Genomic DNA, 127810 nt, shown 5'->3' with positions numbered 1-127810 from the left:
ATTTCTCACACCATAATGGATGAGGTACTATCACCTGACAGACAAGGCCCACTGAGCCTTAACAGTGACATGCACAGCATCACACAGCTACCCAACACTGAGCTGCCTATAAAGGAGACATGAATGGCGCCACCTACACTGGAATTATCGTTCTGCTTTACTCTCCTACGCTTACATTTTTAATCAGCCATATTATTTTCAAAAGATAGTAGTCCAAATAGAGAACTGTCAAACGTTGAAGAAAAGGGAGCATTATAGACTGAAGATGCGGATTAGTGTGAAGAGTGCATATCCAGTGTGCACACACCCTGGTTTGATCCCCAGTGACACATAAAACTAGTGTGAGTGAGTGCTGGAGCCAGGAGGCTCAGGATTCAAGGGCACCTCTTGCTACATCACAAATGCAAGGATAAGTTGGGGTATGTGATACACTTGTTGAGACAGAAGAGACACACACACAGAAACAAAGAGGAAGGAGTGTGTATTGAAGAGGGAGTGATGAGGCACACCTGTGATCCCAGCCACTCGGGAAGCCGAGGCACACAGCCTCAAATTTAAGGCCAGGCAGAGCTACATAAAGACCCTGTGTCAAAACAACAAAAAGCTCATTTAACAATGCCATTTTATTTCCAACATAGAAAACATATTGCAATGATTTGCAGAGGGGCTAATGCCAGTAGAATTGATCAAGGTGGCCTTTGCTTCCAAGTGCAGCGCCATCCTCCTCAGCTTCTGAGAGGCACCTCATCTCGTGCTGCAGAGAGGTGAGACATCCAGGTGACCCACCGTGCTAACAAAGCTGGGATCACCTTGTCAGCCCACTAACTGGAATCTGCTCAGCAGTAATAAGAGTCTCCAAATCTTGGCTTGCTGGGCTCTGTCAACCATAGAGCATCCAGAGAGGACCACCCCAGTGTTCTCAGCAGCATCACCCTGTCTCATTCTCCTAGGTCTTGCTGACTAGGATGCTCCTGCACAGAAGGTCAAGTTTTCCTAAAAGCTACCTGGTTCTGTAAGTAACTTTGTGCTTCTTTATCACTATTTTTACTTCAGTGTGTGTGCAGATCACTCACACATTATATGTTTACACTTGTGTGCTTGTACTTGTGTGTCCTTGAATACATACACGTGCATGCTCAAACTTGTATGTATGTAGCACATGTATTCCCTCAAATGTCAATTCACAGATGCTGTACACATTGTGGTTTGGACACAGGCTTTCTCAAGGCCAGCAAGATTGATGCACCTTCATCAAATGGAAGTGGTGGTGGAGCATGCCTTTGATTCCAGCACTCAGGAGGCAGAGGCAGGCAGATCTCTTAGTTCAAGGCCAGCCTGGTCCACAGAGCCAGGGCCAAACAGAGAAACCCTGTCTTGGAAAAAACAAACAAACAAACCCAATACATAAATTACAACAGCAAAACAAAACAAAAAAGGAGATGCACCTGTCTTCATCTCCAAGTGCTGGGGTGACAAGCTTCAGCAAGCCTACTCGCCCTTTTTCTTGCATTCTGGGGAACGAATTCCTATCTCACAAAAGAAGCAGGTAATGTAAAAACAGTCACTGTCCCGGTCCTCTTGTGCTTCTGAATCTCGCCCAGAGTATCGATTTCACACTCTTGACTCACTGCCCAGTCGTCTAGCCTAATAAACAAGAGGGACAGGAACAGCACTATGTGTCTATGCAATTTCTTCAAGGCCATCTCCTGGTCAGCAGAGCTATGAAGGGTATTTGGTTACTTTATTATGATAATGGGGAAAAGGAATGAAAGAAGGAAGGACAAAATCATGTTAGATGGGTATAGCGGTGCAAGCCTACCCCCACCCCACCCACAAACACACCCAAGCACCCCAGTTGTTGGCACAGGTGAAGCAGGGGTCCTCAGCCAACCAGGTGCACTAACGCAGAACTGGTATAGAAGTGCCACAAGGGGGCAGCACAACACCAGAGTTTCTGACAGGTTGCAGGGCCAGCAGCCTTCCTGCCTTTCCTATTGGCACAGGTGGGGGTCTCCATGCTCTCCAAACCTTCCTCCTGACTGCCCCCCACAGGATCAACAGGGAGTACTACTCACACAGCTCCCCAGCGCCTCCCACAGGGCCAGCAGGAAGTACTTGTTGAACAGCTCTTCTGTGCTGTGCACAGGGGATGAACTCAATGCTCAGGCCAGTTCCAGATGTGAGTCACAGGGAAAAAAATTACTGCACTGCACATCTAGATGCCCGACTTTCTTCTCTCTATCAGAAAGGTCTGAATCACATGGAATAGGTGGTTGTTATGGGCTGCCATGTCACTGTTTTCTGAGATTTGGGCATTAAGATTTTGGGTGAGGGGTTGTTTGCTTTTAAAATAGAGTGTCATTCCTTCTAGACTGACCTCCAACTCTCCATGTTGGAAGATGACCTTGACCACCTGATCCTCTTGTCTCCACCCTCCAATACTGGGATTCCCAGCATGCTCCATCTGGTTTTATTTTATGCTGGACAAGAACCCAGGGCCAAGAACCAGTGTGCATGCAAGGCACACAGAACACTAGTCCTGTTGTTCACTTTCTGTTTTAGAAAGAGAGAGATCTCACAGTGCCACCAAGGCTAGACTACTGCTCCTTATATAGCCCAGGCTGGCCTTGAATTTATGGCTAGTCTCCTGACTAAGCCTCCAGAGTCTTGGGATTATAGGCATACACCTTCACACTGGCTAGTCTTAAGAAAAATGCACAAACTCCCTAGAACTGGCTAAATGTGAGGGGTATGAGATCTCCTGAGGGGTGAGGGGACTAAACCTTCAAGCAGTGGGGGTGAGGCTCCATCTCATAGTGTCATCAGCTGCAGTTCTGGACATGGGCTGGTTGAGGCTTGTGCCTTCCATCCTGTCCCACGGAGCTGCATAGAGAGTTAGATGAGACCAACTTGAGGGCCGCTAGTCAGAACATCTTTCAAAGCTGCCCGGCTACACAGGGGACAGTCCAGGGACTGCTGCATACTGACCTGAGTGTCCTTGAGAGGGCATGGGACTGGGACAGCCTCCTTTCCCTCCCTCCTGCCCAGATCACAGCTCACCAGCTTCAGAAGAAGAGTGGCATCCGGATACAGCTCATGATTGTGGCACTCCAAAAGACTCTCAGTAAAAAGACTAGGTCATCTAGAAAGGTTAAAAGAAAAAGAGAGCGAAAAAGTTCAGGGTCAATGGTGTAGATCTGTAATTCCATCAGGAGGTCTTCTCAGCTACATAGTGAGTCCCAGGCTAGCCTGAGCTACAGGTGTGACTCAGTTGGGACAGCTCTTGTCCCCAGGACCAAATAAACCAGGCTTGGTGAGGAATTCCTGTAGTCCCTACATTTGGTAGGTAGAGGCAAAAGGATTAAAAGTTCAAGGTCGGGCTGGAGAGATGCCTCAGGGGTTAGGAGCACTGGCTGCTCTTCCAGAGGATCTGGGTTCAATTCCCAGCACCCACATGGCAGCTCACAACTGTCTGTAACTCCAGTTCCAGCAGATCTGACACCTTCACACCAATGTGCATAAAAAAAATTATAAAAAAGTTCAAGGTCATCCACCGCTACATAGATAATTTAAAAAACAAAACCCCTCAAACACACTAAGACCAGGTGCACACCTGTATCCCCTCCAATCAGTTGGCTGAGGGCAGGAGGGTCTCCAGTTCTTGGCGGCCTGGACTACAGACAGAAAACCAGAGTCAAAACAAGAGGAGAGAAAAAATGAGAGGATTCCTCATTAGAGGGGACTGGTAGTTATGCCACAGTGGGGTTTAAGAGTCGTGTGCTTTGGCAAAGAAAAGAAAAGGTCATGAGTATAAGGAATAGACAGTAGTGAGGGGTATGGGTAAGGAAAGGGTTGGAGAACTCTGCACAAACAGTATGTGTGTTTGTGCATGATGCATGCGTGACCACAGGTAGGTGTGTGTGTGTGTGTGTGTGTGTGTGTGTCTGTCTGTCTGTCTGTCTGTCTGTCTATTCTAATCTAAACATATGAGCACACATGTAGACGAGGAATATTCATCAAATGCTCAAATGCTTTTGCATTTGAATTATTTTTTTGTTGTTTGCTTTTTGTTTTTTCAAAACAGGGTTTCTCTGTGTAGTTTTGGTGCCTGTCCTGGATCTTGCTCTATAGTCCAGCTGGCCTCGAACTCACAGAGATCCACCTGGCTCTGCCTCCCAAGTGCTGGGATTAAAGGCGTGTGCAACCACCACCCAGCATACCTTAATTCTTTTTGTTTGTTTTTGAGACAGGGTTTCTCTGAGTTTACCTGGCTGTCCTGGAGCTGGCTCTCTAGACCAGCTGTCCTTGAACTCACAGAGAACTGCCTGCCTCTGCCTCCCAGTTCTGGGATTAAAGGGGTGCTCCACCACCCCCGGCTTTCACCTTCATGTTCGAGACAGGGTGTCTCACTGACCTCAGGCCAGCAAGCTCCCACACTTGCCTCTCTTCAGCACCAGGTCTGTGTCCAGCTCTGATAGTTCAAAATGTTCAGAATTCCCAGCCGTGTCCAGCTCTGATAGTTCAAAATGTTCAGAATTTCCATGTTCTTTTTGAGATGGGATTCCACTCAGCCTGCAACTCACTCCTGCCTATACTGGCCTTGAGCTTTTCATACTTAACAGGGCAGAGTGGCTCAAAACTGGAATTTCTGCCTTGGGAAGTTAGAGACAAGAAGATGAGGATCCTGCTCAAGGTCATCTTTGGGACAGAGTGGCCTGCCTGGGATATATGAGACTTTGACTAAACCACAAATGCTAACAGTGTTCCAGTGCACCTAAGAGGAACTGAGGCAGCAGGATCCTCAGGAATTTAAAGCCAGTCTGGACTACATACTGAATTCAGTCGAGCCTGAGTTATAGGGCAATACTCTGTGGAACACTAAAACCAGCAGATGAAAACAGTTTGTAGCAATACTATTCCTGTTGACCAAAGTAGACAGAACCAAATGTCAGAAAATAAAATGGAAGTGTGCATGTGACACCTTAATACACCTGTCAGGGAATGAAAGCCAATTTCCATCTTTGGTTGTAGGTGGAATGTGTTCCCTTAGCATGCTTCTGTGAGACTGTTATTATTAGGGTGAGTCATTGAAGGTTTTATGTGTGGTTTTTTTGGTTGGTTGGTTTTAATTTCATATATCTATTTCAATCAATTGCAATTTTTATTTCATGTTTGCATTTTGGGTTTGCTGTTTATAGCGATCTTCAGTGTTCAGTGATTCTCTGGGGGTCCAGTTTAAGACAGAACAGCTGACCTGCCTGGAAATTGTTCATGTACAAGACACACACACACACACACACACACACACACACACACACACACACACACACAGAGAGAGAGACAGAGACAGACAGACAGACAGACAGACAGAGACAGACACAGAGACAGAGACAGAGACAGAGACAGAGACAGAGACAGATACTCACCAGTGGCTTTATATTCCAAGGGGCAGGTGAACAACACAGTTGTCTTAGGAGGATCACAATGCGAGAGGCCAGATCTCCCTCCCAGACTGGCCAGAGTTGCCTGAGAAGTCCTCCTCTGTTTCGTCTGAGCAGATCCAGTGGCTGAGGCCAGCAAAGGATCCTGTGGAACGTACTTTCCCAGAGTTGTCAGTGGGTTGGGAAGCATGGGGTTCTGGGGTTCTCTTCCCATCCCAGAGTAGAATAAGATTCTCTTTCTTTCGCAGATTGAGCACACAAAAAAATGTCTGTCCTAAGAGTTTAGTGTTGCTCAGAGGACCAAGCAGATAAGATAGATGTATTCTCCTACTGCTGGAACACTACCAAGACACACTATTGGGCACAGAAGCCATCCCAACATAATTATCATCCCAGGACCCTTGTTTTCATGTCACATTAGTGGAGACACAGACAGATGTACCATCCACATCAGTCACACAGACTTTTCCGGGTCTCATGCTGTGGCATGTTGGCACCGTCTAAGGAGAAAGAACACACGAGATACACAAGATGAGAACTTACTGCTGTGGGATGTTCTATATGGCAAATGTGTTGCTAATTAGTCAATAAATAAAACACTGATTGGCCATTGGCTAGGCAGGAAGTGTAGGCGGGACAAGGAGGAGAATAAAGCTGGGAAATGGAAGGCTGAGTCAGAGAGACACTGCCAGCCGCCATGATGAGAAACAGCATGTGAAGATGCCAGTAAGCCACGAGCCACGTGGCAAGGTATAGATTAATGGAGATGGATTAATTTAAGCTGTAAGAACAGTTAGCAAAAAGCCTGCCACGGCCATACAGTTTGTAACCAATATAAGTCTCTGTGTTTACTTGGTCGGGTCTGAGCGGCTGTGGGACTGGCAGGTGAGAGATTTATCCTGACTGTGGGCCAGGCAGGAAAACTCCAGCTACAAATGGCGCCCAACGTGGTGGCAAGAGTTTCCACCTAAAACCTGAGAAAAAAGATTCTAAAACGGAGCTAAAAACAGTTCCTAATTGTCTCTCTCAAATGAGTGGCAGCTGCTTGTTTGAGCCACTTGTGGGTTTCTGGTGTGCGTGTTCGACCTGCAGTATGGCGGGAATGAGGCCTCTGCAAGTGGCACATTAAGCTGTGTGGTGGATTTAGACTTTGCTAGTACAAAATAAAGAAAAGAGGTTTCTGGGCTACATGCTGCTTGGCTAAAAGCATAGACCCATGATAGCTCCCAGAGCTGGTGGTAAACCACAGCCATGTTGGGAAGTTGAGGTGGGCGGAGCCAGCAGCCACAGCTGCTGCAGTTTAAACTAACAGATTCACAATAAGACAGATTCAGATGTAATAGTTTACAATGTGTGTAAAAGATACGTAGGCTTGAAAGAGACAAAAAAGGTGATATATAGAGTTATAGAAACAAATACATAGTTTTAAAAAATAAAGTCTTTAAAGAGACAGTAAAGGTAGTATAAAAAATAAGCCACGTAAAAATGGATATTACACAGAGAATCTACATTGTGTTGTCTTTGGGATTTTTTTTTTTTTTTTTTTTGGTTTTTCGAGACAGGGTTTCTCTGTGTAGCTTTGCGCCTTTCCTGGTACTCGCTTTGGAGACCAGGCTGGCCTCGAACTCACAGAGATCCGCCTGGCTCTGCCTCCCGAGTGCTGGGATTAAAGGCGTGCGCCACCACCGCCCGGCGTCTTTGGGATTTTTAACTGCAGAAAAACATTTGATTGTAAAAGCTGTTGAGTTATGTCAAAATGTATATTTTAAAGGTACCTTGACTTCAAAATTTGGATATAAGGATATGTTGTTTTGGAAAGGAGACTCTGCTTTTGTTCCCACAGAAAGCCAAAGGCTATGGATTTGTTCCAGATTAAGATACATCAGGTTTGACCAGCCAAGACCCCCTGAAAGGTCTCCGATGACACCATGGCCCAGATGATCCAACATCCAGAATGGTTTGAAGGCATCTGGCTCAGACGATACAGCCTCATGGACTATTCCATAATCCTAAAATTTTCTTTGTTTCCCCATAAGATACAGCGCCCCCCTCCAGGGGGAAGTAGTAAGAGAAGCTACGCCCAAATTCCCAAATTATATGTAATTTTATTTTGTTAAGGTTAAAACCTTCCTTTTTGAAAAATAAATGGGGGAAGTGCTGTGGGATGTTCTGTATGGCAAATGTGTTGCTAATTAGTCAATAAATAAAACACTGATTGGCCATTGGCTAGGCAGGAAGTGTAGGCGGGACAAGGAGGAGAATAAAGCTGGGAAGTGGAAGGCTGAGTCAGAGAGACACTGCCAGCCGCCATGATGAGAAACAGCATGTGAAGATGCCGGTAAGCCACGAGCCACGTGGCAAGGTATAGATTAATGGAGATGGATTAATTTAAGCTGTAAGAACAGTTAGCAAAAAGCCTGCCACGGCCATACAGTTTGTAACCAATATAAGTGTCTGTGTTTACTTGGTCGGGTCTGAGCGGCTGTGGGACTGGCAGGTGAGAGAGATTTGTCCTGACTGTGGGCCAGGCAGGAAAACTCCAGCTACAACTTACTAATGTGACTGTGGGATGGAGAGGGGAGGTTTCTGGGAAGCTCACCCAAAGGATGTGCAAAAGACTGCTTACCTGTGCAAGAACAAGTGACCTTACAGATATGTCCTCTGAGTGCAGACTTGGGCTGGCACAAGGCAGGGCCCACAGCAGGTTGCTGCCCCATCATAAGGGCTTTTGGTTCGATCCATATCATGACACCTATCACTCCCTCATGGTGTGGCACGTGGTAGTGAGTGCAGAATCCAGTTCCCAGTGGGAATGGTGGCCTTGAAGGAGCAAGCATGGAGAGGCAGCAGGTGAGTAACTAGAGGGCAGAATTGGTGGAGAGAGGAGACTCAGCCAGCCCTGGAGTCACTCCCCAGTAGAGATTGTCCCAAGCTTTGCTCTGAGTTGAATCTGAGGACTCTAGCAATGTAACTTGCTGTGATGACTTTTGGGGGTTCTTGCGAAAGGTTGGCAGGAGGCTGCCCTCTAGAGGAGTCCTACAAGGCTGCTTGCACATCACATCCTCAACCTGGGAACCCATCTTGGGGCAGGTGGGACAGGCTGACTAGAAATACTCTCCCTGGGGAGAGAAGTCTCACCTCATGGAGAAGGCCATGTTCTCTGCCCAGAAACAGGGAGCAGAAGAGAGTCACTACCCAGAGGGCAATCTCTGATGTTTAGCCAGGTAGAGGGAGAGGGCAAGGGGCTATTTTTCCCTGAGACAGCTTAGGGCCCTTTTGCAACTCAGCCCTCCCCTCTGAGCAAGACCCTGTGGAAAGCCTGTCTTTCCTGCCTGGGATTTTACCTGGAGAGATCTGCGCTCTGGTGGACAGCTCTTCCTCTGCAGGAGGGGCCTGTGTCCACACTGCCTCCCGGACATCTGGCCTGGCTCCCCATGGGGCTGTCCGATTCTCAGCCAGACCAGTCCCCAACCCGTGGTTCACAAGCCATGGAACTGGGGCTTGACCTCTTCAGGACTTCAAAGCAGAAAGACACAGGAAGGAGACTCTTAGTGGCTTTGGAACACACAGGACTTACTGTGCTGGCCCTGCAGTGCCTAAGCACCCCACTGGTCCTCCATGGGATCTTTGCCTCCTTTGGCCTTGCCCCGCTTCCTGCTCTCCCTGCTCTCATCAGCATCTCTGCTGTCCACTTGTAGCTCAAAAAGCCTGAGGTCACACTTTAGGGGATTCTCTGGGATTGGTCTCTCTGAAGTGACAGGTTGATAAGTTCACAAGTGTGCCACAAGTGGGCACAGGCATCATTTATCACAAGGGACAGGAGGAGAAGCACAAATAAAATGAAGTGCACCCACCTGGTTCTGGGGGCGACTCCATGATCCCTTCCCTTTGGAGCCAGGTTCTTGCAGGAGGCATGGCCTCTCTCTGCAGGAGGCAGGCAGCAGCAACAGAGGTTTCTGAGGCAGTTCATAATTGTTTTCTTGACCCTCTTCCAGCTGTGGCGCCTCCGGGTTCGGGAAGAAGCTGGGCCTGCATCCTGGGGCTGGCCATGGGTGATGATCACTTCCTGGGTCATGGCCATGTCCAGAGTGATAGCCTCTTCCTGGGTGATGGTCTCAACTTGGGTCATGGTGGCTTCTGGGATGATGTTTGCCTCCCGAATGATGGCCTCTACAATCATGATGTTCGCTTCCTGGGTCATGATCGCTTCCTGTGATATGGCTTCATCATGGGTCATGGTGGCTTCATGGGTGATGGCCTCATCCTGGGTCATGGTGGCTTCATGGATAATGGCCTCTTCCTGGGTCATGGTCTCTTCCTGCAATGTAACCCAAGAGGAGGAGCCTGTGAGGGTGAAATACTGAGATGCCTCCTGGGAGCTCCAGAGTTCCTCTTGGGGACTGCAGGAGAACATGTTGTCTGTGTCACTTGTACTCTCATTCTGGTGTGGCCTAGCAGAGGAGGTGTCTGGAAAGAGAGATGGCTGGACACTGGCCATGTGGCTGCCAAATGACCTGATCTCAGACTGTGTGAAATACTCAGTGATTTCCAGGTTGCTGCCCATGAGGGAATCAGCCACAGGATAGCCCAGGTGGGGTAGGTGGGGAGGGTGGGTCCTCTTTGGCTGGCAGAACAGGGTGGCAGGCATGCTGTGCCTTGTGCCACCCTGCCTGACATTCTTCTCATCTTTCTCCTTGGTCTTCGATGGCAAGGTGAAGGTGGGGGGAGCAGGCTCGGTAGCTCTCCCTAAGGACACAGGGAAAGTGTGAAGATCTGCCAGGTTGAGGTCAAGGCCTGACTGCATGGCTCTCACTGGTTTCTCCTGGTGATGGTAGCAGTCTCCCCCAGGTGACTGGTGCTGTAGAATTAGGTAAGTGGCCATCACCTGGTTGTATTTCTGGTCTCTCAGAGACTCAATGATTTCTTCAGATTTATACCCCATGACTGTCATGGCCCTGACAATGCTAGGGCTCGGGGTACCTGGGAGAGACTGGGTAGAAGTAGGCGGTGAATGTGCCTTGCTGCTCTTGACCATGGGGTGCCTCATGATTTGGTCTATGGTGAGCCTCCCGTAGGGGTTTATAATCAGCAGTTTGAGGATGACATCACGAATATCAACGGAAACATGCGGAGGCACCCTGAAGTCTGCAGTGAGGATCTGTTGTATCACCTTCACAGAAGAGTGATCATTGAAGGGAAAGCGTCCAGTCACCATGAAGAAGAGGAGCACACCTAAACTCCAAATATCAGTGGCACAGCCATCATATGCCTCATTTCCAAAGAGTTCTGGGGCACAGTAGTGTAAAGTGCCACAGTAATCACCAAGTTTCTGCCCAGGGATGACCTTAGTAGAGAGGCCAAAGTCACACAGCTTCGCATTACCTCTATGGTCGAGGAGGATGTTATTGGCCTTTATGTCTCTGTGGATGATAAGGTTATCATGGCAACACTTCACAGCATGCACTATCTGGATAAACAGTCTTTGAGCCTTGCTCTCCTCTAAGGCCCCCAGTTCCAGGACGTAATGCAGCAGGTCTCCCTCTGATGCATGCTCCATCACCAGGTAGGTGGTCTCCCTGGTCTGGACCACATGAAACAATTTAATTATGTTGGGATGGGCAAGGGATTTCATGATGCTGATTTCACTGTTGATAAGCGAGGCATACCTCTTCTTGTTTCTAAGAATTTTTACCGCCACACAAGATACAGTGGGGATATGAAAGGCCAGTTTGACTTCTGAAAAATGTCCGTGGCCCAGGGTCATCATCATCTTATAGTCATCGGTGAAGGTCTCCTCAGCAGAGCAGTGGGCCTCCCTGCCCTGCTCCATGGTCAGGTCCTCGTTGATACGGCTAGAACCAAACTCTCAATGGGGGGAATTTTAAACAGTCCAAATCAGGCCCAGACTGTTTATCAATACAAATTCCTACATCCAAAAGGAAAAGAAAGTCAGAGAAATACTTCAGACAACCTAACAGGGACTCAATGCTCAGAAAGAGAAGAAAGCACCTTCCAAAGCAGCAGACAGCAGAATAAGACACAGATCGTGTTGGGAGGAATCAACCAGAAACAGAGAATAAAACAAAGGGTCACAGAAGCTAAGAGCTGTTTCTTGGGAAGGAAAATCATCCTCTTACCCGAGCTCAGCACTCACTGAGAGAGAAGGCACTAATAAAATCAGATGCAAGAGCAGTTGATATGACAACAGACACCCCCAAACCCAGAGTGCCTGGGTGGGGAGATGGCTTAGGACTTCAGAAGACCTGTATGTGGTTCTCAGGACCCAGGTCAGGTGACTCACAACTGCCCTAACTCCAGCTCTAAGAGATCCTACACCTCTGGCCTCTGAGGGCATCCATACATATGCGAGCATGTGCTCATGTGGGCACACGTGCACAGACACGTGAACCCTCATAGGCACTATACATAACTTAAAATAGTGATAAAAGTCTTTTTGTATTATTTCTTTTCTATGACCTAGAAGGTCAGAAGAGGTCATCAGATCCCCTAAAAGTGGAGTTTCAGGCAGTTATGATCTGTTATTGGAGTGCTGGGAGATAAACCTAGGTCTTCTGTAAGAACAGTACATGGTCCTACCTGCTGGGCCATCTCTCAAACCTACCCCACCCCAAAATTAATCTGTTTTTTAAACCCACATTTATTGGAAAATGTGGATGAAATTGAGAATTTTCAACAAGATTGAAGTATTTATGAAAAACGACTCTGCACAGAAAAGCCCAGGACCAGGCACTTACTGATGAGTCATTCCAGCCCCTAAAGAACAACAAATGTCAGCACTTCTCTAAACTGCACAAAACAGAAAGGACTTAACAGTTCCAAACTCATTCATGCCAAAGCCAGGAAAGGAAACTATTAAGAAAAAAAAGGCTGTTTCCATGATGAACATGGATGTGAAAGTCCTTCATAATAGTACTAATACTTCTCACCAAATTCCACAACACATTAATAAGGCCATACTTGATGGTTAAAACACACTCACAAGGATCCTTGCAAGAATTGCTCTGCATGCTTAGAGGACAAACACCACAATATAGGAACGGAATGAAGGGCAAGAGTGCCACAGTCAAGCCATGGGAAGCCATCCAGGATGAAACTGGGGCTCTCAACAAGGACAGACTGGAGCAGATGCTTTACCTGGGAAAAGCCAGTCCTTCAAATGTACTGCTTGTTTTCTCTCCTCTGTGGGGTTTGGGAGCAGGAGGGGGTCGTCAACTTAAAAAGGGGCTACTAGGAAAGTGGAGGGGGAAGTGGGAGAAGAAAGCATAACAGCACAGGTTAATCACATGATTAATGTGATCAAAATGCATTACAGGTGTTCCTGTGATTGTCATAATTAAATCGCTTCTATGTGCCATATTCTGTACCAAGAAAAGGCTTGAAATAGGAGAAATAAACGAAGAAAAACACGACAAAAATAAATGAAGAGGTAAAAATAAACACAGAGGGGCTGAAGAGATGATTTAGTGTTTCAGAGCACCTCCTGCTCTTTCATAGAAGCCCGGTTAGGTGCCCAACAGCCACATGGTGGCTCACAACCATCTGTTACTTGAGTTTCAGTTAATCTGTCTCCCTCTTTTGACCTCCACGGGTACCAGGCTCGTGGTGCACAGACATACATGGAGACAAAATACTCATACCCATAAAATAAAAATATCAAAATATTCTACCTCAGTAAACATAGCCTAAAAATGAATAAAAACTGGTGGGCAGTGGTGGCACATGCCTTTATTCCCAGCACTCAAGAGGCAGAGGCAGGCAGATCTCAGAGTTCAAGGCCAGTCTGGTTTACAGAGTGAGTTCCAGGAAGGCTAGAGCTACACACAGAAACCCTGTCTTGAATTACCCCATACACACCAAAAAGAATAGAAAGTCAAATAGAAGATAACAAAGAACATGAAAAAGTAAGTGCAAAAATAAAACAAGCCAATAGACAAATTCACTGAGAACAAGAAACCAAATAAAGTCAACAGACTTGGAGAGAAACTCACAATGTCGGGGTCCAACAGCTCCCGAAAGTCCAAGTCGACTCTTTCTTTCACCAGTGCCGAACACCACCTCTCCAACCAACCGACAGCTCCTGCACTGTGAGGACAGGAGGCAGCCTCAGCCAGAGCTGTGAGTGCACAAGCGTCTGTCATTGTGACATCACAGCAAGAAATGGACCAATGAGGGCTCGGCACAGCTCACTGGTCTGGCCAGTGGGGCAGTAGGGGCCTGAGGAGCCTGGTTACACTCAAATGGCTGTCCTCAGTGTTGCCCAGTGACCCACCTCTTCCTGCTAGGCCCACGTCCCGAGACCCAAAAATTCCCCAAATGGTGTCACCTGGTGGGAGCAGTGTCCAAACACTCGATTTTTGGTGGGGCATTGACACCCAAACCTTAACAAGGACCCTTCCACTTTAATAATTAAACAAGGAGTCATAAGAATGACAACGGCTCCTGAGCATTGGCCCTGCCTCGGTTACAGACTGATAGTCTCCCCTTAGTAGGTGGAGAGTGTTTTGCTCTTCATTTGGACCCTAGCCTTCTGTGACAAGTTTGTAATAACTCATCATGTCTACACTCAAAGAATTCAACTTATTTTTCTTTAACTCAGATTAATGGGTCCTATAGGATGACAGCTCCTGACTACATTGGGATATTGTGAGAAAATACTGTTTTCCATGGCACCCCAGGACTTAGGACTAACATCTGTGGGGCTGAGAGAAAGTTGACACCATTTTTCTCATGGTCCCCATTGTTCCTGAGACTTCTCACCAAAGTCCAGGATCCCAGAAGACAGTGGCCTGATATGTTCAAAATGGTCAAGAAAGTACTTGTCAGCCAGAACCCTATAGACAACATGTGTAGGAGATGGAGCCCTATCCTGGCACCCTAGGCCTTCTGCTCTCAAACAAAATGCCTTAGTTTGTCCCTTATAAACAACAGAAATTGGTTGCTTGTGCATCTGGACGGTGGTCAAGGAAAAGCATGAACTCAGTCTATCAAGCCCTTTTCTAAAGGGCACATGTTCTGCTGTGTGGCAGGTCTTTAGTGCTTGTGAGTCCCCAGATCTTAATACTGTTGTTTTGTGACTGATGTTTCAACAGAGACTTGGCAGGACACAGACACAGACTCACACTTATACACACACTACACTACACTACACACACACACACACACACACACACACACACACACACACACACACACACACATACACACACACACACACCTCTCACAATTAGGCATGATACAACTAGCTGTGTCCAGCCTGAGAGGAGTCCTTCAGGGCAGGTGATGTACATTATATAAGAGCTCAATGGGAAAAACAGGAAAGTGTTATGGGATATCTGATGGCACTGAGAAACTCAGAGACTGGTAATAAAATTAACCTTGGGTCAGGGGGTGGAGCCAGCAACTAGTTGACAGGAATTAGTCACAGAGAGGAAGGAGGAGCCAGGAATATGGATAGAGAGATGTACAGGACGGAGGAGGGAGGGACTTAGAGATTTGGGTCTTTTTGGTTTAGGACAAGTGTAGAGACACTTTTCTCCTTGGGTCTCTGGCCAAAAAGGAAGGTCTTCTGGTTGCTTCTCGACCTCTGTCTTCTAGTAGGTTTAGGTTTTCTCCCCAACATCTGATTCCCGAGTTCTTATTGGTAAATAGAACAATAGTCTTAGTTAAAACTTACATTTGGCGGCTGTGGCTGAGCTGGTACCAGTGGGACCAGAAATCCCGCTAGGCCTTGGGCTGTATGGTGGGGTGCTGCCTCTGGGGCCTCGGGGCACTGATTGTAGTTAAAATATCAGTAGATTCGGGCGAGACCACTAAACTGACAGAGAAACAACCCAAGTCTCATAAAGGTGAGCATATGGCAATTATTAAAGCTAGGAGAGTGGAGGCAGGAGGAATAGCATGCTGTTCAAGTCGTCTTTGGCTCGACAGTGGTCTTGAGGCTAGCCTGTGCTACAGCAGACCCTGTCTCACCAAACCAAAAAGCAAAAGCAAAGAGAAGAGCAGGAACTGCTTTTGTTTTGTACATGATTGAGGTTCCCACTGCTTCAGAAATATCATTTGCTGTGAGACACAGGGCATGGACACAGTGAGTGTGACATCAACAACTGAGGTGGGAGGACTGTGGGCAGCCTTTTCCATGTTCTTGAAGCGACGCTGCTGTCACCTCCCATCAGAAGTCATTGGTTTTACACATTAGATGTAAAACCAATGACTCACAGGACCCACCCAGAACCAGCTGTGTGACATGAGCCAAAGAAACTGGATGGAAGTTTCCAAGAGGTCAAGAAGGACGTTTTCTGTCAAGAAAACCTTCCCACCACCTGAAGGCATCACGTGTCTACACATTCCACACTTAAGCACTGGCTAGCAATTCTAGCAAACCAAATCATCACATGATGAAAGGGAGACATGGGTACTGTCCAGCAATGGGCACTGAAGTCCTACTTGCCAGTTCTCTATCAGGTATTAGGTTTCTGAAAGTCACAGGATAGGCCCTCCCTCATCATCAACACCTGGGAAATCCAGGAAGGAGACTGAAGGGCTTTGGTGTTGGACCATGAAGGTCCTGCTACCCACCACCTCCCCCCATAGATGAAAAGATTAAGATTGGAGGTGGTGGCACATGCTTTTAATGCCAGTACTTGGGAAGCAAAGGCAGGCAGACCTCTGTGAGATCAAGGCCAGCCCGGTCTACAGAGAGAATTCCATGACAGCCAGGGCCACACACAGGGAAACCCTGTCTGAATAAACAAATGAAGAAAAGATAATGAGTTTTGTTCAAGGCCAGGTTTGAGAAAACCAGGTAAAGACTGTCCTTGTCAATGAAATGCCCCCTCCTTTTCCAAAGGGACCGGTGTTTGGGGTGGGTCTGTGGAGTACTGGTCATGATTCCAGCACTAGGTAGTTTTGTCCCTGGACATGTTCTTTGAGCTCTTTGGCCATCAGAACTGATCCTTTGCTTCAAAATCATTATTGTCCCCACCCTCTGTGCGTGATAGCACACAGTTTTAGTCCTGTGATCACACCCCCACTTAAGTTAGAAAATGAAAATGACCCATGAAAGGACAGCTTCCATCAGACAGAAGGACAGAAGATGGTGGAGGGACAGGGTGTGGTAAGTCCCACCAAGGAAAGTTCTTTTCTTCCTTGAAGAACAGGCTCTTTTTAGACTTTCATTTTTTCTCTTCTTGAATTCTTTTCCGCTGACCTGTTCCATATATAACATGAAAAGAATGGAATCTCATCTCTGACCTGCTCAGAGCCATGACTTTTGACCTGCCAGCCTAAGTTAGCCACCTAGGAGGAGACTTTTTCCTAAAGCACAGACACAATGGATGCCCTTCCTTAAACAGCTTCTAGCTAGGCAGTGGTGATGCATGCCTTTAATCCAGCACTAGGGAGGCAGAGCCACTCTGATTTCTGGATTTGAGGTCAACCTGGTCTACAGAATGAGTTCCAGGACACCAGTGCTACACAGTGAAATCTTGTCTTAAAAAAAAAACACACCCCCCCCAAAAAAAAAGAAAGACCATCCAATGTGGCCTCTCAGTCCTTCGACTAGGAGTCCACAAAACATAGAGTGGGAGGGCCTGAAATAAAAAGGGAAGCACTAGAGACTTGGAGTCAGTGGGCAGGAGTTAGTGAGAAGAGAGGAATGTGTTCAAAGTTCATGTATATGTATGGAAATGTCACTGTGAGATTTTTTACTCATGATGTGCAGTTAATATAAACTAATGCATGTTTTTTAATTGTGGAAAAGGGATAAATCAAAGTGAAAGTGACATAGATCAAGAAAGAACACTAAAATAAAAGTGGGAGATTATAAAGAAAAGTAAGAGTAAGGACAATCATTCCTGAAACCAATAAATGAATAAATAAACAGAAAGGCCACAAAAGCCATGGCCTCAGAAGGGAACTCACTCTGATGAGGTTCAACAGCTGTGCAGTGTCCTTGTGGAGCTCACCAGTGTGGAGATCCACCAACCAACAGCTACCACACTATATGGACAGAAACCAGCCCTAGTGCGTTCTGTATATGGCCAGATGTCTATCATTCCTCACAATGGCTCCTTTTGACGTCGCAGCAAAAGATGAACTAACCATGTCTGGGCACAAATCATGCTGATTTCCTCAGTTTCTGAACTTGAGTACAGGGATGGCATGTTAGCAGGAAAAGCAGGGATCTAGGGCAGTAGGAACCTGAGGAGGCTGGTTACATCCAGTTCTCCCTTGTTGCCAGTGATTGACTTCTTCTGCAAGGCCCCCATTCCTAAGATCCACACCTTCCCCAAACAGTGACTCCTGTTTAAACATATGATTCTTTGTGGGACATCTGCCATCAAAACCATAAGAAGGATACTTTCCACTTTAATAATAATAGAGGGAATGGTGGTAATGCCAGCAACAGGCTCCAGAGTGTTGTCCTTCAGTGGGTTGTGGACACTGATATTCATCTATTAGTGGACAGGCAACATGGTTCTTTTTCCACTTGCTAACACTTTAATAACTGTCTACTTGTAAAGCTCATCATATACACACTCAAGAAAGTCAATTCCCTTCTCCTTAGACTCAGACTATTGAGAAATGGATGGTGGTCTCTGGTTGACGTTGGGAGTCTGTGATGGCTAATCTTGTCAACTTGAGTATATTAGGAATTAACTGAAACCCAGGCAGTTGGGCACGCCTGAGAGGAATTTTCCTTGGTTGAATTATTTGAGGTGGAGACTCTCCCTAATTCTGGATCATATGAGTCAGTAGATCCACCCTACATCTGGCCCACACCTTCAGCTGGCAGAAGGAAGCTTGGACTTTCTCTGTCTGCTTGCCCTCACTCTCACTGGCAAGTTCATCTAGTCTGAGCCTTCCTTAGCCAGTGTTAGAACCCACTTCTTCTGGATTCCAGTGTGGACTGAAAACCGGAAACTCTTTAGGATCTTCCTGGGACTCCAGCACCAGACTGGGTCTGCTAAGTCACCCAGTGTCTTGGTTATTGTTCTACTGCTGTGAAGAGACACTATGACCAAGGCAGTTTGTAAAAGAAAAGCATTTAACTGGGGACTTGCTTACAGTTTCAGAGCGTTGGCCCATGACTGTCATGGCAGGGAACATGGCAGCAGGCAGGCATGGCGCTAAGGCAGCAGCTAAGAGCTTACATTCTGATCTGCAGGACAGGGAGAGAGAGAGAGAGAGAGAGAGAGAGAGAGAGAGAGAGAGAGAGAGAGAGAGAGAGAGAGAGAGGTTGAGCCTGGCATGTATTTTTGAAACCTTAAAGCCCTTTCTCAGTGACATACCTCCTCCAACAAAGCCACACCTCCTAATCCTTACTAAACAATATCTTAGAACCAAATACAAAAACTCAAACATATGAGTCCCTGATGGGCACCTGCGCTCTCATCCAAATAATCATTCTTAGTATCCCAGTGAGTTGATAGTTGATATATTGAAAATGAGCAAGAAAAAAAAAAGTTGCTGAGTGGTGGTGTTCCCCCTGTTTAATCCTAGCACTTGGGAGGCAGAGGCTGGTGGATCTCCGAGTTCAAGGACAGTCTAGTCTACAGAATTAGTTTCAGGACAGCCAGGGCTACACAGAGAGACCATGTCTTGAAAAACAAAAACAAACAAAAAAGTCAATGAGAATTATCTATACAGCAAATCATCCTTCCCACAGCTGTGAGTGATGGAGCCATATCCCAGCATTCTGTTTTCTTCCTGATCTCCAAAAATTCCTCAGTTTGGGTAAGTTATAAAAAAAAATAGAAATTGATTACTTGTGCTTTTGGAGGTTGGCAAGTCAAGATTAAGGCACCAGCAGATTGTGGGTGGAGTGAGGACTGCTTTCTCCATCTACTGTGGTTCTGTGTTGTGTTTTTCCACATGGTTAAGAGAGGAATTGAATTCAGTCCTTCGAGATCTTTTAAAAGACTGCATATTCGAACTCTTCAAAAACTAGCCTCATGTGAATGTAATGTTTCCCCCTCTAAGCCCCAAATCTCCCTCAAAAGGTCCAATTCCTGTGTCTTAATGCTAACCCCAAGCATAGTGGGCCTTTCTAGTCATTACAAGGATGTTCCTTATCTTGGAAACCCAACCACAAAACAAGAACTGAGGGAATTCTTGGTCTAATAAAAGGCTGAATGGCCAATAGCTAAAGAGTAAGGGTAGGCAGGTCTAACAGACAAAGAGAATAAGTAGGTAGGAGGAGGAATCTAAGCGCAAAAGAGAGGGAGAACAAGGGAGAAAGAGAAGGAGACACCCAGGGCCAGCCAGCCAGGCTGTGGCCATCCAGCCACACATGGAGTAGGACATACAGAACAAAAGAAAGGTAAAAAGCCCTGAGGCAAAACGTAGATGAAGAGAAACAGGTTAAATTAAGGTATAAGAGCTAGTGGAACAAGCTAAGGCTGGGCATTCATAATTAATAACAAGTCTCCATGTCTTTATTTGGGAGCTGGTTGGCAGCCCAAAGAAAAATCCAACTACAGGACTGTGCTCTGAGGCTTGGCCTTCAGACCTTCTCCCCCCATTCTCAAGTCTTCTGTCCCTCTACTGCTCCTTCCTAGATGGCCTGTACTCATATTAAAATAATAGCTAAGATAAGGCTGAGCATTCATATACTAATATTAAGTCTCCATGTTGCTGTGGGATTTCTTTCTGTATGCTATGAATATGTGTTGCTCTGATTGGTTGATAAATAAAGCTGTTTGGCCAATGGTGAGGCAGAATAAGGTTAGGGGGACATTCCAACTAGAGAGAGAGGAAGGAGAAAGACAGATCTGAGGAGATGCTGCTAGCTGCCACCGAGAGAAGCAAGATGTAAAGTACCGGTAGCCACAAGCCACGTGGCAAAGTATAGATTTATAGAAATGGGTTAATTTAAGGTGTAAAAGCTAGCTAGTGAGAAGCCTGAGCCATTAAGCCATATAGTTTGAAAATAATATAAGCCTCTGTGTGTTTGTTTGGGTCTGAGCAGCTGTAGGACTGTGCAGCACACAGGAAAACTTACAACTACACCATGTCATGATTTGGGAGCTGGTTGGTAGCTTAAAAGAAAACCTGATACTGCGTCTCATCACAGTAAGCCCTTTCTTGAGCTGTTCACCATTTTGAGTCGGCACATGAATACAAGACTTCAAGGCTGTCGTGAAGAAATGACTTCTAAAGTCCCAGTGACAAGAGCACTGTGTGCTGTGGGATGTTATGTATGGCAAATGTGTTGCTCTGATTGGTTGGTAAATAAAACACTGATTGGCCAGTAGTCAGGCAGGAGGAAGTGTAGGCGGGACAAGGAGGAGAATAAAGCTGGGAAGTAGAAGGCTGAGTCAGAGAGACACTGCCAGCCGCCATGATGAGAAACAGCATGTGAAGATGCCAGTAAGCCACGAGCCACGTGGCAAGGTATAGATTAATAGAAATGGATTAATTTAAGCTGTAAGAACAGTTAGCAAGAAGCCTGCCATGGCCATACAGTTTGTAAGCAATATAAGTATCTGTGTTTACTTGGTTGGGTCTGAGCGGCTGTGGGACTGGCAGGTGACAGAGATTTGTCCTGACTGTGGGCCAGGCAGGAAAACTCTAGCTACAGTGTGACTGAGGAAGGGGATGATGGGAAAGGTCTTATCTGTCGTGTCTAGTTTTCACTTTAGTAGTCTAGGATCTGAAGAGTTGCCCATGACTCAAAGGAGCTCAGGGCCTCAGGAGGGATTTCCTTAGCATAATTTCCTTGATCTTCACAGGGTATTATGCACCGAGTAGGCAAATAGCTCTCCAGCTCTCTTCTACAGAAGAGCAAACTCAGGGTAGGGATGAGCTTGGCTTCCATTTTGTAGTAAAACTTCCCAGGTTTGCAACTCCTGTTTCAGGCTTCATTCTAGAACATGGGTTCTTTTTGTTTTCCAGTTAGACTTACAGAAGGCAGTCTCTAGAGATTATAGTAAACTTACTGCCTTCTTTCTCTCTTAGCTGACATTAGAACTATCCTGATTCTCCATTTCTGCTTTGTATCACAGACTCTAAATAAAATCCTCTTTCCCAAAGCTGAGCAGCTGAAGCCCCAGGGCCTACAGAGCCCCATGAGTATGAATGGCATGCGGCAGACAAGGTCAGTGTGAGCTGTACAGAGATAGGAGGGCAGTGTGTTGGCTTCCCAGAATGTGCCCTGGGTTGTGCTGTGCCACACCAGTGAAGATTTTTATTTAATGGGAAAGTTCATTTGGGGGCATAAAGGCCAGTTACTGAAAGTTGCTCACCAAATATAGGATTCTCACAGATTGAGCCTATGTGTCCAAGAGGATGACTTGAGGACAGACATCTATGACCTTTCTGTCATATCAAGAGCAGGCAATCTGACCACAGTGAACATTGTCACCAGAGCATAAGGTGTTTCAGATCAGGAGTGGGAATTTTGGATCATGCACTTATCCCCAAAGTTTTGTGTAGTCACTGACCTTCCCAGTAGTATGCAGTGAATCTGTTGGGAATAGGTAGTTTTAGCTCGTGGAGAAACACCTAGGAATGGGCAGTGCTCTCTTGTTGGGCAGGAATACACACCATTGGCAGCAACACACTAATTTATAACTGTCTGCTGGGCTGGTGTTGAAGGTCAACAGGGCTGAACAGCTCTGTATCATATATCTCCAAATGAGTAAAAGAAGTTTATTACTTAGTATTTTGTGTTGTCTTAAATGTCACTTAATTCATGTGCTCATCAGAAAAAAAAAATGGAGGCTTTATTTTCAGTTCAAATCCAATAGACTGCCAGCCAGCAGGTGGAATGCTTCCTGTTCAGCCTTTCCTGGGATACAGAATATACATGCTGGCAAAGCTGCAGAGTGGAACTGTAGATGACAGGTTATTGGACACAGACAATGAAGGTGCATCAAGACTTCAGGCTTGAGAGATCCTCAGGCCATAAAGTGCTTTCCAGGCAGCTCGAGGACTTGAGCGCTAGGCCAGAACCCGAGGACCAACCATGCTGACGACAATGCTGGTGATAAAGCAGGAGGGGGGTGCACACTTGTAATCCCAGCACTGGAGGGCAGAGACGGGCGCCGTGCTGGCCAGCAAGTCCCTCCAAATCACTGAGTTTCAACACCAGGGAAAGGCTCTCTCCCAGAAAGAATAAAGTAGACCACAACTGAAGACGGACACTTAAAGTAGATGGTTATGCTCCACACACACACACACACACACACACACACACACACACACACACACACACACACACCCATATATATGAACACACACAAACACAAAAAAGAGCAGTGGATATTAAGGATATTAGACTTAGCTGTTCCTAATGACAGATATATGGTAATTCAGTAAGGATGTGGTGGCTGTGCTCCATGGCTCTCAGGGTATCCAGGGGAACATGAATTCTGTGCTGGAAAATCAGACCACAAGGAACTATGTTTTTGAACTCTCCATGCTGAGGAGATATTTTTTCCTGAGATATAAACTGTAAGTCTAAATATTTTCTCTCTCTGCACAAGAATCAAGAATAGGAGTTGGAGCCGGGCGGTGGTGGCGCACGCCTTTAATCCCAGCACTCGGGAGGCAGAGCCAGGCGGATCTCTGTGAGTTCAAGGCCAGCCTGGTCTCCAAAGCGAGTACCAGGAAAGGCGCAAAGCTACACAGAGAAACCCTGTCTCGAAAAAAAAAAAAAAAAAAAAAACAAAAAAAAAAAAAAAAAGAATAGGAGTTGGCCCAGTATATTGCCCTCTGGCATGAGTTGGAAAAGTTGGAAGTGGTCCTCATTTCATCTTCGAGGCTGTGAAGTCAGCGATTCACCAGTGGAGAAATAGGAGTAAGGTATTCAGTTCCATTTCAGAGGGGAGAAAAAAACAGGAGAGGGGCAACTGAACCTAACTATATCCAGAACCTTGCTGCTATGACCTTGCTCGGCTAGTCTATCTATTAGCTGCTCACAGTTGGAGTCTCAGAACTGCAGCTTTTCCAGGCTGCAGGTATTCATTGACAACCTTGCAGTCCTAGGCTCTCAAGAGGTCATCCTATGCCTACATTTCCATAGAGGAAACTCTGTGTAGTTCTCCCCTTGAGACAAGTCTCTGCATGGACCACAGGATGACAGCAACACCCTTTGATATCTAAGTCCAGTTCTTCAGGGCTGCACTTAGAGGGATTGGCCTACATGGCTGAGCATTCCCACAACAGACTTTTTCCAAGGTGGAGACTCTGGAACACCGGTGGCTGAAAGGTAGAGGCCAGAGACCAGAGGACTCAAGGAAACATAAGACCACAACTCAGAGTCCAGGAGACCTGGAGTTCTGAGGTCTAAGGACAGAGGAGTGCATGGCAGTCCCAGGAGAGACACAGAGGAAATGCCTCAGCCTGTTTTTCCGGTGTGGTTCTCAGCTGGCTTCATGGTACCCACACATGTTGAGAGTGGACCTTGTCCACAAAGCCCTTGGACCCACATATCAATTTCCTTAGAAACACCTCATGGTCTCACCCAGAAATGATATTCCATCCAATCAGATTGACACTAAATTCCATGGTCAGAGCTTCCAGTCAGCTGTGGCCAGAGGATGGAGAAGAGATTTTGTGTCCCCTGTGTGGTGCCACCATGGGAGATTGGCTCATGCAGGGAATCCCAGTGACTTAACTTTTGACTCCCAGGGTGCCACCTCTGAGTTGCACTTGTGGAAACCTGGACCTATTGTAGTGGTATTTGCTCTGCCCATGACCTTGGGCTCTACGGCCAGAAGGAGGAGGCAGTGCTTCTTGCCTTCCTATGTGACCTCTTCAAAGGAGAGGAGAGAGAGGTCACATGTTTCCTTCTTCCTTTTTCCTGGCATGCCTGGAATTGAACCTGGGTCCTCTGGAAGATCAGTCAGTGCTTTTAACTGCTGAGCCATCTCAGCCCAAAGGAGGTAATGCAAATACCACTACAACCTAAAATATTAATGAAAATATTAGGAGTAGTGAATACATGCACACAGGCTGAAAAGGCTCAAATTCCATCTTTTCACTGAAAAGTGTCTCAGTCTCCACATAACTGACATCAATTCCATCAGTAGAAAGCTCCAAGTTCTTATAGAAGTAGACAACCTGAACTTCAGTCACGCTAGGGGTCAGCGTGGAAAGTGAGAGCTGGGGTAGTTTATGTCCATGAATTACAGCTAAGCAGGGTTCATTCAGTACACATGAAGATCAGAAAGTGAGCCGGGCGGTGGTGGCGAATGCCTTTAATCCCAGTACTCAGGAGGCAAAGCCAGGCGGATCTCTGTGAGTTCGAGGCCAGCCTGGTCTCCAAAGCAAGTTCCAGGAAAGGTGCAAAACTACACAGAGAAACCCTGTCTTGGAAAAAAAAAAAAGAAAAGAAAGAAAAAAAAAGATCAGAAAGTGAGGACTGAGTGGCAAGAGAAGAGACTGGGCTGGAGACATAGAGGACCCCAGAACAGAGGAGCCTACTGTGACAGGCCATGACAAGGAGATGGCTTTTTTACTTCTTAAACTTTTCCTGTATTTGAGCTGTCTCCCCACTCCATTCCAATTTTAAAGAATTCACTAGATTTAGGGTTTCTTGTGTAAAAAATGCATCAGGGTGAAATGAGAGTAGATAAATGGACAACAGGTGTAGAACTCTGTCTCAGCAGGTCTGGCAAGTTCTGGCTGGGATGCAGAAGGAGGAAGGCTGCCAGACTAAGGATATCCAGGAGATAAAACTTACTGAAGTCTGGGGACAGGGAGAGGGCAATCCGTCCATCCTGGGTTTTAAGTACTGCTGGTTTGTGGAGATAAAACAAAGGACTTGATGAATTCTGGGGTGGAGAGAGGCCGGTCTGGCCATGCCTGGCTCAGCTATTCCTCACTTGTGGAGATAAAACCTTGGGAAGGGGAGCAGGACAGGGACAGTCGCAAGAAGTAAAGCGTTCACAGCATCTGTGAACAAAATCGTAAATCTAACCACAGGCACAGACAGGGAAAACTCCCTCAAATGACACCTCCGCCTCCGGAGTCCTGGAAGTGACAGAGCCTCTCCAGCGGGTCCTGAGGGCAGGGTGTCTTCAGCTCAGACCGGCTCCCTCACTGTGTGCAACTAACAACCTGAGGACTGCGGCCCCTGTGATCAAGGGGCGACCCATTACCGGCAGCCGCACCCCTCTGCCTTCCGTGCTGGCCCGAGCTCCACAGACAGAAGACAAATCCCAGTCCGGACAGACAGACAAGACCCCAGAAGGCAGAGCGGCAGCGCTGAGAACTCTGGGAGGTGGAAGAGATCGAGGCCGCGGAGAAAAGGGTGACCTAGGGCTGCCAAAACTGGAACAGAGCGCCTTGTCATTCCGGGATGTGGTTTCTGCCCTTCTTTTGTAGGGCACAGCCAGCTACATCCAGGCCCCAACTGGGGCCACATAATATTACATAATATATACTACATAATATTACATACATATATACTATACACACACACACACACACACATATATATGTAATGCGAATTTTAAAAGGTCTTATGAATAAAAAAACCAGAACCAGATATTGGGGTGAATTCTGAGAGATCAGAGAGACAGAACAAGCCACAGCTAACCTCACCTCGCCAACTCCTCAGCTGATCTTGTTTCCTCAGACTAAGAGCCTTTCAGTCCTCACCCAAATGGATCTCAGTTGAACTGCTGCTCAAAAGCCTAAAAGCTTAAAAGCGTCTAGTTCCTGGTCCTCATGCCTTGTATACCTTTCTGCTTCCTGCCATCACTTCCTGGGATTAAAGGTGTGTGTCTTTCCCAAGCAAGACATGAGATCTCAAATCCTGGGATTAAGGTGTGTGCCACCATGCCTGGCTCTGTTTCCAGTGTGGCCTTGAACTCACAGAGAGCTGAGTGGATCTTTGCCTCTGGAATGCTAGGATTAAGGGTGTATGCCACCAGTGTCTGGCCTCTATGTCTAATCTACTGGCTGTTCTGTTCTCTGAACCCAGATAAGTTTGATTAAGGTTCATGATATATTGGGGACACAATATATCACCACATATACATATTATATACATATATATTTATATCCATGCTAGTTTTAAAAGCATCAGAGTATTTCACTGATAATGAATATAAGTCAACATACCACAGTTCATTTAACCTGTCCAATATTTTCAGACATTTGCCTGTTTTCAAGGTGGGATTTTTTTTTGTGGGGGGGGCGTTGATTGTATTTTTGATCTTCTGTAACGGAAAATTGTGCAATGAACATCCTTGTAAATGTATACAGGGAAGAACAAAACACACGCTAATATTTTTAACAATCCTGTCGAATTGCCAAACTCTGTCAGCCCACCCACCCACTGACGGCCAGTTTTCCTGGCATCACACAGCAGGTACCACGACAGCTTTGCACAGCGTGGTTTTCCGTTCAGGAAACACCAGAGAGAACAGAGACAAGAGGAGCTCAAGTGTAAGATCCCCACAGCACTCAGGCAGAGGCTCCTGTGCCTGCTACGGAATCTCTGATTCACCTACAAGAGGAACCAAAGGATGGAACATTGACGTCAGAGCAGTGGACTAAGTTCCTGAGTAGACTGTGGGAACTCATGGTGGCCACTAATAAAAACATTTACCTTAGTTTATAATTCCGGAGGTACCTTCCATCCACTCATGGTAATATTCACAGCAACTTAGATCTGCATAAGCTGACTGAAGTCAGTTATTTTTAAAAAAATGAATGACAGTGAATTCATTCAGTGAATGAATGGGCAGATGACTGCTAGTTAAAATTTCTGGCTGATGGTCATATTTTAGTCAATTTTATAACCATGTATATTTACAATTATGAAAAGTCTCCCATAATTTAAAAAGGTCAATATTAGAAAATTGCTAATTGGAAATAGAAGCCATATGTTACCAGACAAAGTCTGTTTACCTTTGAAAAGATTGTAAGCAAGAATTAAGCATATTCTAAGTTGACATTAACAGAATAAACAGTCCTTTGGAAATTATAGAAAATTGTTGGTGTGTTATCCTAAGAACAAATGGTACAGATGCCGACAGGCAGGAAAACACCCAAATGTGGCCTAAATCTCTCAGGAACTACAAAAGCCAAATTGATCTTTTACTTCAAATCTGAAGCACCAAACAACTCACTATAAATTGACCTGAGATGAACAGAAATGCAACAACTGTTAATAAAATACTTGCAAGTGGAATTCAAGAAAACAGCAATGAGTAATTCTCTGTGATGGACATGGCTTCATCCCAAAAATGCAGGAATGGTTCAACATATCAAAGTCAATAATACATCAAATAAATGGACTCAAAGACAGAAATCAGTAACAAGTTAAGGATGCCCAATTTTCCCACTCTCATTCAATATTCTTCCTGAAGTCTTAACTAGAGCAATAAGACACGTAAAAGAAATGAAAGGGAAATAAAGCAGAAATCCAAGTGTCTGTATTTGCAAAGGATGTGAGTCTCTATGACATCTAAAGACTCCACCAGAAAACTCTCAGGTATCACACAGAACTAACATAGAAAGTGGACACAGAGGGTGCAGGGCAGGGAAGGGAGCAGAGGAACTGCATACTTCCATGTGGAAGCATCAAATTGCTATGAAAATGACCTTTCCACAGGCTGTGTTGGATCAGCAATGCTCACACAAGTCCATGTGCTTCTGCTTTAGTCCCAGCTGAGGTCTATGACTAGAGGGTGGAAACTTTAGGAGTGGTCCTAGGCTTCTGATCATTGGGAGCTCGTCCTTGAAAGGGACCCAGCTTTCTCTCTCCTCTCTCTCCTCTCTCTCTCTCTCTCTCTCTCTCTCTCTCTCTCTCTCTCTCTCTCTCTCTCTCTCTCTCTCTCTCACACACACACACACACACACACACACACACACACATTCTCTTTATATAGTTGCTGGAAACAAACCAAGGGCTTTGTACACACTAGGCAAGCACACCACCAACTGAACTACACACCCAAGCCCCTCTTTCTCTTGCTTGTCCTGTGATGGAGAAGGGACTTGCTCCACTGAGTGTCCCTTGCATTTGACACAGGACAATAATGCACAGGACCAAGTGCCTGTGAGGCAAAACAAACCTTTAAAGTTCTAAGTTAGATGTCTCAGGTGTTTTTCATGACAGAGAGCTGACTGTCACACCACACTAAGTTGGGTCTTACTATACCACCCACCCTGACCTGGGCAGCTGTGCATTCTCCTGATATCCATGAGAACACAGGAAATAGAGATTATCCTGACTTACAGAATCATCGCATGAAGGAGGATTTGTGGCAAGCCTGGGCTACATAGAAGCTTTGTGGGTTTTAGTCACAGGTATCTGAAGTATGGTGCTGAGCTAGAAACAAAACCAAACAAGTTTGAAAATATTATAGCTCTTTAGGCCCTGTCTCTGTACTACCAGCTCTTCCACATATAGACACACAAAGAATTCCTACTTCATGATAAGCATGAGAACCCTAACTAGAAAAGATGAATGGGGATCTATGCATGCAGTACTCATCTTCATAGGTCCTTCCGCGAGTATGCAAAGCATGCAAAGTCAGGACTTATCCATGGAACAATTCCTACAGTTAGGCAGAAAAATAGAAATGACAAGAAACAGATGTAAGGATGACCTGACCCAGCCCAGCTCAAGTAAGGTAGGGCTCGAGGAGAATAGGAAATCTGCAGACAGGAGGCTTGGACCCTAGACAGCTACACTTAGGGAACATCACTCTCCTCAACTGATCTCCCAATGGAGCTCCCCCACTCTTCTCTCTCCTCCCTTTATGTTTAGAGGTGGTTTTTTAAAAAATACATATGGAGGTGCACCATGTGGATGTCTTGTGTCCAAAGGGGCTAAAAGGGGGCATTGGATCCTTTGGAACTGGGGTTACCTGTGGATGTGTACTAATAAGTGGTGGCTGAGAAAGGAACCTAGATGGCATGGAAGAGCAGTCCGTGTTTTTAACTGCTGAGCTACTACCTGGAACCACAAAAGGAGCTTTTCAAACATATCCTCTGGTCCATGGCAGCTGCTGTCAGTTTGCAAATCAGACTGAATGACAAGCTTTCAGAATGACTGTTTTTACTCAGCCTGGGGTCTCCTTTCTTCCCCAGCAAGGACCTAATCTGTCCGTACAACATACACTGATGTTATCTGTTTGAAAGTGAACATCACAAGTCAATGATAAATGACTTGGTCAATGACCACTCGTAAGAAACATGTGCCTCTCTCTGGAAAAGGGAACTGTTATGTCTGGGTTGTGTGCTTTCAGCTGCCCAGACGGCAGCCATGTAGGGCTGCTCTAGCCTTCCTGCAGGGTGTCCACTCTGTCCCTTTTATACATGGCTTCTGAGATTCCTATTGGATTTCACCTGCTTCATGATGTCATTCTCCCTCTCAGCCAATCAGCACCTGATTGAGTCTTGGGGTTCCTCTGGAGCTGACAAACCAAATTTGCCTCAGTGTTCAGCATCTCTGATCCTGGACACACATGATTATTCTGAACCTAACAAACCATATTCCATCCCATTATTCAACTCCTATACTGTATTCATATCCCCATGTTGACGATGTAAGGAAGGGAAAGAAACTTTAACAATTTATTAGACAGACCACTACACTTGGAAGAATCGAAACAATGTGGGATAAAAGGGAAAGCTCTGAACCATGATCTGGCGCCCTAACTGTGGCCTTGGCTCTGACATTGTCTAGGGTTGTGACACCGGAAAGAGCATTTCCTCTTTCACTAAATGTGTCTTCACCTTCCTTGTGAGATGACATGCTGGAAGGCTTCGGGGCTGTCTAAGTTATTGAGTCTTTAGGAGCATGGAAACCAGGGAGTTCCTGGGACTGTTTTAGCTGAAGCAGAGAGAGAGAGAGAGAGAGAGAGAGAGAGAGAGAGAGAGAGAGAGAGAGAGAGAGAGAGAGATCTGGGTATGCAGAAATGAACACTCAGCTCCAAGATGCTTCATGTCAGCAGCTGCCCTCCACCCACTGTTCAACATCAGCATTTTGAAGTTGATGCTGATCAATAGTAGTTTGGGGTATGGGGGGAGGGGGATCAGCTACCACATGTACCACTGTTCAATCAGCAGCCGAGGCTGGCTGACTTACTAGACAGATGTCCCTTCCTGCTCCGTGGCAGCACTGTGTCTTCCCTGACACTGTGGGGTAGAGGAAAGTCTTCCTCCCCTGGCAGATCAGGACTGTTCGTTACAGTCAAGGGCACAGGAGCAGCTGTGCTCCCTCTGACATCGCACACTGGGTCAAAGTCAGGCACCTTCCTGGTGGAGGAGGTCACCCAGTTTTAGTGAATGACTTACAGGTAGCTGCTACACAACCCTGGAGACATTCCAAACAAGCTCTAAAAGAGTTTAGTCAAAGCCTGGTGGCATACCCCTGTAATCTCAAGCCTTCGGAGCCAGAGGCAGGAGAATCAAGGAGTTTCAGGAAATAAAACAATATTCCTAATGTTTGGAGTCTTCTGTCTAGATAAAGAGAACTAAAGAGAAGAGTGAGGCGCACAGGGCAGTGAGGAGGCTGATGCTCTGGAGGAGCAAGTTTGGGCTGTTTACAGAAGGCACAGGCCACCTGGACCTGGAGACCACAGAGAAAATAGAAAAATAAGGAGAGAATAAAATAAAAGGGAGAACACCGAGCATGGAGATATTACCACAGTAACAGATAGTTTGGGACTGAATGCTGAAGGGAGCCAAAGACTATTTAAAAATAAATTTAAAAAGAGATTCAGAGTGGGAATTTTGCAGTGCAGGGCAAACAGGGATTTAGCGAGCATGTAGGTTAATAGACCAGGAAGTAAACTGAGGCTGGGACACGGTGCGACTCGAAGGACCAGCTATCAGGAAAGACACCTTTGGTATTTCCTTTTTCTCCGATTCCTTGAACATGGACGTTGCTTGACAATTACAAAAATGAGCGTTCTATACATATATCGTAGCTGCAATTCCTAGCTGAGTGTCTGGGTGAAACTCCAGCTCCAAAGTGGCTGAGGCTGGAGGATTGCTGCTGGTTCATGGCAATTCTAGGACGACCATGAGTTACAAGCCAGCTCTGGCCACAGTCTAAATTGTTCCTGAAACAGAATTCTTCCTGCACACACGCTGCTGACCGGGTCACAAAGGGCGACAGTGCTGGGTCCTTTCTTTTGTCCCAGCCATCGAAGACCACCAGAGTGTAGAAATCATGGGGACCCTGCGTCCCTTCAGGAGCATCTTTCAAGCTAACGCTGCTTTCTCATCCTCTCAGTCATTTTCCTCACAAGACACTGCAAACCTGGTGACAGGAAGGAAAGACGGAAGGAACCTAACAAAATACGAGTTCTTTGAGTTTTTAGCAGGAAGTCTTGGGTTAGGGCTTCCAGTGTAGCTTTATGATGTCATCCTCTATCTAAGCTGGTCAGCACCTGGAGGGTCTAGGGGTCCTTCTGGTGCTAACAAGCCTAATTTGCCTCAGTGTCCAGCATCTCTGATCCTGGATGAGGGAATTTTGCTTCTAAAACCTGACAGTGTTCTCATCCTTTTGTCTGATTCCAGTTACTGTGTTTGTATTAACCTCCTGACAATGTCTGGTAAAGAAAGAATCCTTTTTTTTTTTTTTAGACCTTTTATTGATTCTTTGTGGATTTCATATCACACAACCTGATCCCATTCATCTCCCTTGTCCCTTTGTATCCACACTCTTCCCTTGCAACTCCCCTCCCCCAAAGATAAAACAAAATAATATTTGAAAGAAAAGAAAAATCCCATTGTGGAAGCCATAGTGTGACATACATCTTACTCGAAAGTGTTCATAGCAAAGAGTCATTGGTCCTGCTTCGAGGCCTCTGGAACTTCTCTTGGCTATCTTGTTCTGTCATGGAGATGCTTTAGCTTTGGATCTGCAGGATGTGCCCTTCACATTTTCCAGTAGATCATAGATGGGGTGGATGTCAGGATGGTCCAACTCGTAGCCTAGTTCTGGGCCTGGGTGGTTTGCTGGGTTGGTCAGCCCACCAGCTCTGCCTCATCCTCAACAGCAGTGTGAGCTCTCCAGCACCACCCCGGCTAGCTCACCCTGTGCAGTAAGCAGCAAGGGGCAGGCTGGTTCCCCTGCTCTCAGGCTCTCTGGGATGGCTCACCTACACCTACACCACCAGGGCCAGCTCTACTGTGTTGCCTGGGCGAGGTGCAGGGGCCATTCTGCTGAGTGCTGTAGCTGGTAAGAGGCAAGGCCAGCCGGGCGGTGGTGGTGCACGCCTTTAATCCCAGCACTCGGGAGGCAGAGGCAGGCGGATCTCTGTGAGTTCGAGGCCAGCCTGGTCTACAGAGCGAGATCCAGGAAAAGGTGCAAAGCTACACAGGGAAGCCCTGTCTTGAAAAACCAAAAAAAAAAGAGGCAAGGCCAGCCTTTTGTGACCTCAGGGACAGCTCTCCCACCTGCCACAGGCAGTGAAGAGGAGGCTTTTCTTCCTCACCCACACCACCCTATGGCAGATGAGGGGCGGGGCCAGAACTTTCACACTCAGGTTCTCAGCAGCCTACTCACCTGAAACCCCCTGTTAATAGGGTCAGCTCTACTGTGATGTCCAGGTGGTGAGGTGCAGCTGGTGAGGGACAGGGGCAGCTTTCTTGACTACTAGAGGTGGCAAGGGGGGAGGAGGGGAGGGCATCTTTATCTTGCTCTTATCACCATAAGGCAGACAAAGCATGTGGGGCCAGCTCTCCCACTCTCATGCCCTCAGGGCGGGCTCACTTGTCTCTGCCAGCAGGGTCAGCACTACTGTGCTGCCCAGTCAAGGTGCAGGGCCTGCTCTCCCGAGTGCTGAGGGTCAGGACCAGCTCTTCCACTCCCATGGCCCAGGGGCTTGCTCTCTTGCCTGCCACAGGTGGCAAGGGGTGAGGAGCAAGGGGACATCTCTCACTCACCCGTACCACCATATGGCAGATGAGGGGCGGGGTCAGACCTCTCATGCTCACATTCTCCATTCTTGGGGATGGCTCACCCGTGCCTCTGTCAACAGGATCAGCTCCATTGTGCTGCCCAGGTGAGGCACTGGGCCTGCTCTCCCTCGTGCTACAGTAGGTGAGGGGCTGGGTCAGCTCTCCAGCCTGTGCAGGTGATGAGGAGTGAGGGGGGAGGGCAACTTTCTCTCCCCCATGCTACCACATGGCAGACAAGTGGGGCAGGGCTTGTTCTCCCACTCTCCCACCCTCAGGGCCAGCTCACCTCTGCCCCTGCCAACAGGGTCAGCTCTGGTGTCCTGCCCAGGAGAGGTTCAGGACCTGCTCTCTCAATTGCTGCAGCCAGTGAGGGGCAGGGACAGTTCTCTCTAGTGTGGCAGCCCGTGTGGGGTGGGACCAACTCTGTGCAGCCCTGTCCTCTCGGCCTTCGATGGTAACAGGAGCCATGGATGTCAACACAGACCACAGCTGCTGAGGGCCATGGGTGCAGATATGGCCCTTGGCAGTCGCCCAGGCCTGAAGAGCACCATGGACCGGGTGGCCAGCAGGCTACCCACCTCAGCCCAGTCCTCACCGACTTCACCTCTTCTGATCTGCTTCTCTCCACAGGACACGAACCATTCCGTCTCTCTCTCTCTTTCATACCCCACCCTATATTTGCTCACCGTCATAGATAGAGCCTGAACACCCGGAGCCACAAGGTGTCAGGTGAATCCCTGTTGTCTCCTCCTGGCCCAGGGTGGACAGCCCTGTGCGGGCATCAAGAAAGGATCTTTAACATTTGTTTTTATTCAATTTCCCTCTACATTTGAACAGTTCAGACACTGGAATCATGAGTTATTGGTGAAATTATTAAGGCCACTCCACGTAGTTAAAAGGGAGATTTATTTTGTGGGGTAACTTACAAGTGAAGGGATAGGTTGCAGGGTCTGGGAAAGGTGTAGCACAGTCCGGCGGTGTTCTCTGGAGAACTCTGCTCGGTTTACCTCCAGTGTCCAGGGTCCAGGAACCAAGAGAGCTGGCGCATCCAGATCTCAAGTCTTCAGGGTCCTCTCGCCCACACCGCCTTGTAGGCGTGACAGTTACCAAAGCCTCAATGGGGCTTGGAACTTCCAGATCAAAGCTGGAATGGCTACCCACTACAATGAGGAATGTACTGAACTTGAATCTAGGCCCCTAACTTCAGTTTTGCCTCTGATATATCTTGGGGTTGTGACTTTGCACAGAGTGTTTCCTCTCTTACTCAGTGATCTTCACTGTGATGGCTAAATAAACTCCATTTTACGCTCAGCATCTACCTTGGTTCCTACTAGCCCTTTGTCTCTGACTCCTGTGCCTGGAAGAAAAGTTCCCAGTAACCCCGACTCAACAACCCCACCCAGAAATAGACACATGACCGGAATCTGCTTGTTGTGCTATGGCTGCTTTGATTTTTTATTTTTATTTTTATTTTTATTTTTTTGCTACAGCAAACATGCTTATGCAGACATTCAGGGACCTTTTTTAGGTCGCCTTGAATACCTAATCTTGGCAAAGCAAAGCAATTCTTGGCCTGCTTGTGCAGACACGCACGCTCTTCTTGCAGTTTTTGCTTTAAGAACCCTCCTCTCAGCGACTTCATGCAGCAGTCTCTAGCTCGGCTCGGAGGCCGTTGTCCTGCTAGCAGCTTCAGTGAATTTCACTAGTTATAATCTTAAGTGAGTCTGTGGTCTTCTCCAAAGTGTCTTGAACCGTCTGACCTTTGGAGGCCCCATGAGATACCTGGCAGAGCCCAGACTCAGGGCTTGGGATTCAGGACAGGCCCAAGTAGGGGAAAGTCTGAGGTGGACTTGGAGGCCCAGGGGATCTGGGGACTATGGCTGCCACAGATTAAAGAGGGATAGGCCCTAGACAGAGAAAAGTGCCACAACTTGGAGGCCCCAGATGATGGTGAGGACATTGTGGACTTGGAGGCCCAGGGGAGTCCCAGACCGTGACCACAGCAAGAGATATCTTCCTGTCCCTTTGGTTCTGGTGTATAAATGAAGGTGGCCATCACATGTTCATCTTTCTCTGGTCATCTCTGACTGTGTGGACTTACTGTCTTTTTGCATTGTTTTCTTTTGTCTGCTGGATTTGTGTTTCCAAGTTTTGTTGAAGAAATAGGAATTGGACGGACCACACCCAAGTTTCCCTTGAGCTCCATGTTGTAACACTTCCAGAACTTCTGTTAGGTGGACTACAGAGGAATCTCCACACTCTCTGTGAACTAGAATGGCCAGAAACATGGTTGTTCGGCCCTCAAACTGCCAAGTGAGTCTGGCAACTGGTCCCAGGGAACCCTGGCCACCCTGACCAGTTTCCTCACATGAAACTGGCTTGGCCTGTTCCTTGAGCCCCCTCCTTGGCTGAACTCTGTTTCAGTCACCAAGTTAATGTGTCAGAGGCTGAGTAAAAACCTCAGGAAAATGCCTGGACTCTGTTCTGGCTTCTGCAGAGGAGAAGGGAAGAGATTCCCCACCTTACAATCCACACATCCAGCCAGCCCAAGACCTGACAGTGTCTGAAGGGTACCATGTGCCTGCAGTCCCAAGAAACCTGACCTGCCCTCACCTCCACACCCCAGCTTGCTGGATTATACTCCACAAGCTAGGCTTCAACTATTCTCCCTCCTTAGAGAGGCACCCCCTAGTGGACCCCCACTCCTGCCAGAGAAAGGGACTGATGGGGACAGGAGACCCAGACCTCCATCTTCCACCTGTGATTTATATAATTGAAAGACCCAGAACCCTCCCTTCTCTAAGAAGCCTCGGGCTCTCATCAGCATGTTGGAAACTATTTTCTTTATCCATCAACTCACCTGGGCTGGTGTTAAGAAGTTTCTAGGTACCCTTTTTACTACATAGGAGAGGGATTGAATCATGACTGAAGCCAGGAAGGCTGCAAAGGGTCCTGGGGTGACTGGGTTAGATGCTGAAAGAAGAGGCGAGGGAATATTGCCCTCAACTCTACCAAACTGGAACCTCAACACTGATCAAGGTAAGGGAGAACTAGACACCTATCACTGGGGCCTCCTGACCAGAATGCGAGCAGCATCTAGAAACCAACTAATTTTCAAAGGTATCTGAGGTAACTCAGGGAAATCAGAAATCTCCTGCTGGATTCCTGGATCATCTCCAAGAGGCTTACCAGGCATTTACTCCCATTGATCTGGGTGCCCCAGAAAACCAGCGGGCTGTTTATAATACTGTTTAGTCATCCAGTTGGCCCCAGATATTTGCAGGAAGTTACAGAAAGTAGAAGAGGTCAGGGGGTGAATAAGTCACCGTCAGTAGAAATGGCTCAAATGACTTTTAACAATAGAGGTCCAGGTGAGAAGACAGGAGGCCGAACAAAATAATGGGGACTACATTTAGAGAAAGGCCCAATCAAAATCAAAAGTACCCCAAGCAACCAAACCAGCCTCAGGTCAGGTCAGAGAAGGACCAATGTGCGTATTGTAAAGAAAAAGGACATTCCAGCTGGATCAGATTGACGGGGCCAGGGCTCCATACTAATGAGCCACCAGAAGTCCGCGGTCACAGGAAAAGCAGGGGGTTCCTGATGGATACAGGTGCAGCCCATGCAGTGCTAACTCAACCCCTGGGCCTTCTTACTAAGAAAAAGACCATCACCCAAGGGGCCACAGGGACTGGAACTTACACTTGGACCACCATCCAAGAAGTGGGCCTTGGACAAGGTACTGTGACTCATTTCTTGTTATTCCAGATTATCCATAACCCCTGATTGGTAGAGACTTGCAGAGAAAACTTGGTGCCACCATCAAGTTCAGTGAGAATAAAACCAGTCTGGACCTAGGGAGTCCATAGTCAGCCATCCCGTTCACTTGCCCCTCACCAGAAAAAAATATCAAATTACAAAAAGGAATACGGAAAAAAATACTGGGAGTGGCCAACTCCCTCCTAACAGAATTAATGCTAAAGTTCCCTGGAGTATGGGCAGAGACCAGTCCTCTGGACTGGCCTCATATTGGCAGCCAATTCTTGTTCAGCTCTCAAGCTCAGCCTTGCCTATAGGTGTTAAACAGTGCCCCATCTCAAGGGCAGCTAGGGTGGGTATTAGAAAGCACAGCAGCTGCCTTAGGGATGCGGGAATTTTGGTCCCCAGCACTCGCCTTGGGACACTCCACTGTTCCCTGCAATTGAGCCTGTTCAGGACTTAAGTAAATAGGAAGTGGGAATTATCCACAAGAGTGGTGCAAACCCCTACACTTTGCTCAGCCTGTTAGATCCAGGAAAAGCTGTATATATTGTCCTGGACCTGGAAGATGCCTTTTTCTCTCTACCCCAGGGCCCTGTGAGCCAACCTGTATTTGCTTTTGAATGGACAGACCCTTAGTCAGGGTTCAGTGACCAACTGACCTGGACCTGACTACCACAGGGGTTTAAGAACTCCCCTACTCTGTGTGAAGCCCTTAGTGCAAATCTGCTTGAGTACCTCCAAGGGCACCTAAAAGTCACCCTCTTACAGCATGTGGATGATCTCATTATTGTGTGTACCCCGAAAGAATGCCAACAAGCTACTGAGGAACTGCTTAAAATACTCTGGCAACTGGGCTATCACATGTCTGCAAAAAGGCCCAATTATGCTCCAATAAGATAACTTATCTGGGGTATTGCTTAGAGGGTGGCAGCAGGACTCTGTCCTTGAGCAGGATCTAAGCTATTTTGAATATTCCTGAGCCACAGGATAAAAGGCAGATGAGAGAATTCTTGGGTAGAGTTGTATACTACAGACTATGGATACCAAACTTTACAGAAATAGCAAAACTGTTACTCTAGAGTCAGGGGAAAATGGCCTCCTGATCTGGGAAAACCAAGAAAAGGAGGCATTCCAAAAACTCAAGGAGGCTTTGATGTCAGCCCCAGCACTGAGGCTACAGGCCATTACCAAGCCTTTCCATCTGTATGTGGATGAACGGCACAGGGTGGCCAAAGACGTACTGACTCAGACTTTGGGACCCTGGAAAAGGCCTGTGGCTTGTTTATCTAAATGCCTAGACCCTGCTGCAGCAGGATGGCCATGTGCATCCGGACTATTGCCTCCATGCACTATTGCTAAAGGAAACTGACAAACTGACCGTGGGACAGGAGCTGGTTGTCACCAGTCCTCACACCATTGCAGTGCTCCTTCGGAGAGCTTCTGAGCACTGGATGTGGAACACACACCTCACCCTTATCAAACTCTCCTTTAGATGCACCCAGGATCTGTTTCTCACCATCCACATTGTTGAACTCAGCCTCCTTCCATCCTGACCCTGAAGAGCAGCCAGCCCGTGACTGTGCCCAGGTCATTGACCACCTACAATATGGACAACGAGACCTCTGAGACCAGCCTCTGGGGAAGGCAGATATGACCTTATTCACCAGTGGGAGAAACTATGTACAAGGTGGGGTTAGTTATGCAGGAACAGGTGTGGTGATGCTCATGGTGGTAATCCAGTCTCAATCTCTTCCCCAAGAGACGTCAGCTCTAAAGGCAGAGCTGATAGCCTTGACCCAGGCACTAAGGTGGGGAAAATAGCTATGCTGTCAACATCTATACTGATAACCAGTATGCCTTGGCCACTGCACACATCCATGGTGCTTTGTGCCAGGAACAGGGTCTGTTGACCCACTGGAAAGGAGATCAAGAACAAAGAGATCTCTGCTCTTTTAGCAGCAATTTGGATGCCAGAGAAACTAGCTATTCTCCATTAACCAGGACACAAAAAAGGGGACTTGGTTGAAGCACAAAGCAACAGATTTGCTGATACTACAACAAAAAGAGCAGCTACAGGCCAGTGAGGCCACTGCAAACATTAGACCATCCTTAGAGTCTCACCCCCTTCCTGCACCAGACCTGCTAGAGCATCCTACATACACCAATGAGAAAAAAAATTGGGCCAGCAGCAGGGGTCCACTAAGACAGAGGACTGGTGGGCGCCTTCAGATGGTTGCCCCATCACAGCAAATGTCTTGGGGCTACCCCTTCTCTCAAAGCTTCATCAGAGTACACACCGAGGACCAATCAAATGGAAAGAACTAATCAGAGACAGGTACTTTCTACACCACCTAGATGAGAGGTTTGAATAAATCACTGGCCACTGTGCCATCTGTGCCCAGGTGATCCAAGAGGAGGAAACCCAGCACCTACAGGTGTTCAAGGAAAGGGCACAGTCCTGGTGAACACTGGAACTGGGCTTGACTGGAATTACTCTGACAAAGTTTGGCTAATGGTATTTACTAGGTTTTTGTAGATAATTTTCAGGATGGGAGGAAGCCTTCCCACCAGGTCAGAAACGTAGTCTTACTAAGAAGTTACTAATGGAGATCATTCCCCAGTTTGGCCTTCCTTCTTCTTTCGTGTCTGACAATGGCCCTGCCTCCACAACCAAAGTGTCTCAACAAGTGGCTAAAACTCTAGGAATACATTGGAAATTACACTGTACCCACAGACCCCAGAGATCAGGATAGGTAGGAAGAGTTAACAGGACCATTAAAGAAACCTCCATTAAATTCTGGGCAGAGACTGGGGAGCGGTGGACAGAGATGCTCCCTACTGTTCTTTTCGGGACCAGGGGCTCCCTCTACTGAGATAACTCCATGTGAAATGTTTGACCTCCCACCTCCACTTATTGCTACAATTCGAAGATCAAGCTACACAGAGTCACCTGTCACCTCCCATCGCTGGTTTTAACTGAAGCACACAAGTCCCAACCTGGGGACTTGGAGTGGGTCTGCTGCCTGCCCAACAAAACCCTGGAACCTTCCTGAAAGGGGCTGTACCCAGTAATCCTAACAACACCCACAGTTGTCAAGGTAGCAGGAACTGTGGCTTGGGTCCACCATTCCCATCTAAAGGCAGACATGATGACCAGAGAAAAGGTGAGAAATGGAGGTTAATGCGAGCTCCCTGGTGCCATCAGAAGGTACAGCTCATCTGGACCTCAGACTCAGACTGATAAAAGAGTTGGGAATCTTGACAAGTATCTCTTATGCTTGGCCATCTGAAAATGTTAAGGTTTGGGATTGGGAATTGCCCAGGGAATCATACCTCTTTTATATCCATGGTCTACTAGTAGAAAATCAACAGATGTTCTCCAGAATGTTGCCTCCCAGCCTGTGTTTAAATTTGATTTTTGTGACCTTTTTGAAAGTTATTTAATCATGGCTGACAAAAGAGATCGTGGCCAATCACTTCCAAAATGTGGTTTATTAGCGGTAGCATAACTCCCGGGGGATAATGAAAATACACGAAATAAACCTTTTCCCATATATGCCAGCACATTGCCATCAGAAAAACAAATCACTTTTCTGACCCAAACTGTGAAACCGAGTTTGTCCAAGAAGGGAGAACGGGTACCTAGAATGACATATCCTTTTTGAGTGAGAAAGCCCTCCCTCGGGATGCACCGATGTGAATGCAGCCTCTTTAAGAGTCAAGACCTGGAATGAATTGAGCACCCACTCCTGGTGTAAGGGCCTGAGCTGGGGCTTCCACTTTAACATTAAAGGTTATCGCTTGTAATTGGGCTGTGAAATTCTTTCTCCGAAAGATGCTGCTCTGTCAAGTTCGCCCTACAGGCCAAGGAAAAAACTGGCTGCCTCAACCAAAGACTAGAATGTCTCCCATTCTGGTCCTCTCTCCCTCAGACCACTCCACCACGACAAAAAGTCAACTCTGGGTCTCAACCAAGGGGTCTCAGACTCAACCCCAGCCCCAATATAAGGTCATGAAATAATCTCATCTCCTGGTGATGTCCCCGAGCTTGAGAACTTAAAGTCACTACAAAGCTGGATACCTTCTCCAGCCTGGGGAATGAATTACTGTTGCTTTTGCCTAGATCCTAGACTTCCTTTTTATGTGGTGATGGGGATCAACTTTTCTATCACCCCAACTACTACCCCACCAGAGAATTTCAACTGTAAACTGGAGAAAACTAAAGTCCCCTAGAGACTTCCAAGGAGTAGGTTCTTGTTTAATCTCTTCCACCAACAGTTACTCAACCTTCCAATTACGGCCAATCCTTCAGTGCTCACATGGATACCAATAAATCTGAATGTATTAGAATGTATTTTCTGGCTCCATTAGAGACAGAATAATGGGCCTGTACATGTGGCCTTGCCTAGATGTGTAACAGCTGAGCATCCAGCACTGGACCACAGGAAGGAAATCTCTGTATTCTAACCCATATCCTTCCCTACGTAGACACGAATAATGAGAGGAGGCTAGAAAACCACTGCCTGCAGGAAAACCTCCGACTATGAGGTCCATAGTTAGAAGGAAAACAATAGCAATTTCAGCTATACCGCCCCTCATGACAACAGAGATCACAGGCATGGGCTGACTTGGGGACAGCAGCATTAATTATTCAAGACCAGAATTTTAAAACCCTAAGTAAAGAAGGAGACCAGTATACAGAACCTGACAGATTCCACAGGACAGCTTGGAAAACAAGTGGATCCCCTGGCAGAGACGGCATCACAAAAACGTTAGAGGTGAGACTTGTTTTTCCTAGAAGAATGAGGCCCCTGTGCCGCTTTAGGTGAGAAATGATGTTTTAATGCCACCAGATCGGGAGTTAGACAAGGCGCATTAGACATGGTTCAGAAAAACCTAGATACAAGAGCAAAGGAGCATGCTGAGGCCTCTGGTTGGCAACAGTTCATGGCTTATCATCCTCTTTACTGCCAGAGCTGGGCCTGTTATTTTACTGCCCCTTGAGGTTGTGATCATCCCCCACAGAGATTTTTTGTTTTTATCTTTTTTATTAAAGTTCCTTTTATTCTTTGTGTCTTTCACATCACATATCTCAATCCCATTCATTTCCCATCCCTTCGTATCCACCCTCTGCCTTTGCAAACTCCTTCCCCAAAATAAAATAAAATTTAAAGAAAAAAATTTAAAAAAAAATAGGAAAAACCTTGTCATGGAAGCTGTAGTGTGACACAGTGAGTCACGCAGTAAACCCTTTTGCTCATATATCTTTACTTGCAAGTGTTCATTGCAGAGTCATTGGTCTGTTTTGAGGCCTCTGGTTTCTGCTACACTATCAGTGCTGGACCCTCACTGGGACTCCTCTTGGTTATCCTGCTGTTGCCCTGTGTTGTGGAGATCCTGAAGCTTTGGGTCTGTCAGGCTGGTCCCTTCACATCAGATTATAGATGGGGTAGATGTTGGGGTGGGCCGACTCATAAACCTGGTCTGGGCCCGGGTAGTTGCAGGGTTGGTCAGCCTGCCAGCTCTCCCTTGTCCTCACCACCAGGGGGAGCTCTCCAGCATTGCCCTGGCTAGTTCGCCCCTTACTGCAATGAGCAAGGCTGCTTCCGTATTTTAAATTGGTTACTAACTTACATTAGAAAGGAATCAGTTCTGGTAAAATATTAGCTCTAGAGGCTCTGTACCAGCCTGTACATAGGCACCATCAATAATTTAAATCACATGATCTAGAGCCAATAGAGAATGTGATGGCTAAAGAAACTCCACTTCATGTTCGGCATCTACCTTGGTGCCTACTAGCCCTTGGTCTCTGACTCCTGTCCCTGGAAGAAAAGTTCCCAGTAACCCCGATGCAATAACCCCCACCCAGAAACGTACACATGACCATCTGTTCGTTGTGATATGACTGCTCTTTTGGCTTCTGTAACCTGCTTGTGTAGACATTCAAGGACTATTTTGAGGTCGCCTTGACTACCTAATCTTGACAGAACAGCTCTTGGATTTCTTGTGCAGATACTCCAGGTCTTCTTGTGGTTTTCTAACTTAAGAATCCCTCAGTAAGGACTGTATGAGCCAGAGGGGTCAAAGACATCACAGAATCAACTTACCTGGGCTCAGAGGAGCTCACAGAGTCTGAACTGACAACCAGGGAGACTGCATGGAACCAACCTAGACCCCTTACATATATGTGACAGTTGTGTAGCTTGGTCTACTTGTGGGACTCCTAACAGTGGGAGCAGGGGCTGTAACGCTTTGGCTGGCTTTTGGGAACCTATTCCTTATACTGGGTTGCCTTGCCCAGTCTTAATACAAGGGGACATGCTTAGGCCTACCACACCTTGATATGCCATGTTTTGTTCATATCCATGGGGGGCCTGCCACTTTCTGAACAGAAGCGGAGGAGGAGTGGCTTGGGGGGTGGGGAGCAGGAAGGGGAGGGGAGGAGAGGAGGGTGTTGGGGAATATTTGTTTCCACTGTGTGAAGATGTGTCACTGTGACTGGTTTAACAAAGAGCTGAATGGCCAATAGCTAGGTGGGAGAGAATAGGCGGGACTTCCAGGCAGAGGGAGGAAGTGAGAAGGAGGAACCTAGGTGCAGGGATTTCACCAGCAGACTCAGAGCAAGTTGGACATACCATACTGAAAACCACAGGGCAGAATAGAGATTAATAGAAGCAAGTTCATTTGAGTTGTAAGAGTTAGTTGGAGACAAGCCTAAGCTAAATAAGTCTCTGTGTCATTATCTGGGGGCTAGTGGTCCAAAGATAGTCTGACAAGGAAGTTTGCTACAGGAGGGAGGAGAAATTGTGGTTAGGATGTAAAATAAATAAATTTAACTACTACTATTACTAATAAAAGAATCTGCTTGTGCATTTCATGCAGCAGTCTCTAGTTTGGCTCAAAGACCATTGTCCTGCTGGTAACTTCAATAAATTTCACTAATTATAACTGATTTTATCTGTGATCTTTTCCAAAGGGTCTCCAACTCCATAACATCACCTTCCACCATGGAATAACCGACCGACTTCTCTGTGCTCACTGGGGTATCGAGCGTTTAGGAGCACAGAATAGAGAAGGAAACCAGGGAGTCCCCAGTGTTTCAACAGAAGCAGAGAAAGAGCTGGCGTGCAGACAGGCACACTCAGAGCCAAGATGCTTCACTGCAGGAGCAGCCCTCCACTCAGTTTTCCACATTGGCATTTCCATGTTGGTGCTGTTCAGCAGTCGCGTTGGGATGTGAGGGGAATTGGCTGCCACATCTGCCTCCCCTCCATGAGCAGAGTTGCCTTGGCTGACATGGAGAGGCAGCTGGGTCCTGCTCAGGGCTCAGTGTGCAACTCTCCTAGACCTGGGGTTTACAGTTAGGACCGGACCTTCAGGAGAGAGAATGAGACTGTGTTTCTGTCTAGGGCACAGGAGCATCTGTGTTCCCTGCCGTGAGCCTCCAAACAAACTCTAAAAGTGTCAGTACCAGGACTGCTTGTTCGGGTGTGTCACCTCGGCACGTGGGGGCTGAGGTAGCTGGGTCACTGTCTTACTCAGTGTCCTATTGCTGTGAAGAGACACTATGACCATGGCAACTCTTACAAAGGAAAGCATTTAATTGGGGCTTGCTTACAGTTTCAGCAGTTTAGTCCATTATTATAGTAGAGAGAAGCATGGTGGCATGCAGGCAGACATGGTGCTGGAGAGGTAGCTCAGAGTTCTATATCTGGATCAGCAGGCAGAAGGGAGGGAGAGAGAGAGAGAGAGAGAGAGAGAGAGAGAGAGAGAGAGAGAGAGAGAGAGCCACAGGGCCTGGCTTGAGCTTCTGAAACCTCAAAAGCCACCCCCTAGTGACATACTTCCTCCAACAAGGTCACACCTACTCAACAAGACCACACTTCCTAATAGTGCCACTCCCTATGAGCCTATAGGGACCATTTTCATTCAAACCACCACAGTCACCGCTAGTTCATGGCTAGCTTCTGTTTCATAATGAATTCCTAGCAAGCCTGGCCTATCTTGTGAAAAGTGAAACCCTATCATGTTTTTTTTTTTCAGAGCTGAGGACCGAAACCCAGGGCCTTGTGCTTGCTAGGCAAGCACTCTACCACTGAGCTAAATCCCCAACCCCCCCCCCCCATCACGTTTTAAAGGAATTTTTTCCCTGTGTAAAAATTCACTGTAAATTTGTGTTTTAAAAAAGCATTGCTTTAATCCTATTTTTTCATTAAAATTGTTTTAAAGTGTGCCATTCTGCCATGAAGTTTGTCTCTACAGTCCGGCCTCTGCCACTGAACTGAAGGACAGCAAGCCTGTATCACCGTGCCCACTGGGGTCACTATCTCAGAAATGCACTTGCTGACAACCTTCCAGACACACAAAGGAACTTGCTTTCATAACTCCTTGCTTATCTGATGACAGGAAGTAGCCATATTAAAACCTGCAGCTCAGACCACCAGAGCCGTCCAGGTACTACAGAATGTTTGACAGCTGGAGATGCAAATGATGTAAGTCTCACTACACTTGAAAAGAAAGATAACTTGCGTGCAGTCATATGTGGCAAACTGAAAAGTCCCGGGGCCTTTTTTCCTGTGTTTACAACAGTTGGTCCAAGGGGCCACACCTCACTTTTTCTTACTTTGCCAGTGGGATCACAGAGAACAGGTCAATACTGTGACCAGTTTGTCTTTAGAGTGCATCACACTTTTGCAATTAAACACCCTCACTCCTGAGCAACGTTCACGACAGGCTTGTGCAGTGCTCTGGTACATGGAGCTCATTCACGGCTCTCAAAGGAGTGTTTCCTTCTCCTGCCTCTCAGCCCTAGACCCAGATATCCTTAAACAGCAGGGACAGAGTTTTCCTTCCTCGTTGTCCCTCAAGTGTGCCTGCAGACTTGAGCATGAGAGATACTAAGTTAATGAGCACACCCATCACAACGCCGCCTGCTTCTAGCAGGGATCGCACTGTGGAAGACATGAGTTGTGCTCCCCCCAAGCTTAGATGCTCCCTCCTTACTAGTGATATCAGGGAAGCCTGTGTGGTGACTGCCGGGTTTACGCTTATGCACAGCCCTCTGACATGGGCACAACCACTAATAGCTGCTAAAGTCTTCTAGTGCTATCCTCAATAAACGGGCTGGGTGTAAGGTCTGCTCCTTAAGGGAAAGGTTCCCAAGAGCTCCTTTGCATTATGTTTTCAAGGGGCACAGACACTGCCCGTCCCTACACTACCACTTTACTGCCATATTAAGGGTATGCCAGGCTTAGAAAATTTCCATTCTTAGGTATCAAGATGTCAGTCTCCCACCACAAGGGAGACTCTGAATTTTAAGTACTCATAGCCAGAATGTGGAAACAAACAGCAAATTTTCCTGTGTCTCCTACACCAACATGGGGGAAAACACCATAAACACGGACGTCTAGAAGATGCCTTCATGCTGCACCACAAGATTTTAACATGAGAACCTGCAGCTTCCATCTCCTTTCCCGTGACGGATTCCTCACTCATCCTGCCCTCCTCTTCATGCTTTTCATCTTTGCGGACAGTACAGAACTTGACATTGTCATCTTTTAATCAGGTTTCTGGCCGCTCACACACATGCTTGCCCTTTCAAAAGACATGGGGACCCAAAGTGGTGTTGTCGTGACTCGGGAATTCTATGAGTAGGAGACTTGGGTCTGTCTGTGCCCACATGGCTCAGCTGTTAGACGAGCTGGCAGGTAAGCAGGGTGTGTCCACATTGGTGAGTGTTTTGACTGTCTTTTCTCCGATCAGGCAGCCAGTCACAGGCTTATCGCTGGTGTGTGGCAGAGTCCAGATTCTTCTTCTCTTCATCCTGTAGCCTACTGAGTGATACAGCAAAGAGGTTAGCCTTCCCTGTAGCTACACAGTCACCAGAGGGTGGTGGACCACCTAAGGAGATGTATGTGGCTCTCAGGGTGGACCACCTAAGGAGATGTGTGTGGCTCTCAGGAGCTCAGGCACTGAGGAGGGGTTTCCTGGGCATGACTTCACTGATTTTCACAACTCTGTGTGTGCTGAGTAGGTACATCACCTTCCTGTTCCACAGAGGGGGAGTAAACTCAGGTTTAGGATGAGTTCAGGTTCCACTGTTAGCATTTCTCAAGTTGTGCAATTCCTACATCAGGGTTCATTCTAAAAGATGGGTTTTTTGTTTTCCATTTTTGGTATTCTGTAAGAGGAAGGCAGTCTCTTAAGATCATAGTAAAACTCCCTCTCCCTTCCTCCCGCTCTTATCAGGGAGTCATGTGTCCTCCCAGACATCAGTTTGTCACACTGAGTTTCTGAGCACAGCCTCCTCTCAAGCAGCTTGTGACACAGTCATGAATCTTCCCTGGTTCTTTGACTGATGTGAGTGTTGAAGCAGGTTAGCAGCATCCCTGGGTCCAGCATCCCGTTAGGTCTCCACAGCACAGCTCCTCCTAGCTCCGGGCACCCCCTCTGTCTCCTGTCATTACCTAATGATCTCTAAGGAGAGCCTGTGTCCTGATGAGAAACAATACACTAAGGTACTGGATGAGCAAAGATCCATATTGCTATTGGGAATGGAAGAAAGAGCCCGCTGTCTTTATTTCCTGTTTGGAAGTTGAGCAGTATGGCCTGTTTCTTTGAGGTTCTAGAGATCACTAATTCAATCCTCAGTCTCCTGAGCACTGGGATGGCAAGCAAGCACCACGTCAGCTTAGCCACACTTCTTGACAGCTGCTGTTTGCTGAGTGTGCTGGTTGACTGAGAGTGCGAGCCTCTCTCTCTTCAGGCACCGGGATGGAAGGGATTCGGGATTTCAGAGTGCGCCTCCAGGCATCTCTGAAACTCTTTGTGCAGAAACACATTTCCTCAGGGCCTCATTTAGACATTTGGACATTTTCTGTACATCTTAGTCACTCTGCTCTATTCCCTTAGATGCTTTGTTGAGAAACTGAAAAAAGACCTTAGATGGAATTACTGTCGGCAATGGGACGATAAAGAAGGTGGCTCTTCCCTGTCTCAGTGGCCGACCTAGAATCTCCAGAGCAGCACAGAACTGCGCAGACAGAAGCCTCAGACCCCCAGCACTGGGGGGAGGGGAGCTGGCGCCGCAGAGCAGCAGAGAGGAGCAGGATGGCAGGTTCAGGGTCAAGTCATGTGTGAGACAGGGCTGCCTCTCCCGACCTGTCTTCTCTCTTTTCTGACATTAGAACTGTTCTCATTTGCTGTCAGTGCTGTATCTCAGACTGAAAAATCATCTTCCCAAGGCCCAGAGCCTGAAATGTCACCTCCTACAGAGGTACACCAGGGAGTACAAATATTGCCTGGCAGACAAGGTTGGTGTGAAGAGCAGAAAGACAGGAGGAGTGTATGACAGGCTACTCGGCCTGTGCCCTGGGACTGCGCTGTGGTCACCAGTGGAGTCTGTGATTTTAACGGACTAGTTCATTTTGGGGGAGTAAAGGCCAGTGACTCAAAACAGTCAGCCTCCAGTGATGATGTGGAGGATTCTCACATTCAGCTTATGGGCCCAAGAGGGTGACTTGAGGACAGACATCTGTGAACTTCCTGCCGTATCTACAGCAAGAGACCTGACCACAGTGAACATTCTCGACGAAGCAGAAGGTGTTTCAGATGTCGGGTGTGGGAAGTTTAGATCCTGTGCTTGTCCCTAAAGCTTTTTGTAGCTATTCATTTTCCCAGTGGTGTGCAGTGGGTCTGGTTGGGGAGAGTCAGTTTTGGCTCGTGGAGAGGAGTCCAGGGCTCTGCAGGGCTCCGGTGTGGGGCCGGAGTGTACACTGGAGTCACACACAGACTGCTGTGTGTCTGTCTGCTGGACCGTTCCCTAGTCTAGTGCTGATGGTCTGCCGAGGGCTGAGCAGCTCTGATCCAAACATTCCTACAGCACTGAATAGAAGGGGTTTATTAATGACATTTTGTGTTTTTTATCTGTCACTGAATTCAAGTGATCTTCAGGAGCAAAATCGGAGGCTTTACTTCCGACTGGAATTCACTTGAGACCGCCAAGACAGGTGGTGTAACTGTGGAGCTGGTTCAACTGTTCAGCATTGCTTGGGATACAGAACGCACCTATAGACATAGCTACAGAACGGAACTGTAGATGGCAGGTTACGGGGGACAGACAAGGAAGGGGCACCGAGATTACAGAAGGGAACTGTAGATGGCAGGTTACGGGGGACAGACAAGGAAGGGGCACCGAGACTACAGCAAAGACTAAAATGAAGGCTGGAGAGTCTCAGTCCATAAAGTGCTTGCCAGGCAAGCATGAGGACCTGAGCCTAGCCCAAGAACCCAGCATTCATAATGATAATAAAAAAATAATGCAGGGTTAGGAGTCTTTGCAACCCCAGCACTAAGAAGACAGCTACAGGTCGACCCCTGGGGCTCACTGGCTAGCCAGCCAGGCCAACTGTGTGAGTTTCCAGACCAGTTATAGACCCTTTCTCAGAAAAATAAAGTCGTCCGTATCTGAAGAGGACACCAAAAATCTATGGCTCACCTCCACACTCCTGCATACACATGCATACAAGTCAATTGACACACACAGATACACACACACACACACACACACACACACACACACACACACACGATCCTGAGAAGATTGAGATTTATCTGTTACTGAAGACAGCTAGCAATTCAGTAAGTGAGGGGTGGCATTGTTCCATGGCTCTAGGGGTACTGAGGGAAGCATGGTTTCTGTGCTAGCATGTCAGACCTGAATAGAACTACGCTCTGGACATCTCCATGCTGACAAAGCTTTTTCTTCTGAGATGTGAAGTATTGGCCTATATCCATTTCTCTTTAATAGAAGAAAAAACAAGAGGAAGTGTTACAGACTGTTGCCTTCTGGGGAAAAAATTCAAGAACCTACAAAAAACATCTAAATAGTTTACCAAGGGAGACTCTGGTCCTACGGGGCCAATTATTGGTGGTATAGAAAAGAGTGGGGAGGTGGACCCTGGTGCACACGGTCATCTACAAAGGCTGAGGCCTCTTCAGTACAAACCACACTTTTCAAGCCAGCGCTGGTGTGGCCTTGAGGAAGCCTCCGATGAGTTAGTGCCCAGCACATCGACATCAGCCCCTCAGCCCGGGGAAAGTGTGATGCTGACAAGGCCAGGTTAGTCACCACAGGTTCCTGACTTGGAAAAGACTTGTGTAGAAGTGGTCCCCATTGCGTCTGGGTCAGCCCCACAGGAGTGAGACTGGAGCTCACTGGTCAGCTGAGGCAGTGCTGGTGGACAGGTGTCTGGAGTCTGGAGCACTGAGCACCACAGAGAATGCTGTGTCCCCTTGTCCATGTCCTCAGGCTTTTGCTCCGTGGTCCGCTGACTCTGCTGTGGGGACAGAACCTCATGTAATGAGTACTATGTGTATCCTTCCACCCTGTCTTGTAAAAATGGCCGTTGACATAGGTTAAGTCAGGTCATATGTCTTCAAACATGTTGAAAGTCAGAACTTTTTATGGGCTCTGTAGAGATTTAAAAAGTCACAAGTAAATATCTACTGAAATCATCTCCCTTCGTAAGGAGTGTGTGGCGCTGCACTGTTTTTCTCCGAAAGCCAGACTCTTGGACATAACAGAGATATGAAGGTAAGAGAATTTCCGTTGCATGAGATCATTCTCAGCATTTGGTAGACCCTCAGAGGAAATCCTCAAGTGTAGCCAGGGAGATGGTGACTCCGTGGATGAAGCGCTAGCAGTGACTGTATTAGGACCTGGGACAGAACCTCCAGAAAGCACATGAATATCGGGGAGGGTTGGCCACCTCTGTATTCAAAGTTCTCTCAAGGTGGGGGGCCGTGGAGACAGGAAAAGCCCCGGCTTCTGACAGCACAGCCAGCGGGGCAGACACAGCAGCACAGAAGAGACTCTGTTTGACCAAAACGTCAGGGAAGGACAGCACTTGAGGCCGTCTGCTCACCTCTACAGGTGTGCTGAAGCACCTGTGTGTTCTTGCTCACACATGAACGCACATTTTCAAAATAGACACAGATCATTAACACATACTCACAGAACACATGTAAATGATTTAAAAAAGAAAACCTACAAACATCTCAGAAAAAAAGAAAGTTATCAAATATCTCAGTGAATTTGTTTTCCATTTGTTTTGTCTGACTTCTTAGCCGGAGCAGGCCTGATTTGAGATCTTGCCACCACGTATATATCATCAGGCCGAACTATTTGGAAGCTTCTAAATGATTGGTTGATTCCTGTCTTACCTTTCATGAGTCAAAACTTCCTCTTGAATGAGGAAGATCTTCAAATTGCAATGCCCTGTCTCAATTAGACACAGGTGAGATAGTCAGCCTTCCCCAGCTGTGAGCCTGGGGAGTCAGGGACCAGCACACCTCCTGACACAGGTGAGATAGTCAGCCTTCCCCAGCTGTGAGCCTGTGCAGTCAGGGACCAGTACACCTCCTGACACAGATGTGACAGTCAGCCTTCCCCAGCTGTGAGCCTGTGCAGTCAGGGACCAGCACACCTCCTGACACAGATGTGACAGTCAGCCTTCCCCAGCTGTGAGCCTGTGCACTCAGCAATCCTTACACTTCCAGATGCAGGTGAGAGAGTCAGATGTTTTCCCCAGCTGTGAGCCTGTGCAGTCAGGAGGAATCCACACACTTGCAAAGTGCAGTGAAGGAGGAGGAGTAAGCTGTTCAGTTCCTGGTCATCTGGGAAAGGGAAAAGGAAAGGGGTGACTGATCTCAGCTAGATTGAAGACCCTGTCACTGTGGCTTTGCTAGGCTTAGTGCACCGTCTTCACACACAGTTGGAGATTTGGGCTTCAGTTTTTCCAGGCTGCCATGTGCACACTGATCACCCTGCAGTTCCAGGGTCTCAAGGCGCTGCCCCATCCCAACAACGTTGCTTTACTGGGGACACTCTGTGGCTATATGCCTAAGCATTCCCTCAACAGGTGGGAATTTCTGCAAGGTGGAAGCTCTGGAATACTTAGAGCAGTTTGGTGCAGTCCATGTCTGAAAGGCACAGACCAGGGAAACCTCTTTGGTGAGTTTCAGTTTGAGGGGAGAGACCTGAGGATACAGGGACACCCAAGTCTACACCCCAGAGGCCAGAGGCCGGCAGACCTGGAGATCTGAACTAACGATAAAGAAAGCATGCCTCTCCCAGGAGAGGCACAGAGGAAGTGTCTTTTTTTATACCAATTTGTCCTGTGGCTCCCAGATGGCTTCACATTGCCTACCCGAGTTGAGGGTGGACCTTGCCTACTGAGCCAGTGAACCTCCACATAAGTTTCTTTAGAATCACTTCATAGTCAACTCCAGAAATATTGCTCCATCCACTCAAGCTGAGAGCAAAGTCCACAGTCACAGCTCCCAGTCAGTCTTGGCCTGACGTTTGAGAAGAAATTTTCTGCCCACGTGTGGTGTAATAACAGGAAGAGGAGCTGATGCAGGGAATCCCGGTGACTTAGCATTTCTATCCCAGGATGCCTCCTGGTCTTGTTTGGGGACACAGGGTCCTGTGGTCTCAGACTACTCTCTTTTGTCCATTGCAGTTCTGAGCATCAGAGTTCTGCACCCTGTGATCTGGGGAATCATGGTGGGGCCAGTTGTTGAAGCTCCTTGGGCGTGCCTACCTGAGTATATCAGACATGGCTGGCTGGCTCACTGGGAATTCTTGGATTGTTTTGTCTTCTCAGACCCATCCAACTCGAACAGCCTTGTCCAGCATCAATTTACACACACATTTTTGCTACCAAGAAATGCTTCCAGAATCAATTGTATGTGGGATCCAGGTCTAGAAGGTACAAGAGCAAAATGCTAGATGTCTCAGGAGTGTTTTAAAACTCAATAATATCCCCCAAGTGTCCCAACTGGTTGCTCTAATAGCCTTCCTTTAAGGCGCATATTCTGATTAATATAAGTTGCTCTTAAAAGATATTGGGGCACTACTTCTGGTTTTCTAAGACAAACCCTCAAGTAGAGACCTCAAGACTCAGAGGTTATAGAAATTCTGTATCAGACACTGTATGTGAGTGTCATCTCTTTTCATCCCCAATGTCATATTTACTCTGAATTCCTCAGCAGAGCTACTATTGGGAACGTAATGAACATCCTGCTTTTTTTTTGTAAACATTTTTGTACCCTAGATGTCCCACAGGGACCAGTGGACTCTGGTGTTAGCATTTGCCCCCTCTTGTTCCTCACATTGATTGATCTTAACAGACCTCATTCTTTGCTTGATTCTTTTTCTTACTCATTTCTACTGTTGACTTCCTCTGCCAGGTTAGGTCATTGTTCAAGAAAAGGATTCAGAGAGATGGAGACAGACAGAAATGGAGGGAGACATATGGGGGGGCCCCGGTGGAGGAGAAGGAGGAGGAAGAAAAGGAGGAGGAGGAGGAGGAAAGAGGAGGAGGAAGAGGAAGAAAAAGAAAGAAAGAGAGAGAAAGAAAGAAAAGAAAAGAGAGGATGAGGATGATTAGGGTTAGGACAAAGAGGACAAGGTCTAGGAGGAGGACAACATGACAGGATGACTAGGAGGAGGAGGAGGAGGAGGAGGAGGTCCATAAGTACTAGAGGAGGGAGGAAGAATTATACAGAGATGAGGAGAGATGGGAGGAGAGGAGAAGAGATTGAGAAAGTGAAAGAGATGAAGGGAGGGGTCTAGGAAAGGAGAGGCTAGAGAGGAGGAGAGGGAAGGGAAGGAAGGGGAAAGAGGAGAGGAGATGGAGACAGGGCGGAGACTTGGGGGCGGAGACTTGGGGGCGGAGACTTGGGGGCGGAGACTTGGGGGCGGAGACTTGGGGGCGGAGACTTGGGGGCGGAGACTTGGGGGCGGAGACTTGGGGGCGGAGACTTGGGGGCGGAGCTGCTGACCTTGAGTCTGCTTTTTCTCATTTCAGAACTGGAGTTCTCACACTGACACCTTTTGTTGTGGAAGAAATATCGTTCTGCCCACCGAGGGGTTCCATCTCCATGAACAGGACGCACCTCTCTTCTGTATATGATCTATTACGAGAAATCACAGCCATGTTTGCAGGCAGGACACAGAGCTGATAATTCCCGTCCTTTCTGACCCACTTGGGAGTTCAGCCTCAGCACTCTCCTTTTAGAATTCTGTGAGGACCATGTGTCTAGGTAGCAGTGGGCACTGGAAACGGGTGCTCAGATCTGCCACCCGGTCACTTTCTATCTGAGAGGATGCTGACCCCTCCTGCCCCCTTTTCCTGACATCTGGGGATTCTAATACTGGTACTTTACAGGCTGTTGAGAGGATAAAGGATCAGGACTGGGTGTAGCTCATGGGCAGAGTGTGTGTTCAGCATGCTTGAGGCCTGGACTCCATCCCCAGTAACACGGGGAAATAAGTAACAGCACAAAGAATGGAATCCATCAGCTTATTCGATGCTTATTAAATGTTACTTTGTTCTTCATCAATGTCATATAAAATAGGTAAATTTATAGCAACTCATAAATGAACATTTAATTGGGGCTTGCTTACAGTTTTAGGGGGTGAGTCCATCATCATCATTGTGGGGAGCATGCTGGCAGACATGGTGCTGGAGAAGTAGCTGAGAGTTCTACAGCTGGATATGCAGAGTGCAGGAAAGGGAGCCACTAGGCTTGGCATGGGCTTTTGAAACCCCCAAGCCCACTTCTAGTAACACACATCCTCCAAAAGGCCACACCCCCAGTTCCTTCTCAAGTAGTTCCAATCCCAGATGACCAAGCACTCAAGTCTATGACCTATGGGGGCCATTCTTACTGAAACCATCACCATCAGCTTTCTGAATGCAAAGGGGAAAACCATGTAAGATGGGAAATTAAGCATATTTGATTCTGGAATTTTGCCTAGAAAGTAGAGTTCTCACCTGCCTAGGAAGTGGTCTCTTCTCCCAGGTTGTGTCCGTGATTACACACTTAGTGTGATCAGATCTCAGGGTGTCAGATCAGCCTCAGATCAATGAGATTCTGGCACACTCCTCCACATCAGCCTGGACTTTTTCATTGCGTTTGGAGTCAGAGGAAATGCAACAACATAGTGAGAACTATGTCCCATAAAATATATAAGAGCCAGGGATGCAGCCACAGAGACCCAGGAAAGGCTAAGATTCTGGGATCAAAGTGCGAATTCCAAGAGGTGGAACTCCTCTGTGTGTGTGTGTGTGTGTGTGTGTGTGTGTGTGGTGTGTACTTTTCTATATGTGAGTGTGGTGTATGTATCTATCTGTGTAAATTTTCAACCTGTGTCATATATGTTCACTCATGTGTATGGATGGCACACTATGCTCATTCACAGAGCCCAGAGGAAGACACTGATGTGTCATCTATTAATGAAGCTTATTTCAGGGTAGAACAGTACATTAGGAGTTCATAGACACTAGAAATTGATTCTCTTAGATGGTATATTTGTTAACAGGTTAAGATAATATTTTCTGGCCAGGAACCAGTATGGCTGTAAGGGCCCGGCACACCCACTGCTGGTCTGCCTTGGGGTGCCTAGAGGATGGGTTATAATAACGACACTCAATAGCCAACTGAAGAAGAATGAAGGTCTCAGAGGGTCCCAGCCCTCATGTCTGACTCTGCTCAGAGGGCTTCTGTGAGAGACAAAGGTTTGTTAGAGAAGTAAGGCACAGACGTGAACCTAACTGATAATGTGTAAAGTGAAGTTTCTGACTCAGGTGAGCTTGCTTTTTAATTGACTGGAAGCCCAGATAAGGCCTACCACCAATGTGCAGTTTCAAGTAGACGCTGAGGTTCCTGATGCAGACAGCGCAGTGTCTCCCCAGGTGAGGTGCTTGACTACAGCCTGGTACCCCAACACCATGGAAACCGGGTCAGAGCTCCCAAGAGAATATCCTAGTGATGGCACTGGCTGGGCTCCCACCAGAACCTTAGAGGGTGCTTTTTGGGGCTTGAACTCTTCACGCCTTGATCCTTTGGGTTTTTATGATCTGCAGAACATCACACGTGGGATAAGGACTTCCGGAACAAAGTGGGACCACCTCACAAGCTCTGTGAGACAACAGAAGATGTCTGCAGCTCTGTGGACTGTGTCCTAGGTGTCTAATGTAAAACAGCATGGGGTAGCCTTCCTCCCTGCCTCATACTCATTTGAGGCCCTCCAGATTGTCCAGTCCTGCAGCAATGTTGTCCTGATGGCCATCTTCTTGACTGTACTGTGGCCACCAAATACAACACAACACAAAAGTCTGTCTAGCCTAGAGAGGTCTGCTTGCCTGAACATGTTTCCTTGAAGGCTGGAATTGCTCTGAAGTTGTAACGACCTCATCATTGAAGGTAGTGCTTGCTTCTGTCCTCCAACGAAATGAGTCCTGCAAGGGGATGAGAGGACAGACACACTGTCAGTGGCAGACTCTGAACTCTGGCTGGGTACACGCTCTCTTCACTGCTTCTGCTAATGTTGGCCCTGCCTAAAAGGGAAGCTACCCAGAACACACAGTCCTTCTCCATGAAGTTTCCTGAAACTCATATTTTATTTCAAGTAAGTGTGTTTAAGAGGATTTGTAATTTCTAAAAATGTGTTATTTAATTCTACAATAAAAGTTAACTTCTGGGGGCTGGAGAGATGGCTCAAAGGTTAAGAGCAGTAGTTGCTCATCCAGAGGCCCTGAGTTCAATTCCCAGCAACCACATTTTGCCTCACAACCATCTGTAATGAGATCTGGTGCCCTCTTCTGGCCTGCAGGCATACGTGCAGGCACAACACTGTATACATAATAAATAAAAAAAATACAAAACAACAAAGAGGGGAAAAGAGGGTGGCAGTAAAAAAAAAAAAAATTTTAAAGTTAACTTCTGTGACATGCTCTGGAGTCTTTTCTCTGACCCGGTATCATATGTTAAATGAGAGATGCCGTCGTCAGCAAGAGGGACTGACGAGGTGCTGGGAGGCAACCTTGTCCTGGTTACTTGCCTTTTTCTCCTTTGCCCTTTTCTGTCTTCCTTGTTTTTTTTTACTGTGGCTGGAGCTCAGTGTGAAGCAATGTCCAGCCTAGAACTCACTATGTAGTCCAGGCTGGCCTGGAACTTACAAAGATCCACCTGCTTCTGCCTCCCAGGTGCTAGGATTAAAGACTTTTAATTCCTGTGGCTGTAAGTTTTAAAACGTATTCTTTGTCATTGTTCTCTATGTCTATAATGTGTCTTAATCATATTTACTCTTCACTGTCCTCTTGCGTTCTCCAGCTCCTTCCAGAATCCCTGTTCCCAACACAGCCTCCCCACTTTTATGTTTTTAAAATGTATGTTTATTTACTCTGTGTGTGAGAGAGAGACAGAGACAGAGACAGAGATAGAATGCTAGAGGCTCTGTGGTGTTCAGGATAACTTGCAGGAATCAGTTCTCTGCTTCCACCCTGTGGGATCCCAGGATTAAACTCTGTCAGGCTTGATGGCAAGGGCCTTGTCCCCTGAAGCCAAATTGCCTGCCCCATTTTCTGATTTTGAACAACCCGCTGAGTTTCATCGGGGTTTCTTCCATGCGTGTGTTTGTGGGGTCCTGTTGGATCCTGGGCAACTTCCCAGGCTATACACCCCTAAAGAAAAATGACTCCTACTCCCTGCAAAACAGTTAGCTGCCAATAGCTGCTCAGCTAGGGCTGAGGCGGGAGCCCTTACCCCGTGTGTGCTGGAACACTGAAGGGCTCCACCTTGTGAAGCTTTAGTTCCTCCACTTGCTGACTGAACCATTAGTAAAAAGCGTACACTACTCCAGTTCCACTTCTGTTTATTCCATAGTTCACAATGATCTCGAACCCCTGACGAGGATGGCTGGCAGATTAGAAGAAAGTGTACAGTACACTGTCCCTCAGCCAGTGCCCCCCAACTCCTCCATACTCTAATTCTGTGCTACATTTCTTGGCCAGTCCTGTTATTCAGTCCCAGGGCCATCTTTCCTTGCTTCTGCACCCTCACCCCACCCAATAGAGGACCCTCCTACAGAGTCCTCCCAAGAGCCAGGTATCAATGGCTCTGCTGCTACCCTGGGAAACTCTTACCACAGTCAAAGGGCACTAGTGCCAGAGAGAGGAGTGAGGAGGCGGGGCTGCACTTGGGAGGTGGGAAGGCCCATGAGCTTCAGAAGAGGGATGCTTCTGTGGATTCCTTCTGCAGGATGAGGCTGAGGGCTGCAGGATCTACTCCTCAGCTGCTTCTTAGCTCACTCCTCGAGTGCCCAAAGCAGTTGGACCCTAATACCATTTTCGAGGTGTGCATTGCTATGGGTGTGGGTGCATGTGGGTGCATGTGTGCACAACATGCAGGTTTGGAGGTCAGAGGACAAACTTAGGTGTTGGTTTTCAGGCACTGTCCACATTCTGAGACAAGGTCTCTTGGCGGCCTGAAATTTTGCCACATGAGTAAGGCTTAGCGTAGTGCCTGGCTTTTCCGTGGACCTCAGAGATCCAAACCGACGTCTCCAGGCTCCTGAGGTTGAACACTCTACTCACTGAACCTTCTCCCCAGCTTCCTATTGCCTTCTGAGTCTCCCCAAAGTCCTGCCTTTCTTGTCATCTTCTGTCTTGGGTCTCCTACAGATCCCGGGACTGGCAGTCTGGACCCTTTGACTGTGGTAAGCGTTTCCCAGGGTGTGGGGCGTTTACTCACCAACCCCACAGCTCCTCGGAGTTTTCTTGAGTGTGAGCAGCAGGAAACATTAGATAGAAGGATTTATTGCAGAGAATATCGCAGAGATTAAACAGATAGAAAATAAAGGATAGCCTCAAGAGGGCCTGGAACCTTTTCCAATGGGCCCCGACTGTCTCTGTCCCAGGGTTTTTATAGAGATGCCAAGGGTGGAGCAAAAGACCTCCTCCCCCAGCACAGCCAAGTGCAGACCATCTCAGACACCTGCACTCAGGCCCGTGGTCCTAATCATCCTCTATGCGGACATGCTGGGTAAAGCCACGAGGAACCCGAAAATGGGCTCCCACACCATGGCAGCAGCAGAGCCAGTGATACCTGGCTCTTGGGGGGACTCTGTAGGAGGGTCCTCTATTAGGTAGGGTGAGGGTGCAGAAGCAAGGAAAGATGGCCCTGGGACTGAATAACAGGACTGGCCAAGAAATGTAGCACAGAATTAGAGTATGGAGGAGTTGGGGGGCACTGGCTGGGGGACAGTGTACTGTACACTTTCTTCTAATCTGCCAGCCATCCTCGTCAGGGGTTCGAGATCATTGTGAACTATGGAATAAACAGGAGTGGAACTGGAGTAGTGTACACTTTTTACTGGCCTTTGGGCACCTTTCTCACACCTCTGAAAAGGTCACCTGAACTGAGTCATGCCCCTCAGCAGTTCCTCTCAATGCTCTGAGAGCCTCCTGTACATGCGCTCTGGCCACCTTCTGCCTGGGCCCTCTCCATCTGTCTGGACAATAGCAGAGCTCCTACATTGTCTGGTTTAGAACCATCTTTGCTATCAGAGCCTCAGTTTACCTCATGGGCTGTGCCAGGCAAGAGGGGTGGGTACAGCTCCACCTTAGCCTTTGTAGGTAGGAGAGCAGCTTTCTGTGTCTGTTTCCTCCTCTATGGCATGGCAGTGGCTAGAGAAGACCCTCTTGGAGCTCATGTGGGAATTGGAGCCACTGCATAGAACCCAGCCTGGAGGACATGTATGTTATTTCCTACTTGGGAGTTGAAGGCAGAAGGATCAGGAGTTCAAAGTCATCCTTCATGACAGCAAGTTAAAGGCCAGTCTAGACTTCATGAGACCCTCTCTCTAAAAGACAAGTTACTGTATAGGATGAGTTTAGAATCAAGTTTTCCACATAGATCCCACTGTCCACATGTGCAGAGATCACTGTGTTTTCCACATAGATCCCACTGTCCACATGTGCAGAGATCACTGTGTTTCCACATAGATCCCACTGTCCACATGTGCAGAGATCACTGTGTTTTCCACATAGATCCCACCATCCATGTGTGCAGTGCTCACTGTGTTTTCCACATAGATCCCACCATCCATGTGTGCAGTGCTCACTGTGTTTTCCACATAGATCCCACCATCCACATGTGCAGTGCTCACTGTGTTTTCCACATAGATCCCACCATCCACATGTGCAGAGATCACTGTGTTTCCACATAGATCCCACTGTCCACATGTGCAGAGATCACTGTGCTTTCCACATAGATCCCACCATCCATGTGTGCAGAGATCACTGTGTTTTCCACATAGATCCCACTGTCCACATGTGCAGAGATCACTGTGTTTTCCACACAGATCCCACCATCCATGTGTGCAGTGCTCACTGTGTTTTCCACATAGATCCCACCATCCACATGTGCAGTGCTCACTGTGTTTTCCACATAGATCCCACCATCCACATGTGCAGAGATCACTGTGTTTCCACATAGATCCCACTGTCCACATGTGCAGAGATCACTGTGCTTTCCACATAGATCCCACCATCCATGTGTGCAGAGATCACTGTGTTTTCCACATAGATCCCACTGTCCACATGTGCAGAGATCACTGTGTTTTCCACACAGATCCCACCATCCATGTGTGCAGTGCTCACTGTGTTTTCCACATAGATCCCACCATCCACGTGTGCAGTGCTCACTGTGTTTTCCACATAGATCCCACCATCCACATGTGCAGTGCTCACTGTGTTTTCCACATAGATCTCACCATCCACGTGTGCAGAGCTCACTGTGGTGAAGATGGACTTTCTGACTCCCTACTCACTCCGAGGAGAGTTCTCTCTAGTCTGGCCCTCAGCAGATGGGGAGACAATGCTTCAGAGCTTTAGAATGTGCACAAAATTTACTCCAGACTTCTCTGGACATGTCCTCTGCTATGGCTCCCAGTCCTGCCTGAGTGGCAGCTGCTCTGTGGATAAAACACACAGGGCTCTGCACTGGCATTGTCTTGTGACTCGTGGCTCTGAAGGCCCACGTGGAGAACAGGAAGGGTCTGTCAGTGTCCTGGTGAGGAGATAATCTGTCTGTTCCCTAGGGAGTAAATTGGGGCAGCACCTGTGTGTCTGTTCCCCTTCTCTGTTTCTGCTGGAGATGCACTTTTGACCACTGTGAAGCCTGTGGTGGTGTGACCAAGACAGTCACCCCAGCTTGCATGTGGTGAAGGTGCAGAAAGGGAGCCAGGGAGAGCAGAAAGTTGACTCTTTACTGCATTCCTTCCAACTCCCCGAGTGAACAAGCAGCTTCCCCAATTTTATCTCATTTTTTAATCTCTTCCCCCACTGCCCAGATGTGGGTTGACATGCCTGTGACTCCAGTATTCTGGAGCCTGAGGATGACTCTGCCATGTGGACTCTCTTCAGAGCCTTGGTCATGTTACTCTCTGTCTGTCTATGGCATTAATGACTCGTCTAACAAATCCCTTAGCTAGAAGGCTAGTCCACCTCAGTGAACCCCGTGAGCCCCAAACCCAAGACCTTTCACAGAGCATACAGGAGCACCAGGGAAAGAGGTTTTATGAAATAGGACACTGAACTGGAAAGAAAACAACACCTTGAAAACTTCCCATATTTAAAGCCATATTCCACACTCCCAAATCTTCCAGGCACGATCATGGCAAGAACACACACTTTTAAAAGGACTATACATGCAGTATTTATCTGTAGAGGCCCATCCCATGTCCCTATGGCTTGTGGCCCTTAAAATCTTGTGTCATGTATTGCCCAGTCACTCATTCCAAAATTCCTAGATAGATTCATGCAGGTACCCCTGAAAACTTAGTGGCTCTGACACGGATTATATGGATTTCCTACCACTACCCCCTGAAACCTTAGTGGCCCTGACACAGATAATAGCCATAGATTTCCTACCACTACCACTCCAAGGGTAAATCATTAGCAACTCGGCCCTGACTCCCTTTATCACTGACACAAGAAGCTGGTGAGAATCGCTCAGAAATCACAGCAGAAGCACTAATCAGGGACTTAAAAGCAAAAGGAGCTCATGGCAAGCTGGGCTGCAAATACCTGACCTTGCACTTGAGGCATGGCGTAACTTACCCTACGGCATTTCTCAAGTACCTTTCTTTGCTGTTTCCCATAAAGTCCATCAGGGCAAGCTGGCTCACGCTACTTTGAAATATCATGAGAAAGCATACGGTATGCCTCCCCATGTTGCTTCCTTTAAACATAGTAATAGAATATAAATAGGAAAACATACATGTAGTAAAATATCAGCAGAAACAGCGTCTTTAAAAGACAGCTATAAGGTGTTTTAAATAATGGGCTCACGAGGACTCTGACCCGGTCAGTGTATTGACCCTTTGGTGGGTTCATAATGTGAAGGCACTACTGGGAAGTGACAGAAACTAGCAAGTGGGGCCTTGTTAAAGGCAGTGTGGTGCAAGGGATGTGCTTCGAAACTTGGATCTTATGCCTGTCTCCCCCCCTCCCCCAGTCTCTGTATCAGTCTCCTTCTCCGACTCCTGCTGATGCTCTGCCCCACCACTGGTCCACAGTGATGAGGACAAGGATGTTCTGCCCCACCACTGGTCCACAGTGATGAGGATAATGATGCTGTGCCTCACCACTGGTCCACAGTGATGAGGACAAGGATGCTCTGCCCCACCACTGGTCCACAGTGATGAGGATAATGATGCTCTGCCTCACCACTGGTCCACGGTGATGAGGACAATGATGCTCTGCCTCACCACTGGTCCACAGTGATGAGGACAAGGATGCTCTGAAACAGCTGCAACTGTGAGTCACAGTAAACCTCTCCTCCTTTGAATTGTCCCCTCTGGTATTTTGTCACAGTGATGAAAACTGACTGACTCAGCATCCTGCATGAATAGATTTGCTTGGGCCACGAAAGAATCTGGTTAGGTGAAGGAGAAAGGCAATCCAGGCTTTCTGCGAGGCAGACATTCCTCTCACAGTGTTTTACCCAGCACTACTCAAGATAAAAATATTTGTATGTGAAGAAGGGTTTTTTTTTTTTTTTTTTTGGTGGTGCATGCCTTTAACCCTAGCTCTTAGAAGGCGGAGGTTGGCAAATCTCTGAGATGGTAGCCAGCCTGGTCTACAGAGTAAGCCCCAGGATGGCCAGGGTTACACAGAGAAACCCTGTCTCAAAAAGACAACAAAAAGATTTTGTTGAGCTGGGAATGTAACGTAGTGGTAAAGGACCAGTCTAGTGAGCATGAGGCCCTGGGTGAATGTCTAACACTTCAAAAAGTATTGAAGGATACAGTTAATTGAATGATAATTAATTAATAATAGTTAATTGAATAATAATTGGATAATTAAGTGAGTACAGTTAAAATATGGCAGTATCTTTGTGGTTGCTTTTTTTTTAGGCCACTAAATATGAACTGTGTGTAAATGCCTTTGTGAACCATAAAAGTGACCTACCATTTACACGAATTCTAATGGGAGAGATAACATGAGAAAACATATTTAAGTTTCTCTTTTCAGTGTGCAGATTTCATGACCATTTCTGGACTCTCTTGATATATACAAACATCCAATTGCCATTTCTGAAAACATGAAAGGAGGCAAGATGTGTTGGCTCATTTCCCACAGTAAAATAACAACAACAAAAAAATCCACACAAATCCCCTTTTTCTGGACCTGTACTTTACCTGGCCTTCACTAATGTCTTCTTCCTCCAACTCTTCCGTTTTTTGCTCGGTCCTGCACCCAAGGTTGATAGAGAATGCTGGAGGGTCAAGATTCTATACTGGCAGTTTGCAAGCGGAAGTAAGCCAGTTATAACTGCCACACTGGCTGCACCCACGAAAGAAGAGAGAATGGAGCTGGGCAGGTGGCTCACACCTGTGATCCTAGCACTTCTGAGGCTGATGCAGGAGAATCTCCTGTGCGTTTGATGCCTGCTCAGGCTACCTAGTGAGTTCCAGATCAGGTTGGGCTGCACAGTGAGACCCTGTGTCAAACAAACAAACAAACAAAAAGAAGGAAGGAAAGCATCTTTGATGCTTTTCAAGCATGAAAGACCCAAACAGTGGGCTGTCTACATGGTCTAAGGAAGAAAAAGCAGCAGAGTATGGGCAAGATTCAACTCAGTAGAAGGAAAGCTTGCAGTCAGCTGCTTCTGCCTCTCTGCTGCTTGCTTCTAGTGGGTGGAGTCCATTTTCAGAGCATCCGGATACTGAGGAGAGCCCTACTTCTGGAAGATGACCAGAAGTGACATCTATGAGTTTAAGAATGCAAAACAAAGGCTTTTTCCAACAAATATTTCACACAATAAAGGGAGGAGGGATGAAAGTAGAAAGAACATACATAGATGTATGCCCAGTCTACCACAAGGAAGGTAGCAGTTATGAAGAAAGTGAAAGATAAGAACTTTGGACCACATCATCCCTGAGAGGTGCATCCGATGAACTTCACCCTACTCCTGACCCAAATTAAAGATATATAAAAAAACTTTAATCCCATTGTTTGGTCCTTGAAAGCTTCCAGAAGTTCATGGATCAGATTAATTCAATCTAGAGGTTTTCCTTTCTCCCCAAGAATAGATTCTGTCCATATAACATATACTAATGTCATCTGTTAGAATGGGGGAATCTATGCAGGTACATTTAAAAGAAACATTGAAATGATCTCCCTAACCTAAGAGCCTGGGGGAAGAGGGACTGCCATGTCTGTCTTACTGGCTTTCACCATCATGTCTGGTTTAAGCATTCATTTTAACAACACAAATGCACGTTGAAGAATTTCCCAATGACTATGAGAACTTATTTCCCTAACTAATTTGTTCTCGGTGACAGGAAAGGCCTGCCTTCAAACAAAATGGAGCTCAGAACCACAAGTCCATCCCAATGCTGCTCTGAGTTCTGCACTGGGAAATTTGAGGCAGCTAATTGAGGTGTGTTCTACAGCTGGAGGTAAGTATCAAGTATATAATTTGCCTACAAGAATAGTGCACAAATTCAAGGTCGTGGTGCCTTTTCCTGGGTTTGAGCCCATAAAACCACATCTTTCCCCCTAAGTGTTCATGGCTCACCTGTCTTTTTCAATCCCAATGAGCTCACAACGAAGAGGCCAATACTGTGAGCAGTCTGTCTTTAGAGTGCATCACACATCTCTTCACGAACACCCTCACTCCTCAGCAAAGTGTAAGACAGGATTGTGCTGTCATGTGGTGCATGGAGCTCACAGCTCATGCTAGCGAATTTCCCCTCCTGCATCTCACCCTAGACCCTGGCAGCCCTCACAGCAGGAACTTGTCCCTCAAGTGTTCCTGCAGACTTAGTATCACAGATACTTATTAACACGGGCGCCCCATCCCACTGCTGTGGTGATATTTTGCTGGACTCTAATAAAACCAGCCTGAAGATCAGAGGACAGAACCAGCCACAGAGTTAGCTACAGAGGTCGAGGTCAGGCGGTGGTGGCACACATCTTAAATCCTAGCACTCAGGAGGCAGAGATTGGTCTAGATCTCTGTGAGGTCAAAGCCACCCTGGACTACACGAGACTAATCCAGTTTAAAAGAGAAACAGCCAGGCAGTGGTGGCACATACCTTTAATCCCAGCACTAGGAAGGTTGAGACAGGAAGTGATATGGCTGGGCAGGGAAAGGAATATATGGCGGAAGGAGACAGGAATTAGGCCCTTTCAGATGAGAGGACTCAGAGGCATTCAGTCTGAGGATTCATGGAGACAAGATCTTCTCTTTTCAGCTGAGGAGTTGGCGAGGTGAGAAGTGGCTGTGGCTTGTTCAGTATTTATTCCAATATCTGGCTCTGGGTTTTGATTATAAGACCATTTAGGATTCGTGCAACACACTGCCTTCTCCTAGTTCTGACTGTTTCGTAGAGAACATTTGGTCCCAAGAACACAATGGCCAGCCTGTCCTTGTCATCGACACTTTCACAATCGGTGAAAGTGATTTCACCATCCATATAATCTCAATAACACCTGCACATGCAAGAATATGTATTGAGTTTGGAACCACAAACCATTGTGGGCACTGGGGATAGAGCCATAAGTTAGAAAAATCTCCCTTCTTTCAAGTAATTGTAGTTTAGGAGAATCCTACAGTGGAGGGGACTATGAAGAGAATTAAAATAGAACCAGCATGGGCTGGTGAGATGGGTCAGTGGGTAGATGCACTTGCCGCCAGGCCTGATGACCTGAGTTCAGTCCCCAGAACCCATGTGGCAGGAAAGAAACTGTCCCATAAGTTGCCCTCTGACAATCACCATCCCTTGCGGCATGCTCCCACGCACAGGCGGCGAACGAACACACACACACACACACACACACGTACACACACACACGTACACACACACACACGTACACACGCACACACACGCACGCACACACACACGACAAAAATGAATGTAAGTTTAAAAAACAAAAACAAAAGCAGGACCCACTGACAGGCTGGCTGGGTGCTGCTTAGCTGGGTAGTCGTTTTGTTTGAAGCGGTGCTGTCATCTGAGCCGTGAATGTCAAGCTAGACAGCAATCCCTCATGAAATGTTAAATTGCTATTCCAGTGGAGGAGCCATTGGCAGGAAACTGCTGCTTCAAAGTTTTAAAACATACTCGTTCGGTCGGCAGTTCCGTTCCCTCCTTCGCTTGGTTTCCTTTTCTTCCTGGTTCATGTTCCTCTACCGAGAGGGCAGCTGCAGAGCTCGTTCTCATTGGTGGAAGATTCCAGCCCCACCCACCCGTTCTCCACACCAGGTCTTAAATCCTTGGAGTGTAATTGAAGGAGTGGCGAGAGTGGGCGTGTCATCGGAGGTGACGTTTCCGGAAGCTCCGACTGTCATCCTTCAGGAAAGGTGGGAAGGGTCCTGGGAATGCTGCGGGACGGGGGATCCTGGTGCGGTGGGGCCCCGCGGGGAGAAGCCATGAGTGTGGGACCCGTACCCCTGACCCCGGCCCGCCGCGCGCGAGCTCCGGGATAGCCCTGTCCCCAGACCAGCCAGGCTCCTGACCAGCCAGGCCCGGTCTCAACACTCCTTGCATTTTCGAGAAACCTGCCTGAGAGCCTTCTGGAGGGCGCTGCCAGCTGTTAGAGCTGGATCCCTCTCCGGTGCACACGCCCCTCTGCTCCTTCCTTTCGCCTCCTCCAGAGCCCCTCCTGGCCCCTCCCCCTTCTTTTCGGACACTGTCTTAACTCTGCATGGTTGCTGAACCCCATGTTGACCCAAGCCACTCAATGGCTTCCGGAGGAGAGTCCCTTCTCTACCCACAAGTGCCTCCCCCACGCCCGCCCCCCCCCCCCCCCCCCCCAGCATCCCATTCCAGTGAGCTCTGCTGGGCTCTGCCCGGTTCAACAGTTAGGGGCTTGGGCGGGTTTTACCCTCGCAGGAGGAGATGTGTTATATTTGCAATGCCTCCACGTTCCTAGCAGCCCCCAGCTTTTGCTAGGAAATAAGGAGCTTTAGTGGGGAAACTTCATGGAAGAAATGCCACCCAAAGGTTGAAGCAAGCTAAAGTAGAATTGGCCTAGAGAAAACAGGACAGGTGAGTAGAACTCAGAAAAACAAGGGCTGAAATTCAAAGGAGACTGTAATCGGCCGTTCCCGGGTAGGTGGGAATCCTGACGGAGGAATACCGTACAGAAATGGAAAAGTGAGACTGCTCCAGCAGAAGAGGAGTGTATTCTAGACTAGGCTGGCTGGGGTGTGCTGTGATCCAGTGCACAACAACAACCCGGATTCTGCTCTGGATTCTGTGGAATGATGGTGTGTGGAGCCCAGGGCCTGTAGTCGAAGGGAAGCGACATCTAGAAAGAATGTAGACCCACTGGAGTTTGGATTGCAATGAGTAAGAATCCTAGAGTGTCCCACCCCATGTGGGGTAACTGTCCCATTGCTGTTCAAGCCTTGCTTGTCTTGTGGAGACAAGGATGCACTGATGCTTCTGAGCGCTACCTGCCTGGCCCGGAAGGGTAAATGTGATGGACGGAATCAAATAGTGGTTTAGTGAGCAGAGTTAGGAACATTTGCCCCAGAAAGAAGCCCCCCCCACACACACACACAATGGCCTTGTATTCAAAACTGAGGAAGTGTATTATAGTAAATATCACTTATTTAAAATAGTCAGCATGAATTAACAGAGCAGTCTTCGAGAAGGTTCACTGAACCCACTCTGCCGGGTATTGGGGAAATGGAAGCAGGAATCTGGATAGAGAACAGAGAAAAATAGCTGGTGCTTCCTTACCTCCACTGTGCCCTAGGCACGCCTTCCCCTGATGAGTGATTAAGGAACAACAGACCCAGCCCACAGCGGCCTATTAATGGCTGTATTCCTTGTAGCATCAAATTGTGGGACATTTGATGTATTTGAGTATTCTTGGGGATAGGAGGGATAATTTATTGATCAGAACCACTGTGTGTAGTGTTTTATTTTCTCTAATTTTTGTTTGTCTGTTTTGTGCTTTGTTTTTGTTTTGAGACAGGGTCTCTCTTTGTAGCCTTGGCTGTCCTGGAACTTGCTATGTAGACTAGACTGGCCTTGAATTCAGAGGCTGGAATTAAAGGTGTGCTCAACCATGCCCAGCTCTTTCTATAATTTTTTGAGAGATTTGTGATACACTCATCCTGTGCTAGACCTCTGGGGAGATACGATCCTGGCTTTGATGTTATCTGTTTGTTTGTTTGTTTGTTTGTTTTTTTGTCCCAGAACTCACTGGTCCAATGTCTGACCATGGAGATGTGAGCCTCCCACCCCAAGACCGGGTGAGGATTCTGTCCCAACTTGGGAGTGCAGTTGAATTAAATGAAGACATTCCACCCCGTCGCTACTTCCGTTCTGGTGTTGAGATCATCCGCATGGCATCCATTTACTCTGAAGAAGGCAACATTGAACATGCCTTTATCCTCTACAACAAGTACATCACGTAAGCCACCCACAGTTCTCCTCCTTTTTTCGTTCCTGTGAATGACGCCCCTTGCATCTGCCCCAGGGCTCACCTGTGGTTCTCACAGTGGCTAACAGTAGGGAACTTGACCGTGTCAGCCACTAATCAGGTTCCAGGCAGCTTTCACCTGTGAATTGTCCTTGCCGTTCAAGGACTGAGGACCAAAGGTGGCATTATTTGACTCAGAAATTTCCTGGGTAGGAGCCTTAGTCCTCGGTCTGTGCCCACATGTCCCCGCTGTTAAGACCCAAGAGTTGGCAGGTAAGCTGGCTGTATCGGCATTGGTGAGTGTTTTGACGGCACTCTCTCTGCTCAGGCAGCCAGTCACGGGGCTGTTGCTGGTGTGTGGCTGAGCCCAGACTCCTGTACTCATCCGCTAGCCTATTGAGCAGTATAGAAAAGATGTTTCCTTCTTAGCCGTCACTGCACACAGTCACCAGGTAACTGTGGACCACTTGCTGTCTGACTTATCACAGTAAGACATTTCCCGAACTGTTTGTTCATGGTGGCTGGATAGGCAGCACAAATACAAGGTCTCAAGGCTGTCACCAGGGAAAGACTCCTAAAGCCCCAGGGACAAGAGCACTGGGTGACTGAGGAAGGGCATATGGGAAAGGTCTTACTTGTCATTGCTAGTCTGAAGTTTAGTGCAATAGGATCTATAGCGTTTCCTGTGACTCGGGGGAACGCTGGGGCTCAGGAGGGGTTTCCCTGGCCTTGTTTCCTTGATCTTCACAGGGCAGTGTTTACTAAGTAGGCACATCACCCCTCCAGTTCTGTTCTCAGAGGAGCAGACTCGGGGTCAAGAATGAGCTTGGGTTTCTGTTTGTACCGACACCTCCTATTTCAGGCTTCATTCCAGAGCATGGGTTCTTTTTGTTTTCCATCTAGACTTACAGACAGTAGTCCCTTGAGATCATAGTAAACCTCCCTCTCCATTCCTCCCTCCCTAAGACACCGACTCTAACCAGTTCCGCATGTGTCCTCCCAGACAGACAGCCATATATCAGTCCTCACACTGAGTCTCTTATCAGTCCATCAGTCATGACACACTGAGTCTATCAGTCTTCTCAAGCATCATTCTGACACAGTAGGGACTACTTCTGGGTTCTATGACTGAGCTGGGTGGTGAAAGGTAGCAGCATCCCTGGTTCTGTGACTTGAGCTGGGTGGTGAAGGGTAGCAGCATCCCTGGTTTGTGCCCACTAGGTGCCAGTATCATCCCTCTCCTCACTCTGGCCAACCCCAGTGTCTGGATTTTTCCTGGTTGTTTTTTCTTGGTTTACAAGAAGAGATAGCTAGCTGGATTTGGCCCACTAGTTTTATTTTGCCAAATCCTGGTGTAGACAGGTTGATTTTTGTGTTTTGGAGTGTTTTCTTGGCGGGGGTGGGGGAGAGGGTTGGGGGGGGACGCTGGGGATTTTGGTTTGTTTGATTTTTGTTTGATTGTTTTAATTTTTTTGAGACAGGGTCTCCTTTACATGTCCCTGGCTGTCCTGGAACTCACTACATAGACCAGGCTGACCTTAAACTCACAGATTCTCCTGCCCCTGAGTGCTAGGATTAAAAGTGTGAACCACCATGCCCAGCTTAGACAGCTCGTTGTAGAAACTTGGGTAGGATACAAAGTAGAATAATGAGAAAGTCATTGAGTGGAGATGAGAAGTGTGAATGTGCCTCTCTATATTTTAAGATGGGAAATTCTAGAGCATGGGTTTGTTTTTTTTTCATAAAGAAAGGCTCTTGTGAAAAAGCAGAGGCTAATGGTCCAAGAGAGAGGGTTGTAACAACAAGCTCCTGAGAAATAGAATCAAATGTATTAATGCTGTCAAGAGTCCATGTAAGGGGCCGGGCGGTGGTGGCGCATGCCTTTAATCCAAGCACTCAGGAGGCAGAGCCAGGAGGATCTCTGTGAGTTCAAGACCAGCCTGGCCTACAGAGTGAATTCCAGGACTGGCACCAAAACTACACAGAGAAACCCTGTCTCGGGGGAAAAAAAAAGTCCATGCAGGGCTGCAGATACAGCTCAGTGGTACAGAGCTTGTCTAGAATGTGGGAGACCCTGGGTTTGGTCCCCAGCACCAGTAACAACAACAACAATAATACTAATGGATGTGGAAGGAATTGGATTTCGTCTTTTTTTTTTATGTGACCCAGTGTTACACTGAATGACAAATGTTAAGTTAATGGTGAGACTGACATGGGGTAGGGGGTCTGCCCCTATACACAGTGAGCCAGGCCTGGGGCAGAGTTATGGATTGGGGGTTTGCACTTCATTTGCTTGACTTGTTGGGTTTGGAATTTGATTTGGGACGGCATTGGGTGGACTAGGCCTGAAGCAATAGATGCAGCTACCTTCATTGTTCTGGTACCTGCTTTCCAGACCCTGATTCGAGTCTGTGAACTGACAGGTGGGTGGTTGCAGGAAAGTTGTAGCCCAGTGACTGGGAGACTGATTTTCACTTGGTGAGTTCCTGCCAGTTCACACCAAGTGCCTTACTCTACCAGTTACTACAACTGGAGAGGGGCGTGGGCAGACATCTGCCTCACCACCCTTCTGCCTCCCCGACTCGTAAGAGTATTGTTCGGCTCTTTCATGGATGCTTTAGTTCAGGGTTTAAAAGGCATGTCTGCCTTTCCTCCCCTAGCAGTTCAGGCATCTTAATAATCTCAGGCGTATCGCCCCCCTTGGTAGTAATTTTCCTGCTAAAGGAATGCGTTGCCTTTTGCAGACCCCAGTATAGAAGAAAGATCTTGAGCATGTGGGATCAGTACATACTTTCATGATGAGCACAGACAATAAGCCAGGCCGTGGATTCTTTCACAGCTTTTTATGGGCATCAGAAGGCTGCACAGAAGGGACTTAGAATATTCAAGCAGTTCCAGTCTGCTGTACTGTGTGAGCTTTCCCTGACACAAATCCTCTTTCTGCAAGTGAACTATCACCTGTACTGAAGGCATTTACTGGGACTGGGGTTTATAGACCAGAGAAAGGGTCTCCCATGCTTAGGTTCACTTCGACAATTAACTTTGGAAACTGGAAACTATGAAATAAAGATCCTTAATGCAATCTTCTATTGAAAGTCTGCTTCTTTTTCTTTTCTTTCTTTTTTCTTTTTTCCTTTTTTTTTTTTTTTTTTTTTTTTGACAGGGTTTCTCCATTTAGTTTTGGTGCCTGTCCTGGATCTTCTCACTCTGTAGATTAGGCTAGCCTCTAACTGACAGAGATCTGCCTGGCTCTGCCTCCTGAGTACTAGGATTAAAGGCATGCTTTTTGAATGAGTTGTTTTCATATAAAATACCTGTTCATGATAATTTTCCCTCAAATATTAGAAGGGAGGAATTCAAGTTAAAACAAAAAAATTAGATGGCAGGTTAGTGACATGTCTCAGTGGGTAAAGCACTTGCCATGGAAGTTGGTGTTAAATCCCTGGAGCCCACGTAAAGGTAGAGGAGAGAACTGACTCCACAAGCTGTCCTCTGACCTCCACATGTGACCACACACACACACACACACACACACACACACACACATACACACACACACACTAAATAATAATAATGATGATGGTGTCCCATCCAGCAACTATAACACTTAGGGTTCCTACAAGATAGCATTTACGCATATGCAAGCATCCCTGCTCCTTTGTCCTTGAAGCACAAATGTGGCCGCAGTCTGTGTTCTGTTCTGAGCTCGTTCTCTTAGTGACACTGTTTTTCCACTTGGGGCCACTTGGAGCCTTCTCCTTCTACCTGAACAGTCTCCTGGATCTCTTCATGGCCAGTTCTCTTCCAATCCCTACTCAGACGCCATCTCGTGTGCTTCCCTGAGCTACTCCACCTCAAACCCGTTCTCCAGTCACTGCCCATCCTCCTTTCCCGTTGATAATGACCTTCCTGGCACTGATGCCTTCTTACGTATTTCCGTTATATACTGGGGAGTGTTTTGTCTGCTTGTATGTCTGTGAACCACATGTATGCCTGGTGCCAGAGGAGGCCAGAAGAGACTGGAATTAGACAGTTGTGAGCTGTGGGTGCTGGGAATCAATCTCAGGTCCTCTGGAAGATCTGCCAGTGCTCTTAACCGCTGAGCCATCTCTCCAGCCCTAAGAGCACTGATTCTTTGACATACTTCCTTTTTTAATGTCTTTTCTCCATTGTAATGGGCGCTCCATAATGAGGGGAAAGCTTGAGTGGATCATTTATGGTGTATCCCCAGCCATCAGAACCCAGCTCAGCACCTTATAGAAATGCCCAGTAAGTAGTTTCTGAATGAATGGGTGATTGACAAACATTGTTTCACAGTTGGATATGTAATGATTTATTCAATTATCCTGCCTCAATGGACATTGTTGTTTCCCCTGCTTTTATAATTCCATATTGAATCTTCTGGTGTGCCTATCTCGGTGTATGCATAGATGTTGTATATTGATCTCCTCCGTAAGTTCCTTGAGGCCAAACTGTGAGTTTCTTGGCTATGTCCATCTTAAGTTTGAATAATCATCTCCCACGTTTTCCTTCCAATAAGGAAGAAAGGTTAGATCTCTGCTTACCATCTTGCTAACACACAAGAGCACACATTTCCTACACCTGTGCCTATGCCAGGCACAATCTACCTTGAAGCCTTTGCCAATCTGATGGCAAAACTGCTACATCACCTTTCCTTAGCGTTCCCTTCACTAAGGTGAAGCTGAAAACTCTTCTGCTGTGCGTTCACTGCCTGTCCCTTTCCCCATTTTGCCTCCTCCTCTGTTGCTCTCTGAGGTGGTTTTTGTGTGTTGGCTGATATGTCTTTGTTTTGACGATTTCCTTTCTCTAGTCTGCAACCAGCTATAACCCCAGACAGAAGCATCCATCTGGCCACTGCTGTGTTGTGTTGGCACCTCGGCAGTTTCCAGCCCTGGTGTCAGATCTCCTCCATGATAATTCCCACCTCCATCTTTTATTCCTGTGTCTGCTACTGACTATAATCATATCCACACCTGGCAGATATTGGCCATGAGTGCAGTCCTGTAATTTTTTGTTTTTTAATTTATATTTATTATTATTATTTAGTAGTAGTAGTATGGAGAGGTATATGGATCGCTGGCCATGTGCACGCACAGAGGTCAGAGGACAACTTTCGAGAGTCACTTCCCTTGGCCTGACTGGCTTGCACAGCATGTGACTTTACCCACAGAGCTACCTTGTGTCTTGTTGGCCTGTGCACTTTACCTTTAAGTAAGTCTATGATTCTGTGTTGGCTGCCTTCATAGTTACCCTCAGTTGCATTTGCCTGCGGATCGCAGGCTACACATGCCCGGAAGCATTCCCACACTTGATTTGCTGCAAAATATTCTTCTCTGAAGGATTATGAGTCCCGGGAAAAACTTCTAGTGCTCAAGGTCACAAGAGCAATGATGGCCATGGTTTTCTCTTTGCCTCCTACCCCTGGCTGCCGATGGCCTCTGTTCTGCTTAGCATCTTTGCTGCTGGGATAAACCACTCTGATCGAAAGCAGCTTGGAAAGCAAAGGATTCACACAGCTGATGGGAACTCAAGGCAGGAATCTGAAGAGGAACGCAACAGAGGATGCTGCTTACCGGCTTGCTCCTGCTCATGTTTGTCTACCTTTTTCATACTGCCCAGGCCCACCTGCCTAGGGTTACCACCACTCACAGTGTACTGGGCCCTCCTTCGTCAATTAGCAGTCAACACAGTGTCCCACAGACAGGCCCACAGGCCAATCGGATGGAGGCAGTTCCTCAGTTGAGGGTCCCTCCTCCCCCTGTGTGTCAAGTAGACAACCAAGATTAGCCAGCACAGAATGAGGCGTGTTTTATGATAGAGGCCCTTTCTGTCATATCTCAAGGAAAAGACCTTTTCTTTGGAGTTACAATTGGGGCATATCACAGGCTTTTATTTACATTTGGTTTGGAGTTGATGGGGGAGTGACTTTTTTTCTGTTTAAGACATTCTCACTAAGTAGTTCAGTCTAGTTTAAAACTCACAGTGCCTCCTTAGGGCTGGAATTATAGGCATCAACGGATGCTACATCCTTCTTGGCCATTTTTTTAATTTACCTTTCTATATTTTTTGTTGGGGTAAGGGTGCCTGCAATGTGGCATTCATGGAGGTTGGTAAACTACTTGGCTTGCTCAGTTCTCTTCCTCCACCATATGAATAATAAGGGTTAAACTCTGGTCGCCAGCCTTGGCTGCAAGTGCCTTTACCCACTGAGCCGGCTCGCTCACCCTGAGGCTCTCCTTTTTTTTTGATGTAGGGATCTTGTGTTTGCTGTTACTCCCTGTTTGGGGAGAAGAGATCAAAACGTCTATGCAGGAACAAAGCTGGTAGAGGACAAGGCCTGTATGCTGTGCCTGGTCTCCCCCACACCCCTAGAAACTCTTGTTGCGTGGCTGCATTGTCTCAGGGTCTCATGTGGCATTTTCTGTGTACCCTAATCATTCCCGTCTGTTTCCGTAGGCTGTTCATTGAAAAACTTCCAAAACACCGAGACTACAAGTCAGCCATCATTCCTGAGAAGAAAGATGCGGTCAAGGTGGGTCCCAGTTTTCACTGGTGTCTGTCTCTAAGCTCCAGAGCAGCGTAGAGCGACTGACATGCAGCCTCAGTGCATTCATCAGAGCCAGAGAGTAGAACTGGACTGCCTCTCCAGTGCAGGAACGGGTAGCGGGATGGCGGGGTGAGGGGTTTGAACCACATGTAGGAGGGACAATGCTGTCAGGTCACTCTAGTCCTCTTTCTCGCTTCCTTGACTGACATTAGAATGTTCTGATTCTCAGGTTCGGTTTTGTATTTCAGAAATTAAAGAACGTTGCTTTCCCTAAAGCAGAAGAACTTAAGACTGAACTCTTGAAAAGATACACCAAAGAATATGAGCAGTATAAAGAACAAAAGGTCAGTGTGAGCAGCCTTGAAGAGCTAGCAGGACGGTGCGCTTGCTTCTCAGCCAGCCCCAGGGCTATGCTGTGCCATGGCAAATGGAGTCTGATTTTTAATGGGCTGGTTTGTGTAGGGTGAGGGGGCACAAAGGCCAGTGACTCAAAAGAGTCACTAATGAGTGGTGATATGGAGGATTCTCACAGATTCAGTCTATGTGTCCAAGGGGGTGACTTGAGGACAGACACCTGTGACCTTTGTCATACCTACAGCAAGAGACCTGACCACAGTGAACATTCTCGACGAAGCAGAAGGCGTTTCAGAAGTCGGGTGTGAGAAGTTGAGATCCTGTGCTTGTCCCTAAAGCTTTTTGTAGCCATTCACCTTCCCAGTGGTGTGCAGTGGGTCTGGTTTAGAATAGTTTCAGCTTGTGGAGAAACACACAGAGCCCTACAGTGCTCCCTTGTAGAGCAAGAATACAGACTGGAGGGGTACCTGCGTGCCAATGTGTAGCTGTCCGCTGAGCCGTTCCGTACACTGGTGCTGGCAATCAGTGGAGGGAGTAACGGCTCTGAGCCATACATTTCTAATGCACTAAAGGGGGTTGTTCATAGATATTTATTAGTTTAAATGTCACTGTATTTCAGTAATCACTAGAAAAGTTTGGAGACTCGCACAGGTTGTCCTCTGACCTCCACATATAAGCCTTGGCACATGTCCCCACTCTAGTAAACATATACGTAAATGTAATTTTAAAAATTAAAAAATAGAACAAACAGCATGAATGCGCACACTGGTGCTTGGCTCCCTTTGTTATACACTCCAGGATCCCCTGCACAGGGAATGGTCCCATCTGCAATTTAACATGGGTCAAGATCATCCCCTACAGACATGTCCAGAACCACCTTCTCAAGATGATTCTCGAGTCTGTCAAGTTGGCAAGGAACACTAGCTGTCACCCCAAGGCACCTTGAAGACAGGAACTCTAGCTATCCCTGAGAATAGGTATATGGTGGCTTGGTAGAGCAGGGTGGTGACTCCTCCATGGCTTTAGAGGTATCTAGCAAAGCACAGATTCTGAACTGGGAAATCAGACCAGAGCAAAACTGTATTTTGGACATCTCTGTGCTGGGAGGGCTTTCCTTCAGAGAGGTGAAGTGTTAGCCAAGACCCTTTTGTTTCTCCTCCCGTAGAAAAAGGAAGAGGAGGAACTTGCCCGGACTATCGCCATCCAGCAAGAGTTAGAAAAAGAGAGACAGAGAGTTGCCCAGCAGAAACAGAAGCAGCTGGAGCAGGAGCAATTCCATGCCTTTGAGGAGATGATCCAGAAGCAGGAGCTGGAAAAAGAGCGGCTAAAAATTGTCCAAGAGTTCAGGAAGGTGGACCCTGGCCCGTGTGGGCCTCTGCTACCTGATCTGGAAAAGCCTTGTGTAGATGTGGTCCCCACCTCGCCCACGCAGACTTCAGACTGTAACAGAACCGTGAGGCCAGCTAAGCCGCCCGTGGTGGACAGGTCCCTGAAGCCTGGGGCACTAAGCATCATAGAAAACGGTGAGCCCCCTGCTTCTGTCTTCCGTCTCCCGTCTCTCTTGCTTCCGTGTCCCACTTCCTTGGCTCTGTCAATAGAACCTCTTGTGATGAGTGCTGTCTTTTTCTGTCCTGCCATCCTGTCTGTCTTGTAAAATGGCCTTTAACTTAGGCTAATCGGCGTCAGTTTTCTAAAACCTTCCTGGAAGACAGGCCCTCAACTTTTAAGGGTTCTGCAGAAATGTGAAGTGTTCAGTGAACTAGAGGTCACAGGTGGCACTTCCTGGAAGCAGTTTTAAAACGTTTAGTACCACATGCAACTCTTGAGTGGCTTTTTATTTTGTTTTGTTTTTCAAAACAGGGTTTCTCTGTGTAGCTTTGGAGCCTGCCCTGGATCTCACTCTATAGACCAGGCTGGCCTCGAACTCACAGAGATCCACCTGGCTCTGCCTCCTGAGTGCTGGGATTAAAGGCGAGTGCTACCACCGCCTGGTGTGACTGGCTTTTTTTTTTTTAAGGCCCCTAAATCACCCACCGTGCCCTGGAGTGCTCCTCATCTGTAAGGAGCTGCTCAACGAGAGTGCTGGACATTGCAGGGAGCTGCTTAGTGCCTTCAGAAAACCTTGTGACCCATCCTCAAACATCTAAGAAAGGAAGGAGGGCTGTGCTCTGAGGCTTGCCCTTCAGACCTTCTCCCTGGCTCCCTCTAAAGCCTTCCGTCCCTCTGTGGCTCCTTCCTGCATGGCCTGTGCTCTGGGGAACACTCTCTAATGCCTTCCCCACAGGTCTGTTAGCTTCCATCCAGCCTTAGCGGCCGCCTTCCCTGCTTTTCTTGATGGTCCTCTCTGTTCAGTCAGATTGATTCAACGCCCACAAAACCCCCAGAGATCTTCTCATCCTCAATATTTTTGAAATCATTTCTGGTAGTGCCATCATTTGTCAATAAGTAGATTCTAACTTCCTGCAGGCGAGGCCTCTTGTGTCTCCTGTGGGTGAGACATGCCTTCTGAGAACGGACTGAGGGATCGCTGGACTGAAAGGAAGACTGTGCCCAGCCTTGACCCGTCATCCACAGAAGCAGCTGTCCAACTGCTGTAGCCCTGGCTGCAGCTCTGCGCTGTCTCCTCTGGCAGTTCAGGTCTTGCAGTTCAATGTGCAGATGTGGCACGTCTGTTTCACCTTGTTCTTAATATGAAAACGTGGCAGAGGAAGTTCCTTCCTCCCCCAGCTTGCTGGGTCTCACACAGCTTCTCTGTGGAGTTCATGAGTGGATCCACTCTTGGCATCCTGGATAGGTTTTACAAGCTGCTTTGGAAATGCCTTCTCAGGGAGCTTGATCTTTAAACTTTCTTTTTTGTTTTGTTTCGAGACAGGGTTTCTCTGTGTAGTTTTGGCGCCTGTCCTGGAACTCACTCTGTAGTCTAGGCTGGCCTCGAACTCACAGAGATTCTCCTGGCTCTGCCTCCGAAGTGCTGGGATTAAAGGTGTGCACCACCACCACCCAGCTAAACTTTGTTCTAGCAGGTGTTCCAGAGGGCACCAGGGGGTCAGACGACAACCTTGAGGGTCAGTCCTCAGCTTCCACCTTGTTTGAAACAGGGCCTCTCTGTTGTCCGCCATGAGCTTCTGATGACCCTTCTGCTCCTGCCATTCATCTTCCCGTAGGATCCCCGGGCCTGTAGATGTGCCCTACTGTTCCTGTGTTTTATGTGGCTTCTGGGGATTTGAACTCAGGTCCTCATGTTTTTATCCAGCAGTCTCTGTACATGGAGCCATCAGCTCCTCAGTCTCTTTTTGTTGCTTTGCTTTCTGAGCCTGACTGTACAGGCTGACTAGCACCAGACCTGTGATTCCCCTGCCTCAATATTCCGAGTGCCGAGATGACTGTGTGCCTTTTGCCGTCATACCTTTCTTTTCAAAAAACTTTAAAAAGTAGAAGGTGATCCTTACCTTGAAAATCAAAACCTCCTCTTCTTGAAGGATCAGGGTCATCAAAGAAGAATCCAGAGTTCCATCTAAATCAGATCTGGATGAGGCAGTCAGCCTTCTCCAGCTGTGAGCTTGTGCGGCCTCGAATCCACATTTCCAAAATACAGCGGGGAGGCGGGAGTGAGATGGCACCATTCGGAAGGAGGAAAGAGCAGGAGAGGGGCGGCTGGTCCCAGCTCAGTCCAGAATCGTGTCGTTATGGCACTGCTGGGCTCAGTCACCAGCTGTACTCACAGTTGGGGTCCTAGGATGCAACGTTCCCAGGCTGAGGTGCACACTAGTTGCCCACAGCTCCAGGGTCCCAAGACACTGCCCCGTTCCTACCACACTGCCCTGTAGGGGGAGTCTCTGTGGACCTCTGTCCTTGAGACAGGTCTCTTTGTGTGCCACCAGGCGACCGGTCTGTAATGTCCTTTAAAGTACAAGTGGAGTCTCCCATGGTCGCACAGCTCTTCGGGGAATTGGCCTGCATGGCTGAGCATTCCCACAACAGACTTTGCAGGTGGAAGCTCTGGAATACTGGTAGTTTGGCTCAGTCCATGTGTGAAAGGCACAGATCAAGGAAGCCACTTGTGTGAGCCTCAGTCTGAGGCCAGAGATCTGAGGACTCAGCACGCGTCCACAACCCAGGGTCCAGAACCTAGCAGACCTGGAGTCTAGGGACAGAAGAAGAGCGTGCATGTCCTCGGAGGAATGCACAGGAAATCTTTTCTCTGTTCCCTGCAGCTCCCAGCTGGCTGCATGCTGTCTGCCCATGTTGTGAGTGGACCTTGCCCACAGAGCCCCGGCACCAAAAGAAATACCAGTTTCCTTAGAAATTCCTCATGGTCATATTCAGAAATAGTGCTCCATCCAGACTGGTTGATACCAAAGTGTGTATGTGGTCACAGCTCCCAGTCAGCTGTGGCCAGATGGTGGAGAAGAGACTTTATGTCCCTCTGTGGTGCCACTGAGGGGAGAGGGGCCCATGGAGGGAAACCCAGTGACGTAGCGTTTCTGCTCCATGCTGCCAGCTCTGATTTCTGCTCAGGGACTCCTGTCCCTATGGCCTCAGACTTCTCCCTCTTGTCCATTTCAGTTCCCACCATCGAAGGCCTGCGCCACATTGTGGTGCCCCGCAATTTGTGCTCGGAATTCCTCCAGCTTGCCAGTGCCAATACTGCCAAAGGCATTGAAACTTGTGGAGTCCTCTGTGGAAAATTGGTAAGGAAGTGGTACTTGCCCGAGCTGGAACTGTCTCCTCTGTGGCCTCCTGTAACTCTCAGACAGGATATCCAGGGTCTGACTCGGCACCAAGCCCTCCACAAAGAGTGTATGGCATGGCTTCTGGGGAGGTGGAGAGGCAGGTCCCTGAAGTTTATGGGTCAGACAGACAGCCTACTTTACGATTCCCAGGCCAATAAGAGGCCACGTCTTCAAAACAAATTAATTGAATGTGAAGAACAACATACAAGATTTTCCTCTGGCCTACACACACATGCGTGCACACACACACTGTAATACTAGTCAGGAGTGGTGCCTGGGGCCTCACGCCTGTAATCTTACCCCTTGGGAACCTGAGACAGAAGGCTTTCCACAAGTTTGAGGTCAGCTTAAACTACACAGTGAGTTCTGGCCAGTATTGACTATGGAATAAGACTTTGTCTCAAGAAAGAAAAGAAAGAAGGAAGGAAAGAAGGCTTAATTCTAAACTGAGCAGGAAAGCTTACTTATTTTCTCCTCTTTTGAGCTCCTCCTGAGTGGTGGCCTGAGGATATAAATTATCTAAGGTCTTCGTATGTGTCCATAAAGTGTGCAGTCCTTTGCAGAGATGGAAGGAACCCTGGGATAGAGAGAGTGCTGAGCAGTGTGTTCACTAGGAGATGTGGGAACTGTGAGGAAGGCAGGGCCACTGAGGGAGTGCTTCAACCCATTCCTCACTTCCAAACAAGTCAAGGAGTAATGAGTAACTTTGAAGCGAACCTCACCTAGACCATAATTAGGAGGCCAGAGCAGGGAAGCTGCTCTAGGCAGCAGAGAGGTGGGGCTCTTTCCAGAACACCTCAAGAACACTGAGCAGACCTGTTGACTGCTACAAGAAAACCCCTAAGCTGGCCCAGCCTGGGCTCAGAGGGAGATTCGGGGTTTGTCTCAGCACCTGTGGCTTTATTGAGTACCTAGAAAAAGTACAAGAACACCCACTGTTGTGAAGTGCTGGGGTGGGGGATTCAGGGAGGAGGAGTGAGTGTCATGCTCAGGGTGGAGAGGCTTCTATTTCCTCCGTCAAGAGGGAGTGGGGTTGAGAGCCCCAGGGAATTATGACCTGTTGTTTTCTCCTTTGCAGATGAGAAATGAATTCACAATTACACATGTTCTCATCCCCAGACAAAATGGTGGGCCTGATTATTGTCACACAGAGAATGAAGAAGAAATTTTCTTTATGCAGGATGATCTTGGACTCCTCACTCTTGGCTGGATCCATGTAAGATCTGACTTCCACAGGGTTCCTCTTATCTGTTAGAAGCACACTGCCTGCTTCACTCCCTGAGCCGAGTAAAGCCTATCCAAATCCTTTGTTTCTCTGCACACATGACTACCAGATTGTTTCTCTGCACACATGACTACCGGTGCTCCAGTATTGACTCAGAGCATTGCCAAGAGCTTTTGCAGTTTTTCTCAACTGTATCTTTTACTAAAACTAATTCTTTGATGTTCTGGTATCAATGGTGAAGGGAAGCTGACCTGGGATGTTTGTGGACACGGCATAGAGACCATGTACCTGAAAGCTGTATAACTGAAACTATTTTAAATAGCCAAGGGAGTTCATTCTGATGGTTGCACTCTGTCATTATGAAGCAGCACTTGCTTTTACATGCACAGTTTTCAAGTGTTTGCACGCTCATGCACACTTTTGGTGATGTCCAAGGAAACACCCTAAAGAGTGCTTCTGAATGTTTCTCTCATTTTTTTGTTTTGTTTTTGTTGTTTTGTTTTGGGGTTGTTTTTGTTTGTTTGTTTTGTTTTTGTTTTTAAGACAGGGTTTCTCTGTGTACCCTTGGCTGTCCTGGAACTCACTATGTAGACCAGGCTGGCCTCGAACTTGCAAAGATCTGCCTGCCTCTGCCTTCCAAGTGCTGGGGTTTCTCTCATTTTTAAGGCCTCTGACTCAACTGAGCAAGCTGCTTTCCTTGGCATATGGCAGGTGTAAGCCACAATCAGGTGGTTTATTTCTAGATTTGGGGAATCATACACTCTTGTACTCAGAACTAGGGAAGTGCTGACGTGTGGGGCAGTCTCCCGCCCTTTCGTCCTTTTCAGTTCAGTTGTATAAATAACTGGTTTGCCGAATGCAAGGACATGAGATGGCAGACAGGAAACTTGCCCTGCTGTGCTGCCTGGGGACACAATAAAGGGTCACGTAGAAAACCGGCACCTGTTCACATGAGGCAGAATGCGTTATATTCCTCAGCGGGTGAACACAGGGCACTGGGGGTTTCAGAGCAGGGGGGGTCCTCACAATCGAGGTGACTTATGATGACTTGTAACAAGGGGCCAAAGGAGAGTTTCATGGGGGAGGGGTCAGCATTGGATGGGTACACTGTGCTCCGGCATCAGTGAGTGGTCCTGTGGGCTGGAATTTGTGGATTGTCCTCGGAAAAAGAGGCAAGGTCAAAGCAGGAGAGCGATCTGGGAGGCTTTTGTATTCAACTGGCCCAGTCATCCCTGAAAGTGGGGAGGGTTGACAGGAAGAAGTTACTTGCTGGTAGCCTGGAGGCAGGCTACTAAGGGAGCAGAAAATGCAGTGAGTGGGAAAAGGAAGCGAAGATGTGGGAAGCCAGGGAAAGTGGAAGCCACAGAAGCCACAGAGCAGGGACATTAAAGGGGGATCCGGGATGCTCACCTGCCTTAGGCACTAGCATGAAAAAGACTCGACCTGCTAGGGTTGGGAGCTCACTGAAGACATTAATCTTAATTAATTAATTAATTAATCTTAATTAATCCAGTGAAACCCACTGTTGCAACGGTGGAGCAAAGACTGTAAGATTTTCAAGTCGTGGGAAGCCGGGTGTGGTGGCACAGCCTGTAACCCTAGCACTCAGCAAGGAGGGTTATGAATTGTGGCCAGCCCGGGCTACATAGCAAGCCCCTGTCTCCAGACAACGAAACAGGAAGTCATAGCATGAAGATGGTAGGAATGGTAGAGGGAAGGGAGAGAGATGAGGTAGCTCTTGGCCGAGCTGCCCTGACAGACTGATTTCCTGTTTGTTGGGTGTGGATCGGCTTGATCATGTTTTGTTTTGATTTGGCTTTGATTATCCTAAAGCATTGTATGTTAAAATGTAGCCTTGCTTTGTCTGTACCCAGACTAACGCTGCAGTTCAATGGATCATTATGCCAGCATCTTTGTGCACACACTACCTAAATAAGGAAACCAGACCCTGCCAGCAGCCTGCTCCACCCCTCCCACTTCCTGTCTCCAAGAGTGCTCCCCCTCTGCTTCTATCACCCTGTCCTAACTTTCTTTAGAGTTCACCCCCTAAGCCTGACCCCCTACTTGCTGTCTGTCCTTCTGCTCTGCTTGGTTCTAACCTCGAACTGCAATTGTAAGATATGTAATTTTTACATCCGGCTTCCTCTGCTTAACCCTTCAAGATTTATCCACACTCTGGTATGCAGCTGTCTGGGGTGTGTGTGTGTGTGTGTGTGTGTGTGTGTGTGTGTTTACATCTGGTGAGCAGTGGAGGAGGGGTGAATAGGCAGGCCAGGCAAGACAATGTGCCAGCAGGACAGTCCATCAGAAGAGCACAAGGGACTCGTATTTGCACAAGGACAGAGCACACAGCCCTCAGAGTCAGGATTGAGGTCAGAGAGCTGAAGATCTTTCCACACACTGGTGTTAGACTCCATGTGTTTACAGTGCTGGGAAGGAACTCACTGTGAGGGTCAAGTGTGTTCCTTATGGCTGCAAATAGCTCTGTACTTGAGGAAGGGGTTGGGGCCGTGGGAGTTCCTTGGAACTGCCGTCCTTAGAGGGCCAGGCATGGCAGCTGGGCCACTGGAAATTGTCTGACCTGTTTCATCTTTTCAGACTCACCCAACCCAAACGGCCTTTCTGTCCAGTGTGGATCTGCATACTCACTGCTCCTATCAAATGATGTTACCAGAATCTATAGCAATTGTCTGCTCCCCCAAGTTCCAAGAGTGAGTACCAAGGATGTGGTTCTGGGTCTTCCAAGGAACAAAAGTTCTCTATTATTGAAACCAACCGTGTGTATGTGTGTGTGTGTGTGTGTGTGTGTGTGTGTGTGTGTGTGTGAATGTGTTTGCTTACATGTGTACACGAGCATAGGAGGGTGCCTGTGCACAAGTGTTCATGTATGTGTAGAGGCTAGAGGTTGGCATAGGCTATCTTTCTCTGTTGCTTTTCTACCTTATTGTTTTTGACACAAGGTCTCTGGCTGAACCTGGAGATCACTGGTCAGGCCAGAGAGCTCCACTCTCTGTCTCCCTAGCTTGGGGAGTTTAGATGTATACCATCACACCAGGCTCTTTTGTAGATGCTGGGGGTACAGTCTCAGGTTCTCGTGTTTGTATGTCAATCATTTTTACTGGCTGAGCCATCTCCAGGACCCTAAACCTTTTAAAAATAAAATTCATAAACTGTCTTAATTGACTGCTCTAGAAGGCTTCCTTTAAGGTCCATATTCTGACAAACACAACCTACTCTTTAAAAGATATATTAATAATGTCGGTTTTCTAAGAAAAATCTTCAAGAAATTTGAACTATTTGACTTACAGTGATAAGATCTCAAGAGCCTGAGGTTAAAGGTTAAAGAATTCCCACATTGGACACTATCTCCTAGGGTTAATTCTTTTCATTCCAAATGTCATCTTTACTCTGAATTCTCCAGCAGAGCTAATAATGGAGACAGTTGTGAACTAGCCTTCTTATTTTTCATTGTTTTTAGGTTTCACTTTTGCGTACTTGGTGTCATCCCACAGGGCTTTGTGACTCTGTTCTTAACATCTCCCCTCTATTCCTCAGACCGAGGACTCTTAATTCACCTAAGTAATTGTTCATTGGTCCTTTTTTATTCCTACTTAAATCTGTTGTTGATTTGCTCAAAGGAATTTCTCACTTTTAGTTTTAATTTTCAACTAGAGAATTCCTCTTTGGAGACTGGGAAAATGGCTTGTTAGAGTACTTGTTGCTTGTGGCAGAGGACATGGGTTCAATTCCCAGCACCCACTCTGTGGTTCACAATCATCTGTAACTCCGAGGCTTCTAACACCCTCTTCTGACCTCACTGTGTACCAGGCCTGTAGGCAAAGCACTCATAAAATAGAGTAAATAAGTCTAAAAAAAATTCCTGACTCCTATTTATAATCACCAGATAATTTATTCTTTAACTATGACCCATTCCCCAGAGAAGAGAGCTATAAGCCAGTATACTGTGAAAGCTGTCTCAATTCCTCTGTCCTGCTGAGTCAGTGTGCTTGCCTGGAATGTGTAAGTGTAAGAGACGGAAGGAGACAGGCAGACAGTGTGGGGACGGGGTACCTTGACTCTTGACTCTGAGCCTGCCCTTTCTTATTTCAGAACTGGATTCTTTAAGTTAACCGATTATGGCCTTCAAGAGATTTCAACCTGCCGGCAGAAAGGCTTTCACCCTCACGGCAGAGACCCCCCTCTGTTCTGCGTATGTATCTATGTAAAAGTCAGAAGCCTTGAAGTGCATGCTCCTTTCTAACCCACCTGAGTTCAGCTCCGTCACTCCTCACCTTTCCAGAGTTCCATAGTCAGCATGGACACAGGAAGCAGTGGGCGGTGGAGATAGGTTTGGATCTCAGCTCTGTCACCCCATTAATTTCTGTCTGTGAGGCTCTGACCCTTCCTGGGTCTTTCATCTGATATGTGGGATAATAATACTTACTTTACAGCGTCCTTGAGAGGATGAAATAAGTGGGGCACGGGTATAGCCCAGACAGAATGTGTGTTCAGCATGCATGAGGCCCTGGGTTCAATCCCCAGCATCACTAGAAAAGGAAGTAATAACAGAAAATACCTAATGCATTATCTACTTATTAAATGTACTTTGGTCAGTGTCAGTTACTAAGTGTCAGTGAGTGACCTGAATACAAAGGGAAAAGCCATGTAAGCTAGGTAAACTAAGCGTGTTTCATTCTATGCATTCATTTTGCATAGAAAATAGAGTTCTCACCCCCCACCCCAGGAAGTGGTTTCTTCTCCCAGCTTGTGTCCACAACAGGCTTAGCTGATTATAGATCTCAGGGTGTCAGATAAGCCTCAGGTCAATGAGATTCTGGTACTGACTCCACACCAGCCTGGAATTTTCCCTCTTCTTTTTTTGGGGGGCTGGGGAAGGGGTCCAGAGAAAAGCAAGCAACATAGAGGAAGGAGCCAGAGCCCTATGCCATAAAGCATGAAAGAGCAGGGAATGTATCAAAGAGAACCACAGAAGGACAGGATCATGGGATCTGAGAGCTGATTTTGTATGATAGAACAGTTATTTTATATATATATACATATATACATACATATTATATATATACACATATGTACATATATACACACACATATATGTACATATATACACACACATACATATGTGTGTGTGTGTGTGTGTGTGTGTGTGTGTGTGTGTAGGTGTACTTCATACTTTTCCAAGCACAAAAACTTAAGCTTCATAGAATAATAGTTTCTGAAAATGTATATGTATTATTGATTTATTATTTTTATGTTTTTTATTGAACTTTATTTTCAGTCTTGTGGACCAAACTCAGATAATAGGTTTCAGCTAAAAGTGAGGAAGAAAATATAAATCTTAAAAAATAAACAGGGCCAGGAGTGCTGACTCAGGAGGCAGAGACAGGCAGATCTGTGTAGGTTTGAAGCCAGCCTGATCTACACAGTGTGTTCTAGGCAAGCTCTGTCTCAAAAAGTATATATATTGGTCTACCTTGGGATATAGTAATGTTTAGATGCCAGAATGTTGAAATAAAGATTGCACCATCAAATAGGCCTGGGACACCAGTACCCAGGTTTCTAGTTCTAAAGGTTCTTTCTGAAGTTGCTAATGGTGCAACGTACCTGTAATGTTAGCACTCAGGAGGCTGCAACAGGAGAATCACCAGTTTGAGGCCAGCCTGAGCTACATAGCCAGACCCTGTTGACTCCAATCAATCAATCAATCGATCAATAAGCAAGCCTTTTTATGCCAGAGTGAGAACCTGCCCCCCACCCCCACCAGGTGGTGGTAGGTGGTCTTTATTTTCTGGATGATATAATGCCCCCAACACTGCCAAAAACCTACTAATTCTTCTGAGTAAAGGAATATTTAACAAGTGACTCTAGAAAATCTATGGGAAGATGCTGATTCAGACCATGAGTAGAGCTTGGTGGGAGTGATGATTCCCCGGCCTGTTACTGTAATTGCCACTGACATCATGGTCTGGCTCCCAGTTTAGGAATCACTGACCTTGAGCCAGCATTTTCTTTATTTACTCACTTACTTATTTTCCAGAACTTCACAAGGGTGCTGTATCTACATCACTCCCACACCTCCCTTTCCCCTCAAGTTCCTCCTGTGTCCCCTCTTCTCCCTCCCTAATTCATGATCCCTTCTTTAATTACTATCACACACACACACACACACACACACACACACACACACACACACACACACGCACGCACGCACGCACACACGCACACACACACACACACACACACGTTTATACAGCCTACCGAGTCCATTTAGCTCTGCTCATGTAGACGTGTGTTCTGCGATGACCACTTGGGATTGGACAATGTCTGCAGGAGCTCATCCCTTGAGGAAACTAGTTCTCCCTCCCTCCCTCAGCAAACAATGACCTGGAGCTTTCACCGAGGGGTGGGGCCGTGTGAAATTTCTCCCATCCATGTTGGCAGGTTAAACTGGTGTTGTCAAATATTCTGTCTTGTTTATGCAACCGTACTGTTGATATTTCATGGATGCATTTTTCCCTGTCAAGTCTAAGGGTCACAGTTTCACAGCAGGCATCCTGGGCCTCTGGCTCGCACACTCTTTCTGCTCCCCTCTTCTGAGATTTTTCCCTAAGCCTTGGGCTTCCTGGTTGCACTGTAGATATGTCACTTATTTCTGGTATTTTAATCAGTTGCTGCTCTCTAATTGTCTTCATCTGTTGCAAAGGGAAGCTTTATTGCTGAAGGGTGAGAGCTCCATGTGTCCATAGGTAAAAGGGTGTTTAGAATACAGTCAGAAACTATATTGGTTTAGGAAAACGGCACTAGTAGATTCTTCTCTCAGGATTGTGACCTCTCCAGCCATGGCTACGTTTACACTACCAAATACGCATTCGCTCCCACTGAGAAGGCCTTAAGTCCAACTAGACAACTGTTAGTCACTCCCAGGATAAAAATGCCACTGTTGCGCCACTGTGGATAGTTGACCTATCTGGTCGTTATCATGAGTCGTAGGTTTACAGCTGGATAGGACATCCAATTGCTCCTCTTCCTTAGCAGCTTACATAGTACCTTTCAATACTCTGAGAGCCAGTTCCAGGTCAGTTCCAGCTTGAGTCCTCCAAGTACTGTGTCCAAAAGAGTGTGGTATCTTCAGCAAGTCTTACCTTCAAGGTCTAGGGGGCAACCAAGGTCAATGACAATAGCTCATATTGTTTTGCGAGACTTCTAATCCTCCAAACAATGCCCAACAATATATATTGGGAGGGACAGTGTCTCAGTAGCCAGCTACTCACTGTGTAGACCAGGCAGCCTTAAACTCAGATATCCACTTGCCTCCTGCCTCCCAAGTGCTAGGATTAAGTATATATGCCACTGTACTTAGCATATTGTATGTATTTTTAAAGTAAACTTATATATATGTACATGTACACACACACACACACACACACACACACACACACACACACACATATATATATATATATATTAGGGGAACCTATGTTTTTAGGCACCCTTATATTACTTATCTCTTCTTCCCTCTCTCCCTGTATTATCTTTCCTCCCCCTCCCCAGATAACCCCCCCAATTATTCTCTTAAACCCCTCTGTAGCACTTGACTCCTACTGCTCCCCTCTCACTCCCCTCTCTAGAGCCTCGTGACCAGTCTCGCTGCCGTGGCCCCTTTCTGCTTTCCTGGCTTCTTCTGACACATTAGGGTATAGACTCCAATGTAAACGTTCAGAGCTGGGCCCCACAAGTAAGAGATAATACTTGGAATTTGTCTTTCTGCATCTGGGTTACCACTGGAGTGGGCATTTTAAATGAGAGGTTTAGGGCTGGGGGTGTAGCTGAGCTGGTGGAGCGCTCTCTGCACAAGCCCCTGAGGCGCCTGGCTCCAGTCCCCAGGCCTAATGAACAGAGCAGAGCAGTGTATACCTGTAACATCAACACTGGCGGAGCGGCTGGAGGAGCAAGGCCCTCCTAGGGAGTGTGACTCCATTCATAAAAGCCAGGCTCAAGTCAAAAATAAATAAATGTGTGGTTTTTTAATGACTCCAAGGATGTTCCACAAGTTCATTGTCCTTCCTTTCTCCCTGCTCCAGGACTGCAGTCATGTCACTGTCAAGGACAGGATTGTGACCATCACAGACCTTCGATAAATCTCAGTCGTCACCCAGGGAGTTGGCTCATTGGGTAAAGGCACTTGCCCTCAAGCCCAGAAGCCCAAGTTCAATTCCTGGGACCCACATGATGGAAAGAGAGCATCAACTTCCCCCAAGTTGTCCTCTGACCTCCACTTGTGCACTGTGGTATGTGTGTGCGCGCGTGCGCACACACACACACACACACTCACACACACACACACACACACACACACACACACACACACACACACTAAATAAATAAACAGATGTAGTTTACAAAAAGTCTTACCCTCCTCCTGAGTTACGCACCCTGATCAGTTTACTGCCCATCCACCCCGCCCCCCGCCATGGAATTAAGCTTTTAAGACAGAATATGAAAGGGTCAACACCAATGGGAGACTGTTGATCTTTTTAATTTGTTATTTGAAAATAAGCCATTTTATTTTTTTTAAGGCAAATCTGAAAAATGAGCAAATCACACCAAGCAACTAACTCAAAAATTAGGATGGAAGAGAAAGCATCTCTTTAGACCCAACCACTGGCCTTTCGTCCCTCTCGTGATTTATCTACCAACTTGTTCATCTCTACCTTTGGACTAAATAAGGGCATCTATGCAAAACCGTGAAAGCCATTTTGAAGGATTTGACTTTTTCTTGTTTGTGGCATTACTAAGGGAACGTATCACTCTGGAGGGAAGTGCATGAGGAGCCCACAGCCCCCTATAAGTTGATTTTGTTTTAAAAAACAGAAGTATATTATTTAAAAGCTTAGGATGTTATTTTCTTCTGTAATAAAACAGCTCACTGGTGGTGTGCTCTAGAGTTTTCTGTCTGATTGCGGGCACATGGGATGGTGCGTCCCTGCAGCGAACTGTGTGGCAGTTCACTTGTGGTCAGTGTGGTTTGCCTGCCCACTGTCCCCTCCACGGGCAGGAAGTCGTCTCTTGTTCCAGTGTTGTTTCAAGTGGGTCCTCCCACTTTCTCCTCAAGCCTCACAGCCAAGACACTGAGCCTTTCAGAGTCCCAGCAAATGGAGCAGTTGCCTAGCCACCCACCCTGCTAAGCCACTGGGCTGGCTTTGTCATCTTTGGAATGTCTAGGATGGCGTGTGAGACTATGGGTGATAACTCACTTTTCTTCACGAACTGAGCAGGTGTTAAAGGTGGCCTAGAAATCTGTGACCCCAACGTGAAAGAAGAGTAAATATGTTGGATAGCAAAACTATTATTATTTGTGTGTGTGTGTGTGTGTGTGTGTGTGTGTGTGTGTGTGTGTGTGTGTGTGTGTGTGGTGTGTGCACCGTGTGCGTACAGATGCCTGCAGAGCCAAAACACAGCTTTGGATTCTCTAGAGCTGAAGTTACAGGCAGTTGTGAGCTGCCGTGAAGAATGCTGGGAACAGAACCCAGATGCCCTGCAAAAGCAGAAAGTGCTTTTGACTGCTGAGCCATCTCTCTAGCCCCTAAATTGATGCTCTCAACCATACCACAATGCTGCCTTCCTGAAATATACATGGGCACGTGCGTTCAGAAAAGGATGGATTCGTATCAAGGGGTAGGATTATGAGATGATTATTTTCCCCTCTCTCCTTTTTCAATTTTTCCCAACTTGAAAGAACATATACTGCATTCTAACTGGATAAAAAGAATAGTACCTCCTGTTTCCCAGAAACCAAAACTCCACTGCCCCCTTAATGTGGGAACCCAGCCAAGACCTGCTTCTCTGAACAGCCTTGGGGGGGCCGGGGGGCCGGACTCGGTAACACTCTCGGGCAACGCAGCAGGCATATGTCATATATGGGAACCTTCCACGAGGCTGACCTCACTGCTGGAACTTGTTCAACATAAACCTTTGCCTTGAGATCTTTGGACAAAGCCTGGTGGATGGAGAGCTGAAAACTGCCTAAGCAGTGAATCGCTGGTGTTATGCCTGAAGAAGTCCGGGCCGTGCTTCTTCTGGGCTATTGCTGCTGATCAGTCCCTGAGGAGGACTGCTTTTCCTGTCACCCTCCTCCTGAGAGGAGCTGCTGCAGTGGCCTACCACTGTTTCTGACTTCTGAGCTTGGCGAGCACACAGGCTGTTGCTTAAATTGAACACTACAATGGTTGCTGGTGGGTGACGGAAGTGGAACCATCTCCTACACAAAAGGAAGCGAGGCCGTTCTTAGCTACTCCTCTGCCTGCTCCCTGCCATCACAGCTTCGCCACCCCCAGCAGTCTATGTTCACCTCATTTTGCCTTGGAAAAAGTTAATGATTCTGGGCATGGTGACACATGCCTGTCACCCCCAGAACTGTGGAGGCTGAGGCAGGAGGCTCAGCCTGAACCACACGGTGAACCCATCTTTAAAAGGTCAACGCCATTGCACCAGAGCAAAGTTCCATCCTATTGTGTCATCCGTGCTGTCCAAGCATTGGCCACGCAGCCACCTTGAACAGCCCTTAGTCCCTGTTCAGCACACGAGGCCTCTGTGTCCAGAGCATCTCTGACCCAGCCTAGTGCTTCTGCCCCTTTTCAGAGACTTGGAGCTTAGAATTACCTTTAATTGATTCATGGTAGACCCAGGATATGGTCACACAAGTATTTTCATTCCCAGTGGCATCATGGCTTTGAAAGCACACCATCTCTAAGAACTATGACACTTGAAGCTTCAGCTGGCCCAGAAAGAGACCACAGAGAAAGGAATTTGTGTTCGTTCAAATACTTTTCGTTGTATTAGCAGACAATTCAGCTAATGGTCAGACGGAGCTGGACCCAGTGTCCACCGTGACCACAATTCCCTTGGTTCAGAGTGTGGTTGTTTGAGTGAGTTATTCCATTAAAGTAATGAAGACAGCTGTAGTTTAATAACCTATTGTCCCGATAAATCTAGCTGAAAATGAACTTCTGGGTTTCAACACAACTGTAATTGAGTTATTGGGTCATAGCTTTGGCCACAATTCATCCTGGGACCACTGTGCCTGGAAGGATGGAATGTTCTGGTTGGTCAGGCCTGCACTGAAAGCCTATATCCCACCTGAGCTGCATGGTCAGAGATTAGGGAGCATTCTTTTTCAAAGAATATCATGACAGCATTAGAAGCAGAAGTGGATGCTGAGCAAGGGGAGGCAGCAGCTATCTCCAACAGATGCCAAGGATGAGAATCTAAGTCTGCCAACGGCAGTGGTCCCAAAAGTGGTTCCACTTACCAAGTCCTGTGGAACTTAGGTAATGACAGCTAGACTAGGGGGTACTGACTCACTCCCCCAAAACATGAGTCATACATCCAGACCATGGCTCATTCAAGAGTACCTACTGTGTGAAGAGCACTGTTTAAAATATGAAAAAAAAAAAACCATGCTCTGCCCTCTGCCCTCCAGAGCCATAGTCCTGTGATAGTATGAGATCAATTTCCTCACAATTGACAAATGTACACAGGATAGTGACCGGGAGACCCTAAAGAGAGAAACATGTTTTCATTGTAGTTAAATGTATTCCACTTTCCATTCATTCAGCAAATGTTTACCATACACCTACTAAACACCAAGTCCCACAGGATTTGATAGAGGCAGGAGAACTTCCAGGGAAGATTTCAGACAGATCTGGGATATATAAACCATTGCAAAGAAGAATTGGTTGAATATGGAGGGAAATGGAAAAATCAAGCCCACAGACAAGTGGATTCAGTAATTTTTTTAAAAAGGGGTAATCAACCATGGGCTAGAAAGACGGCTCAGTGGCTAAGAGCACCGCCTGCTCTTGCAGAGGACCCTGGTTTGGTTCCCAGCACCCACATGGAAGCTTATAACCAGTAACTCCAGATCCAGGGGACCCAGCACCCTCTTCTAGCCTCTGCAGACACCAAACATATGTGGTACACAGACATGCATATAGGCAAACACTCATACACAAATTTAAGTGTGAACTACAATCACTTTGGATGAGGCATGTCATAATCATCTGTATAGTAACATAAACCCAGCATCTTCTGGTAAACAGGATCTGTCTTCCAATATAAATTACGGCATCTCACTAAAGCACATATAGAAGAAAAAGAACTCTGCTGGCACTGGAATGGGCACTGTAGGTTCCAACTGAGACTCCCTGGATTCTGTGACTGGCTTAATGTAGGGATGAACTCTGTCACACCTGGAAGCTCTGATGTATTGCTTGGAATTTTCTTTTGGGGATGGCAGAGTAGTGGAGGTCATTATTATGTTGATGATGATAGTGGTGGTGATTTCTTGAAAATGAATCTGAAATGATTTGTATTATGTTGTGAGATGCTCATCCTTACAGCATCACAAGTGACCACTCCAAAAGTTCTTGGCAAACATCAGGCTCTCTCAACACTGGGAGGAGAGTCACGTTCAGGTTCAAAGGCAGGACCTGGTGCTAGATCAACCCGGAACAGGTGGATTCCTGACTTCCATAAGAGGCTTCATCTCCCTTGACCTCAGAGTCTCCGACTCTTTTTTTCTTTTGTAGTCCATAATACCAAGATTAAATATGATTACTCAGGGGTCAGCAAGATGGCTCAGTGATCAGAGGAACTTTGTACAGCAAGCCTGCGACCTAGTTCAGTTGAACCCATGGAAAGAGAAAATAAACCCTACAGTTGTCCTATGATCTCCATACATGCACTATGGCACACAAACGTGCTCATATATATCATACTCATACATTCATAAGCACACAATAATAATAAATTTAAATATATGACTGTATATACAGAGGATTATGTATAATATATAGCATGTAGACACAAATCAACAAATGGCAGCTCTGATAACAACAAGAAAGTATGAACCTGTGTCAGTCACTCGTTCAAATTCAACCTTGGAGACTCTGGTGTTCTAGAACATTCTGGTCTTGCCTAACCGGGTAGGCTGAGGGTCCTAACAGCCCAGATTTGGTTCCCTGCTCTTCCTACGGAAATCGCAGTATTGATCAAAAACAGAAGGGAGGGTCCTGCTTCCACTTAAAGCCATCTTTCTGGTGACAGGCCTGAGTTTCATGTGAAGAGTTTGATGTATTTTTGTTTTCTTTGACTGCTATTTTGAGGGTTTTGTTTGTTTGTTTGTAGCCCAGGTTAGCCTTGATTTTATGGTCCTCCTGGCTGCTGGAATTATAGTTTTACTTAGTTCTAGGCTAAGGCTAGGATAACTCAAGTGGTTTGCCAGAAGATGAATGTGGGTGTGGGAATGAGAAAACTGATAATTAGATGGGGATTATGGAGACCCAGATCCCAAGGCAACTCCCAGGCCAGCTCAAGGCTTAGGACTCTTGGAAAATAGAAGGAATACAGTCTGTTCCTAGCTCTTCTAGGTTCCCATCTCATGGGATGACGAGAGAAACAAACGTCTTTTCACCTAGCTGATTGGCAGGTTTCAATTTTTTCTCTTTGGACCTTGGAATGTTAAGCTTTTCCCTTTAGTGCTGAAGTCCAAATGGTGGCTCCGAGCCAGTGTTCACATGGGGAATTCCTAGAAGTTCTGGCCGTCCACGTAGTTCTTTGTAGAGAAATCAGTCTAGTCCAAAGGCTTCCATCTGGCCACCCTACCCCCTTCCAGAGGGACCCACAGCCTTTTATCGAAGGAGTCCGAGGTGGACTGGCTGTCCCCTGGAGTGGGGCTGACAGGAAGGCTCAACCACCTGTCCTGTGCCCATTTGACAAAGCTGGCAGCGGGCTGCCTTCCGCACTCTCTTCTCCTCCCCACTCAGGTGGGCACGGCACCCAGGCAAGAACAAAGTCTCATGGCCAATCTAGATCTCCCGAAATGCCCTCTTGGGATGCTCCTCACTCCCCTTCCCACAGAAACAGGAGAGGTCCTCTTGTTCACACTCTGTCCTCACAAGCCCCAGAAGCTCTTTCCATCTTTCTCCACAGCCTGGGAGACAGCCGGAAGCTGCAGCTGGGACAGTAGGAGCTCTAAGTGGGGGTGAGTGACCTGAGAACGGGGAGGAGTTCTATGCAGGGCCATCCAGAGCCTGTGATTACAGCTGGGGCTGGGGCAGAGTGGCACTCTGACGTCTGCCAATGGGTTACCTAAGGAAGATTTAATCCTGTTGCTTAAACACTGTGTTCTTTCTTGTTTTTCTCTTCTCCCTTGTTCATCCATTGCTGAAAAGATGTTAAAAACCTCTGAGTGTGAAGTAGGCTGTGGTGAGGCAAGCCTCTCTATAATCCCAGTACTCAGAAGGCTGCCTTGTCTTGTTTTGACATTGTGTGTGTGTGTGTGTGTGTGTGTGTACACGCATGAGTGCATGTTCATATTTCTTTAATTAAAATATAATTACATCATTTCCTCCCTCCTTTTCCTATCTCCAATCCTTCTCAGGTACCCCTCTGACACTTTTTATAAAATGTCTCTACCTTTATCACTGCTTCTTACCTTAAAATTGTTGTGCCTAGGCTGGTCTAGAATTCATGGAACTGTGCCCAGGTACCTGGAGATGGAAAAAGAGAAGCTTCTAGACTGACTGGCTTTCCTGAAGGACAGAGTGAGAGGAAAGACTCTGGGGGAGGGAATCAGGGCGTGTGACAGTTTTGGGGCGGGGGGGGGGGGGGAGAGACAGGTTTTAGACAGCTGAGCTTTAAGAGCCCACAGTCACCTGGATGCAGCTCTCCAATTCACAACTGATCATTTTGGTCTGGATCAGGTGTGAAGTGTGAAGTCGGAACTAACTGCCACAGAGCTGGTGGTGGACACTGTGGGACATGGAACAGCTACCCAGGGAGAGAATGCATTATGTAAGAAAATCCACGATCACAGGACTCTGGACACTTGTGCTGGCCCGTGGGTCTTGCTAGGTGTGCTCAGTCTTGAGGCAGGGCCCTCATTCTGCATTTCCCAGGACTGGGGGACTGGCAGAGCAACTCCAGGAGGGAGAACTGGAGAGTTTGGAGTTCTGAAGGAAGTTTAAGGGCACTGGAGGTTCCAGGGCAGCAAAAACAGTAGGACACATGGGATATTTTGCCAAGCGCAGATGGAATTTCCCCCTCAGCCCTCTGCTGTCCTGGACTTACACCTGACAAAGCACAATGGCACTCATTCTGTGGCTACAGCATGCATGTCCCAGGCAGACCCTGGGGCAGCAGTCAGAGGGCCTGAGGAAAGAGGCGGGGACAGAGGCAGCACTGCCATTCTTGGTATGGTTCCCTCTCCAGGAGCACAGCCCTACCAGGCCTCACTCTGGGCAGCTTATAAGGCCTGGTGTGATTTTTTTTTTTTTTTTTTTTGTTTATGCAAGTATAGCCTAAAAGGAACAAATCCATAGCCCGGAGACTGTTACCATTCGAATCCTTTTGCATACATTTTTCAAATGATAATTCACTCTACCCACCCTCCATCCACGCCCCCCAAGGCTGGTGTATTGAAAAAAAACCACCTTATATGGTAATAGTGTTACCACACCGTCAGCTGGCCTTTTTAGGGACTCTGTTTAAAGAAGATCCGCCTCAGGGGTTTTATATTGCTCTGGTGTTTCTGCCAAAGACTCCACGGCCCTCAGTCCCTGGGAAAAGGACTTCTCACACCTTCGGTGAGTACTGCCCGGCTTCTGCAGCCTCTTCCTTTCTGGGGCTGTCAGGCCTCCTGTTTATCTGTGCAACTCCAGATCTGCTTGGTTTCTGTGGCCCAGGTCACAGGTCAAGGCCCTTAGTGGTTGTGGTGCCTGGAACACGTTGCCGCCTGCTGGGAAAAGGCATTTCTGATCAGGGAGCGTCCTGGGGACAGGACAGCTTGGGGACTGTCCAGGGTATGACTCCTGTAGTCTACACCTGTCCTGTTCTCCTTGCCTTGGGTCACTGTGTCGCTGCAGAAAAGCAGCTTCCCCTGGGTATTTGGGTCACAGCCAATGGTGGCCCTGGTACCCATGAGCTACCTGTATTAGAATAGGAAGGCACTTCCTTCCTTTGGCCTTGGCTGGTCTCTCTGTCCTCCAACTTGAGCTTGGCTGAGATGAGTGGAGAGTTTTCACAGTATCCGAAGGCTGTAAGGTCATTGTGGGATGTGGAAAGTGAGACACGAGGGAGGAACAAATGTCTCGTGGCTTCATGATGTTGAGGGGCTAGAAGGCAGCTAACTTGTTCTCCTCTGAGGAAGTCGCTGAGGCCCTTCCAGGGCAATTAAGCAACTTTTCCAGAAGATGCGCCCTTGCTGGTCATGGTGGTTCATGCTTTTATTCTAAGTACATGGGAGCCTAGGGCGGGTAGATTGCCCAAAGCTCAAGGCCAGCCTGGTGTACATAGTGAGTTCCAGGCCAACCTGGGCCTCAGTATGAGACTCTGGTTCAAACAAAACAAAACATCTCACACCATCTGTGAAGTAATATGCCAAGGCCACCATCTCTGCAACAGACACACACACACACACACACACACACACGAGTCGGGAGAGCTCTACCACATTTGTGAGTTGCATCCAAGTGGAGCAGGCTGGGGTCAGGATGCTGACCTCCATGTCCTCACCCATAACATGGGCACCCAGAACACCTCTCAGATTGACTCAGAGTGAGGAGTAAATGTGTATAGTATAGCACCCAGCCCAATGTGGCTAGGGTCTATCTAGCCTTGCATTCTCAAGTTTAATAGGCACTATGGAGAATGTGGCGATGCAAGCCTACGTTCCTAGTGCTTGGGAGGTAGAGGCTAGCAGATCAGAAGTTCAAGATCACCTTTGTCTATATAGTAAGTTTAAGGCTAGCCCAGGCTTTACAAAACACTGTATCAGAATAAAATGAGATTAAAAATAGAATCACAATGGAGTATCTAAGTGTACGAACAGGGGAAGCCCAGAAGAAGCTCCTGGTTAAGCTACAAGCAGGGAGGGCTTCCTGGGGAAGAATATCTGAGCTGAGCTCCAGAGAAGGACAGTCCTGGAGGGGAGGAGGGAGGAAGCATGGTGGTCTTTGGGACAGCAAAGGACTCAGCTCCACTCCATTTGGATTTCATGGCGAAAAGCAGGCCCAGTAACTTTAGAAGGGTGGGTAGGTCAGTTGTTTGGTTTCCAGATGCTAAATTAAAGGACTGAACAGTGGGCAGCATGGAAGAAGTCAAGCCTAAAGGATAACAGCCAGAGATGTATACCACGGAAGGACTGCTCTGGAGGGCGAAAGGCACAGGGCAGAAGTGCCATCACCTATGTGGTGGTGTGGAGGCAGAATCCAAAAGGGCTATGATTGGTTAGGAGGGAAGAGAGAGTACAAGGTGCCGGCTCTGGGTTCTGGAGTGGGTGGCATACCTCTCTGGGTATAGCTCCAGCTAGAAGCTAATGTTATCAGCCAGCTTGACGGTACCGGGTTGGGATACCTTGGACTGCACACACCTCACACAGCTCGCTTGGCAGGTCTGGAGCTCAGGGGAAGGGTCTGGTCAAGAGCTGAGCTGGGACCCTTGGTGGGAGGCTGGGCGAAGACCAGAAGAGTGGGTGATATGGGTAGAATCTTGAGGAACAGAAAAAATGAGGAACCACCTTGCATGTGATTAGACACCTGTAATCCCAGCACTGGGGACCAGAGGAAGGAGACTCAGGAGGTCAAGCTCATCCCAGCTACACAGGGAGTTGTTTAGGCTTTTGACACTAAGGTCTATCATAACCACCTTCAACTCTGCAGCTATAACAAGAGCAATCGCAGACAATGTGGGCATGAGTAGGTATGCCTGGGTCCCAATAAAACAATTTACAGAGGCCAGTTAGGATTCCGAAGCCTATGATTTCAGCACTCAGAGGTGGAGGCAGAGGAGCAGGAATTCAAGGCTGTCCTCAGCTACAGAGTGATCTCAGAGCCAGCCTGTCTTGAGAATAAAATAAATACATACACTAAAACTGAATCATACATAATTTTCACAGGTCATGAACTATTAGTCTTCTACCATTTTTAAAAAGAAAATATGTTTTTTTTCTTCTTTTTGGCTTTTTGAGACAAAGTTTCTCTATGTACCTCTGGCTGACCTGGAATTTGCTCTGTAGACCAGGTTGGCCTTGAACTCACAGAGATCCACCTGCCTCTGCCTCCCGAGTGCTGGGATTAAAAGTGTGCACCACCACACCCAGTTAAATATGCTTTTTAAAAACTTTTATTTGTGGGTGTGTTGTATACAGGTGTGTGTGTGCAGGTGTGTGTGTGTGCAGGAGTGTGTATGCAGGTGTGTGTGTGTGTGTGTGTGTGTGTGTGTGTGTGTGTGTGTGTAGGTGTGTGTGTGCAGGTGTGTGTGCGTGTGCCCTTGTCCACATGGGTGTCTGTGGTGGCCATCAGCTGACATGGGGTGTCCTCCTTATCACTCTCCGTCTTATTTTTGAGGCTGGATCTCTCACTGAACCTGGAGCTCACTGACTCAACTAGCTTGGCCAACTGGCCAGTAAGCTCTGCTCTGGTGGTTCTTCTATCTGCATCTGCCCAGAACTGGGATGGCAGAGGAGCCAGCAGTGACCCCTGGACTTTCTGTGGAGCAGGGATCTGAACTCAGGTCCTCACACTTGCACAGCAAGTGCTTTGCCCACTGAGCCATCTACCAAGCCTGTCTTCAGCCACTTAAAAAACGTAAAAACCATCAACATTCAGTCTATAAGAAAGTAGGCCAGAGTTTGCCTATCCTGGGTTACAATCTGAGCAACCCTTTCAGATCCCTGTCTTTGTTTAACCCATCTTCTTCCTTTCAATGTATTTTTAGGGTTTTTCTTTTTAGGTTTTTTTATTTTACTTTATGCATATGAGTGTTCGCCTGCATGTATGTGTGTATACCATGTGTATGCCTGGTGTCCTCAAAGGTCAGAAGAAGGCATCAGATCCTCTGAAACTGCAGTTATAGATGATTGTGAGCCGCTGTGTGGGTGCTGGGAACTGAACTCAGGTCCCCTGTAAGAACAGCAAGTGCTCTTTACCACTGGACCATCTCTCCAGCCCCTAATCTTTTCCTTGTGAGATGGATGTCCTCATTTCAATTTTGTAGTGGAAGAAACTGGGAGCTGGGGAGGGGAATGGGAGGGGCTGTGGGGAGAGGGTTCCAGGAAGAATAAAGGGGCACTGAAGGAGAGATGAGCCCCCAGAGCCAACCCAGCCCCTTTGCAGTGCCAGAGATGCCTTCGGGGCCTCTAGCTCTCTCAGCCTTCAGCGCCCTACCTCATCTCTGGCTCTGCCACAGAAAAATATTTCTGGGGTTGGAGAGATGACTCAGTGGTTGAAGGCACTGGCTGCTCTTGCAGAGGATCCGGGTTCAGTTCCCGGCACCCACACGGTGGCTCCCAACCATCTGTAACTCTAGTTTCAGGGGTTCTGATGCCTTCTTCTGACATCAGTAGGCACTGTTCACATGTGGTACACATCCATACATGCAGGCAAAACACTCACATAAACATAAATAAATCAGAAGACAAATTTTCAAAAGGGAAAGTGATTCTAAGTCCCTGAAATACTCTGCTGGGAGCTGGTGACAATTTGAAGTTGCTCAGTGGATGCCTCAGTGGCCATACAACCTGGAAAAGAAAGTGCGGGGCTGCGACTCTTTGCGGGGCTGAGTTGGGGTGGGGTGGGGGCTCAGTGAAACCAGAGAGGAGAGGAAAGAGTCATTGAAAAGCCAAAGGGACCGGGCGGTGGTGGCGCACGCCTTTAATCCCAGCACTCAGGAGGCAGCGCCAGGCGTATCTCTGTGAGTTCGAGGCCAGCCTGGGCTACAAAGCGAGTTCCAGGACAGCCAGGACTGTTACACAGAGAAATCCTGTCTCAAAAAAAAAAAAAAAAACCGAAACAAACAAAGAACAAAAAAACAAAAAAAAGAAAAGTCAAATGGGAGTCACCCTGGGATGTAGCTCAGTCAGCAGAGTGCTTACCCAAGCATGCACAAAGTTCTGGGGTTTGATCCCCAGCTTTGCATAAGTGTAAGTATTAAGTATCTTTAATCTAGTACTGGCTGGTAGAAGGATCAGAAGTTCAAGGTTATCCTTGACTACACTGGGAGTTCAAGGCCAGCCTAGGGTACATGAAATCCTGTCAAAAGAAGGAGGGGTTTGGGAAAGGCACCCAAGAGAAACTAGGCTTGAGGCAAAACACCTATAATCCCAGCATTTGAGAAACTAAGACAGGAGTGTTGCTGTGAGTTAAAAGGGGCTACCTGCAGTAGACAAAGAACTCTGACTCAAAACAACTAAAGCAAAATTAAAAAGGGGGAAAGCCATAGGCACCTGAAGTCTGAATAAATCACCCGAAAAGAAGTGTGGTTCCCGGCCTCCTGGCCTCCTGGCTCTTCGGGCCGGTTTCCCCTCAGGAGGATATTCACAATGTCAGTGAGCTGAGGACTAGCTAGGGGAGAGGGAGCCAAGTGCTTGAGATCCCAGGAACAGAGCAGACAGGTCTGGCAGGGGGCCCACTATGTCAACATTTATTGAGCACCTCCTGTGTACCAGACATTGAGCTGTGTGTTAGGGTAAACCTGGTCCCGGTGTAGAAAGAGCTCAGAGGATGCCCAGGGAGAAGAAACAGGGGCCCCTTTGTGTGCTCCTGGAAAGCAGGGGAAAGAAAACTTGCCATACAAGGAGAAGCTCTGACCGTCTCTCGGCCGTGGCAAGGACAACACAGCACAGGCTCTGGCACTGTCCACACCTGGCCTGGATCAATGCCTGGCCTGGCTGCTCCCTTTGTTCTGGCTAGGAGGTCTCTAGCTGAGTTCTTTAACTTTTCTGAGTCTTGATGTGCACGTCAATAGAATGGGATTTAAAAATATATTGTCTCAGGGAAATTTTGAAGTTTAACTAGATGACACTATAAATTGTAAAACTGAGGTAAAATTTTTAAAATATTTATTTTTATTTTATGCATGTGGGTGTTTTGCCTGCCTGCATGCCTCTTGCATCATGTGCATGCATTCTCTCAGGAGCTCAGAAGAGGGTATTAGATCCCCTGGAACTGCAGTTACGGGTGGTTATAGATGCAGAGAACTGAACCTGAGTCCTTTGTAAGAGCAGCAAGTGCTCTTAACCACTGAGCCACTTCTCCAGTCCCAAAACCTTTTTTAAAATTAAAAATACAGTTTGCCAGACATGGTGGCTTATACCTGTAATCTCAGCACTTGGGAAGTAGTGGCAGGAGAATTGCCCTAAGTTTGGGCCAGCATACAGAGCTATCCTGCCTCAAGATATATATATTATATAAAAACACATGCTGTGTCACCCAACTTGGAAGCACTGGCCGAAGTGTGATGGGAGTAACTTGGTACCTTTCTCATTACATCACATACTTTCCTTTCTCCATTGGGTGGTAGGGTGGAGGGTTCTAGCAATTCAGAGCCAACTAACTTTTTCAATAACTGCTTTTCATTATTAAAATGGTTCTCTCTCTCTCTCTCTCTCTCTCTCTCTCTCTCTCTCTCTCTCTCTCTCTCTCTCTCTCTCTCTCTCTCTCTCTTTGAGACAAGATGTCTCTGTGTAGCCTGTCCTGGATCTCACTCTGTAGACCAGGCTGGCCTCGAACTCACAGAGATCCGCCTGGCACCGCCTCCTGAGTGTGCGCCACCGCCACCCGGCTCTGATTGTTCTTAATTTACTTTTATTTTATGTGCACTGGGTTTTCTCTGCATGCATTTCTGTGTGAGGGTGTTGGAACCCCTGGAACTGGAGTTACAGACAGTCTTGAGCTGCCATGCAGGTGCTAGGAATAGAACCTGGGTCCTCTAGAAGAACAGCCAGTGCTCTTAACCACTGAGCCATCTCTCCAGCCCCTCAATTCTGATTGTTTTAAACAAAGCTATGCTCACAGAATGGCTCACTGGGTAAAGCATTTGCTGCCCAAGCCTGATGGCCTGAGTTCAATCCTCAGCACTCAGGTAAAGGTGGAAGCTCCATAGTTTCCTGAGCTCCACCTCATGCCAAGGAGCATGTGCCCTCACCACCACCGCCCCCCCCCCACACACACACACTGTACACACATACAATAATGTATTTTCTAGTTGTTATTTTATTTTATGTGTGTGGGTGTTCTGCCTGTACATACCACATTCACACCTGGTTCTCAGGAGGCCAGAGAGGGCGTCAGATCCTCTGGAACTGGAGTTACAGTTGATTGTGAGCCACAGTGTAGGTGCTGGGAATCAAACCCAAGTCCTCCACAAGAGCAGCCTGGGCTCTTAACCTCTGAGCCATCCTTCTAGCCCCAGTGTTAATAAACTTCTGCCCTGACTCTGTCTAGCCTTCATGATCTCGATCAAAATCCCAAAACATAATCTCTTTGCCTGGCTCATGATCTTCACTGCCTGGCTTCAGCACAAGGCTGTTTGGGGTCAGTCACAGCTGTCTGGAGCACCTCTCTCCTCCCATCCATAAGAGGGCTAGCTGTGGTCACACACACCAAATGACACGTTAGAGCCCTTCCTTCCCAGAGAGTTTCTCTATTCCTTGTTCTATGCCTCTCTTTTGCATGAAATTGTCTAATAAATAAATTTTTAAGAGACAGAGAAGGAAGGAGAGAGAAAGGGAGGCTTTGTCTCCTGACCTACACACACATGCACATACATGGACACATAGCTGCACACATACACACACATACAAACATACCAAATGTGTGTGTGTGTGTGTGTGTGTGTGCGCGCGCGCACGCGCGCGCTAGGTGGAAGTGGCTTTATTTGTCAGGGAGGCTGGGCGTCTTTCGTTGGGACGGTTTTGCTTCCCTTCCTTGTCAACTGTCTTCTCACAGTCTTTCTTTCTTTTGGGCTGTCTGCTTTCCGGTTTGTGAGAGGTCTTTCTTCTTGTAAATACTAATCCTGCCTCAGGTATACTGTAAAACTTCTCAACCTGTTTAACAACCGGTAAGTGCTCTCACGTTTCTCTCCACTGAATGAAAGTTGTATGGCTATTTCATCTTTAAAATCAAGTGTAGTAAACTGGGTACTGTGGTGCACACCTTTAATCCCAGCACTTAGGAGGCAGAGCCAGGCTGATCTCTGTGAGTTTGAGACCACCGTGGTCTACACAGTGAGTTCCAGGCCAGTCAAGGCTACACAGTGAGACCTCAGGAATGGAGAGATGGCCTAGTGGTTAAGAGGACTTACTGCTTTTGCAGAGGACCTGAGTTCAGTTCCCAGCTCCCACCTAACAGCTCATAAGCATTCTGAACTCCAATTCTAGGGGATCGGAAACCCTCTTCTGGTCTTCACAGACACACGCATGGTGCACATAGTGAGACCCTATCTCAAAAACTAAAATTAAATAAATAAAAATAAAATGTATTTCTTGGCTGATTGCCATACCACACAACACAGACAAGGGCCTTTAAGGACAGAAATTTGTTTTCTGACAATCCTGGACCCTAGGAGTCTGAGGGTCAAGATGTCATCAGGGTTGGCTTCTCCTCAGGACCCTCCCCTGGCTTGTAGATGGCTGCCTTCTGGCCATGTCTTCATATAGTCCACACTCTCCATATATCTGTATTCTAATTTTCTTTTCTTACACAGATACTACCCTCTGAGAGCAGCCATATTGGAGCCCAGCCATGCTGGATTTATAACCTCATTCTAAACTCAATTTCCCTATGTAAAGACCTGGCTCTAAATCCAGTCATATTTTGAGGTGTGACGATACTGATGTACATTCCATATATGAATTTAGGGTAGCATAATTCAGTGCTTAGCAGCTGAAGGGAGGTATGAGCCACAGCTTCGAGAAACAAGGAAGCCAAACCTATGTCTGTCTCTCCTAGAACAGGACCCCAGTTGCTCAGACTCCAGAGCCACAAAGACCGCCGTCTCCTGTATTACCTGACACATGGCTAACTATTTATTCTCTTCTCTTGCAACCCAAAGGTGCTCCAGCCCCCAGCTCACTCAGCCACACCCACCATGTGTGAAGAAGAGACCACCGCCCTTGTGTGTGACAATGGCTCTGGCCTGTGCAAAGCAGGCTTTGCCGGAGATGATGCCCCCAGGGCTGTCTTCCCCTCCATTGTGGGCCGCCCTCGCCATCAGGTGCTTCCCTCTGGGTCCAAGACTGAGTTACTGGGAGTGAGCTGCCTAGCACCTGCACTGAAAGAATTATCCTGAGCGCTCTCTCTCTCTCTCTCTCTCTCTCTCTCTCTCTCTCTCTCTCTCTCTCTCTCTCTCTCTCTCTCTCTCTCCCTCTCCCTCTCTGCAGAGAGTATAAATAAAAGGGGATACATACATCTATGGGCTTTGTTCTCTCTCAGAAAACCACATAGTCTTCTGTGAGAGAAAAGGATCAGCCCATGAGAAATCCCCCACCTCCTCTTCCTGTCTCCGCCCACCTTCGTTTCCTGCTTCCTGTCCTCATCTTTCCTTTCCAGGGACATTCCAGTGACTGAATCTCTTGTGTGTGGACCCCTAAGCCAATTCACTTTTCTCTCCTTTTCTTTCACGTCACAGGGTGTAATGGTGGGAATGGGCCAGAAAGACAGCTATGTGGGGGACGAGGCTCAGAGCAAACGTGGGATCCTAACCCTCAAATACCCCATTGAACACGGCATCATCACCAACTGGGATGACATGGAAAAGGTATCTGAAGCCCCCAATGTGGCTATTTTAGTGGTGACATCTCCTCTTGACTCTCCTATCCTACAGTCTTCCTCGGGAATGCTTCCCACAGCTTTCCTCCTTCCCTTTCCATTCCCTAGATGATTTCCAGCCTGAGCCCCCAACCTCTCCCCCTGGGCCATGGCAATGGCTTCCCGCAGTTTCCCTTTTCCTGTGCCCTTATTCATCCATACACTTCTCCATATTCCTAACTCTTCGTCGCACCCTTTGAGGATCCGGTCACACCTAATTTCCAGCTTCTGCCTCTCCTGCATGACTCCATCTGGCTAGGCACGGGCCCTTGTTTAAAATGTCGAACATCTCAGCTGGGGCTGAGAGATGGCTCAGCTGTTAAGAGCACTTGATGCTCCTGGAGAGGACCCACATCAGGCAGCTCACGGCTCTCTGCACTCCAGCTCTCCCTCCTATTTCTTTGCCCTGACATACGTTCAGCGAAGGGCAATGCTCATATAGTATTTGCCAATGAAAAACTTTAGTACTAAGCTAGGAGTTTCTGGAAGTTTTTTGTTGTTTTGTATAAGAAAATGCAGAAGGCGGGGCAATGATGACATCCCAAGTGGAAATGTCAGCAGCACCTTTCTAGTTCTTCTAGATACAGCCAACCATTGTCTCTGAACCCCTGCTTCAGCTATGACTGTCTTCTAAAATGTAACAGAGAGCTTCCTGAGCAGGTGGCAATGGGGGCTGAATGGTTGATTTGTAGTATGTAATCCACTTAGTTCCTTTGCATCTTCAGGTGTGAACTAGTCTTCAGGTGTGTCAAAGCCTTCTCATTCCAGAGAGGGGCAGGCAAGGCGCTGGAGTGAACAGCAAAGAAACGTGTGTACAAACCGGACACCAGCCTTAGTATCTTCATTTCTGAGCTGGAGATTAAAAAACAAACAACTTTCCTGTGAGGTGCAGTGGTTCATGCCTATAATCCTAGAGCTTGGGAGGCTGAGGCAGGAGGATTGCCACTTTGTTGTGAATTCAAGGCCAGTCTGGGTCACAGAATGAGACCCCATCTCAGATCAAGCACTCCACGAGAGTGCTTTGGCAATGAAATTAGACACTGATTTATTGTGATCCCAACATATGGATTGGAGTTTTAGAAACGACACTCATTATTTACACACATCTCTGAATACTTAATTTGAAAACATAAGAAACAAAATATTTTCTCACAGTAGGGACAGTGCATGAACTCTTTAAAGAAAGCCCTAGCTAGGTATACATTATGCATCTTAAAAGAAAAGCTGAATAGGAATCGGATGGATTGTTCTGAAATAACCACTTAGTTATTCAGGGATGCAGAATCTTACATCATACCATTTCTCTGAAATATCAACTGGACCTAAAAAAGTTAAATATAAAAACTCAAAGACTGCAGATACAGTAAGGTGGATGTAAACATTTAGTCCGCTTTCTGGTGAAAGTAGTCATAGAAGAAAAAAATATAGGTTTGACTTCCTGAAAGTCACAACTTCTAGTGTATATGTCCAAAAAATGAAAATCTGAAAGTCAAACAACATATTGCAAAAATATTACAGCAAGCATACTGAAAGATCATTAGACAGGCAGCATAGATTTATCATTAAAATACAAAGGGCTAGCGTTGGAGAGGTGACTCGGCAGTTAAGAGCATGGCTGCTCTCGCAGAGGACCTACATTTGGCACCCAGCACCCCATCAGGTGCCTTACAGTCACCTGTAACTCCCACACCAGGGCATCCAATGCCATCTTCTGGCCTCTGAGGACACCTATGCTCATGTGCATCACACACACACACACACACACACACACACACACACACACACACACAAATACACATAATTTTAAAAATCCCCTTTTTAAGAAAAGAAAATTACCCTCTTAAAAAAAAAAAAAGATCCACACTTCGAAATAAAATAAAAGCAACCAAGGGTAGTGACACACGCTTTTAATCCCAGCCCTGGGGAGGCAGCAGGCAGATCTCTGAGAGTTTGAAGTCAGTCTGGTCTACAGAGCAAGTTCCAGGTAAGTCAGGGTACATAGAAAGACACTGTCTCAAAAATATTTAATTAATTAATTTAAAACAAATTTCAACATGTAATGATAATAATAATAATAACAATAACAATAATGGATATGAAATGAATAAGAAATAATAGCCAGGTGGTGATGGTGCATACCTTTATTTAATCCCAGTGCTTGGGAAGCAGAGGCAGGCAGATTTCTGTGAATTTGAGGCCAGCCTGGTCTACAGAGCAAGTTTCCAGAACAGTCAGAGCTGTTACAAAGAGAAACCCTGTCTCAAACCGCCCCCCAAAAAAAGGGGAAAAGGAAAGGAAGTAAATTACAAATAACATAAAGACAAGAGTCACAAGGGAAAGATGTCAAAATGTTAACTATAAACAACAGATGGGATGAAGATATTTTTTGATTTGGCAACATTCCTAAATGGAGTCCTAATAGTGCTGATTGGCAAGTCTGGGCAGAGCTACGCCAGCTGTGCCTATACTTACAGGCCCAGGGGAGGCTGAGCCAGAGCAACTGGGGAAAGTTTAGTTTTTTAATTTATTTATTTTAATGTGTGTTGGCATTTTTGCCATGGGTGTCAGCGAAAATGGCATTACAGACAGTTGTGAGCTGCCATGTAGGTGCTGGGAATTGAACTCAGGTCCATCTGGAGGAGTAGTCAGTGCTCTTAACCTCTGAGCCATCTCTCCAGCCCATGGGAAAGGTTTTCAAACCCACTTCACGCCACTGAGACCAGTCCCTGTCCCTTATCTCTGTGAAACGTCAAGGTCCAAGGCCTCTGTTAGTGGTGTCCCTGTGTCTCAGAGGCCCTCTGAAGCCTTTGGGGGCCTTCTCTGCTTCCCGGCCCATCCCAGTCACCCAGATAGTGATCATTTCTCTCTCTTCCATTCATTTAGTTGCTTCTTGGTATTTTTGTCTTTTGGCCTTTCTCTCATCCAGACTAAGAAGTAGACATCATGTCCAATCATAGTGGCTCTTGTCACATTTATTAACATTCCAGCAAACCCACAAATACAGTAGTATGATTTAAGGCCTGTTGCTAAAGAAACTGAAACCCCATGTCCCTGACACTGTTTGCCAAACCCCTCTGAGGTAAAGCCCCTCATCTGATCATCTTGAAGCACTGGATAAGGAGCTAGTCATTGGCTCAGGAAACTTCCTCTATGGCAGGGATTCTTGTCTACGATAGGTTTGCATGTGTGGGCACACACACACACACACACACACACACACACACACACACACACGATAATGTCTGGAGATAGAACCAAATTTGTGCTAGAGCCAATAGGTGCTCTCCAGTGAGGAGACTAGGAATGCCACTAAACCTCCCATGATGCACAGGTCTGTCCCACACAGCACTGACTGAGCCAATCTAAGATGACCGAGTGCTGACGTAGAGAGGCCCTGCTCAAAGCACCAGCCCGGTCATTAGTAAACACTGAGAACTGGGTCCACGTATATGTATCAGGATCACAGCAGGAGGCAGTATACACTTTTGATGAGGTTGACAAAATGAATACTTACAGGGATGTGAGCAAGATGAAGGCAACCAGAGGATGAGTACTAGTTACTACAGGAGCTCTTGTGATCTCAAGAGTCCCCTGCAGAAACTTTGAGTGGGTAGACAGTGTCCTTGGAACACAGCAACACCTGGAGTGTTGAAAGAGGGTCCATCAGCTAATGGGTGTTTATGGTAGGCCACACCACAGCAACGCCCTGGCTTTTCTCTCCTCCCACTGTCCAACCTCTTGCCAATATCACTCATCAGCCAAACACAACCAGGAGCCTGAAAGCAATAAGCACTGCGGCAGCCTGCCTCCTGGAAGGCACAAAGCAACAGGAGGAAGTATGAGGAGGGAGGAAGAGGGAGGGTCAAATGGTAGACATGAGCACAGACATTGGCTCTCTGTCTGGCATGCTGCGGGGGAAGGAACAGATTCTCTCCACGTCCATCAGAGATTCCCCGGGGATGAGAAGTCTCTCCAGATTCACTGTCCCGTGTAGCTCTCGGCTGTCCTCCTCCAGTACACACGGGCCAGTCAGATTTTGTTCACGCCCCTGGTCTGAAGTCTGCTGGGCTTCTCTGGCTTTTGTCTCAACCAGATCTGGCACCACTCCTTCTACAATGAGCTTCGGGTAGCACCAGAAGAGCACCCCACCCTGCTCACAGAGGCCCCCCTGAACCCCAAGGCCAACAGGGAGAAGATGACCCAGGTAAGAGCACTGTGCACAGGGAAGCAGCCTGGCCAGGTCCTTCTTCCCCATCATGTACCCACGCGGCAAAATGTCTTTACAGACGCGCTGTATGTGTGGGCCGCCAAGGCGAGTCCCGGGGGAAGTGGGATAAAGAAGGACCACTGAGTTGGCCTAGTTCTTGCCCTTGAGAAGATTACAGAGCATCCTGTAGGCCGGGAGGTGCTGTGATGTTTGCGAGACAGTCCTTTCCTCCTTGTTGTCCTTGCAGATCATGTTCGAAACCTTCAATGTCCCTGCCATGTATGTCGCCATTCAAGCTGTACTCTCCCTCTACGCATCTGGCCGCACCACAGGTCGGTAGAGTTTCGGCTCCAGGCTTCCTTCACAGTCCTGAAAATGACCTGTGGTGGTCATACTTTCGGTTTTTTGAATGACAGCGTCTGCAGCGAGTTTATAGCAAGCCAAAGAAAAAGAATAAGTAGCAAGAGACGGATGATAAATCCATAGATAGCAGAACATCATCAGATTGGTTACTCAAAACATCCAGTAGAAATCAGCTGGGAATGCCCCACTGAGGCCGTAGCTGGAGTTTTCAGTAGAGAGTCCTGGGCAGGGAGAGTGTCCCCTCCAAGGAAAAGAACAAATAACAGCAGATAGGTGATGTCATCGAACTGGGGACTTACAAATATCCAACCGAAACTGACTGGGGGAGCTGAGGCAGTCAGCCACAGTTCCTGACTGAGTTTCTCTCCATGGCTGAACTTGTGGCTCCCCTTTCCCATTACAGGCACTTTTTATACCATGGGCTAAACAGTAGTAACCTTTGTTGGACATGATTTAGCTTCTAGCTGTTCACACTTACTTTAATCTCTCTTCCCTCCCTGCCACAGAGTCAGGGGGCCGGCCCAGCCACAGACAGGGCCTTGGAGGGCACTTTGAGACACACTTGGGTCTGAAATGGAGGTGGGGACAACTCCATTTCCAGAGCCAGTGTCCCAGTGAGCTCAAACAGCATATGACAATTTACCAATACGATGTGCAGGGGAAGCAGAGTCAAGTGGGACGCCTACAAAGGCTCATGCTTAGAACAAGAAGAACAGCAGTGTCCAGGGAAGAAACCACTGAGAGTGCCCATGGAGCAAACTGGGTGTGAGCCTGCTTGTGTAGTTGGAAAGAATTTACATAAACAAGCTATAATTGATACATGAATTGATCATGTGTACAAGGGCTGTTTCCTTATTATCGTCATGCCAGGGGCTCATCTCCACACCTTCATAGCAATGACTTTGCACATAGTATGTGCCGAGATATAGAAGGATGCCCAGGAAGCAGAGAATCCGTGATCCTCAATAGGGACTTGAGCACTATCATAAATGCTTTTTAAAATGTATTCTTTCAGCCAGGCGGTGGTGGTGCACACCTTTAATCCCAGCACTCTGGAGGCAGAGCCAGGTGGATCTCTGTGAGTTCAAGGCCAGCCTGGGCTACAGAGTGAGATCCAGGACAAGCATCAAAACTACACAGAGAAAGCCTGTCTTTAAAAAAATGTATTCTTTCATATGTTTGCTGCTTACCTGAGCATTCATCCTTCCAGGGGTTTTCACAAAGCCTGTATCAAACAATAGGCATCCTTGGCTGCAGAGATGGCTCAGCAGTTAGGAGCACATACTGCTTTTGCAGAGGACCTAAGTTCAGCTCCCAGCACTCACATTAGGCAGCTCCAACTCTAGGAGAGTGTGCAGTCTAAAAATAACAAATAACAGAGCCGGGCGGTGGTGGCGCACGCCTTTAATCCCAGCACTCGGGAGGCAGAGGCAGGCGGATCTCTGTGAGTTCGAGGCCAGCCTGGGCTACCAAGTGAGTCCCAGGAAAGGCGCAAAGCTACAGAGAAACCCTGCCTCGAAAAACCAAAAAAAAAAAAAAAAAAAAAAAAAAAAAAAAAAAAAAATAACAACAGAATGTGAAGTCCAGACTTAGAGTAAATTGACAAGTGTCCATTTTCATGTATGTATTTCAAGGATTCCAAGAAATTGAGACATGATACTTGCCTTCTAGAACCCAATTTTCTTTTTTAGGAGAAGGAAACACACACATACACACACACATACACACACACACACACACACACACACACACACACAAAATGACTGAGAATTCTCATGGTGGGTGAATTTTCTTAACTACTGAAGGAAAATATGGTAATGAAGATCACTCAGTAACAGACTCCAGAAACAGATGAAAGATGGAAATGGGGTTTGTCTTCCCTGTCCACAGGCATCGTTCTGGATTCAGGGGATGGCGTGACCCACAATGTCCCCATCTATGAGGGCTATGCACTGCCCCATGCTATCATGCGTCTTGACCTGGCTGGACGGGACCTCACGGACTACCTCATGAAGATCCTCACAGAAAGAGGCTATTCCTTTGTGACCACAGGTACCCACCCCTTTCCTCATTCAGATGAGCTCAAACCCAGTCTCATCTAGTACCAGAAGTTCTCAGGAATGATGAGAACTCTGTGGCTCTGACCTCAAGCTGTATTGGGGTGAACTGGGAACCCCTGCAGTGTTAAGACAGCCTCTTTGGAGGATGAGGGTTCCCCAGAGAGATACTCTGGGGAGGAGGACAAGGCTTACAGCTAGCTTCCTTCTGCAGTGCCCTGCCAAGTCCTGCCTGAGAATCAAGCCTTTTTGAGGGATGGGACATTTAACCCAGCATGGAAGAGAGCCTTGACTCTCTTTGGGGGCAGTTCTGTCCTCTTCCTAAGGCTGGATTCAAAGTAGACTAAGAGTTTCCTGGAGAGTACATGATACAGCCGAGCTCAGAGAGCCCAGTGACCACTTTACCATTTCTACACTCTCCAGCTGAGAGAGAAATTGTACGAGACATCAAGGAGAAGCTGTGCTATGTGGCCTTGGATTTTGAGAATGAGATGGCCACAGCGGCCTCATCTTCCTCCCTGGAGAAGAGCTACGAGTTGCCTGATGGGCAGGTCATCACTATTGGCAATGAGCGCTTCCGCTGCCCTGAGACCCTCTTCCAGCCTTCCTTCATCGGTGAGGTGCTACCTGTGGGCCTGCTCGTCACTCAGAGGCAGGGTGGAGTACATGCTGGAGGAGCACAGGATAGAGGGTGCAGGGTGAGGGCTGCAGGAGAGAGGGTGCAGGGTGAGGGCTGCAGGAGAGAGGGTGCAGGGGAGAGGGTGCAGGAGAGAGGGTGCAGGGTAGAGGATGTAGGAGTAAATTGACAAGTGTCCATTTTCATGTATGTATTTCAAGGATTCCAAGAAATTGAGACATGATACTTGCCTTCTAGAACCCAATCTTCTCATTTAGGATTAGGAGAGAGGGTGCAGGATAGAGGGTACAGGGTGAGAGCTGCAGGGTAGAGGGTGCAGGATAGAGGCTGCAGGAGAGAGGGTGCAGGATAGAGGGTGCAGGATAGAGGGTGCAGGATAGAGGGTGCAGGGTAGAGGGTGCAGGATAGAGGGTGCAGGGTGAGGGCTGCAGGGTAGAGGGTGCAGAGTAGAGGGTGCAGAGTAGAGGGTGCAGGATAGAGGGTGCAGGATAGAGGGTGCAGGGTGAGAGCTGCAGGGTAGAGGGTGCAGGATAGAGGGTGCAGGATAGAGGGTGCAGGGTGAGGGCTGCAGGGTAGAGGGTGCAGAGTAGAGGGTGCAGGATAGAGGGTGCAGGGTAGAGGGTGCAGGGTGAGGGTGCAGGATAGAGGGTGCAGGAGAGAGGGTGCAGGATAGAGGGTGCAGGGTGAGAGCTGCAGGGTAGAGAGTGCAGGATAGAGGGTGCAAAGTGAGGGTGCAGGGTGAGGGTACAGGGTAGAGGGTGCAGGATAGAGGGTGCAGGGTAGAGGGTGCAGGGTGAGGGCTGCAGGAGAGAGGGTGCAGGATAGAGGGTGCAGGGTAGAGGGTGCAGGGTGAGGGCTGCAGGAGAGAAGTGCAGGGGAGAGGAGTACAATGATTCAGTTCCACACTAAAGGACAAAAAGGATCTTCCTCTTGGGTAGTTTAGACCAAAAGCAGGCCTAAATTTGAATCCTCCCTGTCTGCTCCATCTGTCTAGTGTCTGTAGCCCGAGTCCTGTGTCATCTGTCTGATGTATGTATCTGGTGCCTGTCTGGTGCCAGTGCCTGGCCAAAAGCTTTGCTCTGTATTTGCTGAACAGCACAGAACACATAGCATGGGAAAGGTATGAGGAATTCTTTACAGAAATCCTTAACAGAGTCTTCTAAGGAAAAGAAGTTATTTTACTGACCCCAAATAGCCCAGAACAGCACTCAGAACCAGACACAGATGTTGTCCATCTAAATCCTCATGTTGCTTCCGACGTTTCTGGGATGGTTTTTTTTTCTTTTTTTTTCTCTTTCTTTTTTTTCTTTTTTCTTTTGTTTTTTCTTTTTTTTTTTTTTTTTTTGGTTTTTCGAGACAGGGTTTCTCTGTGTAGCTTTGCGCCTTTCCTGGATCTCGCTGTGTAGACCAGGCTGGCCTCGAACTCACAAAGATCCGCCTGGCTTCTTTTGTTTTTTCAAGACAGAGTTTCTCTGTGTAGCTTTGGTGCCTATCCTGGAACTCACTCTACAGACCAGGCTGGCCTCAAACTCACAGAGATCCACCTGTCTCTGCCTCCTGAATGCTGGGATTAAAGGCGTGCGCCACCACCACCCAGTAATGTTTATTTTCTTTAAGTTTGCTTTCAACCTATTGACTGCTTTCAGCAAATGGTTACCACAACACACACACACACACACACACACACACACACACACACACACACACACACACACACGCTATTCTGCATCGGGGCATGGAAGCATACATAGTTTAAGATTAAAGTTATACAGTCAGCTTAGGTTGTAAAAGGAGATTATGTAGGAAGTCCAAAGTATAGTAAGGTTGATTACATGTTTTCTTAAAGCCAAATTAAACAGGCTGAGTACACTTCAGGACAGCAGATCGAGTACATAGTTTTAAATGGTCTCAATGAATATCACTAGCTTGGTAGCATGGTCTAGCAAATGCTCACTTTCTAAAGGTAAGAGATATTTTCAGAAAATGCTGTCCCAACAATACAGGGTGGAGGGCCAAGGCAGACGGTTATAAGATAGAGTGCAGGGTGTGTGGATATAGAGCAGAGGGTGTAGGATGGAGGAGATGGAGTGGGAGGGCGGAGGAGTAGATTTGGAAAGAGAAACACCTAGAGTCATGGAAACTTTGTTACTTTTGTCTGCCCTAAATTTTCCCAAGAAGGAATAGTATTGTGTAAACAAGTAAATAAAAACATAATTTTGAATAGAAGACTAAGGAAATCAAGATAAAGAAATAAACAGGATGAGGTTTGGAGCGATGGCTTAGTGGGTAAGAGCATTTGCTATTCTTGCAGAGGACCTAGGTTCAGTTCCCAGCACCCACACGGCGCCTCACAACTGACTGTAACTCCAGGCCCTGGGGATCCAATACCCTCTTCTGGCCTTCATGGGCACTTGCATGAGCATGGTGCACATAAACTCGTGTGGGCACACACATACACAATTAAATATTTTTATAAGGAAAAACATGATATAGTATGAAACTAATAATGAGGTTAAAGGTCAATCCAAACCACTTCTGCATCACTTAGCATTTAGGCCACAGAGGCCTGTATTTAGACAGTGGTGTGGAAAGCGAATCTGGGATCAGACTTGATTTTCAGTGCTGATCCTGTACCTCTCTACCTCTGAGAACTGTCACACTGGATGTACCATCTCCTGCAATCTGTAGCTTTCTCATCTATAAAAATGGAGCTACTGGGCCATTATAGAGAGATAGCTCACCATTTGTGGGCACTAACTGATCCTTCCAGAGAGCCCAGACTCAATTCTCAGCACCCTCATGGTTCCTAGCAGCCTATAACTCTAGTTCCAGGGAATGTGACACCCTCTTCTGACCTCCACAGGCACTATATTCACATGCACAAACCCATATTCAGACACATAAATAAAACAATAAGATTAATAATAAACTTTTTAAAAATGGAAATAGTGACATGTCCTTACCAGTTAGTACTGTGACAAGGACTAAGAGATAATACTTAAGACGGGAAACACTTCCTTGAGGAGGGTTTAAGGGGAAACTGGGGAGTGGCTACTCGTAGCTTGGGAGTCTCTCTGAAGCCATTAAAATGCTCTAGAGCTGGGTATGGTAATATACCCATGCAATCCCAGTGCTTGAGCTGTGGAACTGGGAAGGTCAGGAGTTCAAGGTCATCCTCAGCTGCATAGTGAATTCAAAGCCAGCTTGTCTTAAAAAAAATATATATCGTGGTGACAATTGCCCAGCTCTGTGAATATACTAATAACCACTGAGCTGTACACTTTAAAAGGGTTAACTTTATAGTATATGAATTACATCTCCTTAAAGCCAGGGAAAGAAGTGTGTTGTTTCAGAAATGTGCCTTGGGCAACAGTGAGAAAGGTCAACTGAGGCCTGAAGAAGCTAAAGGCAGGGCCACGACCGGTAGAGGGGGTCTAAGCTTGTGATCCAGTTGATCAAGGGTCTGAATCAGGCCTCTTCAATGGGGAGGGTCCTTTAAAGAGCTGAAACTAGACTTCTGGTGGTGTTTTTGTCTGGTTTTGAAACAGTGTCTCACCCTGTAACCCAGGCTAGCCTTGAATTCATTGACCCTCCCACCTCAGCCTTCCAAGTGCCTGGGATTACAAAGCAGGAGCCACCATGCCCGATATGAGCTATGTTTCTGAAGGCATTGGTATTGACTAAACTCTGTAACCTCCCCTAGGAATGGAGTCAGCTGGAATTCATGAGACAACATACAATTCCATCATGAAGTGTGACATTGACATCCGCAAGGATTTGTATGCGAACAATGTCCTCTCTGGGGGTACCACCATGTACCCCGGCATTGCTGACAGGATGCAGAAGGAGATCACAGCCCTGGCTCCCAGCACCATGAAGATTAAGGTGGGTTGGGTCTTGCCCTACTTCCCGTTCGATGTTCTACATACAAATACCTGCCTGTATGGGAGATGTCACTGGGCCTTGCCGCTTGGTGGTCTCCTGGTCTCATCATTCTCCTCCTGGGCTGCAGTCAATCACATCATGGAGGATTATGTTCCTTGGGCCATAGGATATGCTTAGCATGGCTCAGTCCATAACCACGTGGACATCATATGAGAAGATACTGAAAGAATTTGAGATAATTACAATATTGAGGGAATTTGAGGGGGAAATTAGGAGGAAGGAGGTAGAAAGAGAGAACAATTGGAGTCAGAGAGATGATTCTGCCATTAAGAGCATTTACTGCTGGGTCAGTCAGGCATGGTGGTGCACACCTTTGGTCCCAGAATTTGTGAGGCAGAGGCAGGTGGATCTCTGTGAGTTCCAGAATAGCCTGGTCTACAGACTGAGTTCCAGAACAGACAGGGATACACAGTGAGACGCTATCTCACAAAACAAAACAAATAAGTTTGGTTCCCAGTACTTATAATTTACAGCTTATAAGAGCTGGTGCTCTTCTGGCCTCCATGGATACTTGGATGTGCAGACACAGAGAGAGAGAGACACATGCATATGGCTCTTTCTTTCTTTCTTTCTTTCTTTCTTTCTTTCTTTCTTTCTTTCTTTCTTTCTTTCTTTCTTTCCTTTCCTTTCCTTTCCTTTCTTTTCCTTTTCTTTTTTGGGTAGGGTCTCATTATTTAGCCCTGGCTGATCTGGAATTCACTATGTAGACCAGACTAGCCTTAAACATAATGATCTGCCTGACTCTGCCACCTAAGTGCTAGAATTAGAGGTTTGTGCCACCATGTCCGCCTCATACAAAAAAAAATTTTTTTAAGAAAAAAAAGTGGCAATACTAAAGAATCATTCAACTTTTAAAATGGCTTGAAGAGAGATTTGGAAATGGCTCAGTCAGCAGAGTACTTGCCATGAGCCTGAGTCCCTGGCACCCACATCCAAAGTGGATGGAGCACATCTGTAATTCGAGCACTAGGGAAGCAGAGACAGGCAGATCCCTGGAGCTCAAAGGCTGGCCAGCCTACCAGCATCAGTAAACTCTGGATTCATCGAAAGACTTGTGTCTCAGAAAATAAGGTGGAGGGAGATTGAGGAAGATACCAGATATTAACCTGTGACATCCACATACATGCAAGCATACACGTATACATGTATACAACACCACACACATGACTTGAAGAAGAGATGGAAAGTTCTAGAGAGGGAATGTGTGGCCACAGGACTGGCTGTCACTTCAAATTCCCAGAGACATTCTCTAGACCTTGGCTAGGCAGCTCTGATCTACTGAACATTGTGACGGCAGTGGCCCCATGATACTTCTCTTGATGGTGCCTGGTCTCAGGGGTCTTGATAGAAAGGAATCACGTTTGTCTGGTGACATCCCTGACTTCTGGTCTCCAAACAATCATACCACTCTCTCAAGGATTTCTGGAGACTTTAGTGTTAATAGATTTTTTTTTTAAAGAATTGGGGGCTTGCCAGGCAGTGACGCATGCCTTTAATCGCAGCGCTCAGGAGGCAGAAACAGGTGGATCTCTGAGTTCAAGACCAGCCTGGTCTACAGAGTGAGTTCCAGGACAGCCAAAACTACACAGAGAAACCCTGTCCTGGGGGGGGGTGAGAATTGAGGGCTTAAAAACTTTTTTTTAAAAACCAGGCATAGTGGCACATAGTGCTTTAGTCCCAGCACTTGAGGCAGAGGCAGGCAGATCTTTGTGAGTTCAAAGCCAGTCTAGTCTCCACAGTGAGTTCCCGCACAGCCAGGCCTACATAGTTAGACCCTGCTTTGAGAAATGGCTCTGCAGGCAAAGGAGCCTGCCACCAGGCCTGAGGGCAGAGTGTATTCCCCAGGACTCACATGGTGAAAGGAGATAACTGACTCAAAAAGGTTGTCCTCTGACTTCAACAGAAGTACCGTGGCATGTGTACACCTGCACCACACACCACATCCCCCACGATAGATAGATAGATAGACAGACAGATAGACAGATAGATAGATAGACATAGACAGACAGAGAGACAGAGTGGAGGAATGCAGTGGTGGTGTACACTAGTAATTTCAACACTAGAAAGGTAGAGGCTGCAGGATCAGGAATTCAAGATTATCCTTGGCTATACAAAGAATTCAAGGCCAGCTAAGGCTATGTGAGACCCTATCTCAAACAAACAAACAAACAAACAATTAACAAAAAAAACAAACAACAACAAAACACTTCCAATGCTTCAAAAACTGGAAAATGAGTTGAAGTTCCAAGCTTTCTGGCACGTGGTCAGGATTAACAAAGCGTGCATAAACTTGAGAGCCTCCCACATTTAAGCGGCCATTGCCAAGTAAAGCTCAGAGCAGGGTTTAAGCAGACTAGCATAGAGTTGAGAACAGAATCAATAGCCAGGCATGGTGGCACATACCTTTGAACCCAGTACTCCGGAGACAGAGGCAGGAGGATCTCTGTGAGTTTGAGGCCAATCTAGTCTACAAAGCAAGTTCCAGGACAGACAGGACTCTGTTATACAGAGAAACCCTGTCTCAAAAAAAAAAAAAAAGGTAAAAAGAAAACAGAATCAGCTCAGCCCAAAGTATCCATAAATCCAAACTCCAGGCAAGGACCAAACAAAGCTCTCCCTATTGATTTTGGTAATGGTCAGCTATTGCTGAGTAACAAACACCTACAAAATCTCAGAAGCACATAACAATGAGCATGGTTACTTGTGAAGCTGTGGGTCAGCAGAAAGTCAACTAATCCAGGTCAGCTTTGGCTGGGCAGCTGGATGGGTCTGCTCACCTCAGGTCAAGTCCTGCATCTCAAATCCAAGGCTGAGGATAAGGGACCTGCAGCTCCTATAGAGAAATTCTTCTCATGAAGAGGGAAGAGGCACAGGGAGTATGGCCAACTATGCAAGGACATTTCCATTCCTGTTTGTGTCATGGTTGCTAGCATCCACTGGACAAGGTGACACAAGGCCCAGCCCTAAGTCACAGGATAGAGGAACCCCTCTTTCTGTGGAGGAGATGGGGAGTGGCAGGGTAGGGAACATTTTGACCAACAATCTAATCATCTCCCATTTCTATCTCATTGATTTAGTTTTAGATTTAATTAGTGTGTGTGTGTGTGTGTGTGTGTGTGTGTGTGTGTGTGTGTGTGAGTATTTTGCCTGCGTGTGTGTATGTGCACCCTGTGGAGGCCAAAGGCTTCAGATCCCCCTGGAACTGGGGTTACATATAGTTGTGAGCTGCCATGTGGGGTGCTGGGAACAGAATCCAGGTCCTCTGCAGGAGCAACAAGTGCTCTTGACTACTGAGGCACCTCTTCAGTCCCTAACCTGTTCATTTCTGATCACGGAGGCTACCCTTTTCTGGAGTGGGTTGAGAAAATTTCTGATTTTTGATCCCCCTTGCTTATTTTTAATTTTGTATTTTTATTTTTGAGATGAGATTTTGTATTGATCTAGATAGTTTAGAATCTTGGGCCCCTGTGAGCACCTGGTTTGGAAGCTTCCCAGTATCTGAGACCACAGCATCCAACACTGTACCCCATTTCTTACCCACTCTCTTGGGGCTGGTCATAATTTGCCACATTTTCTCTTTGCAGATCATTGCCCCTCCCGAGAGGAAGTATTCAGTCTGGATTGGGGGCTCCATCCTGGCCTCTCTCTCCACCTTCCAGCAGATGTGGATCAGCAAGCCGGAGTATGACGAGGCTGGGCCCTCCATTGTCCACAGGAAATGCTTCTAAAGTCAGAGGGGTTTCTCTGAGGATCCCTTCAAGAATGCTGTTACCAACCACAGACCATTAAAACCTTCAAGCCTTACTTCTCTGTGTGGGGCTCTTTTGTTCCTGGATGTTCCTATATGTGTGTCTCACAGTCAATGCTAAGGGATTTTCCGGCTTTATTCCTCTTCCTCCTCCTCCTCCTCCTCCCCCTCCTCCTCCTCCTCCTCCTCCTCCCTCTTGTTAGATACAGTTAATGTATGGGTGTCGTGCCTGCATTTCTGTGTACCACATGTGTGCAGTACCCAGGAAGGACAGAAGAGGGCATTGCTTCTCCTGGGACTGGAGTTACAGATGGTTGCGAGCTGCCACGCAGGTGCTAGGAATTGAATCTGGGTTCTCTGGAAGAGCAAGCAGTGCTCTTAACCACCGAACCATCTCTCCAGCCTTCTTTTTTATTACTCATTTTTAATTATGTGTTTGTGTAGGTATATGTGCATGTGAGTGCAGGTGCCTGAAAAAAAAACCACAGGATCCCCTGGAGCTGGAGTTACAGGCAACTGTGAGCCACCCGAATAGGGTGCTAGGCACCAAATTCAGATGCTCTATGAGAGCAGCAAGCACTCTTACCCACTGAACCATCTCTCGAATTCCTCACACGACATGGCTAATCCCCACACTGCTCCTGAGGAGGGTGCTATAATTATGCCCGTATCACTGATAAGGACTCACGTTTCTGAAAGTTGAGTTCTTACTCCCACCTTGCCAAATATGTGGTTGTTGTTCTTGTTAATGTTCAAGGAGAAGATAAAATGGCATTGTAGGAAGAATACTGGCTTTAGTGTCAAATACACTTGAGTGTTCTTGGTTCTAGGGAGTCTTCACCAAGACCTTAACTCTTCTGAGTTTCCATTGCTGTACCATTCCCTGCCATAGCTAACTTACTAGTCACTAGTCCGTCCTGCTAGTTAGGATCAAAAGTAGGCCCTCCTTTCTGCCTGATGTCCTTTTCTTCATCTGCCCAGTCCTGGCCCCCAGCCATTGCAAACAAACACACTTAGAGACAGTGAGGCCCAGTGGCCAAGGGCAGAGACCTCAAATTCTTGGACAGCAGCCCTTACTTGAGTTTTAGGAGTGATGGGAGAGTGTGTTTCCAAGACTCCCTGGAGGAATGCAGTCTTAGGATCTATTTTCCAGAAGTGGATCCTGGAATCAGGATTTGTGTGTGACTTCCTTCCTACAAGGTCTCTGGGGAGGACCCAGTAGGCTGCTTGGAAGAAGCAGAAGAATCGTGGTCAGCAAAGGCCCTTTGGAGGGTTGCTTGCATCTCACCCACACACACTGCTCTAGAATCTCAGCCAAGTCAGAAGTAGAACGCCAGCCTCCACAATCCCAGTCTGCTAGGGACTGGTGAGGGTGCACCCTGGGAACACAAGAGCTCTTTGACCTTCTGTGTGTGCTTCCTCGGGCACTTCTCCAAGAGACTGGCTGTTGGAGGCAAAGCTCAGGGACACACACACACAACACACACAATGCACACACTACACATACAACACACAGAGGATTCAAGGACAGGTGGAGACCAACTTACTCCAGAAGAATGCTCTGGAATCTCCACCTGTCCACTTTGGGGGACAGTGGGCAGGCTGACTAGACCCACCCTCCCCATCCTCCATACCCATCTGACTTCCTGTATCTCCCCTTTTACCCCTACCCCACTATTTCTCTACTTTAAAAACAACACAAAAAATGCTATTTTAGGTGCTTTAATTTTTTGTTTTTATTTATTTATTTATATCTGTGTGAGTATATGCATATGGCCAAAGAGGGCATCCAGTATCCTCCTCTATCATTTTCTGCCTATTCCTTTGAGGCAGGGTCTCTCCTTCAGCTAGGCTGAAGACCAGCAAGCCCCAGCAATCCTTGTGTCCTCACCCACCTTGGAGCCATGATTACAGATGTTTGTGGGAATGCCTACAAATTTAGCAAGCTACAAGATCCTGGGACCTGAACTCCAATCTTCACAATTATGGAACAAGTGGTCTTAATAGTCCTCCAGTCCCTTGTTCTAGATTCTGTAGCTGATGTCAAGTTATCTGCTGATAAAGAGAGGTATTGTGACTTGAAAATATCTGAAAGGAGGCTAGAGAGATGGTTTGGTGGGTAAAGCGCACATCTACGGACCTGAGCTGGGATCGCCAGAACGCACACAAAGCTGGACGCAGTAGCACCCATCTGTTATCCCGGTGCTCCTACAGCTAGATGGAAGCAGAGGCATTAGAATAGTCAGACGCTCATGAGCCAGACAGCCTGGCACACACGGTGATAAACAACAAGAAATCCTGTCTAGAAGGAGGTAGAAGGCGAGAACTCACACAGCACGTTGTCCTCTGACCTCTAGACGTGCACCACACATATATAAGTATATGTAAACCCAAGAATATGCACACACTCCACATATGTTAAATAAACAGAAGCCCAAACAGCAGAAGAAAGCCACCTTTCTGAACATTTGTCTCACACGTTTTAATGATGGCATAGTCTTTAATGTGTTGTCAGCCAGCTTTACTTATGACAGCAGCATTTATAAGAACTTGGAGAATAATCCATCATTCAGAGCTGCACTCAGAAAGCCAAGCAGGGAACCTGACATATAGCAGATGCTTAGTAACTGTGGGATGAGTGAAGGGACGCTTCCTGACCAGAGTTCTGGTAGAACAGCATCAGCCCCGATGCATTATGTCTCACAACCACTAGGAACAGGAAGTGCCTCATTCTCCAAGGTAAACAGGAGTGAATCACATTATACAACATGTCACAACTTTCCTCTGGCCAGCACCTGAGCTGGGATGAAAAGACCCTATTGACATCAGCCAATAGGAACTAATTACTCTGGGGAGGAGTTACCTTAAGGAACCCTTTAATTGCCCTTTCTCATCATAGAGAAGGTGCCCTGGAGAGGCTGGAATCTGAAAAGTCACTCACAGGCTAATGTTTTTGAATCTCTCCCCAACCTAGGGCACTATTTTGAAGGCCTGTGGGAGATGGGGCCTGTCTGGAGGACATAGGTCTGTCTCTAGGGGTGGGCCTTTAAAGCTATACCCCCTCCTGGCTTTACCCCCAGCTGTGCCCGTGCCCTCTGCCTCCTGGTCCACTGTAATGAGAGGAGACTCCACCACATACTGCTACTGTTCCTCACTACTGTCGTGGTCTGAAATCCGTCGGAAACCAAGAGCCAGAACAAGCCTTCCTTCTCTTAACACGCTGTTGTCAGGCATCTTGCTACAAGAAAAGTAACTAACACAGTTCACCTGTCATTCCATGAGACCCTAGCCTCTGGCCACAAGTTCTTTCTCTTAGGAATTTAGAATTGGAATCAAAGAGATACTGAAAAAAAATTATACCAGGTCTTCTGTAGCCCAGGGTTGGCCTCAAATTCTTTATGTAGCTGAAAACATCCTGAGCTCCTCATTATCCTGCTTCTATCTCCAAGGGTACTGTGGTTATTACTGTCACCATACCCAGCATGATTAATTTTTTTTTTTTTTTTTGGTTTTTCGAGACAGGGTTTCTCTGTGTAGCTTTGGAGCCTGTCCTGGAACTCACTCTGTAGCCCAGGCTGGCCTCGAACTCACAGAGATCCACCTACCTCCGCCTCCCAAGTGCTGGGATTAAAGGCGTGCGCCACCACCGCCCGGCATAGCATGATTAATTTTATGAGAGACATAGCCTATAATAAATATAAATAAAGGATAGAAAGATCATTACTAATAATGGCATCAGGCTACCTGGCAGACAACTAGGTAAAAATGTTTTTGTTTATTAATTCACATGATAAATCCAAAATTTAAAAAAAACATAGAAAAAAAATAGACAGGATGACACATGCCTGTAATTGAAGCCCTGAGAAGGCTGAGAAGCACCGAGTTCAAGCCTGAGCTACATAGTGAGATTCCATCTTTAAAAAAAAAAAGAAAAGAAAAGAAAAAAAAGTTTTCTAGGACCCTAACCCAGGTCCTTTGCAAGAACAGCAAGTGCTCTTAACCTACCAAGCCATCTCTCCAACCCCATGCTGATTCATCTTAATACACCCCCCCTTTTTAAGACAGGGTCTCACATTGTAGCCCAGGCTGGCCTGGAGGGCTTGAATTGCAACACTCCTCCTGACTCAGCCTCACAAGTACTGGGATCACAGACGTGAGCTACCATACCGGGCTTTCCTCAGTACGTTTTTATGAGTTTGTAAAAACCAACTCTTAGACAGTCTAATTTCTAGGAGTTTAGTTGCCTCTATTTACCTCTATCTATAGACAACTTCCTCATTGAACTTCACAACCCTGAGGATAAAGAGAGCCCCTCAAACTTTGGGTGTGTGTGTGTGTGTGTGTGTGTGTGTGTGTGTGTGTGTGAAGTATTTCCCAGCTCTGAATTTATTCAAGCAAAGAAATGTAAAGGATATTTTTACAGAGGTGTGGCGGTGGGAATGGGTGGAATTTAGCAGCTCCAATCTCCATCAGCATCCCACCTAGATTATCTTAAATTTTTCCACATATTTAATTTTTTTAATTATTTCATTTTTATTTATTTAGGAGGGAGAACACACTCGTGCCAAGGCATACATGTAGAGGTCAGAGGACACCTCTCAGGAGTTGTTTTTTGCATTTCACCATGTAGGACCTGAGGACTGCTGCACTCAGGTGGACAGGCTTAGCAGCAAGTGCCTTTAAGCCATCTTGCAAGCCCCTCCCCCTTTTTGAGACAGTCTCATGTCCCAAGATGGTCTCAAATGCATTGTGTAGCCAAGAATGACTCTGAACTTCTGACCCCCCTGCTTCCACCTCTCAAGGTCCAGGATTACAGGTTTGTGCCATCATAGTGGGATTTGGTACTGAGGGGTCCAGCTCAGGGCTTTGTGCATGCTAGGCAAACACTCTATCAACTGAGCTACCTTGCTACCATCACCCCCAGCCTTCAATCTACTAAAGGGGTGGGGAGCAGTAAATATACAAATGTGAATTTAGCCAACCTGTATATGTATGGGGAGGGGGGAAACAAGCCAGTCAGGCCTTCCTGGTGGCACAGCTCAGGTCTCTCCCTGGGGCTCCAAAGGTCACAGCTCTCCAATCACTGTAGGACTGGAGGTTTTATGTTCTAGAATGTCTCTCCCATGCCTCCTCTCTTCCCACTGCACATCATACTCCAAATCCTTTGCACCTCTCTCCTCCATGCCATGGTTCATTCCCACAGAGCCAAACCCATCCAAGATCCAACACTTTACCCCGAGGAGATTCTTCAGTGACTTGAGTGAACATTTTACTTATTTAAAAGTCAAAATAAGGGCTGGAGGGGTGGCTCAGTGGTTAAGAGCACTGGCTGTTCTTCCAGAGGTCCTGAGTTCAATTCCCAGCACCTACATGGTGGCTCACAATCATCTGTAATGAGATCTCTGGAGCCCTCTTCTGGCCTGCAGGCATACATGCAGTCAGAACACCATATACATTTATATATATATATATATATACATGTACTGACTACTCTTGCAGAGGACCCTGGTTCAGTTTCCAGCACCCACATGGTTGCTCACAACCACCTATAACTCCAGTTCCAGGGTATGTGGTGCCCTCTCCTGGCCTCCATGGGTAGCAGTGAACATACATACATTTAAAACATTCATAGACAAAATAAATGTTTTTTAAAAAAAAAAGTCAAAATAAGAATGGGGTGCAATAAGCTGATTGCTTCACATAAAAATAATGGTCCAACGTCATGCTGGCAGTTGCATGGAATGAGAAGCATTCCTTGTATAGTTATTGAATTGTTTCCCTCCTGCTTAAAATGTCCAGTTTCTTCCTGTAGGCAATAAACTCCCAAAGTATGGGGGAAGGAGCCATTTATCTTAGGGCCAGTAAGATGGTTCAGCAGGTAAAAACACTGGTTGCCAAGCTGGACAACCTGAGTTTGACCCTCAGAACCCCGCATGCTGGAAGGAGAGAACACTCTTTATAAGTTGTCCTCGCCTCCACACATGCACCCTCACCACATAAATAATACACAGCAGGCATGGCACACACGGAATCCCACCACTTGGGAGGGGGAGGCAGGAAGATCAGACCCAATTACACTACATGAGACTTTGTCTCAAAATATCAAAATAAATAAGTGTGACTTAAGATTTTTAGTTACAATTTTTATGGTGTTGAGGAGCCGACCCAGGGCTTTGTGCATGCCAGGCAGACACTTTACAATTAAGCTATATCCCAAACCCTCCATTTATTTTGATTTGTCTATAAAAATTCAAAGGTTTGCATGCCCAAGACCATAGTTTGCAAACACGCTTGCCACCAAGCCTGACAGCCTAAGTTCGATCCCAGGGACCCACATAGTGAAAACAGGGAGCCATTCCTGCAAATTGTCCTCTGAACTCCACACACACTACAAACAAACAAATAA

At 47.1% G+C, this 127810-nt stretch overlaps 2 protein-coding genes, 1 long non-coding RNA gene and 1 pseudogene across 6 annotated transcripts; 2 read left to right on the top strand and 2 right to left on the bottom strand.

Annotated features, from left to right (window-relative positions):
• Positions 1 to 10388: 10388 nt before the first annotated feature.
• Positions 10389 to 11271, bottom strand: LOC128099706 (sperm motility kinase X-like; annotated as a pseudogene).
• A 38377-nt stretch (positions 11272 to 49648) lies between these two features.
• On the bottom strand, positions 49649 to 66676 carry LOC128099050 (uncharacterized). Of its 2 annotated transcripts, none has more exons than XR_008214412.1 (5): positions 65563 to 66676; positions 54947 to 56413; positions 53952 to 54083; positions 52709 to 52869; positions 49649 to 51779 (listed from the first exon to the last, which is right to left on the bottom strand). It is a non-coding gene; the product is annotated as an uncharacterized LOC128099050 (long non-coding RNA). The 2 variants fall into 2 exon arrangements; XR_008214413.1 differs by lacking the exon at positions 65563 to 66676 and adding an exon at positions 63661 to 64436.
• A 34-nt stretch (positions 66677 to 66710) lies between these two features.
• On the top strand, positions 66711 to 90734 carry Stambp (STAM binding protein). Of its 3 annotated transcripts, XM_052720698.1 has the most exons (11): positions 66711 to 66830; positions 68680 to 68896; positions 75383 to 75458; positions 75722 to 75817; positions 76993 to 77350; positions 80394 to 80518; positions 81639 to 81776; positions 84384 to 84496; positions 85896 to 85995; positions 89885 to 89975; positions 90380 to 90734. In XM_052720698.1, the coding sequence occupies exons 2-10, from the start codon at positions 68694 to 68696 to the stop codon at positions 89939 to 89941; spliced, it is 1266 nt and encodes a 421-aa protein (XP_052576658.1). In that variant the 5' UTR covers positions 66711 to 66830; positions 68680 to 68693; the 3' UTR covers positions 89942 to 89975; positions 90380 to 90734. The 3 variants fall into 3 exon arrangements, with proteins under 3 accessions (XP_052576658.1, XP_052576656.1, XP_052576657.1); XM_052720696.1 differs by having other exon boundaries at positions 89885 to 90734; XM_052720697.1 differs by lacking the exon at positions 66711 to 66830 and adding an exon at positions 67299 to 67518 and having other exon boundaries at positions 89885 to 90734.
• Positions 90735 to 97230: 6496 nt separating this feature from the next.
• Positions 97231 to 121460, top strand: Actg2 (actin gamma 2, smooth muscle). Its single transcript, XM_052720462.1, has 9 exons — positions 97231 to 97447; positions 105693 to 105854; positions 106269 to 106397; positions 110541 to 110651; positions 110902 to 110986; positions 112908 to 113069; positions 113498 to 113689; positions 117415 to 117596; positions 121241 to 121460. Exons 2-9 carry the CDS (start codon positions 105729 to 105731, stop codon positions 121382 to 121384), a joined length of 1131 nt encoding a protein of 376 aa, XP_052576422.1. The 5' UTR covers positions 97231 to 97447; positions 105693 to 105728; the 3' UTR covers positions 121385 to 121460.
• The last annotated feature ends 6350 nt before the right edge of the window (positions 121461 to 127810 follow it).

The sequence above is a fragment of the Peromyscus californicus genome, unplaced genomic scaffold, assembly GCF_007827085.1.
Source record: "Peromyscus californicus insignis strain IS unplaced genomic scaffold, ASM782708v3 Scaffold_6__1_contigs__length_162567912, whole genome shotgun sequence".
Lineage (NCBI taxonomy): Eukaryota > Metazoa > Chordata > Mammalia > Rodentia > Cricetidae > Peromyscus > Peromyscus californicus.
This window is presented reverse-complemented; position numbering and strand designations above follow the sequence as displayed.

What these genes read in the sequence shown, in the direction of transcription:
- Actg2 (XM_052720462.1), top strand. Translation starts at nt 105,729, where the DNA reads ATGTGTGAAGAAGAGACCACCGCCCTTGTGTGTGACAATGGCTCTGGC. An exon ending in ACTGGGATGACATGGAAAAG is followed by an intron (nt 106,398 to 110,540) that starts GTATCTGAAGCC and finishes TGTCTCAACCAG; the next exon opens with ATCTGGCACCACTCCTTCTA. An exon ending in CCAGCACCATGAAGATTAAG is followed by an intron (nt 117,597 to 121,240) that starts GTGGGTTGGGTC and finishes TTCTCTTTGCAG; the next exon opens with ATCATTGCCCCTCCCGAGAG.
- Stambp (XM_052720698.1), top strand. Translation starts at nt 68,694, where the DNA reads ATGTCTGACCATGGAGATGTGAGCCTCCCACCCCAAGACCGGGTGAGG. An exon ending in CTCTACAACAAGTACATCAC is followed by an intron (nt 68,897 to 75,382) that starts GTAAGCCACCCA and finishes CTGTTTCCGTAG; the next exon opens with GCTGTTCATTGAAAAACTTC. An exon ending in TGCTCCCCCAAGTTCCAAGA is followed by an intron (nt 84,497 to 85,895) that starts GTGAGTACCAAG and finishes TTCTTATTTCAG; the next exon opens with AACTGGATTCTTTAAGTTAA.